The sequence below is a fragment of the Diceros bicornis genome, unplaced genomic scaffold (assembly GCF_020826845.1).
Source record: "Diceros bicornis minor isolate mBicDic1 unplaced genomic scaffold, mDicBic1.mat.cur scaffold_54_ctg1, whole genome shotgun sequence".
Taxonomy (NCBI): domain Eukaryota; kingdom Metazoa; phylum Chordata; class Mammalia; order Perissodactyla; family Rhinocerotidae; genus Diceros; species Diceros bicornis.
The window spans coordinates 6,315,098-6,459,276 of NW_026691418.1; the positions used below are offsets into that span (position 1 = coordinate 6,315,098).

Genomic DNA, 144,179 nt, shown 5'->3' on the forward strand with positions numbered 1-144,179 from the left:
TTTACATTCTCTGTAAGTGCTCTGCTCTTCCACAGGACCCCCATCCCGCTGAGCAGAGATGCGGGGAAACAAGATTGCAAAGAATGTTTTCTACAGTGAATCCTCCATAAAAACAACTAATTCTATTCATCCAATCTGAATTTAGGAAAATCCAGAAATAATTTCAGCTACTAAAGGCATGTCTACAGAGTTTATAATGTTGAGGTTGATTATAAAAATATTTGCAGGGTCATCAACAATGGACCGATTATCATAGATTTGTTGAGCAAATTCAAATTTTTATAATGAACATAATGTATCACTTTAGGTGAGAAAACACAATTTTTTAATGTATTTCTTCTAACCAACATACTCAACGAAGGATTTGACAGTAGCATGACTTTAGGACTTAGTGTTATGAAATATGAGATAAATTATCATAGTAGAACATTCACCCATCTCAATTAACCAACTAGGCAGAAAGACATTTTTTCAGAATGAAAAATAAAGAGTGCATATAAGTTTGTTTTATTTTTTTTTAACTAGCAAGATTTTTGCCCATCTGACAAATGCTTTTATTTATTCTTTGCATGTTCATGGCAACTGGTAATAAATATTGTGCTTGTTTCTCTTTTGTCTTTTCAGAAACAATGTAATGACAAAATATCTTTAATTAGCATATTGCCTGGGTCCTTATGTCAAGATATAATTACATATCACACGGACTTGTGACGTGTGGCTTTCTTTTAAAGAGTGGCTTTGGACTTAGAACAGTCAATAATTTAAGTAACTCTCTTGATTGATCTTTCTCTTTAGGCAGACGCCCAGTCCTCCACGTTGTAATCCTTTTTCTCCTTTTATAACTTAATGAGGCTCCCGTCACTAGGGAAGGGGGCTTTGATCTGCGTGCGTAATCTTTGTGCTTCTCTCTGAGCTGCATGGTGGTGTTTGCGCTGCTGTCGCCACCATGGCGAGTGCAGCTGGGGGTCATTACTTGCTCTTGGCTGGACACAGCCTGCTCATCTTCCCTGCTGACCCAGCTGCACTTTGGTTCTTGTGGGAACTACAGACCCCCTGATGTCTGCCCCTCACATTCATTCACAATTGGCCTGGGAAGTCTGCTGTGCAGTACTCAGCTTCACTGGTGCAACATGTCCCAGTCATCAAATTTTAGCTATTTTCATAATTCCACGTTAGGGATATGCTGGAAATTTGGAAATTTGGGTACGATCCATGCCACAAGGACACTAAAGAAACTGTGGGGGTATTAACTCAAGTCCAAGTGGGAATGCTTAAGTAAGATGTACTTTATTAAATGCTTAAATGCTTACTTTTACTTTACTGTGGCTACTCAACAAACTGATTCAGAGCTAAAGCCTACAGCAAGGAGATTGGAGCAACCTATCTCAGAGAGATCTCCTAAGGCCTTAAATTTTCTTTTGCTTTTTCTATCTACTCACTAGTAGGCCAAAAGTTGAGGCTTTGGGCTCTTTACTCTCTCTCTCTGTCATAATCTACATTTTTTGTGTGTGTCACGCATTAATGGTGGATGGAGTTCAGAAGAGGAAGATTGGCTTAATCATAAGAAAGGTATAACAGTACTATATGATCTTTGTGGTTATTTATAATAATAGTGTTACTATGAACCTGGCCCAAAAGTACTAGGATTTTACTCTGATTTCAAATACTAATATAGATAAGACACAAAGAGAAAATATTAAGGTAGATAATGTACATCAAGAACCATAAACTAAACATAGCTTTGTATAAGCGGTCCATGCTAATAAATCTATTTAAAATAATTTCATTTAAACTAACATTTCAATTAGACATGAGAGTCTAAAAACTGATTCCCTGCAACTTGGAATTTAATTCATGAGAAGTGATCTTAGATTACTAGTGAAAATGAGATAAATTACTGTTTACATGAAAGACCGCTAATTCACAACCCTCTGCCTAGCATCACTGTTTAGTTATTCATTCAATAACATTGAATTCTTTATTCACTAAATATTAACTGGGCATCCAAAATTTTATACCGATGTCTACAGGGGGTATCAAATGAAATGACACTTATTCTGCCCTAAGAGCACTTACCATCCTGTAAAAGAAATAGATTTATAAAAGGAGTCAAGTACCATAAGACAGGCAAAGAAAACCCCCACGGGCATTCAGGAGAGGGAAAGACTATTCCAGCTGAGGATATGCTGAGCAGAGTCATGGCAAAGATCTTTTCACTATAAAGAATGGAATACTTTATATCTGCCCTAGACTTGATGATCCCTATATCAAAACCAGTACTATGTGTCTTTGCATTTACCAAGAGACACTGTGTGCATCTAATGATTCACCCATAAATTAGGATTCCATCCATTAAGATGTGACTATTAAAACACCTCCAGGGTCAGTTTCAATGATGTCCCAAAGGTGACTTCTTGATGAATGCTTCAGGGATGAGTCTCACAAAGTTAGCCATTCAGCTATAAATCCTTCTACTTTGGGGAACTTTGAGGAGGCTAAGAAATCACTATCCCTCCACAGGTAAGTCTGATAGTTCTGAAAGTCAATAATTCTAAGAAATATTGTTTGATTTCTTATTATTTCCTCTTTTGAACAAAAAATGGAATAAGTAGTGACCCTAAGAACTGCCACATTAAGACAAAATCATAGGCAGACAGATTGCAGACTCTTTCTGGCAAAGATAGCAGGTGACTTGTGATATATTAGGAGGTCAGGCAGGCCTTGCGCCATAGCATCCCTGGCCTTAGTTACAGATCCATTTCACAATACAGCAAAGATTTAGAGTAGGCTTCCACGGTGAGCTTTAGCCAATTGTTGGAATTCAGAAAGTCCATACATCATACTTCCCTTTTTACTCGTATTTCTCCTCCAATTCTAGAGCCTTAGAGATTGGCACAAGAAAATATACTCCCACTCCATATGCTTTTAATAATTTCCCACACTTATCATTAAAAGTTTAAAGAGATTTCGCTAAATGAGTGTAAGGTTAAGGTGAAAAGAAAAAAAAAAAAGTAAATGTGAATATTTTTCCTTCTTCAACCGAAGGGCTTCTCTTAGGTTTTTCTAGTTCACTTTTGTGCTGAAATGTGATGGCGTTGCTGTATCCAGGATGACCAAAACAAGTTTACGATGCTTAGTTCAAAGGGAATACAGTTTTCTCTAATATGTTTGTGTCTTTTCCCAACATTTTTATGGATTTTATTGACCTTTCAACTTAACCATCCCATTTGGCCTAAGTTCTCAGGAAAGATTGTATAGGGCTTAAAGATTTTTAGGTTTCTTTCCCCTGCATTGAAGATAGATCTTTAGTTCTTTCCTACAGTAAGCATAATTGTAGCTCTTTTCAATAATTCTGTTATTTGACTTATACATTTAATGAACACCTTCTTTTGGAATATCCTTATTCCTTTCATTTTCTCACTCACTTTCCACTTGGAATGAGAGAGAAGCACTGAATGAAGAAGGTATCTTAACAATTTGGAAGGTATCCATCTAGTGGAAGTCCATGGCATTGTGGGCTATGCTATGTGAGATGGGGCTGAAACATTCTCAGACACCATTCAACACAAATGATCTGCACCAGTGTTTTTAAAACTCTGAATATTTTAGTGAGAACGATGAGACACAAGTTGTTCTCCACTCCCTCACTTCAGCTTATAACTTGAAATATAACTATACTAAATCTACTTTCACAACTGGTGTTTCTCCATATGAATCCCAGAAATTAAACCCTGGACTATGTGTAATAAATAATAGAATGACATGATCCTTAATGAGAAAGTTTACTTCCTTTTCCTTCCATTTCTTGAGTGCAAGAAGACTTTGAGATAAGATCATGGAGATTCTCAGAAAGATTCTCTCTTTTCAAGCTTCCTAAAACAACAGAGTACTATAAGAGCAAAAATTAGGGGCTAGGGTATTTCCTTCTTCAAACTAATGGAGAAAAATTTTGTGTACATTAATGACGGGAAGTTCTATACTGAAGGGTACTTTGTCGCAATACCTCAGAATCCACCGTAAGAGGAAGGTGTAACTGATCAGAGGGTAAAACCATGTGATAATAACTCTTTTCTTTGGTTTAAACACGTTGTTCCAATGATCTCATTCAGTGCTTCATCCTGGCTGTGCATTAAAATGATGTAGAAAGCTTGTTAAAATGTACCAACGTGTGTGCCCCACCTGGGACCCAAATGTCAGTGTTTTTAAAACTCCCACACCTGAACTTAATGTGAAGCCAGAGTTGAAAACCACGGATCTAAGTGTTAGATTTGTGAATGTATGATTTAATAAAGCAACACAGTTATTTTTGAAAGGTGTGAAATTTCTGTGTCCTCCTGGCCTTGCAAAATTTGCTGTAGTAATTAAAGGTAACTCGTTTTTTTCAGTCTCCAGTAAATTTCCACCTGTTTCCAACAGTCTAACCTGCAAGTTATAAATGTCAGTTATCAAGGTTTTGGTCAGGCACCATTTTCAAGAGCTTGTGTTATTAAATGAACCCCCAACGGTGCTCCCTCCTGTACATTGTTTACACGGCAGCTGGAGTGTCTTGTACTAACTCAATCTCCACTAGTAACATTAGGGAGGTAAGAAATCTACATACCATGAAAAATCAACTGATGTGAGTTGGCAAATCTACCTCATTGATTTATTTATTCAACTAATGGATACTGCGTGTCGCCTGTGATTCAGGCACCTGCCCAAGTTCCAAAGGTCTGGGGATATGGCACAAATAAATTTCCTGCTCTCAGGTGTATAAATTCTGATGGAGGCAACAGACAAAAAATATGAAAATATAAATTATTTGTGTAAATAATAATTTTAGAATTGATAAATGATATGAGAAAAACAGATCATGGTGCATGATTCACAAGCTATTTGGAATGAAGCTAACTTAGACAAATGGCTGGGCAATGCTTTTCAGAAGAGGTGTCATTAGAAGAGAGATCTAAATAAAGTAATGAAATGAGTCACTCAAAGGTCTGAGGGAAGAACATTCTAAGCAGAGGGAACAGTATGTGCAAAGGCCCTCAGGTGGGAATGTGCTCAGCATGTTCAAGAAACAGTTATGAGGTTAATGTGGCAGGAGAAGAAGGACTGAAGAGAAAGTGGTCAAAGAGTTTGGAGAGGTAGATGGGACGGAATCACTAAGTCCTTTAGGCTCTGCGATGTTTCTTAGAAAGTTTAGATTTCGGCCCAAGTGTGATGGAAAATCTTGGACCATTTCACCAAGTCAGGAACACGATGTCATTTATGTTTATAAGGACCACTGGCTTGCATTGGGAGATAGAGGATTTCACGTGTGGAAGAAGGAAGATCACTGTAGTAGCTTTGGCAAGAGACAATTTTGTCTTAGATCCGACTGGTAGCAGAGGAAATGCTGACAAGCTCTTTTAAGATGCAACGTGCAACATTTTGAAGGTGGAGAAAACAAGACCTCCTGGTAGTTTAGATTAAGGATGTGAAGTCAAAGGTATGAGATAAATTGAAATAGTAATATTGAATATGTATGAGATATAAAATAAATTGGGACACTGTACAATAAACAGAGATTACCAAGAGGAAAGGGCATATTAAGTGAAGAAACAATCCAGATACCGGGTGTTGATTTAGAACAAAGGAGACGGGAGGGACAGAACTCCAAGGGACCAGGAGAGGTTCACTGCTGTCAGAAAGTAAGAAATGAGGTAGAAACTGAACCTGAATAAACACACAGTAGGCTCTCAAGAATTATATGCTGCTCCAATTACAGAAGGTTTGCCTCTGCTGACAGTGATGGAACCAGTCTACAGAGAGTCATCCATTCTCCCTATTCCCCGATCAACAGTTTATGCCGTGATGCACTGCATGGTAGCCGTGTTTGAGGATCAGGGGTTCTGACTGCATAGCCTATTTAGGGACACCAGTGAGCTGAGACAGATTCTGTGTGTGCTAGCCAAGTTAAGGGGGGGGTTGCAAAGCAGCCAGCAAAGCATGGTGCGTGAATCGCAGAACATGTTTCCCGCTACAATGTCCACTTGCATCAGCACCACCAGCCGCCTGAAGGCATCTCTTGACAGTCCTCCATCTCTGAGGGAAATAGTAACCTATTTAACCCTCTCTTTTCAAAACCAGTATGTTTTAGGGTACATTTATTTTGTCTATTCTTGGATTGCATGCAATTTATTTCTCTCTTTATACCTGAACAATTATCTTGTTTTATTAGAGAATATGAAGATAGAAAAAGTTCCCCAATGCAATGGCACTGAGGCAACTGAGTTCATTCTTCTGGGACTGACCAGCCGACGAGAGCTGCAGCCCATCCTTTTTGTGGTGTTTCTCCTGATTTATCTCGTCACCATGACAGGGAACTTTGGATTGATTTTATTAATCAGAATTACTCCCGGGCTGCAAACCCCCATGTACTTTTTCCTCACCCATTTAGCATGAGTGGATACTTTTTATTCCACTAATGTCTCTCCTCAGATGCTTGCTCATTTCCTATCTGAGAAGAAAACTATTTCCTACGTGGGGTGTCTGATCCAATGTTTTGTTTTTGTGACTCTGCTCCTTACTGAATATTACATGCTTGGTGCCATGGCCTATGACAGGTACATGGCGATCTGCGGTCCCCTGTATTACAGCAGCAGAAGGTCCAGGCCACTTTGCATCTGCCTGGTCACTTTCCCCTCCCTCTGGGGTTCTATGGTGGGCACAATGCCGGTGATATTGACCTCCCGCTTGTCCTTGTGTGGACCCAACACTATCCACCATTTCTACTGTGCTGACCCTCCGCTCTTAATGTTGACATGTTCTGACACTTACATAAAGCAAACGTCCCTATTTGTGTCTGCAGAGATTAACCTCACAGGTTCCCTACTCATCATCGTCGTCTCTTATGTTTTCATTTTCATCACCATTATGAGGATCCGTTCCAGTGAAGGGCAGCGCAAAGCCTTCTCCACCTGTGGCTCCCACTTGACGGCTGTCACTATGTTCTATGGGTCCCTATTCTACATGTATCTGAGACCAGCAAATCAGCAGTCTGTTGAACAAGGGAAAATTGTGGCCATGCTTTGCGTTTTTGTGAGTCCCATGCTGAATCCATTTATCTACACCCTGAGGAACAAGGATGTGAAACAGGCTTTGAGAAGAGTGTTTATGAGAAACCGTGGTATAATGGAGAAAAGTTCCATTTTGACACTCTCCCAATGAATACTAAAAAAAGAATCTCAAAAACAATCAAAAAGTATCCCTTGTTGGTTGTGCCTGAATGCAATTCTCTGGAATAAGAATGATGTTCTTTATGTACGCATAGCTTGGCATCAATTGAGAGTCTAATGGAAAAAATGAATGGAAAAGAAATTGGAAATGATGATTGATAGGAAACACAAGAGTGGAAGTCAGTTGTTTGTAATAATGCAGGGTCATGTTTTCAGTCTCATTCAAGAACTCATTTCCACTTGGTTATTTAGCAGATAAATTCTTCCTTTCACTTCCTAGGTCATCAGTATTGAGCATCCCTGAGCCATCTTGTCAGCAAAGAAAGTGCTTTACAATATATTTCCTCGATATGAAAATGACTTACTTTTGTACAATATATTACATAGTTTCCTTTAATGAAAGCTGATTATCTTCTCAAAAAATGTCATATCTCTAATTTTGGATGTTTGGTCTCAATACATTTTTGGCATATTTTTATGTCTACTTCTCTTGAATATAAAAACACGTGTTTAATTTTTTCAACAAAGAACCTGATATTTTACATTTTAAAAACCCAAGGATTTGTTTCATTAGTTTCCTTTAATCGAAACAGATACCTTTATTAATGGGAGATAACCATTCCTGATTTAGAATTTTCATGTCTTACATAAGAGGTTTATATCATTTTGTCCCTACAATATTAACAATTATTTTTTCTATAATATTATATATTACCTTTCATTTTGTGTCTACTCACAAACTATTTTAAAATAACCACTATTCTACTATGAATGAATTTGTTTTCAGTGTTTTACAACTAAATAGTAGGATAAGCATAGTCTAGATTGTTTGATACTCTTTGAAACTGGTCTTTATTTAAGAGCATGATATAACAACATTGATGTGAAACATTTTAGTACATCACTACCTTAATATTTAGGAGAGTTTTTATTTTTCCCTCTTTAGGAAAATCTTTATGCATATAAGTCATTACTTCTGATCAGTTATTGTATTAAGATAGATTTCCAGAGATTTGTTCTTACTTATTTTTATATTTCTTTATTTTTGCGTGTAGCAATGTGTGAAATCACTGCCAGCAAAAGAGTACCCTAGTTTCCCTATATCCTCAAAGGCATTGGAAGCATTCAATTGATTGTGTGTATGTGTGAATATAGTAGATGTAAATTCAGTACAGACAACATTTACGCAGCAGATATAATTTATTAGAACTTAACATTAATTTATTTTACTTTTTCTCAATTTCATAGTATGCTAGCTACTCTGATGGTAATGTTTAAGTTTGAGAAGAAAAAGAAAAAAGCTTTTATTTGAAGGAACTTTCTTTTGAGATGGAAACTTCCTGAGTAAAGGCATAATTAGGTTTCCAGATTTAAAAGCAGTAGATAGACATATTCACGTACACCATGCCTCATTCCTAACAAACAATTAAGTACAGCTTTGTTTACCATTGAAGATCTCAACCTATTCAGAAGCACAATAATTTTCGGGAGAAAAATAATAGAAGTTGTAATTAGAAGAAAACTGGATGATCATCCTATTCAATACTGTTATAGAACAGATTTTTTTGTGTGTGGGGAAGATCAACCCTGAGATAACATCTGTTGCCAATCCTCCTCTTTTTGCTGAGGAAGATTGGCCCTGGGCTAACATCCATGCCCATCTTCCTCTACTTTAATTGGACGCCGCCACAGCATGGCTTGACAAGCAGTGTGTCGGTGGGCACCTGGGATCCGAGCCTGCCAACACCACGCCACCAAAGCCGAGTGCGCGCACTTAACCTCTTACACAACCAGGCCGGCCCCTAGAACAGGTTTTGAATCCCTACTTTTTCCTACTTTCATATTCCAATTCTAACATTAATAAATAAAGATCTTTTAATTTTATATCCTGGGATCTGGATGATATTGGAAATATGCACTTTGTTGTTTGTTTCTTGATTATAAAAGCAATAATTTTTTGTCATGGGGAATTGGTACACAGATATAAAGTTTCACTTTTCCTTAATCCTAGTATTTTACAAAGTTAGCATAGTGTATATATCGTTGTACCGTTTCTTTTTCATAAAAAGCAGTATAAAATAATTTGCCTGTGTCTTAACTGAGAACGTCTTCATTTTAATGTGTGTATAACATTCTAATGCAAAAATTTGTCACGCAATAGTCATACTCTCCTTAGAGTCACAACCAACACACCCTTCCAGGGGTTCTAGTTATTTACAGCCATCATACTGCCTATGCTTAACCGGTTATTAAATGCAGGAGTCCTCACTTTGCATAGTGCTATGGAAACTGAGTTCCATGAAAGCAAAGACACATTTCCAGTCTGTAGATGGTCCAGTTTACCAGCACCACGCAAAATGAGGGCTGCTTGTGTTAATATATCACTTGTTTCCCTTTCCTCAATTATAAAAAAAATCTTAGGAAAATCTCCCATGTTTCTTATTATACCTTCAGCACGTTTTTAAAATTGGAATGCCTGAGTAAAACTATACAAACATTTTTGACTCTTAAAAACAAGGTGAGATGAATTTCCAGAGAAACTGTATAATTTTATTTTTCTAACATCAATGTATAAAAGTGCAGTTTTTTGAAATCTCTTAAATGTAGATACTAGACAGAATAATATTTCAATTCATATTTTTGATTACTAACAATTTATTCATTAATTTTAGCATTTTTGTATTTTTATTAATTTTCAGTTCATAGCCTTTGAAATGCATTTATATGTTGGTGTTCAATGCTTCAAATGATTTCTATAAACTTACTGTATCTTAGTATTATTATCACTTTATCTTACGTGTGACAAAATCTTTGTCAAATTGTTAGAGCTGCTTATTTTAAATTATTTTATGGTCAAAATGAAGTAACTTTTCTATTGGGAATTTCTCAGTCTGCTATTAAGCTCAGAGACATTTTCTTCTGATTATTGAAATGTTTAATATTTATTTGAATTTTGATCAAATCGTTTTTGAGGATTGTTTTCAGTGATTGAATGACTCACAGTAGAGGAGTTATGTGTGGACATGACAGTTCATTTGGGGGATAGTTGTTGGCAAAAAGCAAATCCAGATACAGATAAGATTCTCTATTTAGATATCTTTGTGGAAACTATATTGCATCATGGACACTGGGATGGTGCAAAAATAAATGTATGTGTACAACTGTTAATAAATAAATAGCATTAATGTGCCAAAGTTGTATGCTTTTCTCCTCATTTATAGGCCACCATCACCTCTCCACCTTTCTAGTAAAAATACTTAACTCACCTGTAATCTTTCAGCCCTAAGCAGTCCTCTCTGTGGCCTCCGTGCCGTACATCTTCCCATCGGATCTGGGGACCAAACTATAACAATACAATTAATACTAAAATATTTTTCCACATTTTTCACATAATTTACTATGGGTGTGTGTTGTATGTGTCGCCACATATGATATTGTATATGTGTGCATATTCTTCTAAATTGAATTATTGTATGCATAATTTCTGGGTTAAAAATATCAGGTAGCTAAAAGCATCTGATTTTCATTCTCCTAATGTAAATTTTAAAAGCAAAAATAACAAAGATGGAATTTCTCTACTAGAAATTGAAACATTTAGGGGGCCTGCCCGGTGGCATAACTTCGTCAGCCCGGAGATTGTAGGTTCTGATCCCGGGCACGCACCGAGGCACCGCTTGTCAAGCCATGCTGTGGTGGCGTCCCATATAAAGTAGAGGAAGATGGGCATGGATGTTAGCCCAGGGTCAATCTTCCTCGGCAAAAATGAGGGGGATTGGCATCAGATGTTAGCTCAGGGCTGATCTTCCTCACACACAAAAAAAGAAATTGAAACATTTTAAATCTACATTAATTATAAGAATTTGGTTTAAAATATGTATATAGATTGGTCAAAGAAAAAATAGAAATGGATTCATTCAGTATACAATGAAGATAACGTCACAAATTAATGAAAAGTAAAGCGTTGCTTAATAAATAGAAGGAAATGGGTTAAAATGTGAGAGAAAAAGTTATATACGATAGTACAACATACAACAAAATTGTATCTAGAATAACTCAAGGTATTCCTATAATATATAGCCACAAAAAATCAATAACATAATATAGATACTTGCTTATTTAATTTTAGGATGGAGAAAATCCACAAAGCAAAACAAAAAGAGACAAAAATTTTCCCAATAAAAATGTAAATATTCTTCATGTGAAGAATATTGGAAACAACATGAACTGTAATCATCAAGCTGATGTATATATTTCATTTGTTAAACATATATTTCAATTCTTTTTCTGTTCAAATTCAAATAGAAACCTTGCCTAAGAATTTCAGTTGAGACAATAAAGAAGCTAATTATCTTAAATAATATTTCTTAATATTAATATAAGTACAGTGAAATGGTTACTTTCAAACATTATTAATCATACATGTAAATGGTTGATGCTTTCTGGAGAAAAATTTACCCATAGAAAAATTTAACAAGGGCTTTAAAAGTGTTCAAAGCATTTAAGTCAGCAATTCCACATTTAGGAATCTATCCTAGAGAAATAACAAGAGGGATATGGAAGTAGATATACGAGTCAATCATAATAACAATAGGATATATCAACATGATAGAATAATTGTTTGCAAGATAAAGTGGAAAAAAATTAACCAAATGCAGAGAACAACTCTCTTTTAATACGGGATTGCAAGTAAATTTTACTTTCATTCCAAAATTGAAACTAAATTTTATTGCAAAATTTAAAAATCTTTTAGTATTTTTCAATTTGCTTCTCTACAACTATGTATTATTTTTGTAATTAACTTCAAGTATGATTTAATTTTGTGTATTATACCACATTGAAAATAATGTTCACTAGAAATATTTAGTCTATATGAAAATACAAACATTATACTCTCAAGTGAAAATCAATGTTAAACCTTGCATATGGCAAATGATTCCAATTTCGTTTTAGGAATTATAAGAATATATACACACACCAATTTATTAAGAAAAATATAAGAAAATTCAAACAGAAGTTGTCCATTGGTTTAGGACACATCACTGACAAATGTTACTTCCTCACCACTGTCTGTATTTTCAGTTATTTATAGTGAACATGTTTGATAGAATCAGCCTTATTCAATCAACTGAGACTTAAGAATAGAGCTCAGTTTTCTAAAACTGCATGTCATCTGAGTGATTTTCTGGAAAATTATTTGAACACAGAGTAAATATAGCAGTTGATTTCATGTGAACATTTAGTATCACGGTCTAAGTTAAAATCAAGGCACACAATATTAGAATACCAGACATTTAAGACAATTTAAAGAAATTTTAATATACGTCTCAATATGCAGCCATCTAGTTGAATAATAGTGCATAGATTAATGAGGATGATTTATGTATCTCTTTATATAACCTTCTTTACTGAAGATTTTCTCAATAGAAATTTTGAGAACTACTGGAACAGACTTATCTAGAGAATAATGTCACAGCCAGTTTTATGAACCAAAGTAAGAGTCGAGTGTTCTCCTCCAAAAAGATATGTAAACACCTACTTATCTATATACTGTTTCAGGGCCCTCTCAGGTTGCAGAAGCCACTTCACAGACTGTATTAACTCTTAATAAATTAGACCTAACTCAGTGCTATTACATAAAAAATATACCTAGAATGCTTTATACTATACTGTGCTTGAATTCAATCCATATTCCTGGAAACTCACAAACAGGTGTTGACAGTTTATTTTCAAAACTGAGAATCATAACCAGTATTTATAAATAGACAAAAAGTTTTTAGGATGTGTATGATTCGGGTTGTGGGAGAATTTACAAAATGTTTTAACCTATGTGTGATCTATGTATTTAAAATTTCCCTGAGGTGATTCCAGTAATTAGTCAGGCACCAGAGACATTGTTCTACACCACACTTGAAGAAGAAATAATTTCATAAGTAAAAAAAAGTGCAAAACTAATCCCCCTGCTTTGAACGTCACTATGGCTCTGTAGACCACATAACTCAGAGAAGATGGATTTCCAGTGTTTCCATCAGAGTGAGTTAATTACAAGATTTATCCCCAAGTAAGTAAAGGTATTAAAGTATTATATGGAATTATTGGATACTGCCCATTTTATTTTTAGAGGTTCTCTGCTAAAGAAAATATTGTTTAATTTCAATATTACAGTTTTTATTAAAACAACTTGTCTTGAAGGTATTAATTTTGCGGAGAATTTAGCTAATGTCATTGACAGTTCATGAAGATAAACAAATCATGACTACAGAATAGTAGGTTTGTTCTTTGAAGGGAGTCACCATGTCATCACAGACACTTAGTAATGACAAATGAACACATGCTTAAACTGCAATTTTATGAAAGAGATTTCCCTTAATCATTTGCTGCATGGCATGGATCACATCCTTGTTCCTTAGACTGTAGATCAATGGGTTCAGCATTGGGCTCAAAAAAGTATAGAAGACTGCAATTATTTTGGACTCCTCTACAGACGTCTCAGATGGGGGCCTTAAGTACATGCAGCAGAGGGTTCCATAAAATATGGTGACTGTTGTAAGGTGGGAAGCACAGGTAGAAAAGGCTGTGTGCCTGCCTTTAGCAGAACGGATCCTCCAGACAGCTGTAATAATGAAAAGGTAGGACAGGAGAATGATGAAGAGGGAGCTTGAGAGAGTAAAACCAGCGACTACAAACATTGCCGTCTTCTTGACATAGGTGTCAGAGCAGGCCAACATTAAAAGAGGAGGGTCAGCACGGTAGATATGATGGATTTCAAGGGAGCCACAGAAGGACAAGTGAAAAGTCAGCAGTGTCTGAGAGAGTCCACTGAGGAAGCCAAAAGTATAAGGGACCATGACTAGAGAGATACAAATGTTCCTGGGCATTTTGGTGCTGTAATGTAAAGGGCTGCGAATGGCAACATAGCGATCCACTGGCATGGAAGCAAGGATATATAACTCAGTGATCACCAGCGCAATGAAGAGAAGACACTGCATGAAGCATCCAGCATAGGAGATGGTCTTCTGGTCTGAGAGGAAATTATGCAGCATATTTGGAGTAATGTTGGAGGAATAACAAATGTCTACAAAGGAGAGGTGGCTAAGGAAGAAATACATGGGCGTTTGGAGGTGGGAATTGGTCTTGATCAGCAGGATCATGCACAGATTCCCTGCCAGTGTGATTAGGTAGATCACCAGAAACACCCCAAACAGGATCTTTTCTAGCACTGGATCCTCTGTGAATCCCAAGAGAATGAATTCCCTCACTACAGTGTGGTTTTGAGAAGACATTTTCTTAGCCCTTGAAAACTGACAGTGACAAAGAAAGTGAGGAATTCTGTCTGATCTAGATTCTGCTTTTATTATTTTATTCCATCCATTTTATCACTTACTTATTGATCAATTCATCTATGAGGAAATTACTCTTCTCTTTTCAACACACACATCAAGATTTCTATGTAAATATTTTCACACTCTATCTCTGTTATCTCTCTCTCTATATATATATATACATCTCAAACACACAAACACATTCACTCTCTCTCATGTATATATAATGTATTTACATATAGTTGTATTTTATATTAATTAATAGATAATATGTTATAATATTACATATTATATATACATATGTATACATTTATAACTGTCTTCTTGGGGAACTTCATATTTGATATTTTTTCCAAATGTTTTGGGAAAAAAAGCCAAAAAAAATGAAAATTAGACAGGAAAAGCAGCACATCATCAACATCATTCAAATGGACAAACAAAGGAAGTTGGATTTCTAGGGTCCCTTGCGCTGTGATGTCCTATTGTTTCAGATATAAAATAGAAGATAAATGTTCAGCACAGCATTTTCTCTTGAAACCTATAGTCGTCTGACTTAATTTCTTAAAGAGGACACTGAATTTAGTGAAATTTAACTCTTGATATATGGCTCAGAAGGTACAGAATGAAGACTTGTTCTCTCTGCTTTATAAATTTACCCACTCATTTATTCACGTACTGCAAAATTTGATATTTTTCTGTTCTAGGATCTGTAGTTGCAGCAGTGAACAAATTCCCCGTCCTCATGGAGCACATGTTGTAGGAGGAGGAACAGATATTAAACACGTGATAAAAACGTATAACATCATGTCAGTTAGAAGCAAGGATTATGAAGAAAATGACGGCAGGATGCTTTAGATGCAATTTTTTCCACATTTAGAGGATACTAATCTCCACACAAAACAACAAAACATATTTTTGCGAACAAATGTAGAAAATAACCTACCTGTAAAAGCTGATTTACCATATTTTGTAAAAGCACAGTGGGAAGATTTATAATGTATTTGCTAAGTATATTCCATAGAGTATTTTTAAAATAAATTTTAAAAACCAATTAAAATACTCTTTGTTCATCAAGGGCATAACCTTAATTTAATGCTTTGGGAACTAGATTCTCCTTTGAGGCCAATAACCCTACCCAACTCTGGTAGACACTGCTTGGTACTGTGTGTGAGATCTTCAGCACACGTAAAGAATTTAACCATCACTTTTTTAATACTGCGGAAGGAGGAAAATACATGCAGATAAGTTTTGCAATTTTAATATAGTAAAGAACAGGGAATCCCAATCAGAAAGCTTAAATTTTTCTCTATAAACACTGAAATGAGGTTATCTAATGATAGTGAGGAGTAGGAAGGTACAGCAGGTGAGAGATTTGAGGAGCAGAAAGACGAGGAAAGCCACAGACTAGGAAAAATATTCACATTCAGTTATTCTGACAAGGATTTGTATTCAGAATACATGAAGATTTTCCACAATAAACTGCTCAAATTATAACCATCCTAACCAAAAAAAAAAGTCTATGAGGTGAACAGAGAGTTCATAAAAGAAGGTTTGCGAATAGCCAATAACCATGTGAAAAGAATGTCAGCAACCATAAGTGTCAAGAAAATGCAAATTCTAACTACAACTGGATACCACTTCACAGTCACATCAATGACAAGAATTAAAAAGATTAGCAAGAAAAAGACAGACAATGACAACGTGAAGTAATTGTAAATTTCATAATATGTTACTTGATGGCGTATAAAATAATTTAATGACTTTGGAAAACTGGTTGTTCCTTATAAAATGTCTCGTAAAGTTAAGTGCCATATAAAACTATAGCCCAGTAAGCGTTATGTATTTATACAAGAGAAAAGAAGACGTATACCCACAAAGAAACTCAGATATATGTTGACAAATGCATAGATAAACAAATTGTGATATACCCATATAATGGAATACCACTCAGCAAAAAATGAACAAACTACTAATACAAGTTAAATGAGTCTCAAAAGCATTGCATATATAGAGAGAGATTAACTTCCTGAAGGGCAGAGTGATGACCTCCCAAAACCTGTTTCTCCAAAAAAGCAATGAGAACACTGGCAAAAGTTGTCAAAATCAACTCTTGAGAACTCTGGATATTTACCAAAGGCTTGCAACAGTTCTAGGAAAATTAATCCATTTATTCAAGTAAACATGTCACAATGTTGCTAAAAAGAGTGAGCTTTGTGTCTTTTTTTTTTTGGTGAGGAGATCAGCCCTGTGCTAACATCTGCCAATCCTCCTCTTTTTTTTTGCTGAGGAAGACTGGCCCTGGGCTAACATCCATGCCCATCTTCCTCCACTTTATATGGGATGCCACCACAGCATAGTTTGCCAAGCGGTGCATCGCTGTGCGTCCGGGTCCGAACTGGCGAACCGCTGGCTGCTGCAGCGGAGCACGCGCACTTAACCGCTTGTGCCACCGGGCCGGCCCCTGTGTCCTTTTTACATTCCCTATCCCCATCCCTCTCCCTACCTGCACAGCAGCCTTGACAACTTGAATTATGATTTCATGGCTGAGCACATTTGTCAAACTGCACTAAAATTATTATATTTTATTGTAAGTAAATGTACCTGCATAAATTTGATTTAAAGGTAAGTTTCGCTTTCCTCACAGTCAACCAGATCAAATTATTCACTGGATTATTAATACTGAGGTACGAATAAAAACGACAACAGAGGCACAACATTATCAGGGATCTTCCCATACTTAAATTAAAACAGGACAAGAGCTAACCATTGAAGCTTAATTTGTCAAACCCTTTCTTCACCTGGAAATTTTTTAACTATTACATCAAGGATGGAATCCAGAAAGAAATCTGTTTATCTCTTATCTCTTCTCTTCTCTTTGTTTCTGGTATCAAGGAAGCTGGGATAAAGAAAAAATAAGAAAATGAATGAGAGGGCCAGCCCCGTGGCTTAGCGGTTAAGTGCGCACACTCCTCTGCTGGCGTCCCGGGTTCTGATCCTGGGCGTGCACAGATGCACCGCTTCTCTGGCCATGCTGAGGCCGCGTCCCACACACAGCAACTAGAAGTATGTGCAGCTATGACATACAACTATCTACTGGGGGTTTGGGGGGAAAAAATAAATAAATAAAATTATAAAAAGAAAATGAATGAGAGAAGCAGCAGAAGAAGGAGAATTAGTTGGATGAAGAGTTTTAAGTAGTAAATAGGAGTGGTCAATGAAATATGTAAAAGCTTTCTCAAGTCTTCACGAGTCTGTTCCTTGCTGAGTATTACATGCTCAGTGGCTTGGCCTATGACAGGGACATGGCAATCTGCAATCCCCCGCATTGCAACAGCAGAATGTCAAGGCCACGTTACATCTACCTGCTCACTTTCCCCTCCCTCTGGGGTTCCATGGTGGGCACAATGCAGGTAATATTGACCTCTCACTTGTCCTTTTGTGGATCTAATACCAACAATCATTTCTACTGTGCTGGCCCACCCCTCTTAATGTTGACATGTTCTGACACTTACATAAAGCAACCTGCCTTGTTTGTGTCCACAAAGATTCAACTCACAGTGTCCCTACTCATCATCCTCAACTGCTACATTTTCACTTTCATCACAATTATGAAGACATATTCCAGTGAAGGGCAGCACAAAGACTTCTCCACCTGCAGCTCCCCTGACAGCTGTCATTGTGTTTTACGGGGGCATGTGCATGAGACCAGCAAATGAACAGACTGTTGAACAAGTGAAAAATTGTGGGCGTGTTTGTATTTTTGTGGGTTCCATCCTGAATCCATTTATCTACAGCCTGAGGAACAAGGATGTGGAACAGGCTTTGAGAACAGTGTTTATGAGAAACATTAGTACAATGGAGAAAAGTTCTATTTTGACAGTCTCCCCATGATAAAATAATGAGTCTCAAAAACAATAAAAAAGATATCCCTTGTTGGTGGTAGCTGAATGCAATTCTCTTGGATAACAAAATATTTTTTATATATGCATAGTTTGGGATCAAATGAAAGTCTAATGGAAACAGTGATTGGAAAAGTAGTTTGGAAATGATGATTGATAAGAAACACAAAAGCAGAAGTCAGCTGTTTATAATAATACAGAGTCATATTTTTAGTCTCCCTCAAGAACTCATTTCCACTTGATTACTTAGCAGATAAGTTCTTCATTTCACTTCCTAGGGCATCAATATTGAACACCACTGAGCTACTCTTACCAACAAGGGAAGTGCTTTATGATATATTTCTTGAAAATGAAAATGATTTACTTTCATATGACTTATTACATAGTTTCCTTTAAATGAAAGCTGATTATCTTCTCAAAGTAACTCACATCTCTAATTTCAATGATTTTTCTCGCCGCACTTTGGTATATATTTGAGTCTACTTCTCGTGAATATAAAACCATGTGTTTTATTTTTTCAAGAAAGAACTTAATGTTTTACATATTTTAATTCCTCTATGATTTGTTTCATTAGTTTCCTCAATCAAAACAGAATCCTTTCTCAATAAAGAATACTCACCTCTGATTTAGTATATTCTTCTCTTACAGAAGTTTTATATAATTTTCCCTACTACATAACTAACAGCTATTGTTATATAATTTTACATATTACCTTTTGGTTCCTGTCTACCCATAAATAATTTTACATAATAGTTCCTCAAGTCTGCATGAATTTGGTTGTAGTATTTTAAAACTAAATAGTATTGCAAGAATATTCCGAATTGGTTGACGCTCTTTGAATTTGGCTTCTTTTTAATTATATAATATAACCGTGTTAATATGACATATTTAGTATGCCACATTCTTTTAATAATCAGGATGTTTTTATTTTTTTCCTTCTTTAGGAAGGAAGAAAAAGACAAATACTGTATGATCTCCCCTTTACATGGAATATAAAAAAACTGAACTCGTTGAACCAGAGACTAGAATGGTGGTTGGCAGGGGTGGGGAAAGTGGGGAGATGTCAGTCAAAGGGTACAAACTTCCAGTTATAAGATGAATAACTTCTGGGGATCTAATGTACAGCATGGTGACTATAGTTAAAAATACTGTTTTTTTGTACTAGCAAGTGCTAAGAGAATGGATCTGAAATGATTTGGCCACCTCTAAGACAACAACAAAAAATTGTAATCATGTGAGATGATAGAGCGCTAACTAACCTTATTGTCATAATCATTTCACAATATATAGTTTTATGAAATCATCATGTTGTCCAACTTAAGCCTACACAATTTTATATGTCAATTATATCTCAACAAACCTGGAAAAAAAAAAAACTAGTCAATAAAATTTCAAGATTAAAATCATAAGGCTGTGTTCTCTGACAACAAACTAAGTTACAAATATGTAACAATGATATATCATTTAAAAGTCCAAATATAAGGTAATTAAGCACTCTCTTCTAAATAACCCATAAGTTAAAAAGTCACAGGGAATATTAAAAAGTATTGAAAACTGAACGATCCAAAATACCAAATTTAGTGGGTTTCAGCTTAAGCAATGTTTTGGTGAAATATGAGAAAAGAAGCAAGACTCAATCAATAATCCAAACTTTTATTTAAAAAAATGAGAAGATAAAAGATAATCCCAAGTAAATTCTAAATTTTTCAAAGCAGAGAGCATTCATTCTTTGCCTAGACTTGAGTTTGTGGACCAAGGCTTACAAGTCACAGGGAAGAAGCAGGCCCCAACAGCTCAGAGGCCACAAACTAGATCCACAAACTCAAGTCTAGGAAAAGAAAGATCACTCTATTCGTCTCTCTTCGCATTCCCAAAGGGGCCATTACACAAGCACGTTCACGAGAAACAGGAAACTACTATTGCGACCCACAGGCTCTGGCTTCACTTAGTACGTCAAAGAGGTATGCAGAAGGGTGTTTCTTAAAGACTCCTAGCCCCAAAAGACAGATGGTAATAAGAATGGAATAAATTCAAGGAACTGAGCTGAGAGAATGTTTGTCCTGTTTACCATTGTAAACAAGAGTACACCAGCATTTCAGGGAGTATTAACTAGGACTTTTCACTTAGAGCAGTTCTCCTCAAAATTTAAAGTGTTTACAGATCACCCAGGATTTTGTTAAAACAGAGATCTGTGTATGGTAGACCTGAGGCACAGAATGCAATGCTACGTTTCTAACAACTTCCAAGGTTAACGCTTTCGCTCCTGGTCCATGGACCACACATTGAGGAATAAGGGCCTAGACTAATAAGTGCAGCTCATTTCTTCCCAGACATGAGCTTTTTAGCTGAGACACTTGTGTCATATCCAGAAAGAACACCAACACTCGTCATGAAAATGCAGAGACATTTGAGCCAAATATTTACAGTTATGGTTTATTGGAAATTGGAGGCATTGCCATCCTAGTGGCCATATGTCATCTGAGCACATTCTTCAAGGCCAGCTTTACATCTTTTTCCGCAGACTGTAGGTGAATGGATTAGGCACTGGGCTTAGAAAAGTATAGAAGACAGCTATTATTTTTGATTCTTCGATAGTCTTATCTGTTGGTGGTCTTACATACATGCAGAAGAGAGTTCCATAAGATAGAGTAACAGCCATCACTTGGGAACAACAGGTGGAGAAAGCCTTGTGCCTTCCCTCTGCTGATTTGATCCGGAGAATGGCAGCAATAATGAAGGCATAGGACACCAGGATGATGGTGAGAGAGTTGGAGAGGTTGAAGCCAGCTGGTATGAGCATGGCTGATCTTTGACATAAGTATCAGAGCAAGAAAGCTTCACGAGTGGCGAATCTGCACAGCAGATGTGGTTGATGACACTAGATCTACAGAAGGTCAAGTGGAAGGTCAGGATGGCCTGGAATAGCCCATCTGAGAAGCCACAGACGTAAGGAAATGTGGCTAAGCAGATGGAGACACGCCTGGACATTTTCGCACCGTAGCGCAGAGGGTTGCATATGGCCAAGTAGCGGTCATAGGCCATTGCTGCCAGCATGTGAATCTCAGTCAGGAGAAATGCAATGAATATGTCACACTGTGTAAAGCAGCCAGCGAAGGTGACGCTCTTCTTTTCTGGTAAGAAATTAGTCAACATCTGCGGGGTTGCGTTCGAGGTCTAGCACAAATCTACAAAGGCTAAACTAGTGAGGAAGAAGTCCATGGGCACGTCAAGGCGAGAGTCGAGTCTGATTAACACCATCATGCCCAGGTTTCCTATGAGGGTGACAAAGTCCACAACCAGAAACAGCACAAAGAGGAGAGGCTGGAGTTCGGGGCGATCTGTGAGCCCCAGGAGAATGAATTCTGTTATTGCACTCTCATTTGTGATGGACATTTTCTGAGAGTCTGTGCCTGCATTGGAAACAAATGAAAAGAAAGCAGCATGAAGGTACAAATCACATTACCGACGACTGAAACAACTTTTCTCTAAACCTTCGTATGTCATTAAATGAATACTATCATAACCCAACTTTGTACTTCTACTAAGCCGTGATTTCAGTTGCCACTGTAAGTATTCTATTTCTATCTGTATACCTACAGTTATACCTATAGGAATACCTGTAGATAACTATACTTATACCTTTTCCTATTTCCATATACAACCGTGGTACGTATTCCCTATATCCCTGCACTATTTTTTGCCTCTCGAACTCTACACATCCTATAAAACCTAGTTCAAAGCCCAGTCCTTTGTGAAGCATGCCTCACTCCACTCACATCGTGCGTGAGCTGGAATTAATCCCTTTAGGTTTTCTGCTTCCAGCGCACTCTATATACTGCTAATTTGTTCACTGGGACATTACATCATCATAGTGAATCTACCTTCTACTCATATTTTAGTTCTTCAGGGTGAGGGACAAAGTCCAGTTCATTATTGTACTGTGACTTCTCAGCATATGTTTATACACTGATTTTACAAAGAAAAGGAAAAAACAGTGTAAGCATGAAAAATGAATTACTTGCAATGTTTTACTCGTGTCTGTGTCTCCACGGAGCTTTTCATGATGTAATATGCTTAGGAGAATTAGTACTTTTGAACTTTAGTGTACAAAGCAGTTGCTTTGGAAGCTTGTTATTCAATAAAAGTCGCAGAACATTCATTTCATAAAGTCTTATGTGGGATACTGGGATCATCATATGCAACAATTATCCAGAAAATTCTGATGCGGATGTTCCCAGAATCACACTTTAAAAAAGCACTGTCACAGTGGTCCCATAAACATATGCCAAATGATTGAACAAATAATCATCAAATCAAATCAAATCTTACTTAGCATTTTGAGGACCATCTACAGCAATGATGTAATGTATTGATAAAGAAAAGGAGTAAGTTTTCATAGTTCGTATTTAAGTTATGAATCACAGCTTGTGTCTATTAGAGGTATTCCAAACCCTATGGCTTTTTATCTCCTTCATGTCACAACTAGAGCTGAATCCCCTCTTCCTTTCTCTTGAGATGCTTTTATTTTTTGCCCTTTCTCTCATACTTTGTTTCTTTTGAAACTCCTCCCAATTCTTGTTTCTTTTCAATAATGAGTCACTACAACTTACTATAGTATTAGTTTTAGAAAGATAGTGACAAATTCTTTTTTGTGTGTGTGAGGAAGATCAGCCCTGAGCTAACATCTATGACAATCCTCCTCTTTTTGCTGAGGAAGACTGGCCCTGGGCTAACATCCATGCCCATCTTCCTCTACTTTATATGGGACACCGCCCCAGCATGGCCTGACAAGCGGTGCATCAGTGCATCATTGTGCGCCCGGGATCTGAACACGGGCCGCCAGCAGCGGAGTCTGCTCACTTAACCGCTACGCCACAAGGCCAGCTCGATAGTGACAAATTCTTTTGGTACCTATATCTCCGTTACCGAGAATTGTAAATACTTAATAAACAATTGTTGAATACACTAATAATTGTTATAGATGAAATATAATGACCCTTAACCATGAGTTACCACTTTTCCCCATTTGTAAGTGGGATTAACAGTATCGGTTCTGTCACCCTCTCAAGTCATGGTGGACATCAAGCTAGATATTCATAAACAAGTATTTATTGATGCTCAACTTATCATGTGATTAGGCACTGCAGATGCAGAAATGAACAAAACCTTCAAACCCCCTGCCCTTCTGGCATTCACATTCTAGTTGACAGAGATAGACAGTATTGTGAGTAAGTAAACGGTGTTTCAAATGGCACTGTTATAGAAAAAAATAAAGAAAATGGGGTTTAGAGGAAAGGGTGTTCAAATTTTAAATAGTAACACCAACAAAGAACTCATGAAAAGTGACTTTTTTAGAAACAAACTGAAGGAGGAAGAGAACAAGCAATAAGGCTGTTGTAAGAAGGATGTTCTAAGGATAAAGATCAGATGCAAAGACACCGTATGCAATCTTTCTGTGAAACTGCTAGTGATGTGTGTGTACAGAGTTCATGCAGAAAATCCAGCTGAGATGTTCCCTAAAATGCAAATGTTTCACTTCATTGCAAGTCTGGTTCATCTCTACCTCAGACTTTCCTTCCAAGAACGTCAATGGCCTTCCCTGGAGAAGAGGAGTCAGGGGTTAGTTGCAGTCCTTTCAAGAAATGTCTAGAAGGAAACACTCTGTAACCAGAATATTTATTTGTATGACAGCAGTGAGGTGACTTAGGAGATGTCTTCATGTTCTTCTACACCCAGAAAACCTCAGAGAGAGAACAAGTGGTGGTTACCAGAACAGAGAAAAATGGAAGGAAAAAGAACAGAATTTGGCAATTTCAGATGTATAAAGACACAGCAGGAAATTGGACTTGAGGGTTTCACTTGCAGAAGGACTCATTTGTTGCGTGTCACTAATGACGGCCTGCGGGATCTGAAATAGTCTTGACTCACAAGCTCAGTGACCTGTGTGAGATCCAGAAATATCCAGATGAATAGAACGGAGCTACTGATAAGTGAAGAGGCAAAAATGACTGAATATTGTGTGTTTACAGAGAAGGAAGATCACAGCCAATCTGACTGCCTGAGTCAGGCCAGAGCAAAAGATGAACATCTTCTGAACAAGGCGCTTGTGGGTTTACTGGTTCACAACCAGGCAGAGCCTCTACCTGATGGAGAAAGAACCCAGAGGAGTAGCTCAAGGATAGTAGAAAGCTACAAACTGTGAAACCTGCAACTAGGACTAGCTACATAATATACACTGTCCAGGAGAAAATAAAATGTAAGGGATCCTTGTTCAAAAAATATTAAGAATTTCAAGACTGTGACAGCAGAGTATTAAACCAAACTTGAGGGACTTCTGAAAACACGGTCCTGTCAATGGCATAAGTTGCATGTCCATGAAGCCAGCCTTTCCTGGAACACATGGGCTATCAGAGCTGACAGTGGGGATGTGGAAGGACAAGGAGAGCATCCTCACCCCTGCTAAAATAACGACTAGAAGAAGGAGAAGAAGGAAGAGGAGGGGGAGCATGACGTGGGTGGAGGGGAAGAAGAAGAAGGACAAAGAGGATGAGGAGGAGGAGGAGAAGAAGAGGAAGGGGGGGGAGAAAGCAGAAAAGGACGAGGAAGAAGGAGAAGAGAAAGAAGCTCCTAAGCAAGGATTTAGCCCTGGAGAGATCCTCTAGATGGTCACCCAGCTCAGTAGGCTAGCTTTTTCTGTTGGTCATTCAATTACAGGTGAATGAGAAAAGACTTTGTTTAAGAAAAAAAAGCAAGTAGAGCTATGGAAAAACTTTTAGCCACAACTCATTATAAGAATTGTCCTTAATTTTTTTTTTTTTTACATGGATCTCTTGAAAAATCTAATGAAACTGTGGATCCTCAACTAAGTTAAAGCACACACTCAAAATTTTACCCCTCCCTCCAAAGATATAAGGGTCTCATAGATCACCTGGCTCTAACTATAGGAACTCCTGTTTTGGGGTGAGCACCATCCTGTGCCTGAAAATGTCCTTACGTTCGTGTGTGGTGAGCAGAATGTTTTCCTTCTTCGGTTCTTTTGAACCAGTGACAGGTCTACAAAATATTGTCCAGGAAGATCAACTGAAATTTCAATAAACCTGTTGCCAGGAAAGTTAGTTGAGGTTCAAACTCTGCTACTGAAAACAGAAGGGATTGCCTCAAAGCATTTTGAGGAAACAGGGTACACCAATGTTGAAACTGTCCTAGAGTTTTGTGGAAAATATGGTTTGTCCATTTATGCACGTAAAGGTGGAGATAAGGAATATGTTTGAAATGAACACTAGAAACATAATAACCAGTCACTTTTTAAGAAACAACCTTCCAGGTGACTTAAAATCTTGGTAAATAGAACTGCTTCATTTACTGGAAATGGGGAGATGCAGGAAAAAAAAAGACCAAAGGAGATTTTCATGTTGTCCTCGGGGACGTAAAGAGCTCTATGCCACTGCGAACTACAGATAAAGAAAAGCTGACTACTCTACTCTGTTTTCAGAATGACTTTCTGTTTGTAGTAAGGAAAGTAAATGGGCTACCTCCATCTCCTTCTCCTTGATCCCTCCTCCTGCTCCCTGCAATGGTAACTTAGAAATGTTCCACCAGATAATTAAGGAGAAGAAAGGCTTGAGATTCAAGTTGTAAGGCGCTTAGAGGCAAGTAGTCAGAAAATAATATCAATTCATGAGAGCATCTACAAGGAAAGAAAGTGTCCACAAATACAGTTCCAGAGTGAGAGGTGAGCCTAAAGGCCACCAGAATGTCTGGTGTGAACTGGACGTTTGCAGCTGAAGTAGATCAGCCCTCGTTACAGGCGTACACTGATGCCTGACTCATCAGCAGGACGGTCCTCATGATGAGACGCACATGAGGGGAGCACTGTGCTGCTCACTGAGCTTTCTCTCTGTGTTTAGAGAAGAACTCCATCATTCCATCATGTAAACAAAGGATGTGGGTAGGTCTGGAGCTATATCCAGCTCTGTCACCACCTTGCTCTCTGAGTGAAATTGGGTAACATTTAGCTCAGTTGCAACTTTTTCAAAATAAATAAATCAAATTAGATGATGCGGGGCCTGCCCTAACATAGTGAATATCAAGGAGGCAAGTTATTTAACCTGTCCCGCACGGGGGTGACGGCCTGGCCCAGCAGGAGCCTCTTGGTGTGGATCGGGGCCTCGCTGTGCGCCTTCCAGTCCTGCTGGGTCCTGCGGGAGGAGTATGAGGAGCAGGGCCCCCACATCGTGTACTGAAAGTGCTACTGACGCGGGGCAGGGGTGGGGAGTGTTGTGGGCAGTAAAGCTTCCGCTACCCAGCGGGCTCTGTCCTCCCCTCCCTCAGGGCCCAGCCTCGTCCACTCCTGGACCCACCCAGACTCGCCTTGCTCTGACCCCACACACCCACCCCACCAAGATCTGCCTCCAAAGACATCCTTGGTTCTGCCCTGTCCTAACTCACCTCCCATGGTCCATCCCGGGAGAGACCCCAGTTCTGATTCCCTAAACCCACCTCCCCTAGGATCAAGCCCCAAAACACCACCATGTCCTCTGTCAAACCCGTCTCCATGATCTGTGTCCCCCAGGGCACTTTCAGGTTGGGGCCCCACCCAAGCCCACCCCCAAGACATCCCCAGATTCTAACCCCTAATCTCCCCTCCATCACCTATTTCTTTTGATATATAGTGCCCCAAGATTCCTCTGGGCTCTAAGCTCCCCAATTCACCCCCTTGTCATGTCCATCAAGGATCCTCAACCCACCCCCATACCCTGTTCCTCCCCAAGGAACTGCACTGGGCACTCCAAACCCCCTCTCAGAATCTTTCCATGAGTGTTGCAACCCCTAGGTACACCCTCATAGTCTGCCCCCAATTTCTAATCCCCCCAAACATATCCCCGAGATCCACTTCCCAAGACATCCCTTGTTCTAAGCACCTCAAATCCACCCCCTCATTGGTTTTCTCTTGGCTGTATCCAAAGTTCTCCTATACTCTGATAATATGAGCACCCCCAAAATTCTCCCCACAAGTGCTGAAACCCCACATTCACCACAAAATTCCAAGTTCTGACCATCAGGGGTCTTCCCTTTAATGGCCCACAAAGGATCCCTCGTCCAAATCCCATGCCCCAAGTTGCCCCTCCCCCAAACTCTGCCCTCCCCTCACAGTTTGCTCCCCTAGACTCCTTCCATCCAAGTGCTCCCACAACCCATCCCCCATTCGTACCCCCAAAGAACACCATGTTCTGAAACTCCAAACCCTCAGGATAACGCCACTGCTCTCAGCCCAGCCCCTTATTCTGCATCCCTCTGAAAATACCCCTGCATGGTCTGTCTCTCAGTGCACCTCCTGACCCCAGTCCTCAGCCCTGGAATCCTCCCAGGAAGGCTTTGGCCCCCAGGACCATCCCATGATGACCCCACTAATGCCCTAGGTCCCTCCCCTGTGTTCTGACCTCCCAACTCCCTCCCCAAATACACTCTTCCAGGGTCACCTCATGAGGAACCCCCAGGACACCCCACCCTGGGGTTTTCACACGCCCAGGAACCCACCCCCAGGTCCCATCCCATTGGTTGAGACACCAATGGGCAGTGATGTTCCCAAGGGCTACCCACGCCACCATGACCCAGCTGTCCACTCCCATCTCCCTCCATTCAGCTTGTAATTCATTCCAAGTTCGTTCCATCTCCCCAAACCTCTCTCAGCCTCTTCCTGGGACACACACCCCAGGAGCTTTCTTTGGGACCTGCGTTGAGGATGCCCTATAAGGCCTCTCCCATCCCGCCCTGTCCCTGCGGGGGCCTGGAGAGGGAGACTAGCCTCTTCAGGATAGGGAAGCTGGGCATCCTCCCAACTGTCTCCTCCCTCTGTCCTCATCCTCAGCCACCCTGGGCCCCTGCTGAAGGCAGGATCCTCTGCCTCACGCCATCATCCAGCCCCACAGACGTCAGGACCCCTGGCCAGCAGCCTGGACACGTCTCCCAGGACACGTCCTCCCAGTTTACCAACAAAACAAGCACGAGCTGCCAGAGCTTATCCACGTAGATGCTGAGTCCTCTCTTCTCTCAGTCCAAGGAACCATTCATTCTTCATTCCTTCAACCAGTCCCTGTTCACTGAGCATCTCCAACAGGCTCTCTCTGTCTCTGTCTCTCCCTGAGTCTCTGTCTCTGACTCACCTGCCAGCATCGTTCTTATGCAGGAATTTTCCAGAGTGGAAACTCGTTTATCTGTGGAGCGCTGAGCCCAACCCACCCATCTGCCACATCTGCCATCAGACAATGGGGGTGGGTGAATGCTCTGGCTATCCCCACCCACCCTGTCCCATGGTGTCCTGGGGAGTGGGCAGTGTCTCCAGCCCCATCCTGGGCCAGACGGTGGTCCTCAGCTAGGGGGACTGCCCCGCAGACAGGCCAAGATCCCCAGTTCACAAACATGCGAGTTGGACCCCCCGTGCTGTGTTACCCACTCCCGGCCCACACAGGCGGCCTCAACCTGTAGCATCAGCAAGAACCCCCAAAGTTAATCTCTAAAATATATAAAGAACTCATACAGCTCAACCACAAAAAACACTAACAACCCAATTAAAAAATGGGGCAAAAGACCTGAACAGACATTTCTCCAAAGAAGGTATACAGATGGCCAACAGGCACATGAGAAGATGTTCAACTTCATTAACTATCAGAGAAATGCAAATCAAAACTACAATGAGATATCACCTCAATCCCATCAGAATGACTATAATTAACAAGACAGGAAACAACAAGTGTTGGAGAGGATGTCAGGAGAAAGGAACTCTCATACACTGCTGGTGGGAGTGCAAACTGGTGCAGCCACTATGGAAAACAGTATCGAGATTCCTCAAAAAATTAAGAATAGAACTACCATACAATCCAGCTATTCCACTGCTGGGTATTTATCCAAAGAACACGAAAACACCAATGTGTAAAGATACATACACCCTTGTGTTCACTGAAGCATTATTCACAATAGCAAGACTTGGAAGCAACCTAAGTGCCCTGCAAGGGATGAATGGATAAAGAAGATGTGGTGTATATACACAATAGAATACTACTCAGCCATAAGAAACAATGAAATCTAGCCATTTGTGACAACATGGATGGAAGTAGAGGGTATTATGCTGAGCAGAATGAGTCAGAGGGAGAAGGTCAAATACTGTATGATCTCACTCATAACTAGAAGATAAAAACAACAATGAACAACCACAGAGAGACAGAGATTGGATTGGTGGTTACCAGAGCAGAAGGAGGAAGGGAGGGGGGTGAAAGGGATGATTAGGCACATGTGTGTGGTGATGGATTGTAATTAGTATTTGGGTTGTGAACATGATGTAATCTATGCAGAAACAGAAGTATAATGATGTATGCCTGAAATTTATACAATGTTATAAACCAATGTCACCGCAATAAAAAATAAATAAATATATATAAAAAAAGATGTCAAGTGAAATAAGTCAGAGGGAGAAGGTCAAATACCGTATGATTTCCTTCATTAAGTAGTAGATAATAACAACAACAAACAAACACATAGGGACAGAGATTGGATTGGTGGTTACCAGAGGGGAAGGGAGGAGGGGGGAGGGTGAGAGGGATAATTCAGTACATGTGTGTGGTGATGGGTTGTAATTAGTATTTTGGTGGTGAACATGATATAATCTATGCAGAAATAGAAGTATAATGATGTACACCTGAAAATTTTACAATGGTATAAACCAATGTTACTGCAATAAACAAAAAATTTTTTAAAAAATGGAAAAACAAAAAACAAAAACAAAACAAAAAAGATGTCAAGGGGCCGGCCAGGTGGTGCAAGCAGTTAAGTGTGCACGGTCCACTTCGGCGGCCTGGGGTTCGCAGGTTCGGATCCCGGGCGCGCACCGACACATCACTTGTCAAGCTATGCTGTGGCGGCGTCCCATATAAAGTAGAGGAAAATGGTCACAGATGTTAGCCCAGGGCAAATCTTCCTCAGCAAAAAGAAGAGGATTGCAAAGGATGTTAGCTCAGGGCAGGTCTTCCTCACAAAAAAGAAAAAAAAAAAAAGGATGTCAGAAGATATATGAAAAACCCAAAACGAGAACCCCCAAGAGGTTACAAAGTGATGAGGAGGAACTGCTTTTTCTTCTCACCGGGGGCAGCGCGTCCAAGCTCAAGGGGCTGAGGGCTGCACCAAATTTAGAACCATGACGACTGCATCCCAGAGCTCAAAGGAGACCCACCCTGCACCACGGGGTCAGGGCGCTGCCAGCCACACACATACAGAAGGGATGTGGGACAAGCTGAGTCCCATATGCAACTGGAAGTGAGGAGGATGCACAAACCCCCACCACTCTTGGGCTGCTGACAAACCCAAAGGGCTCTCATTTAGACCAGACTAAGGTTTCCCCAGCCCCAAACCTTCCCTGGGACAGAAATTTCCCCTAGAACTCTCCAGAAATGTGCCCCACCCATTTGCACACTCTCAGGGGTGGGGAGCTCACTACCTCAAGTCTGTTGTTAGAAATCCCACCTCCTTCCAGGAGTTGTAGGTAAACCTCTGTGCTCTCTGCTTGCCACTCCCCTACCCGGGGCACTGAGAGCACCAGAGAGGTCCCCCCACCCGTATTCACACACACCCCTGGAGTCTACTCTCTCCCAAGCCCACCGTCCCCAATTTCTTCCACTTCTGGTTTTAAGTCATTCACGCATTCATTCTACAAACATGCATTGACCACCCACTATGTGCCCAGCTCTGGGCTGAAATCTAAGGAAACCACAGTGCATCACTTGGGATGTACCATGGAGGACAGGACATGCGAAAGATGTCTAATGTCACTGTCTTACTCTCAGACGACATTTGAGGGACAGGGATTGTGTCTCCTTTATTCACTGAGTTTACTAAGTGGGGAGCAGGTGTCTGGATAGGAATCGGGAAAATCCAGTCTCAGCCAACAGTTACAGTTAAATCAGTAAATCCAAAAAAGAAAAGTGAATGGGGTGGCTTTCCATCCATCAGCTGTATTACTCCCTATAAAGGGTCTCAAAAGCAATCTCTGTGCTTTTTTCCCCCCTCAGCCAAGAAAAGCATCCATGGAGCTCAAGTTTGAGGTGAAACCAGGCTCAGGGTGCACCTGTCCTCGCTGATCCTCGGATTTCTGTGTGAGCAGGTGAGTAACGTGTGGACCTGGTACCGACAGGTTCCATCAGCCTCCGCTGTGCAGAAGACCTGCCAGTGGGCTTTCCTGGGCTTGGGTTGTCACCACAAGGAGTCAGGAAGACTTTCGGGTTAAAAATGAAATTACTCGATTTTTTATAAAATACTCAAATGTTTAAAATCTAATTAGAATTCTTCTTTGCATTTGGTCCAAAACTAAGGTGATATAAAAAGATATACCTTACAAAGTCTTGCCCTCACCTTGTTTTCTTTCCATCCCATTCTCCTTCCTCTAGCCACCTATAGGTAATCACTTTTATTGGTGTATCATGCATTCTTACCGTTCTGGATTTTCTTTAAGTAAATGCAAGCAAATATATTTTCATTTCCCCTTTTACTTATACAAAACATTGTAGTACTCTATGCATTTTTCTCTGCCTTTTTTCCTTTAACATATACTAGAGATTTTTCTATTATTAGTGCATAGAGTACTTTGCTCTTTTTAGTGGTAAATAGTCTTAAAAACCAAGAGCTGGACACTAGGTATGCTCAGTGCCTCTGGAGTATCATTGCTTCTAAGACCTTTCAGTGGATATAGTAGTGTCAACTTAAAAAGCAAATTTGCCTGTTATTTCATCTGAAATTGAATTTATTTGGGAATAGCCAAAAGAATTGCAATTCAGGATACACATGCTATGGCAAACCACAGGCAAATCCAGAAAAGAAAGGAGGGGAGCTGCTTTTATAGAGAAGAGCAGGAGTAAGGAGGGGCTGTTCTAAAGGAAAATCCATTGGGGGAAAGTAAAGGTCAAGGCAGCAAAGGCTTCTCACTGGCTGAGCTGCGGCGTTTCTCGATGGCTGAGCTGCAGCGTTTCTCGATGGCTGAGCTGCAGCGTTTCTCGATGGCTGAGTTGCCACGTTTCTGGTTGGCTTAGCTGCAGCGTTTCTCGATGGCTGAGCTACAGCGTTTCTCGATGGTTGAGCTGCAACGTGTTTCGTTGGTTGAGCTGTGATGTTTCTCATTGGCTAGGATGTTGTCAGGTGGAAAAAAAAATCTTGCTTCAGTAATAAAGCAGTTTTACTTCGTGTCCAAGACACAAGTCTCTGTCACTTCCTGTTTGGTGTAATTGACAATACGTGAGAGTGTGTGAGAGCTCCCACTACAGGCCTTCCTGACTCCAATTTAGTTAAGGTTTCTTTTATCAATTTCTGCAGTGGAGAATACGTAATTTTTAAATCATGAGTTTAACATGATATTTCTAATTCGATTTAACTTTACAGTGGTTTTTTGCTTAATTTTCTTTGATTTTATATTAATCTCTTATATGTTATACTAAAAATATTGCCTCTGAATAGCATTAATTTATTTACTTAATGATATTTTCCTTCACTGTATATAAAAAATTACACCCAGAAGAGTCGCTGTCTTTACGTAGCAATCCTGCTTCTGGAAATATACTCTGAATGTAAACCTCCCAAAATACAAGACCACATCTACACACGATGGTTATTCACAGAAGCATTATTTCCAACAGCAAAAGAAGAGAAACAACTCAAACGTCCTTCAGTAGGAAACCAGCTGAATTAGCAATATACTTACTTTTAAAGTCACGTGAAAGCATTCTTTTTCAAACTCTGTTGTAGTCATGTTTCCAATTCATATGCAAATTCGGTTCATTTAGTTATTTGTTTTCCATTTTGAGGATTGTGGTTGTATTTTTAAAATATGGTTCCGAAGTCAAAACTGTATAATGAGCCTTATTTAGGGAATTCTAAATTCAATTCCTGTCTCCTCTTCTCAATTATTGTCCTACCCTTCTTGGTTACCGTTTGTATTCATTTGTTTTATCCTTTCAGCGTTTCTTTTGCAAATATAAGAAAATAGGTGTGTGTATATGTAAAAATATACATATGCAAAATATATGTGTATATATGTACATATATTTATATATATATGTATTATAAAATACATTTGTATTTTACATACAATTACATACAATACATATACATAAAAAATGCAAATGTATATACGTTTATATGTATACATATACATATGTATATATCCTGGCCTTTCCCTTCTTTTAAAAAGGAATCATTCCATACACTTTTGTACCTTGATGTTTTTCTCCTTATATTTATTGGGGATAATTATCTCCATAACTACCTAGAGATCTTATCACTTTTTAATGGCTGCATGATTCTTCACTAGGTGAATATCCCACAGTTTATTCAACCAGTTCCCTATTGATGATCATTTGTGTTGTTTCTACTCCTTTGCTGTTATAAATAATGTCACAGTGAAAAGTCTTAGAGGAATATTTTAGTATTTCTGTATCTTTGAGATGGATTCCTAGTAGTGGGAATGATGGAGAAAGGATAAATATTTTTGCAGTTTTGCTTGATTATGGTAAATTTTCTTCTGTAGGAGTTGTACCACAGCAGTGTATGAAAGTGCCTTTCCAGACAGACTTTCCAACAAAGGATTTTTATTGATCTGAAAGATAAGAAATAGTATCAGTATTTACCATCTACATCTCTGTTCTGTGACTAAGATCATTGATGATTCTACCAAGAGTGTTGTCCTTGAAATGGAAGTGGTGGAAACCAGAGTGTCCTGTGTTGGGGACATGAGGAAATGAGACAGAGAATGCAAACACTTTGGCAGTGATGAGGGAGAGAGAGTGGGAAGTAACTGGAAAGAAAACTATGCACTTAGGATAGGTTTATTTCCCCGCTACAAATACTGCATAGGGTTGAAATGGTGGGAGGAAGAGTCCAGTAGGGTGGGAGAGCTGGAAGGGGAAGGGTAGATAAGAGATCATCAATAGGCTTCAGATCCTAAAAAGGCAGGCGGGATGGAGCAAAGAACAGAGCTGCAGAGCACGGCCTTACAGAGAAGGGGAGACGGCTCCTGGTTTGTAACAGCAGAGGGAGGAAACCGTGGCGCAGGTTGTGATTTTGGTGACAAGACAGGAAAATGGACTCCTTAGGATGATTGCTTTGAGAAGTAAGAGGCAAGACCATCTGCTGAAAGTCAGAGTGTATTCATCGATACCTACTGCTGCATAGCAAATTATCCCAAACCTTAGTGACTTAAAACAACAATAACCATGTGTCATCTCACAGTTCTTGTGGTTCTGGAATTCAGGAGCAGCTTAGCTGGAAGGTTCTGTCTCAGGGACTTTCATGAGTTCACATCAAGATATCAGCTGGGGCTGCAGTCACCTGAAGGACTGACTTCCAAGGTGGTTCACTCACATGCTGGCACGGTGGTGCTGGCTGTTGGAGGCCTCAGTTCCTCTCCACGTAGGTCTCCCCACCAGGATGCTTGAGTGTCTTTGCAACATGGCAGTTGGCTTCCCTTAGAGCCAGCAGTCCAAGAGAACAAGGCGGAAGCTACAGTGCTTTCTCAGACCTAGCCTCAGAAGTCACCTCCACAATATTCGGTTGGTCACACAGGTCAGCCCTAATTCGATGTGAGTGTGACAACCAGGAGGCTCGAATCATTGAGGGCTATTTAGGAAGCTGGTTACCATAGGGGAAAAGGTGAGCATGTGAGAGATTTAGAGACATTAGAAAGGTATGATGACTAGGAAGCTTCAGAGACTTGTGGGATTGTCCTACAGGGTCAAGAGCTCTTTGCGTGGTGGAGACCATGTTTTTCTGGAGGTGGCAACGTGACATCTCTTGTGCAGGCTGGCCTGCCCAGATGTTGCCACGGAGCAGGCAGATTATTGGAATCATGCTTGGTTGGAGTTCTGCTGTGCCAGAGTGAAGACAGGGGGTAGGGATAAGGAAATATGTTGAAATGAGACACAGTGAAATACAAGTTGGGTAAGTATGAAGTGAAGAGAGAAGGTAGTAGATGGACAACAATAAAGTAGGAGAGTGGGTAGACTGGAGCCATGTGTGGTAGAACACATGTCCTGAAAGGAGGAAATGAGTGAGCAGGGTAGATGGTTGGGAGTTTGGGTTCAGAGAGAGAAGTTTCTGAACTATTGTTCTAGATGGTAGAGCAGTGTTAGGTGATGACAAAGCCTGGGGTGGTGCCCATGGAAATGTGTGGCCAAGATGGATGGGGACAAACTCCTAATACTGTGAGAGTCATCCTCATGGACGCTGACGTCATCCAAGTGAGGTGGGACTGGAGGTTGAAATAACAATGGGACTCAGGTGCCAAAGTCTCCGTGAACAGGGGTTGTAGCTGGGACTGTGATTGTGACAACCACGCGGATGGGAAGAATGTGCCCTGAGACTCAGGGAAGCCAAGGACTTAAAATGGGGGGAGCAGTAATGTATTGGTCATACCACTGGGGGCAGAAGAAGACAAGTTTTGCCATCACATGGCCCTGAGTTCATCACCTGCTAAGCAAAATAAAGGCCCAGTATCAAATATATTATGTTTGAAGGAGGACATGACGGACGGGCTAAGACAGATTCGTCCTCAGTAACCTAGAGAGGGAGAGAGGCTGTGAATACTTTGTATTTTCCCATTTATTCCAGGGCCCTGTCCTGAGTGCTCTGTGGGGATAAGAGGAGGAGCATCCTGGTTCTCCACTGTCCTGTTGTTCACGAACATTTACTGAATCACAAGATGGCGGCCATGGTTCTGTCCCCGACTTGTGGTAAGTTCTTGGGTCCTTACAGGCCTCAGAGTCCAGGCGCTAAAGGCCCCTGCACCACAGGGGAGGGGGCTGAGCAGGGGAGGTGGGAGTGGAGCCCCAGGATCCATGAGGTCACTGATATCTGATTATGTGGTTCTTGGGATTTGGGACTTGAGTGGTTTGAGTGTCTGTGGAGATGTCACCTGTGTGGTGACTGTGTGGGATCTCATGAATTTTACCTCTAATTCCTTCTATAAACTTGATGAAGTAACAATGATGTCCCTCCGAACCTCAATTTCTTTATCTGTGAAATGGGAATAATCTGTGAACAGAGGGCATCCCTGGATTATTGTGACTCCTTCCTTCTTCTCCAGCTCAGTCTCCCCTGTACCCAGCCTCTCCTCGGAGAAGATGCACAGAGGAGGAAGGTCTTGTTCATGGCTTCCTGGCAAGCTGGTTACTGGTAAGTCAGATATTCCTTTCTCCAGATAATTATTCTTTTGACCAGAAATTGGACTTATCTTTTGTGGCCTGGAGCCTCACAGGCAAACCAGGTCCTCAGGCATCCCAGGATCTCCGAGCATCTGATGGAGGGTGAGGGGCTGCCCAGAAAATGTCAGCCTATGTCAACATTTTTTACATTTTCAAAGCTTCCTCCGGGGTCACCGTCTATATTGTGTTCTGCTGAGACTTTTAAAGGAAAGACATGACCGTGTCCTGTACTCAAGTAATTTATGACGGCTGCTAGTGAGTATTTCTCTGTTTTCTGCAGTGTCCCAGCCTGTCAACCTTGGAGATTGAGAGAAATAAGATTACAGAGCCCACAGTCTTACTGGAAAAAGACAACCGTGTATGTGGTGGACATGCATCTAACCTTGGGAGTGGCTGGAAGTAAGCAGACTGGAGATGAGCATTGAGGGCTGAGCCTGGAAGCAAAGGAGAGCAGAGCTCAGCACCTGCCCGGACATCGTGTGTTTTGGGTTCCTCTTCCCTAGTTCTGTCATCCTCGGCCCTTTTCCTGTCAACATTGGTGAGGGTGGTCCTTGGCTAAGCCATGATGTTTGTGATGGTTTAAGACTTGGTGACCTTCGAGGATGTGGCTGTGGAGTTCACCCTGGAAGAGTGGGCATTGCTGGATGCTTCTCAGAGAACACTGTACAGGGATGTGATGCTGGAAAACTGCAGGAACCTCGCATCTCTTGGTAAGCCTGACATCATTCCTGCATTTATTTATGGACTCAGGTAACAAGGCTTTTTTTAATTCATGTAACATTCACAAAACAGAAAGACTGACCATTTTAACTATTTTAAATATACAGTTCAGTGGCTTTTAATAATGTCACAGTCTTGCGCAACCATCACCACTCTGTAATTCCAGAACCCTTTTATCACACCCATGATCATTAAGTAGTTACTCCCCAGTCCTGCCTACCCCCAGCCACTGGCTACCACTAATTTACTTTCTGTCTCTGTGGATTTACCTATTCTAGACATTGTATATAAATGAATCATACAATATATGGGCTTTGGTGTCTGGCTTCTTTTGTTCAGCATGTTTTTAAGATTCATCCATGTTGTAGTGTATCAGGCTTCGTTCCTTTTTATGGCTGAATGTATTCCATTGTGCATATATACCACTTGTTGTGTATCCACTCATCTGTTGATGGACATTTTAGCTATTGTGAATAGTGCTGCTACGAACATTCATGTACAAATTTTTCCTTGAACAGTTGTTTTCAGTTCTTTCAGGTATAAACTTAGGAATGGAATTACTGGGTCATATAGTCATTCTATGTTTCAACTTTTTGAGGAAGCTCTAAACTGTTTGGCAGAGTACCTGTTGTCTTGACATGAGTACAGCCATGATTGGCTGCTCCGTTGACCTACAGCCACCAGCACAAACAGAAATACAAAGCTGCTTTCTGTGTGGTGGGAACTGGCCCTTCTCCCACAGAGAGAGTCGCAAGTTGTAACATTTCAAGGCTCTTGGAGCGTCGTAGCACGGGATGGACTGGCCATCTGTGCCGGGCTGGGACGATAACCAAAGAGAACAATACACGTACACAACTACTGGGCTGGGACATTAGCCAGGGGGCTCAGTGCACGTAAGCCACTGATAACCATTTTGTGCATGGGAACACTAAATGCTTGCTCTGCAAACTCTGTAATTGCTTACTCTGAAAATTACTGATGGTATAAAAACTACTGGAGACTGAGACCCGGAGAGATTTCCACCTGTGGAAGGAACACCTTGCCCAGGACGTGTGATCCTTGCCCAGCCGCGTCGATTGACAGGGCTCTCCTGGCAGTGGGGCGTGGATGTTGTGAGTAACTGATTTGATGTGAAGTAATTGATTTGATGTGTTCTCTTTTCGGTCAACCTGGTGTTTCTCTTTCCGGTTGATTTGTGTCATTTCTCTTCAGCCGATGTAGATGTTTTCCCTTTCCAGTCGGGCTGATGTTTTTTTTCCCTCTTAATATTTGACCTATTTGATCTGTTTGCAGACTGTCGCCTTTACTATCCTCTATATAATAAAATATACCTTCAGTCCATTTGTTTGGAGTGGAAAGTGTCTTTTACGTCTCCGATCGAATCCCCGAACCTCTCATAACACCTGTGCACCATTTACATTCCCTCCCACAATATGAGAGGGTTCCAATTTCTCCTCATTCTTAACCACACTTGTTTATTTTCCTTTTTTTTTTAATTAAAGCCATCCTTATAGATGTGAAGTGGTATATATCTCAATGTGGCTTTTATTTGCATTTCCCTAAAGAATAATGAGATAAGAATCATCTTCTCTTATGCTTGTTGGCCATTTCTATATCTTCTTTAGTAAAATGTGTATTCAAGTCTTTTGCCCATTTTAGGGGGAACAGGGTTGTTTGTCTTTTTGTTGTTGAGTTGTAAGAGTTCTTTATATCTTCTGGATGCTAGACATTTATCAAATATATGATTTGCAAATATTTCTTCCCATTCTATGGATTTCCTTTTCACTTTCTTGAAGGAGACTTTTGCTGCATATAGAATTTGTGGGTGACAGTTTCTTTTCTTTCAGAACTTTATTTATTTTTTTGTGTGTGAGGAAGACCAGCCCTCAGCTAACATCTGCTAATCCTCCTCTTTTTTGCTGAGGAAGACTGGCCCTGGGCTAACATGCATGCCCATCTTCCTCTACTTTATATGGGACGCTGCCACAGCATGGCTTGACAAGCGGTGTGTCGGTGCACGCCCGGGATCCGAACTTGCGAACCCTGGGCAACCGAAATGGAGCACGCGCACTTAACTGCTACACCACCGGGCAAGCCCCAATAATTTCTATCTTTTTGATGCTCTCTATTTGGTAAGAGTTCCATTTCCTTTAGTTCTTTGTACATGGTTTCCTTTATCTCTTTGAGCATACTTAAAATAGTTGATTTGAAGTCTTTGTCTGGAAAGTCCCTTCTTTGGGGACAATTTCTGTTAATTTCCTTTTCCTGTAATGGGCCAAGCACTTTTGTTTCTTTGCATGACTCATTTTTTTTGTTGTTGAAAACTGGACGTTTGGCATTATAGTCTGGCAATTCTGTAAATCAGATTTCCCCTCATCCCTAAGTTTTGTTGTTGTTGCTTGTTGTAGTTGGTGTTGTTTGTTTGGTGACATTTCTGAACTAATTTTGCAATGTCTGTATTAGTCATGTGTGGCCACTGAAGTCTCTGTTTTGTTAGCTTAATGGCCAGCTAGTGATTTGTCAGAGATTTCCTTAAATACCTAGAACCCAAAAACGCACAGTCTTTGCAGATGGTCTCTGTGTATATTTTGGAGCGGGCTTTCAAAACTCAATCAGGCGACTGACAACTCTGTCTTAGCCTTCACTTCCTGCTTGTGCAGAGCAGGAAGGTCAATCAAAGGTGAGGGCTTAGTGCCTTCTCAGGTCTTTTCGGAGCATGCACCCAGCCCTGGGTATGTGCGTGGTCTTACGTATACCTAGGAATATGTGGGAGCTTTTCGAAGCCTTTTTTGTCCGAAACATCTTATTCCCTGCTTTCCTCTTAGACTTTTTTCTTAGTCTTTTGTTTGGTTCAATGGTTTTTCCTTGCCCCAGGCAGCAGTGGCTAATACATTTAAATGTGTTTGGCACATGCCCCGGCCCTCCACCCTTCATAGCCACCTCAGCACTGAGAGAGTTTGGAGTTAGACAAAATAAAAGCAAGCCCTTTGAGCCAGTCATTCAGGGAGCCACCAGACAGGTCAAAACAAGCAACCACAGCTCTTTGAGAAGAAAATCCGTTTCTGCTCCCTCCAGTAGTAGGAACACAGGCTGCTGTCTTCAAGGTGACTGCCATGGTGGGGAACAGGTGATGGGCCAACGGCAGTTAAAGTGTCACAGAGCTCTCTTACCAAATTCACTTCTTTGTTTTGATTAAGCATTGTTTTGGTTGCTGTAAACTTCTTATAACTCTCCAGTGTTCCAATCAAGTTGATTCTGACAGCTTTTACCAGTTTATTTGCTGGTGTTTTGTAGAATGTTGGACTTTGAGAGTTACCTACTCCACCATTGTCACTGACATCACTTCTCACAAGTCTTTCTTAAGCACCTTTATGTTCCTGGGTCTGTGCTAGGTATTAGGAATGTGGCGGTGAATGAGGTCTGTGCTGGGAATTAGGAATTAGGGAATTAGGTCCCTACCATCCTGGAGCTTGTGGTCTAATGTCTTCCCTATCAACTGAAGATCTACTCCTTGGCCTGACTTCATGTTCTCCATGGATAAAAGCTTTGGGGCTTTTAAGTCTGTATTTGAAACTGGGCATGAACTTCTGGGACCAGTTATCCCCTGTCACCCTGGATATTGACTGAGGATGCTTACATTTTTTTTTCTTGGTGAAAGATAGTTTTACTATATTTGTTAGAATTTAAGGATAATTGTACTGCTGCTCCTAAAGTCACACTTGCTCATCTATAGAAGTGTGGGCCTCAGTTCCATGGTGAGGCTTCTTGTCCCATGCAGAGTCCCCTACATCATATGTCTTTTCTCCATGTATAGGGAATCAAGTTGATAAACCTAGTCTGCTCTCCGAATTGGAGCAAGAAGATAAAGTGAGGACAGAGGAAAGAGGAATTCTCCCAGGCACCTGTCCAGGTGAGCACTAGGTATATATGAGTCTTTGTCAGGAACCTCTCTGGCCTGTGGCTTGACAGTTTGGAGTATTACATTAGGAAATGTCCATCAGAGACATTTGTAAAATGCCCCTTTTTTCCGGCAAGAAGGCCAAAAACGTTTAGTATGAGCCTCCTCGTGGACCTCCTTTTCTTTTTCTTTAACTTTCTGTTCATTATCTCATACTTTACTTTGGCCTCAGAGGGGGGAAAAAGATCTCTCTCTTCCTTCTTAAATTTAAGTCTCATATGAGCTCTTTGTCTAGTTCCTTCTCACTTTACATTCCTGACAATTCCTTCTTTCCATCAGCATCAATCTCAATATTTCTAGAGTCTTCTTTAATACAAACCTAAAATTTTCACACTCGTGTCCCTTTCATTGCAAACCTCCTGAAAATCTCTAACCCCTTCGGGTCTCCCTTCACTAACATGTGCATTTTACCTTTTCTTTCCTTCATCAACTTAAATTTCTTTTCAATTTGTTTTGGATTTGGAGACTCTTACTTAAAGTCCAAGGGTTAACTTCTAAGCAGCATGTTTTTAGAGAAGAACAATCTAAAGGTTTAAAAATGTTAAGATTTCTGATTTTCCACAGTAGGAAAATACCATAAATTAGAAAAGCCACAAAGTTACCAAGGGATTCATTTTCCCAAGAAAATGTTGTCCCTCTGGAGAGATACCCTGACACTCTTGTGAATTTGGAGAGAAGCATAAGTTATCTCCAAAATTTTTTCTTCCCTGAGTGTTCACAAAAGTAAATGTTTCCATAAATGTGACTCAGATATTGAGTGTTTCAAACATAAATTTGTCTTAAACTTATCAGAAGATGCTATGTGAATCTGATAAGGACTTATGGCAAAGCATCCATCTTTTTTAACTTCTGAGAACTCAAACCAGCAGAAATCATATACAGGCACTCAAAGTGGCAAAAACACCAATTATAATGATGTTATACATAGCAGAATTCCTGGAAGAAAAATTCCTATGATAGCATTGAACATTAAAAATATTATAAGTTATAGTTAGCATTCATTTCTTAATCAACAGGAGAGAAGTCATCTTGGAGTGAAACTCAACGAGTGTAATCAGTGTTTTAAAGTCTTCAGCACAAAATCTAATCTTATTCAGCACAAGAGAATTCATACTGGAGAAAAACCCTATGATTGCAATCAATGTGGCAAATCCTTCAGCAGCAGTTCTTACCTCACTGTTCATAAGAGAATACATAATGGGGAGAAACCCTATGAATGCAGTGACTGTGGGAAAGCCTTCAGTAATTCCTCATCCCTTAGACTGCACGTGAGAATTCACACTGGAGAAAAGCCCTATGAATGTAACCAGTGTTTTCACGTCTTCTGCACTAGATGTATCCTCAAAAGACACAGGAGAGTTCATACTGGGGAGAATCATTACGAATGTAATCACTGTGGAAAGGCTTCAGCACGAGCTCCTCCCTTACTGTCCACAATAGAATGCATACAGGGGAGAAACCTTATGAATGTCATGATTGTTGTAGAGCCTTTAGGAAGAGCTCACATCTGACACAGCATGTGAGAACTCATACTGGAGAAAAACTGTGAGTCTAATGAGTGTGGGAAATCCTTCACCAGTAGTTTTTCTCTTACTGTGCACAAGAGAATACATTACAGAGAGAAACCCTACGAGTGCAGTGACTGTGGGAAAGCTTTAAATAATCTCTCATCTGTTAAGAAACATGTGAGAACTCACACTGGAGAAAAACCCTATGAATGTAATCATTTTGGGAAATCTTTCACCACTAACTCTTACCTTTCTGTGCATAAAAGAATTCATAATAGGTAGATATGAATATAGTAACTGTGGGAAAGCATTCATTGATCTGCCATCTCTGGGGCATCTTCGGGACTCACATTGGATGCATAAATTATTTGTTGTGTAATAAATTATCCCTAAAATTTAGTGGTTCAAAACAACAAGCATTTATTCTCTCACAATTTCTGTAGGTCAAGAGTTAAGGAATGGATTAGCTATGTAGTTCTAGCTCAGGATCTCTCATGAGAAGCAAGATGTCAACCAGAAATGCAGTCATCTAAAGTCTTTGGGACTGAAGGGTCCACTTCCAAGATAGCTTACTCACATCCCTGGCAGATTAGTGCCAGTTGTTGGCAGGGGTCCTTCAGTTTCTCCTTATGTAGGTCTCTCCATGGTGCTGAGTATTGTCACAATATGGCAGCAGGTACCCTCCAAAGGAAGTGATCCAAGAGAGCCCATGCAGAAGCCGTAAGTCTTTTATGACCTAGCCTCAGAAGGCCATATTGTCTCTTCATCTGGATTGTGTTGGTCACCCAGACTGATCCTGCCACACAGTGGGAGGCAACTACACAGGATATGAATACCAGGAGACAGAGATCACTGGGAATCCTCTTGGAGTCTGGCCTTCAGTGAAGAAAAGCCTTCAGCACACCTTCATCCTTCTAATCTGATCAATATGGAGTAGCATTCAATAAACCACACGTTAACTCACTCTGGAGAGAAGCCTTCTAAGTGCGCTGTATGTGGTAAAACCTTCAACACAAACTCTGACCCTACTGTGTGCCAGAAGATGACCTACTGGGGAGAAACCTAAAGAATGCAATGGCTATAGGAAAGCCTTTGGTGATAGCCCTAGGGAGTCACGTCACAATTTACACTAAGGGAAAACTCTATGAATATCATCAAAATGGAAAACCCTTCAGAGGACCCTCATCCCTTAAGACACACGTGAGAAACACAGTGCAGAGGAACACCCTGTATATAAGGAATGTGGAATGGCAAAGACTGGCACTCTCCCCTCTAGTCTACGCTGCTCTGTGCTTGGGGAGGTTGATGGACTATATCAAAGAGCTCATTTGCCTTAGGCTTCTGTTTGGGTTGGTCAGTGGGGAGCCCAGTTAGGAGATCAGAGGGTTGGAGGAGAGTGACTCCATGCCATGACTATATCCCTGCAGGAGAACTGGGGTCCGGGTGTTACCCTTGAGCTCTTCTCAGCCCCTGTGGTGCAGCTGTCTCCCCTTTGCCCACTATGACCCCAGACTCACTCCCTCCCCTCACCTTTTCTTCCTTGCTCTTCCAGTGACTGAATATGCAGTATCCCTCTTTGGTTTCCCTACCCCCTAGTCCTGTTAACATGAATCATTCTGGCCTAGTGACACATCAGTGCACGGAGAGCATAATGAAAAGTCTGTACCATTTCCTACAGGGGCCCCAAATAATCAGGATTCATCACATCACTGACCTCACCTTCCACCACTCTCCTATTTGCTCCATCCACTGTAGCCATACTGGTCTTGCTGTAGCTCCCTCACCCCAGCACAGTTCAATGTCAGGGTCTCTGTACTACCTAGACTGATATGTCCCAATGTAGCCACATGGCTCACTCTCAGTTCACTTAGGTCTCTGCTCAAGTGTGCCCTGAACAGAGAGGCTTTCATTCTCACTCCAGATAAATGAGCAAGTCTCCAATTCCCACATTTCTTATCATTATTGGGAGATATTCGTCTCAATAGCACGTATCACGTCTCTGTCTCCTACCTTTGAAGTGGTGCAGACTGTATCTCTCTGTATTTACCATATCCACCTGATGCTACAAATATTTAAGGCTAAGGTCTCTTTCTTGATTATAAGCTTCAGAGAAGAATCTCAAATTTTAGTATTTGATGGTATCTACCACACAGTACTTGCTCAATCATGTAAATTTAATAACTATCTGAGGACACAGAACTGTAGTTCTGAAAGCAGCAACAAGAGAGATGTGAAATAGTTAACAGAAGGTTTTCATTAAGAAAAGAGCCCCCTACTATTTTTGTGCCTTATGCCTCAGCTCTGAGAGATACTGTAGACATTAGATCCCAAAAGCCAGTAGCGCGTAATTACCCAGAACTTTTCACGTCTGTGTATTTTAATCCCAAAGATAACTTAGATCTCACTTAATCTATCCACACCAAGGAAACTTTTGAACGCAGTTTAACATTTACTTAAAGCTGACTTTTGACTAAGCAGTCACCTCATATCACGGGGACAGATAATATACTCTTAATTATGAAAAGCAATTTTCTCAGTCATTCATACATAAGAACTTGATTCTGGTACAAGAGATTCCTAGAGTACCTCCTTAAAATCTGTGGTTCTGACCAGGCCATTCACACGGACTGTATTACACTCCCAGGGGTATCCCTCAATACTGGTAGCATTTATTCAGCTATGCTTCCTTTTTTCTCCTTCCTCCACCTGGGACTAAACCACACAAAAACTTCAGCAGAACACTGAATAAACCTCAGGGTAAAGAACTGCAAAGCTAGGATGTCCAACACATTCTCTTTATTAGGGAACTTGCACATCTTTGTTGGGGACTATGACCTCTGTAAAAAACCTTCCTCTCCATCATGCCTCTGGATACCATTTGTTCTTCCTTCTTTCCAAACTACAGCATTTCTCATCATTCTCAAGAGGAGGAAACTTAAAGAGCTCTGTGAAAACCTGCCATACAGCCCACTACTTTAGTCCAATAATTTGCCCAATTCTATTTTCTTTCACCTCACTTGCATACCTACATGCCCCATGAATTTGAATATACTCACTTCCTTGACTGTGTATTTAAACCTGGCTATTCCATTATCACCTCTAGGTCATAATATCTTTCTCCAAGTTAATTTATAATTTTAAAACATGGCAAGATACTGAATGACTCCAGGTGAATAGCTTCATATATATGCATATGAATTTAATATGCATACAAATCTCCTGGGAATATTGTTAAAATGAAAATTTTGATTCCATAAATCTGGGACACATAGGGGAACTTTTAGATGATGGAATCATTCTGACAGTACTATGGCTGAGAATAAATGATTCTATGCATTTGTCAAAGCCCACAAAACTGTGTAGCACAGAGTGTATGTAATACGTGCAAGTTTAAAAAAAATCAACCCATGTGACTGAGTATCCCAGGATGGAATGCAAACTGTGACAAATGAATCTAACATTATTATAAATTTATGATATCATCATACTGAAGGGGGTTGGGGGGCAGAAGCTAACTTGAGTAACTTTGGAAAACGGGTGTTTTGACTAGAAACTGTAAGGCTAAATATAATAGGAAGTGTACACTGTATGTAAACACTGTATTCTAGTTGGTAAATTTGTTTCTTCTGTGAGAATAGCCTAGAAATTCTGCAACTGCTTTACCCATATGCTGAGGGTGAAGAGTATGGATGGTAGGTAGAGGATGGTGGGAACCAGGTTTCTCTGTTGGAGACAGAAATTATAAAGGAGCAAGAAAGGAAGGTTAGGATGAATCCTGTAGTTCAGGATTATAGCTGGAGACATCAGTACAAACTCAAGTTTACCTTAATATGTATACAGATGGACAGACACAGAAAGAACTATAGATATGCCGACATACGTGGTTTACTATATATACATATGTCACTAGCTCTGTCTGCTTTGTCTGCTGAGAGGGCCTAGAAGTAGTGACACCTGAGTAGCAATGAGCATACCCAGCACCCAAATCTGCTTTCTAATACCCTTTTCTCCAATAAAAGGAACCAGAGCTCTTTGGAGAAATGAGTGACTCGAGGGCAAAAGAATGGGAATGTGTAAAAAGGACACAGAAGCCAACTCGACAGAAAGCTCACAATGGGCAAGGCTAGAACAATTTGAGCAACAAAATAAATTTATTGGATTATAGCCCAAAGTATAAAATACATGTACATAAGTCCATGCTTCTATAAATGAATGAGTGACTAAACGGGGGAGAAATGACTTGTCTACAGAAGAATTCCATTATAATATATGTAGACACTCCCTCCCAGCAGGAGATGAACTTAATTCCCACTCCCTCCACCCCCTTGAGAGTGAGCCAGACACAGTCACTTGCTTCCAAAGAATACAGCACGGAAAGGGAAAAACAAACAGTAACTTTACAGTGGAGAAACCTGGCAAATACTACCTTGGCCAAGTGATGGACGTTATCATCAACAGTAATGTCACGTGGATATTATGCTCCCCATACGATGTGACTGGAAGAACACTTCATCTCTGTGATATTCGTGCTAAAAACTGATAACCCTAGTTTATCGTAACAAAAATATCAGACTAATCCAAACTGGGGGACATTCTACAGGACACCTAGCCAGTACTTCTGATGACTGTTAAGGAAATCAAACAAAGGCTAAGAAACTCTCACAGAACAGAGGACACTGGAGAGAGCTGACAATTAGACATAACATGGTACCCTGGGTTGAATCCTGGAATAGAAAGAGGGCATTAATGGAAAAGTCAATGAAATCCAAGTGAAGTTTGAAATTTATTTTTTTTTTTGGTGAGAAAGATTAGCCCTGAGCTAACATCTGCTGCCAATCCTCCTCTTTTTGCTGAAGAAGACTGGCCCTGGGCTAACATCTGTGCCCATCTTCCTCCATTTTCTGTGGGACACTTGCCACAGCACGGCTTGATAAGTGGTGCATACGTCTGCGCCCAGGATCCGAACCTGCGAACCCTGGGCCGCGGAAGGACAGCATGTGAACTTAACCACTACACCACCAGGCTGGCCCCAATAGCTTTTTTTTTTTTTTAATGGTTATAAATCTGGTTTCTCCTTCTAGAGAATGGGACTCATAATACTGTGAACACCACAGGAGTTTTGTGAGGATGAACTGTGATAAATTCACATAATGCACCATGTACTGTGCACCATGCCTGGCTCAGTCAGAGTTAAGAGCTCAATGATTATTGGTTGCATTATTGTTTCTAGAACAATGAAATGTACCCAGCCTCTTGATGGCAGGGCCTATGACACCATTCTTTGGGAGTTCCCAGAAAATAAAAACGATGTATATCAACATCAGTAACAAAAAAAGCGGCAAGGTGCTGAATGAACCGCTTCATATATATGCGTATGAATTTAATATGGAGAATCCAGTATGAATTACTGGAGAATCTTGTTAAAATGAAGATTCTGATTCAGAAGGTCTGGGCTAGGGGCCAAGGTTTTACATTTTGAACAAGCTCCCAAGTGACGCCAATGCTGCTGGTCCAAGGACCAAAATTGGGGCTGCAACTTTTCTATTTCTGCATGTTTTTAAATTTTCCTTAAAAAAATACAAAAAAGTTTTCTCCATCTATTCTTTATCTCTTCACCACAAAAAATACTCTTATTTTTAAACCCAACTATATCATATGTAACCCACCAGTTGTCAAGATCTCAAATAAGCAACTATTTCAACAGTATAGTCTTCCCCGCTTATACGCAGTTTTGCCTTCTACAGTTTCAGGTACCTGCAGTCAACTGTGGTCTGAAAATATTAAATAGAAAATTCCCAACTTGGTAAGTTTTAAATTTCGTGCTGTTCTGAGTAGCGTGATGAAATCTCGCTCCATCCCACCTGGGACGTGAATCATCCCTTTGTCCAGCGTATCCACGCTGCATAAGCTACCTGCCCATTAGTCACTTAGTAGCTATGTCAGTTATCAGATTGACTATCGCAGTATCACAGTGCTTGTGTTCTAACAACCATGGACATCATCTGCTTATGACATCCAACCATCAACATCATCATGGCTCAATCATCCTCCTCATGTATTGTCAGAAGGTCAATATTAACCTAGCGCTACATCACAATGCCTAGTTCACCTCACTTCATCTCAACATGTAGGCATTGTATCATCTCACATCCTCACAAGAGGAAGGGTGAGTACAGTACAATAAGGTATCTTGAGAGAGAGAGACCACATTCACAGAACTATTTTTACAGTATATGGTTATAACTGGTCTACTTTATTATTGTTGTTGTTAATCTCTTACTGTGCCTAATTTATAAATTAGACTTTATCACAGGTATGAATGCATAGGAAAGAATATAGTATATACAGGGTTCTGTATTATCCACAGTTTCAGACATCCACTTGGGGTCTTGTAACACATGCGCCGTGGATAAGGGGAGGCTACTGTATAAAAAAGGGGTAACTACACATTAATGTTTGCCCCCACATGATCTCATACCTATGTAGATAAAAGTAATGTCTTGCAAAGTCAAGTCATATACAATTCTCTTAGCCTTATCAGTTAAAAAAGCCTAAATACTTTACAGTAACCTAGATTAACCACAATCCTAGGAAATTGTGTGAAAATTTTAATTTGGTAAATTCTGTTTGGAAACAGAGTATCCTATTACTAAGGCTCCTGCTTAACGATTTATTGAGTTTTCAAAGGATCAGAAGCGATCTTAGATGATCTTAGATTTAGTAGCATATACAGGATATTTGAGAGAAAAAGAGGAAAAGATGAAGAAAGCACATGCTGAACTGAGAAATAGGGAATAACAAAAAATGAGATGTAAAAGAGTCATACTTTCCTGCAATTAATGACATCACAGAAAATTTTAAAAACCAGTTTCCTTAACTCAATGATTTCTAACCATTCTGGCTTTGTGATTTCACACTTTCCCATCCTCCTTAAAATGTTTCTTAACACAAACTTTGGAAATTTAAAAAATGACATTTTTTTTAAAACTCTGAGATAACTGCAAAATAAGCTCAGCAAACACCATTTTAACTGGTATTGACTTTAAAAATTGTTCAAATTTATTTAGTGAAAGAAACTAACTGATTTTGATGGCAAGAAATCTTTCTGGTATGTGTATACATAAATACAATGTTTCCAAATACAGTATACCATAGTAGAATTCAACAGGACACTAACAGATCCATGGTGCAAACTGCGCCCTGTGTTCAAATTAACTCTGAACTGGTTTTCCTTAAATGTCACAGGTCACTGAGGCTCCAGGGCTTCTCAAAGCCTCTAAAAAGCCTTTTAAACTCTGAATTTCTAAAAAGGAGGTTTTCATTGAGAACATTTCCAGTGATCATATTCCCTATTCACTGCCTACCCAGAACACTTTACAAGCTGAGATCCAAAGATTCTTGAACCATAAAATGATAATTAAAATATTTTCTATAAGCCAAGGAAATTGAAGTGTTACAGGTCCACAAAGCTCAATTGCCAGCTAGAGATTAATTCTAAATGGTTGAGACCATTACAGCACATCACTAACCACCTTCCTCACCCTGTAAGAATTTTTCAAGAGCATAATAGATAGAGACTAATTAAAGTGATTCAAAGAAATTCTCAAATTTACATGGACAAACATATTATTAGAAATTTAATCTACAGGCAAGCAGAGAAATTCTTCTGAGCATTAAGCATGTATCAATCATCCAAAAATGAGCAAAATATGATAATATATTTCTGGTCTTTACCCATAAATCTAGTCCTGGAGTAAATCATCATTCAAGATAATTTTAAAATAAAAAATATCTACCCAGGATTTGAAAAATTTGGTTGCAAATAACACATCCACACAGTGAGGAAGTGATGCTCTGAAATCTTCCCATAGTATCTTCAGAAAGCTTAACTTCAGTTACATAATAAACTTTGTGCTGAGCTAAAACTGATGTACAGGTGCATCCTGACCCAGATTTCTTAGTAAATAAGTTTCAAAACTGTCCGTTATAGCACAGCCCAAGAGACATTTTCCTACGTATTTTTCTTCCCTTCAGTCAATGGTTATAGAGAGCTTTCTACATGGAAAGAATCAAAAAACCATTTTTTTAGTAGAAAGCTAATTATACCAACCAAAAATGCTAAATGACTTCTTAAGTCTATTTCATTTCATAAACTTCATTTTCATAAAGGAAAAAAGAAACGCTAAAGCAAAAATACATTTAAAAATTCTAGCCAATAAAAATCAAATTTTACTTTAAAAACTATTTACAGTGTATATTAATTTTAAAAGGAGAGCATATTTCTCCTCTCATCACTCTATATTAACATTCATAGTTACTGAAACTTTTGTTGTTTGCAACAAAATCCCTATGTCTGCAAAGTTCACCTCCTCACTCTTTTAACTAACTAGGCACAATCTCCCTTCTCTGTACTGCCTTGTTATAAAAGCTTTGGGGAGGGGGTCTCAGGGTTCGTAACAATGACAGTAGAGCAAAGGAAAAGGATAGCATAACAGCCGTAAGGAAGAAAATGAAAGCAAAATAGAAGCAGGTCTTCCTCCTCCTGATAAACAAACACCAAGGCAGTTGAAAGAATTAGATAACTCGACAACCATACTTCTCAGAAGCACATACCTTGTATGGTAGAAATGATGACTCAGAATAATTACAGAATATGCTTTGTAATTATTTTAAATGAGTATGCATTATAAAAGACTCCTGTAAGTAAATCTGCTTTCACAGGGTTTAACTTTTTTCAACTATACCATCTAATTTGACTTACTACTCACCTTTGCTTTACATATGGCAGTAAAATATATAAAAGATTACTCGAACAGGTAAGCGGTCAGAATATAACAGCACGCGATCTCTCCGCATACTCAACAAGAGGATTTACTCTCAAGAGGCTTACTTCCTATTTTCCAGGTAGTTTTGTTCCTGTGTCTCCTCTAGGTATTTCTACCTATCAACCATTTCATTGCTCACTAATGAATAAGACAATGCGGGACAATGTGACTCTCCTATTCACTTACTATAGTCAATATACCTGTAGAGATCTGAATCAAAACTGAGATTCAAAAGTCTTCTAATTTACCTCTCAACTCTGGTGATTCAAAAAGTTTTAGATAACAGAGTTTGACTAGAATCACCAGAAACTCTGTTATCTAAAATTTTATTACACATTGTAAAAGTGATAGGATGAAACTTCAAAATCATTTAGTTCAACTCTTAATTACTTTACAGTTGAGAAATCATTCAGAGAACTAGTTAGATGGTGTCAACTCAGGTTTTGTAACTCCCGACCAACACTTGTTCTGCTAAATCATGCTGCTTTCCGTAACTACTCCTTCTTCTCTATGATGTTCTTGTTATCCAAACAGTGCACCTGTGAAAGCTGATAAACTCAAGTATTCCTAGAATGACCAGAAAATCCCAAGTCTCAGGTCAAATACATATACCACTGCTTCATTTTCTACCCCAACATTTTTTCTGAAACCCTCCTAACTGCCAAAACTTTCCTGTTTCTTGTCCATCACATTTCTCTATCACTATAATTAATGTTTTAATTATCTAGTACCCTATGTTACATAAAACATAATGCTAATCATAATAAGCAAATATTGAGTGCTCATTATATCAGGAACTATATTAAGACCTTTAGATGTAGCATCTCACTTAATCCTCAACTTCAAATAAGATAAATAATACCGTAATCCCCATTTCAAAACTGCAAAAATCAAAGCCTCAGAAGTTAATTTTTTCTTTTTCTCTCTCTCTTTTTTTTTTTTGCTGAGGAAGATTGGCCCTGAGCTAAGATGTGTTGCCAATCTTCCTTTTTTGGCTTGAGGAAGATTCACCCTGAGCTAACATCTGTGCCAGTCTTCCTCTATTTTGTATGTGGGTCGCCGCCACAGCATGGCCACCAATGAGTGATGTAGGTTGGTGCCCAGGAACTGAACCCGGGCCACTGAAGCAGAGCACACCAAACTTAACCACTAGGCCATGGGGCTGGCCCCAGAGGTTAAATAATTTGTCCTCATTCACAGAGCTAACCAGAAGTAGAACCGGGATAAGTAAGCAGGCAGTCTCACTCCAATGTCCATATTCCTGATCTCTACATATGATAAGTATATATAACTACATGGACTTTATTATTAATATGCAGATAACTCAAAATTTGGGGGCTACAGAAGAATTTAAAGAGTCTTTGTATTTGAAGAGGCTTCTTTCACATTAAAATAGCTTAATATGGCTTATTCCCATAAACTATATCTTCCTTAAAAAGACATGGCCCAAGTAAGAACTCTTAACTCACTCATATATAATTAAAACTCAAATTAAAGAAAATAGGAGGAAAAAAGAGTTGCAACAATACTTTAACAAATATCCAGATCAGCATTGTCCAAAAGAACTTTTTGTAGTGACAATAATGTTTTCTATTTGCACCGTCCATCATGGTAGCCACTAGCCACATGGGACTATTCAGCATTTGAAATGTGTCTAGTGTGATTGAGTAACTGAATTTTGAATATTGTGTAATTTTAATTAATTTACATTTAAGCAGCCACATGTGGCTAGTGGCTACTATATTGGACAGCACAGGTAGAAGATAAAATGCCAGAAAAAGATGAGGAAAGAAATTCTTATTGCCTTTATTTAGAGAGTGCACTAACAGTCAAATCAATTTAAATCTCTTTTCCTACTTGTTCTAGCTTCAGTTATTAACCCAAACAATATATACCTCCAAGGAGATTTAAGTAATCCAAACTTCTATACTTAAATTCTTCTTTGTGTATCTCAAAGGAAAAAAATAATTAAAACCTGTATTATCAACAATGCTCCTTATAGTAGAAACTTTTTACTGTTTGGATACCTAAGAGGAAGAATTTGAACCTGAAAACTGCCATCTACTAAGAAAACTAAAAAAAGTCACACAAGTTTTCCATTCTCTTCATAATAAATACTTGATAATAAAGTGCTTACCTTGATTCTCCACTACTGTTTCTAACACTTTCTTCATCACTGTGTCCATTCATTGTAAATATCAAGACGTTTTAAAATAAAATATAAATCTTCCCAGTTTAAAAGATGAATATAAATACTGACTCCTCCTTGAATACCAAAAATTCACAGACGAATTTTCTTCAACATTCACAGGTTTCCTGGGACCCTTTTTGATTCACCTAAAGAAAACATATTAAGAAAATAAGAAAACTTCCTGTAGAGAAAAAGATAAGTCTATTTAGAACTTATACAAATCTACCTAGGCCAATCAGAAATACCTAGGCTTCCATTAACTACATTCCTGACTACTTACTAGAATTTACAGCACACCAGTGCTTATTTTTGACAGAAGAAATCAGAATATCTGCTGAGTGATAAAACTTTTAGACTAACTGCAGCTGTGTAGCGATACATATATACACATTATGGATAACTAGCTAACTAAAGAAAAATGGTAATATATAACATATATATACCTTCCAAGAATAGAAAACGGAGTCTTATTAGATACTTTGTCAAACCAAGTAAGGGGGGAAAAGGTTACCTTTAATCAAACACTAATTCATATCACCAAGAACTTCATACACTTTAATGAGACAAAGTTTTGAAAATGCTCACATAAGAACAGAAGAATAAAAGGGTATCATACAATCTTCGCAAAAACTGTACAGGTCAAAATAAACGTGTACTTTCACAGGTAAGCCGACAGTGGAATGATAAAATTTAAATCATATTTATCCAGGTTGGACTTGCGGAGATTCCATTAAAAAAAAAAAAGGTAATGGAATACACACTATGATTTTTTAAGTAACAGGTTTGGGGCAGAAATCACTGACCAAGACACAGCATTCCCACCTTTCAAGATTTCAGCACAACACTGGAGAGTCACCTACAAGCCATCCACGAATAAACCAAGGAGATCTCTGGCAGGGGAGGGAGAGAAAGAAGCGGGGGAAGGAGACGTCAGATCCCTCCCCAGCCAGAAAGGACCGAGATAGCCGACTGAGAGCAGAGCTGTCCTCCGACCTCAGCAAAGAGAATTCAGTCCTACGATGATTTCCATTCCACAAAAAAGAGGAGGAAAACAGGCTGTTGCCAACTTCATCACAGCAAACTCTACATCTAGATCGAGATTTTAATTCTCCAGAGACTAAGGTCCAGTAGACTCTTTGCAAGAACTGGTTATCCAAAAAGTAACTCTTCCACACAACATTTATTCCTCATGTTAAATATTAATTCCAACCCGTCAAAGAGTTTTACTGTTCAACAAGTCTTAAAAATCTAGGGACTCTAACAAACCGCCTCTTTCCCGAAAGTCTCTCTGCGTTGAGAAAGTTCACTCTTTTCGTTCTTTCCTTTCCACCTTCCTTTCGCTCCTCAAAACGGCTTTCTCTGGACATTCTAACTTCCTTTTCCCCCTCATCTGCCTTCCCCGAGTCAGTCCTCTTTCTGAGGCCCTGCTCACAGCCCTGAGTTCTGCAGCTCCAGGCGCACGCAGCTCTCTCCAGCCTTTCCCGCGTCTCAACAATGAAGTCAAACCTCCCCAACCCTCCTCCCCTGTGCCCGGTCCTCGAACAGCTGCTCTGCTCCTGCTGAGTTTCCCAAGCGGGGCTCGAAAGGAGGCTGGAAGCCTTCCTCCTCCCTCCTCCGTCCATCGCAGCTTCGCTCCAGTCAGTCTCCCGGCCGGACGCACACTCCCACCCCCGTCCCTCCCAGGGCCCCCCTCCCGGTCCCCGAGTCTCTCTTCCCGCCTCACACTTCCCGCCGCCCCGCTCCGCGCCCTCCCGGGCTCGCCTGGGCCGCCGCCCCTCCCCCTCGCCGCCGCCCCCCACGTGCCGGGAGGCCGGGTCGCGGCGGGGGCGACGCGCCGGCCAAGCGCTCGCCGCTCGTGCTCCGCGGCTCTGCCCTCGCGGCCCCGCCGTGCCCACGCCGAGGAGGCCCGGGCTCCGCCGCCCGCCGGCGCTAGGACGCGCTCCGCGGAGCCCCCCGCGCGCCGAGCCCGGCCGCCGCCGCCGCCGCCGGCCCTCGCAGAGCCGCCCCGGCCTTCGCCCGGCGCCCCCGCCCTCCGCCCGGCCGGCTCCCGGCCTCCCCGCCACATCCTGACCCGCAAGCCGCCCCCTTTCTTACCGGCGGCCGTGCAGGCTTCGCGGGGGCGGAGGGAGCCCACTCAGGTCTCCGCCGCCGGGTGAGTCCTCGGGCTCCGGGCGTCTCGGGGGAAGCAGGAGTCCGTGAGGGGGAGGGGGGAAGGGAAGCCCCGGCCCGCGGCTCCCACGCGCGACCCCCTGCGGAGCGGATCCAACAATCCATTCATGATGGAAGCACCAACGGCGAGGGCAGCTAGAGCGAGAAGGAAGGAGCCGTCGTCGTCGCGCGTGGTCGTCGCCGCAGCCACGCGCGCGCTCCCGCTCCCGCCACTTATCGGCTCCCGGCAGCCGCCATAACGCCGAGAGAGCAAGCGCAGCCGTCTCCGTCGTAGCCGCCGCCTCCTGCAAGACGTAAGCCCCCTGCTCACTCCCTTTCCCCACTGCGCGCGAGGAGGACTGACTAGGGCGCAGGCGCGAGCACGCCAAACCGCTCCTGCCGGCGCGCGGGCGGTGGGAGGGGCTACGTTGTGGAGTCGTGGGCCGTAGGAAGAAAGCGATTGGTGCTGAGGTGGGGCGGAGAGCGAGTGCGCGCACGCGCGCCGATGGGAGCGCGCACGCTGGCCGCGCGGAGGCCGCCGGACTCTGGCGGCAGCCGCGGGCCGCTGATGCTGGCTCTGGTGCCCTCCCTCACCCGCCGGGAGTTGAGTTCCGGGAAGTGGGAGCTAGAGGCTCGCTGCGTGCGGGTGTGGACGCTGCTGTCGCTCGGGACAGTTGCGCAAGGACTTCGCGGGGGAGAGACTGAGAGGAACCGGGGAAGCAGAGGGATGGCGAGATGCTGAAGACTATGTTGGGGCTCGGGGAGCCGCAGAAGCGCTGCGCTGGATAAGCCCAGGGGGCCGGGTCGTGCGTGGGGTCCGGTCGCCCAGGCTTCGGCCCGCATCTCTCTCCGGCCCCGGCCCCGTCGGAGCGCCTGTGGGGAGGGGTGGAGAGGGGCCCGCTGCGTCACACCGGGCAGCCTGGGACCCCAACTGTTGGGCAGCTGTGGTCACCTCAGGCCGCCTCCTACGCCTAGGCGACCTGCGACAGAGGCTGCCTCGGGGGCCCGATGGCCCGTGCGGGCGGGGCACCTGAGGAGACGGAGGGAAAACAGAGACGGAGTTGCTGACATCCTGTGACACTTCTTGATTCCTTTGTGGGTTCAGGAGAAAACTCTTACAACCTTTCTAGGTCCCTCCCTGGAGGACGGGAGGAGGGTGCGCTGCCGAATGGCGACAAAAAAGCTGCTCGAAGGACGTTGATAACTGGCTTAGCGTAGCGTGCTGCCACTTAGTGGACGGTTTCTTCCTGAACTGTGACTGCGGGCCTCAGTTACAACCCTGGAGATGTGGCGATGGAAACACTGTCTTTTCAAGCCTCGGGATGTCCCGCTTCATTCTTTTTGAAAGCATTTTTTTAATCATTTCTTTTACACTTCATTTTTTTTCCCCCGTCCACAGATCAGTCTTGAATCGCTCGAGGTTAATGATGCTTTTTGAAACTTTCTAATCCCATTCCTCAGTTATTTGATTTGGTGTAAAGGCCAACCTTCCAAGTCAAATGACTTTGAACGGGGTAGCTGCGTTCCCAAAATAGTTCTTTTCGCATGTGGGGATTTCAAGTTTTAGTCTACCAGCTGTTTAAACAGTTTGGGTCAAAGCCTTCAAAAAGATCTCAAAACATGACTCCAGGTATGTGTTCATTTTATGGAAGAGTATATTCACCCTTGGGAAGGAGGAGGCGGCAAACAGGTACACTTGGTCTACTCCAAAAAAAGTCTGTCTGTGACCAATGAATAGTGAAACAAAATGGAATACTACCACAGTTTGCAAAATGGTCTGTGCTCCACCTCTTTTTTTCTTTCCTTTTTTCCTAGTTATTAAATAGCTGTAACGCTGGGTTGTGAGGAATAACAAGATCATACAAATCTCCATCTCTGAAGGCCCTAAAAGTAGGAACCAAGTGCTAATTTTTAATATTAAAAATATGATAAAAGTGCCTTAATGATAGGACCTTCCCGTGCCTCTGATTTCTTTCTTGGATTACTGGAGTGGTAAGTGAAAAATAAAAGCCCCTGGAAAACAGTAGCCACGCCAGAGAAAGAATGTTGTGATCAGAAATATAATTCAGATAATAAAGTCCTCAATTATACTACACTTTATAATTGTCTTACAAAAAAGAATTACCGTTATGTTCTTAATCTATTTTGTATGTTTTCTGAAAGCCCACGTCAAACCTTTTTTAACTACTGACTTGCCATTTGGATGTGATATGCTACATATAAACTCTAGATCCTTTTTTTGCGGGAAAAAAATCTTGCCAAAATTGTAATAAAATATTGCATCTTGGAGATTTATATTTCTTGTTGAATCTTGGAGGTTTATGTTTCCTGTTGAATCTTGGAGATTTATATTTCTTGTAAAATCATTGTACACTTTAAGACTCCACAAAATTTTAGAATGACTGTTGACAATGTCGAGAAATACAAGTAAGTAGAAAATTGGAACAATCTTGCCAGTTCAGCTTTTAAAAAGTCACTTGATAAATAAGGCAAAAGTATTTGTTTGACCATTTGTTATCTGCATAGTTAAATTCTCAGTTTCACTTTGTTTGAATAAACTCGGTCTTTGTCTCTACCTATGGGTACTAAAAACAATAGACAAACAGTTGATAATCTCAACACATGACTAGCAAAAATCCCTGAAAAATAACATCAACCAGAAGTTTTTATTCCTATCTAATTTCCCATTTGGGACATTTCATATTCTTTGGAAACAATATTACTTTTACAAAATCTAGGACAGCTCTTTGTGAGTCCTTACTTCTGATATGCTCTTCTAGGGCTGGAAACCCATGAGTTTCCTTAGGTGGGGATAGATTGAGAACCACTTATCCAGAATTGTGAGATGTGTACCATAAAAACAATGGTAACTCTTGCTTTCTGTTAATGTTTTGGATGCCAAGTTGGGGTTTTAATTTCATAATTATGTTCTTGTTAATTAGAGGATTTGCATATTAGAAGCTGCTAAAACAATCAGGACAGTATTAAAATACCCTAGAATCTCAACCTATGACGTCATCCCCCAGGTCCTTGCCAAACAGGAAGAGCTTTCCAAATATACTTAAATTTACAAAGTCCTCTATAAATAGAACACATGAAATCCTAAGTAACCTACACTGAAAATTTATTGTACATTTTCTGTTTTCTTAATCATAAAAATTCTAAGAGAGGAGCTGTGGTTCCCAGTGTTGGGCAGGGAGCAGGAGTCAGTCACCTAGGAAATTTTTTCCTAATTACACATGCCTGACATTCTCATTCCTCCCCTCTTCTGATATGCAGAATTTCTACGTTCTAGGTAGTGCTTGGAAAAATATCCTAGATTGTTCTGATATCTACCAATAGCTCATCCAGCTTGTTTATGGCCACTGTATTTGGAGATTTTTACTGATAAATGCTTGAATCATAATAAATTTTAAATGGAAAGTTCTTAAAGATCTTGCTAAGAGGCAACTATGTATAAAATCTAATAGGCATTGAAGTGGATACAAAGATTTTACTTCCTCTACTGACAAAATTAAGTGTGCACACAGTGTAAGAAAAAAGTTAAGTAGCTAACCTCAAAATATGAAATTGGGGGCCGGCCCTGTGGCTTGGCGGTTGGGTGCGTGCGCTCCGCTACTGGTGGCCCGGGTTCGGATCCCTGGCGGGCACCGACGCACAGCTTCTCCGGCCATGCTGAGGCCGCATCCCACATGCAGCGGCTAGAGGGATGTGCGGCTATGATGTACGGCTATCTGCTGGGGCTTTGGGGAAAAAAAACAAAAGGAGGAGGATTGGCAATAGATGTTAGCTCAGAGCTGGTCTTCCTCAGCAAAAAGAGGAGGATTAGCATGGATGTTAGCTCAGGGCTGTTCTTCCTCAAAAAAGAAAAAAAAGAAATTGGTGTGTTGATGCTATGTCACTCTTTCCTCTCCCCCAAGTCCTTTATTTACTGTCCATTTTACCTCATATCTGTTGTCTTCAGCCCTTCTTCTTAATCCTCACTACTTTGTTTACTTAGGCCCTATTTCCTCTATATCTTTCCCTCCAGCTCACCCTGTAGGCTCCTTTCAGACCTGAAATCTAATGAAATCACTCCCTTGCTCTAAATATGTATATTTAAATATACTACATATATTTGCATACATGCATAATATTTTAATTACTTAGTCTGTTCACAATCTGACCCCAGCATCGCCTCCCATCATTCCTAGCAGACACTCGACACTCTAGCCACGTATTTCTTCAGGTCATTGGAAAGGTATCTTTCTCACTGTTAGTGGATATAGTCCATCTCTCCTATGAACAAACCTTGTAGGTTTGTTTAAGTCAGTCATCAAGAACTGACACAATTGTACTGACACCATGTGAGATACATCAGGCAGCTCTCTTACCTCCCTTTTTGGATATCAAATTGTGTATTCTGTAAGTGCAGCATGTCATTGTAATAAGCCATTTGTTTCCATACTACATTGTGAGCTCCTTGAATACAGACTCTCTGTGTTCCTTATTTATTATATTGACATTCATTCAATAAATTGCATACAGACACTCTGCTGGGGTGGGGGAGGGGAATTAGAGCAAAAACATACTTTCAAGAGTTCAAGTCTAGTGCAGAAAACAATCACACTGCAAAATCATAACTGAGAAAAATGGTATGAAGAAGCATATAGTGCTGTGAGGATTCACAATGGAGAACCGTAGTCAGAAAAGTCCTGGAAGGAAGTGACTTGGTCAGAGAACTGAAGAATTATATAGGCAAAAGGGACATGGAGAGCTCCTTTCCCAGTAAAAGACACAACATGAGCAAAAATTCTAGGGCCAGAAAGATGGTGTCAACTTAACATCCCAGTTTGCCAAGGATAGACTTTTTGCACTTTCAGAAGTGGTTTGGGGGGCCGGCCCGGTGGCACAGGCGGTGAATGAAGTGCACATGCTCCGCTGTGGCGGCCCGGGGTTCACCAGCTGGGATCCTGGGCGCGCACTGGCGCACCACTTGGCAAGCCATGCTGTGGCGGCATCTCATATAAAGTGGAGGAAGATGGGCACGGATATTAGCCCAGGGCCAGTCTTCCTCAGCAGAAAAAGAGAAGGATTGGCAGATGTTAGCACAGGGCTGATCTTCCTCACACACACACACACACACACAAAAAGAAGTGGTTTGGGTGATAAATTACATTGCCATCCTACCTATAAGGGACTGCAAGAAGCTCAGTGCTGCTGGAGCAGACAGAACTGAGGAAGATGAAGCTGCATAGGGGCCAGGCCATTCAGGGCCCAAAGGCCAGGAAAAGAAGCAGGTTCTTCCCTTGGAGCAATGGGAAACCTTTGAAGGATTTTGAACTGGATGGTAATGATGAGATTTGCAAATTGAAAAATTTACCTTAGCTGTAAATTCCAAAAAAGGATTAGAGGCAGGTCAAAGTAGATGCAATATTCTTAGATGAATTAGGCAGGTACAACAGGTAAAAGATTAGAAATAACTTGATGAACCAGGGTAGTGTTATGGAGGAGGAGAGAGTAGCTGTGGAAGGAAAAGCCCACAGGATTTGTTGATGCAATTGGATTCAAGGTTAGGAGGAGGAGGGAAGCTGTACATACAATGGAATGGAATGGAGCTGATTGATGACATCCATTTGAAAGGTAATATGTTTGGAGATGAGTAGGTGTGGAGATCATTGGTGTAGGACTTACTGAGTTTCTGATGCCTTTGAGTCATCCAAGAGGCTTTTGGATAGAAGTCTAGAGCTGAGAAGTAAGATCTAGACTGAAAACTAACTGTTAAGTATGTAGGGAGAAATTAAAGTCTTGAGTATACATGAAATAGACTTAGCAGACAACCTAGGAGTGTGCAATGAAGAATTTAAATTAATTTTTGGCTAGGTAGAGGAAGATGAGCTGGCTAAGGAGTTGCAGATATCAGATGGGTGTTGTGCAATGGAAGACAAAGGCATAAATAATTCAAGGAAGGAGTGGTGAGTAGTGTCCAATGCTGTTGAGAAGTCATGTGAAATAAGGCCTGAATAATATCCATTAGATTTAGTAACATAAGGGTCATTTACCTTAGCAAGAACTATTTTGTTGGAATAATAGGACCAGAAGCCAGATTGGAGTGGGATGTGATAAATGAAGAAATGGAATCAGTGAGTCTAAATTTCTCTCTCAGACAGTTGGACTTTGACTTGAGGGTGAATATGAATTTTTCTGTTTGTTTTTTTGGGGGGGCTTGTGGATTTTTGTTTGTTTAGGTGAAAGATTTAAGGTGTTTCAAAGACAATGGGAAATATCCCTTTGAAAGAGAGGTTGAATGTATTAGAGTTAGCTGTAAGAATTAACACATATACCTTTGTTTTTTTCCAATCGGGAACAGAACACTAGATATCACTGTTTATAGTTATGGGCTATACACACTTAATTGGTGTAATTTGAGAATTTCTGTGAGTCTTTTACTCCCCAGATACATGCCTCATGCTCTACTAATGTTTGATAAGTCCTTGGTAGAAATCTATTTGAAAGCATATATTCCTGGGAAGAGTAATATGTTAAGAAGGTAGTTCTCAGCTGTGCCGAAGTTTAGAATTACCTAAGGAGCTTTAAAATAAAAATGCTCAAGGGGCCGGCCTGGTGGTGTAATGGTTAAGTTCGCGAGTCTGCCTTGGCGGCCTGGGGTACGCAGGTTCAGGTCCTGGCTGCGGACCTATGCACTGCTCATCAAGTCATGCTGTGGTGGCAAACCATGTACAAAAATAGGGGAAGATGGGCGCAGCTGTTAGCTCAGGGCTAATCTTCCTTAGCAAAAAGAGGAAGATTGGCAGCAGATGTTAGCTCAGAGCTAATCTTCTTCACCAAAAAAAAAGAAAAAGAAAAATGCTCAAGACTTACCTTAAGAGATTTCATTCCATTGTTCTAAGGTGGGGCCTTGGCATATGCGTTCTTTCAAAGCTCCCCTTTTAAAAAGATGATTCTAATGTGCCATTAGTATTGAAAAACTATGGACATCATTGTATTAACACTGCATTCACTCACGACGTTTGGTTTAGATGAAGTGTGGAGAGGCCAGAATATTTACTTAGAAAATAGTGGTTATTAACAGGGCAGTGGTGGGTGGAGATTTTGCACCTCAGGGGATATTTGGCAAGAATCTGGAAACATTTGTGGTTGTCACAATGAATCGGGTGGGGGCTGCTACTGACATATATTGGGCAGAGGCCAGGGATACTGCTAAAGATCCTACAATGCACTGGCCAGCCCCCCACAACAGAGAATTATCTGGCCCAAAATGACAATAATGCCATTGTTGAGAAACCCGGCTATAAAGGATGGCAAACTAGGTAGTATCTTTTAGTGAAATCTCAGTGGGTGGGGGTTGTGGTTTGGTAAGGGTGCTAATGAAGGAGGAGGATCTATTCTACATAACAACTTAGCCTAAAACTAAGCCTTGCTTGTAACCAGCAACAAAAGAGCCTCAAATAAAATACGTTTGCAGAACTAAGAAATGTGACTAGCACAATAGACTGATTATATTATTTTCCTTGGTTAAAAAAAGATTATAGTGCAACTGAAAGTATTATTGCTGGTGGGGGTGTAAATTGGTTACAGCCACTTTGGAAAATTCACAGGCAGTCTACATTGTAGCTAAACTTATGCCTATCCTATAACTCAGCAGTTTCACTCTTGAGTGTATATCCAAGAGAAATGAATGCAGGTGTCTCCTAAAAGCATTGTATAAGAATCTTCCTAGCAGTTTGATTCATTTTGGCCTCAAACTGGAACAAAGTGAAGTATATTCATACAACGGAATATTACCCAGCAATAAAAAAGAATAAATTGCTACAAACAATAATTTATGTTGAGTGAAATAGACACAAAAGAATTCATATTATATAATTCCATTTATATGAAATCAAGAACAAACAAAACTAATTTATAATGATAGAAGTCAGGATAGTAGTTACCTTTCTGGGCATGGGTATTGACTTGGAAGGGGCATAAGGAAGCCTTATAAAATGATGGGAATGTTCCATATCTTGATCTCGGTGGATATGAGTGTATATGTATGAGAAAGCTCATCAAGTCGAACATTTTAATTTTGTGAACTTTACTGTGCATATGCTATACCCCAATTTTTTAAAATTAAAAATTAGGAAAAAAACCCAGGAAACCTAATTTTGAATTACTCGAAGTCTTGCATCTCAAAAGTTTGGTTAAATACAGGGTCAGCTACGTAGTATGGTCTCAATAAATATAAACAACTCTAATGCATTGTTTAGTGAAAATAAATTTGGGATTTGGAGTCAGACCTAGTTTTGAACCACAGCTTCATTATTAGCTATATGATACTGAGCAAGTTACTCATATCAGGACTTTTTGTGACTATGGAAGAACAGGATAGCAGTGAGTTGAGAGAAGTACTGAAAAATCCTTTTCTTTCTCTTTTGGAGGGGGGGATTTTAGCTTTGATTTGTGATCCCCCACCACTGAGAAATATCCACAGACGTTTAGGGGTGGGCCTCAGTAGGTGTGTAAGTGTTAGGTGACTTAACGCCTCTGGCTTTAGCAAGGATGAAACCCGGAACCCTATCTGGACCAATCAGATTGTCCTAAGAATTTAAACTTGATTGAGAAAGTTTATCAGACAGCTGATCTGTTCTAAGAAACCTATAAATTTAGGCTAGGGCTGCCATGTTTGGTAGCAGCATGTGGAGATTTAGAGGTGTGTTTTAGAACAAGAATACTCTCAGATCACTTACCACGTCACTCCGTGTTCTAAGTGTTGTAACTCTGTGAGGTTGGTACTGTTATCCTTACTTTATAGGTAAGGAAACTGAGAAGCTTGACTAAATTAAGTAAGGGCTAAAGCTAAAATAAAACTCAGGCAGTGTGACTCCAGAGTCTGTGCTTTCATGGAGCAGTGCTGACATATCAGACACGGATCTGATAGCTGCCTTCGTTCCTGATAGTTTTACCGTTCCTGATCTCAGTCCTTTGAGAAGGTCGAGTCTGCTCCCTATCTTTGAATTATTTATCATAATTTATCCTTATAATACAATGTCATGTCTTTGCTTAAACTGGTTTAAGTGAATTTCAGCCAATTACAACTGGAAGAGTCCTGCTCCAGTTTGACTGTGAATGGGGTTGGAAATAACAAACCTCAGAGAAAGTGCAACTGGCTGAATCAAGGTGGGGTAGCAGGCAATAAAGACTTTCCTGCCCTAAAATGGGAACTTGTTTGTGTGTGTGTTATGCAATAGTAAATCATTTACACAGGCTTTCTCCAATAGTGTCTTAGAACTCCAACTATATAGTCACTGAGGTAGGGCTTTAGAGAACTTGGTAGGGAAATATAAAAAATGTCAAGTGTGGCAGTTACTGTACATGGAGTTTTGGAAACTACATTAGAAAAGAGAGGAATTCTAAACAAAGTTCTCAGATGAAAGTAGATTGGAGCAAATTTGACAATTATTGGAAGCCAATTTGCCTTTGGTCTGAGAATATATAACCAGATCAGGAAGTTACTGAAGAAGCCCATTGCATTGCAACATAATTTTGTTTTGCCACCTTGTGTCTAACACCAGAGTTTTTACATTGAATGCCAGAAAGTGAAATTTTAGTCATAAGAATGGGACTCACAAGGAGGAGCAAATGATATTAAGGAACTCTAATTCCTCAGCTCCCTCCAAAAAATTTTCCACTGCCCATCCCCTTCCATGCCTCACAAAAGTGTGACGATCCTTCACGTTGTCTGTCAATATCCACTAGGATTCAGCATCTTGTTACTCCACGTGTCCTGCAACACAAACGGCGGCCTATTGCTCTGAAGAAACAGTGTACTAAGAAAAACAAGGAAGAGGCTGCAGAATATGCTGAACTTTTGGCCAAGAGAGTGAAGGAGGCCAAAGAAAAACACCAGGAACAGATTGCCAAGAGACGGGGGCTGTCCTGAGAGCTTCTACCTCTAAGTCTGAGTCCAGTCAAAAATGAAATTTTCTAAGAGTAACAAATAAGATCAGATATCCAAAAAAAAAAAAAAAAAGAAGAAGAAAGAAAATCTTCATTAGACAAACACCGTAGTAATAATTATCAGAGGGAAAATATATTGAAGGATGCTAAAATTAGTGGGTAAAAGTTTGAGGAGAAGCAGGATATTTGCATAGTCTCAGTATTTCCCCTAAGATATTTATTAATGACAAGGGAAGGGGAATAATTACATGGAGAAACTTGGCAGAGACCACCACGTCTCCTGACTTTATGCTCTGAGAAGGGCACAATGCCATTTCTGTGGTGTTCTTGCCAAAAATGCATAACCTTCATCTAAACATGAGAAAGCATCAGACAAACCCAAATCGAGGGATATGCGACAAAATAACTCCACCAGTATCTCTGCCAAAGTGTCAAGGTCACGAAAGAGAGAGAAAGACCAAGGAACTATCTCAGATTGAAGGAGACTAAGGAGACTTGACAACTAAATGCAATGTGGGATCCTGGATTAGATCCTGCATCAGAAAATGGACCTTAGTGGAAAAATGTTTCAAGTCTGTAGTTTAGTCACTAGTATTGTACCAATATTAATTTTGATAACTGTACTGTGGTATGTAAAATGTTAACATTAGAGGAAGCTGGATGAAAGGTATATGGAAACTACTATTTTTGCAACTTTTCTGTAATTCTGAAATTATTTCAAATTTGAAAAGTCAAGAGGGCATTTATAGCAGTTCCCTAAATAACTCTGCATAGGTGGTGGGAAAAGAAGATTTCGATGGCCTTGAAATATCTGGATAATATATCTTTCCAACTCAGTCCAATAACTCTTTACCTGGGCATATACAGTTTGAGAACTTTACCTCTTTTAAACTCATAGAAGATCATAGCCTTTTTCTATATGAAATACTCTATTTTTTCCTCATATGACATAGGCACTCAAAAAATATTTGTATAAAATGGAAATAATGATTGCTGTCCTGCTTTTCCCTGCTGAACTTACAGTGTGGTTATAAAGTGTAAAAAAGATAAAGGAAGTGGAAAGTATTTTCCAAGTTGTAAGCATTGTACCGGTGTAAGGTGTTATTTTGATTATTGATGGAAAATTGTCTAAGGTATTTTTGTAATTTATATATACATCGAATCAGTTTCTCCTCTTACTTTCTCTTTACTCTAATCATATTTCCACATGTTTACCAGGCTTAAAATTTCAAAATTGCCCTTGAAAATAAGGACTGAAGGAGAGGGGATGGGTGTCAGTTACCAAAACTCTGGCTAGTCATCTTAAAACATGCCCTTCACCTTTGTCCTTCACTTTTATTCTCTTCTATGCCATAAGAAATTATAGACAAAAAAAAGGAAAAAATTTAGAGCAGGGTAGGGCCCTAGAGTAATCTAACTCAGTTCTCTTAAACATACCTGATTATAAGAATCACATAGTGAGGTCATTTCGAATATGAATTCCTGGAACCCTGCAATCATAATCTATGGGAGGGAGCCTCAAATCTATATTTCAAAAATGAGTTTCGGCTGGTTATTATTGACAAGCAAATTTAAAAGCACTGTCATTGTATAGATAAAGAAATCGAGACAAAATGACCAAATTTATTTAAAAAATAGCATACACTATCTGGTAGATATTAATTTCTGGGATATAGTCTAGAACAGGAAACAATTTTGTAAACAACTCTAGTACGTACTTCACTAGGGGACCAAACAAAGCTGAATGCAACTAATCCTTCCTTGGGAGGAAGAGGATCAGGAAAGCCACCAGAGACTTTTGTAATACTGCACCTGCTGGGTAGACAGCAGAGGGTGAATATTCCAAGAAGGAAGGACAATATGCAGAGATACATACATGTGCATGGCATTCTCAGGGACTGGGAGTGGTCCAGTGGCCTGGACTGTGGTGTGCAGTGGTGTGGTGGTGAAGCTCAAAGAAGAAAGGCAGGCTGGGGTCAGAATTTGAAAGCCGGGAATACCTTGCTAAAAGGTTTGTTCTTACATATCACCAGAAGCACAGGCAACAAAAGCAAAAATAGATAAGTGAGACTGCATCAAACTGAAAAGTTTCTGTGCAGCAAAGGAAACCATCAACAGAATGAAGAGGCAACCTACAGAATGGGAGAAAATATTTGCAAACCAGTGATCCAATAAAGGGTTAATATCTAAAATATATAAGAAACTCATAAAACTCAATAGCCGAAAAACTAACAACCAATTAAAAAGTGGGCTAAAAACTTGAATAGACATTTCTTCAAAGAAGACATACAGGGGTCTGCCCGGTGGCGCAGCGGTTAAGTGTGCGTGCTCCGCTTCGGCGGCCCGAGGGTTTGCAGGTTTGGATCCTGGTAGCGCACCGACGCACAGCTTGTCAAGCCATGCTGTGGTGGTGTCCCATACAAAGTAGAGGAAGATGGACACAGATGTTATCCCAGGGCCAATCTTCCTCGGCAAAAAGAGGAGGATTGGCATCCGATGTTAGGGTGCCATCCGATCAGGGCTGATCTTCCTCACACAAAAAAAAGACATACAAATGGCCAACAGCTATACGAAAAATGCTCAACATCACTAATTATCAGGGAGATGCAAATCAAAACCACAATGAGATATGACCTCACACCTGTTAGGATGTCCATTGTCAAAAAAACAGAAAATAACAAGTGTTGGTAAGGATGTTGAAAAATTGGAACACTTGTGCACTGTTGATGGTAATTAAAATGGTGCAGCCACTACGGAAAACAGTATGAGGTTCCTCAAAAAATTGAAAATAGAACTACCATATGATCCAGCCATCCTACTTTTGGATATTTATTTAAAAGAATTGAAAACAGAATCTCAAAGATATTTTGCGTTCCCATGTTCATTGCAGCATTATTTACAATAGGCAAGAGGTGGAAACAACTTAGATGTTCATTAACAGATGAATGAATAAAGAAAATGTGGTACATACATACAATGGAATATTAATCAGCCTTAAAAAAGAAGGGAATGCTATCATATGCTACAATATGGATGAACCTTGAGGACATTATGCTAAGTGAAATAAGTCAGTCACAGAAGGACAAATACTGCATGATTCCACTTATATAAGGTATCTAAAGTAGTCAAACTCATAGAAACAGAAAGTAAAATGGTGGTTGCCAAGGGCTGATGGGGGGTGGGCTGGAAGTGGGGAGTTGCTGTTCAATCCTGTATTTTCTATTTCCATTTAAATCATAACAATTAGCTAGTTTCTTGAAGTTGAATTCTCAGAATAATCTTTGACCTCTCCTTCAAGATTTTCCTTTTCTTCCTTTGTACCTGCCTTCTTTCTCTCCTTGTTTCCTTCCTTTCCATAGTTATTTGCCAGGCGCTGTATTAGTCATTGATAGTACTAGTGAAAAAGCAGATGCAGCCCCCATTCCTCATGGAGCTTATAATGTAGTGGGGAATACAGATAATAAACATAATAAATGAATAAAATAATTACAGTTTGTGAGAGGTGCCATAAAGAAAATGTATAGGGTGATATGATAGAAATTTGCTAACATAAAGGAGCTGGAGGAGCCTAATTCAGGTAGGCCTCCTGAAACTGAGTCTTGAAGGATGAGAAAGCCAATGTCAAATGCTGCCAAAACGTGAGCAATTATAAACATTAAAACTTTTTGTTCTGAAACAATCACTGTTAAGAGAAGGAAAAGATAAACCTACAGACTGAGAGAAAATATTTAGAAGTCTCATTTCTGACAAAAGACTTCATATTCATTGCATGTTCATTGCAGCATTATTTGCAGTGGCCAAGACATGGAAACAACCTAAGTGTCCACTGATGGATGAATGGATAAAGAAAATGTGGTGTATATATACACTGAAATATTATTCAGCCATAAAAAGGAATGAAATCTTGCCATTTATGACAACATGGACGGACCTTGAGGGCATTATGCTAAGTGAAATAAGTCAGACAGAGAAAGACAAATACTGTAGGATTTCACTTACACGTGGGATCTAAAACAAACAAACAAAAAAACAAGCTCATGCCTACAGAGAACAGATGGCTGGTTGCCAAAGTTGAGGGGTTGGGGGTGGGCAAAGTGAGTGAAGGAGATCAAAAGGTACAAATTTCCAGTTATAAAATCAATAAGTAGTGGGGATGTAATGTACAGCATAATAACTATAGTTAATACTGTACCGCATAGTTGAAAGTTGCTAAGAGAGTAAATCTTCAAAGTTCTCATCACAAGAAAAAATTTTGTAACTATGCATGGTGACAGATGTTAACTAGACTTATTGTGGTGATCATTTCCCAATATATACAAATAGCAAATCATTATTTTATACACCTGAAACTAATATAATGTTATATATCAATTATACCTCAATAAAATAAGACTTTTATTCAGAATATAAAGAATTCACAAAATTCAACAAGAAATAACTCAAAAAACATAAACATAAGTTTTGAACTGACACTTTACTCAAAAAGACATATTGATGGTAAATAAGCATATGAAAAGATGCCAATACTCATGATGGAAACACAAAGTAAAATCACAATGAAACACCACTATACGTCTATTAGAAGGTAAAAAAAAAAAATCCTGACACTACCAAGTGTTGACAAAGATGTGGAACAACTGGAATCCTCATGCTTTGCTGATAAGACTATAAAACAGTATGGCCACTTTGAAAAACTGTTTAATAGTTTTTTTAACAAACAAATTTAAACATATACAGTGCTTATATGTTTACTTATTCTTATATGGGAGTAGCAGTGTTACTCCCAAATATTTACCCAAGAGAACTAAAAACTTATGTGCACACAAAAATCTGTACACGCATGTTTATTTCAGCTTTATTTTTAATTGTTAAAACTTGGAAACAACTCAGATGTGAATAAATGAATAAACGGTTTGTGGTATATCTATACACTGGAATACTACTTAGCAACACAAGGGAGAAAGTAACCCTGATGGATTCATGCAACAACATGTGTGAATCTCAAAGGTATTTTGTTAAGTGAAAGAAGCTAGAACCCAAAGGCATCATATTGTATGACTCCATTTATATGACATTCTGGGAAAGGCTAAACTATTGAGATAGAAGACAAATCTGAGGTTGCCAGGAGTGGGGTGTGGGGAGGGGTTGATCACAAAGAGGCAGCAAGCAGAAATTTTGGGGGTGATGAAACTTTTTGGATCATGACTGTGATGGTATACACAGTTCTATGCATTTGTCAAAATCCATAGAAATATACATCACAAAGAGTGAATTATGTAAATTTAAAGCATGTAAAGTGTTATTATTGATTTCTAGTTTAATTCCATTGTGGTCTGAAAGCAGGCATTGTATGATTTCTATTTTTTTAAATTTGTTAAGGTGTTTTATGTCTCAGGATGTGGTCTATCTTGGTGAATGCTCCATGCAAGCTTGAGAAGAAAGTGTAATCTGCTATCATTGGACGAAGTGCTCTGTAGATGTCAATTATATCTAGTTGATTGATGATGCTGTTGAGTTCAACTATGTCCTTACTGATTTTCTGCCTGCTAGATCTGTCCATTTCTGAGAGAGGGGTGTTGAAGTCGCCAACTGTTATAGTGGATTTGTCTATTTCTGCTTCTAGTTCTATCAGTTTTTGCCTCACATAGTTTGACACTCTGTTGTTAGGCACATGCACGTTCAGAATTGTTATGTTTTCTTTGAGAATTGACCCCCTTTATCATTATATAATGCTTTTATTTATCTCTGATAACTTTCCTTACTTTAAAGTCTGCTCTGTCTGAGATTACTATAGCTACTGTTGCTTTGTTTTGATTATTGTTAGCATGGTATATTTCTCTCTACCCATTTACTTTTAATCTATATGTGTCTTTGTATTGAAAGTGGGTTTCTGGTAGACAACATATAGTTAGGTCATGTTTTTTGATCCCTTCTGACGTTCTCTGTTTTTTAATTGGTACATTTAGATCATTGACATTTAAAGTGTTTTTTGATATAGCTGACATATATTTGCTATATTCATTACTGTTTTCTATTTGTTTCTCTTGTGTGTTGTTTTTTTTTGTTTGTGAGGAGGACTAGCCCTGAGCTAACATCCGATGCCAATCCTCCTTTTTTTTCTTGAGGAAGACTGGCCCTGGGCTAACACCCGTGCCCATCCTCTTCTACTTTATATGGGACGCCGCCACAGCATGGCTTAGCAAGCGGTGCGTTGGTGCGCGCCCGGGATCCGAACCTGCGAACCCCAAGCTGCCGCAGCAGAGCACGCACAATTAACCACTGCACCACTGGGCCGGCCCCTGTTTCTTTTGTTTTTTGTTCCTGTTTTTGTCTTCCACTCTTTTTCTGCCTTTTATGGTTTTAATTGAGCATTTTGTATGATGATTCCATTTTCTCTCCTTTCTTAGCATATCAGTTACAGTTTTTTAAAACTTTTTTAGTGGTTACCCTAGAGTGCACTATATATTTACAACTAATCCAAGTCCATTTTCAAATAACACTATACTACTTCCTGGGTAGCATAAGTATTTTATAATAACAAAATAATCCTAATTCCTTACTCCCATCCCTTGTATCATTGCTGTTATTCATTTCACTTATATGTAAGCACACATAAGCATACATATTCGTAAGCGTACGTAATCAAATACATTGTTATTTTAAACAAACTGTTATCTGTTAGATAGATTAAGAATAAGAAAAATAAGAGTTTTTGGTTTACTTTCAGTTATTCCTTCTTCAACTCTCATCCTTTCTTTATGTAGATCTGAATTTCTGACCTATATTATTTTCCTTCTCTCTAAAGAACCTCTTTTAACATTTCTTGCAGAGCAGGTCTATTGGCAACATAGTCCCTCAATTTTTGTTTGCCTGAGAAAGTCTTTATTTCTCCTTCACTTTTGAAGAATAATTTCATAGAGTATAGAATTCTAGGTTGGTGGGGTTTTTTCTCTGAACACTTTAAATATTTTACTCAACTTTCTACTTGCTTGCATGGTTTCTGAGAAGTTAGATGTAATTCTCATCTTTGTTCCTCTATAGGTAAGATGTTTTTATACTCTGGCTACTTTCAGGATTTTTTCTTTATTTTTGGTTATAATTTGAAGATATACCTAAGTGTAATTTTTGGGGGCATTTATCTTGCTCAGTAGTCTTTGAGATTCCTAGATCTGTGGTTTGGTGTCTGACATTAATTTGGGAAAATTCTTGATCATTATTTTTCCAAATATTTCTTCTGTTCCTTTCTCTCTTTTTTCTCCTTCTGGTAATCCCATTACACGTATGTTACATCTTTTGTAGTTGTCCCACAGTCCTTGGATAGTCTGTTTTTTTTTTTTTTTCAGTCTTTGTTCTTTTTGCTCTACAGTTTTCAAGGATTCTATTGATATATCCTCTAGCTCAGAGATTCTTTCCTCAGCCATGTCTGGCCTACTAATAAGCTCCTCAAAGCCATTCTTCGTTTCTGTTACAGTGATTTTTATTGCTAGCATTTCTTTCTGAATCTTTCTTAGGGTTTCCATCTCTCTGCTTACATTACCCATCTGTTCTTGCATGCTGTTTACTTTATCCATTAGAGCTCTTAGCATATTAATCACAGTTGTTTTAAATTCCCAGTCTGATGATTCCAACATCCTTGCCATGTTTGATTTTGATACTTACTCTGTCTCTTCAAATTATGTTTTTTGTGTTTTGGTATATGCCTGGTAAATTTTCTTGATAGCTGTATATGATGCACTGGGTAAAAGGAACTGCTGTAAATAGGCCTTTAGTGATGTGGCAGTGAGGTGTTGGGGAGGGGAAGCATTCTATAGTCCTAAGATTAGGTCTCAGTTTTTCAGTGAGCCTACACCTCTGCACTGTGAACTTCATGACTGTTTCTCAGTTTTTTTTTTTTGCCCCCTTAGGTGAGACAGGATGGCTAGAGTGGGCTGGAGTTGGGCATTTCCCCTCCCCTAGGTCAGTTAGGCTCTGATAATACTCCAGTAGGTTAAGCTCTTGTTAGGCAGTTTTCCCTGAGGGTGGGCCTTGTTAAGAACAACAGAGTGCTCTGGAGTATTTCAGAATGGTTCCTTTTCCCCTCCTCCTGCCAGGAGCACAAGGGGATTTTTCTCGGATACTTACTGTGGGAACCTAGTCAAACTCCTGGAGGTAATCTCACAATGTTCTGGGGGCCCCTCTATGACTGGATCACCCCAGAGTTCTTCACTTTCAGAGTTGTCCACACTGAGCCTTCACCAATCTGTCCATTACAGTTCAGGTTTTCCTACCCTGGCGCTGGTTCTGGAGGTGGTTTCTGCGCGAGTCTCTGCTCTGGTGAGCTGCGGCTCTCTGTGTTTGCCTGTCCATCTCTCCACTCTTGGGGGCAGCAGTTTACCCTGTGTCCTCCCCTGTCTTATGGATCCAAGAATAGTTGTTTGTTGATTTTTCAGTCTGTTCAGCTTTTTACTTGTTATCAGGATGGAGCGGTAACTTCCAAGCTCCTTACGAGCAGAACTGGAAACTGAAAGTGAAAACATATAAATTTTTTAAAAATCAAGCAAGATAAGGGTCAGGAAAAAATTTGTGGATTTTTAAAGTTGTGTGTGTCATCAGTGACTGAGCAGTTTTGATGAAGTGGAGCTCATTGAATCCAAATTGCTTTATGTTTAAGAGGAAGTGAGATGAGTAAATGGAAACATGTAGTGTAGACAACTCTTTCAAGATGTTTGGCTATAAAGTGGAAAGGGAAATAGCTGGATGAGAATGTGAGTCCATAAAAGTTTTAATTTTTTTTTGTGAGACCGATTAGGACTAAAACTAACAAAAATGTACAAGACTTCTACTGAGAAAATTATAGAATTTAATAAAAGATATAAAATGGCCAAATAAGTAGATATATCATGTTCACTGACGGGATAACTTAATGTTATGAAAAATTTCTGTGTTCCCTGAATTAATTTATAAATCCAAACAATCTCAATAAAAATGCTAATAGAATTTTTGTGTGTGTAGATTTTGCCAAATGGATTCCAAAATTCATTAGGACAAGAAAATATATAAGAATGCCAAAATATGGGGCTGGCCCAGTGGCATAGTGGTTAAGTTCTTGCACTCTGCTTCAACGACCTGGGGTTCGAGGATTCGGATCCTGGGCGCGGACCTACACACTGCTCATCGAGCCATGCCGTAGCAGCATCCCATACACAAAATAGAGGAACGTTGGCACAGATGTTAGCTCAGGGACAATCTTCCTCAAGAAAAAAGAGGAAGATTGGCAATAGATGTTAGCTCAGGGCCAATCTTCCAAAAAAAAAAAAAAAAAGAATGCCAAAACAATCTTTGAATGTATTAGGAATTGCCTTATCAATTTTCAAGACACATTATAAGGCTGTATTAATAGAAATAGTTTGGTACTGGTGCAGGAATAGATATTCGAAATTGAGATATGAGTGGGGTCCCTTTGAGGAAGAATGCTATAACCCTGCCAACATAGTATACTGTAAATCTTCCTCTTTGCCCTTCTGAAAGTGACCTGGGACCCTTTACCAAGGTATCTGTGCATGGGAAGAGGGAAACAGCCAGATTTTTTTGGAATGACTAAGATAGAATCGGAGTTGATGCTAATTCCTGGGGATCCCAAATGCTTTTTGGTCAAATAGAGTGGAGATTGAGAGATTTTAGATGATAAATAGTTCTTTGGTCCGATTCCTTCTCACAGTGGGCCCAGTGGGTCCACACATACAACCCAATAGGAATTCTCTTTGTATCTAAATTTTACCTGAATTTATAGTTCTCAAGAACACATTTGCAAACTAGCAGACTCTTCACACTGGCTCCCTGCCTGTAGAACAATGGCTTATATAATAGGAAAGACCAACTGGAAACCACTGGAATTTCCCTGTTCAACCAAAATAATAAATCAAAAGCAATATTGCATCCCTGAGGAAGTCTGTGGAGAGTAATGCCACCATGCAAGTCTTGAGAGATGCAAGTGTGTTGACTTGGCTTGTATGCATGGTAGTGGGGTTTAGGAGAGTGGTAGCAGATTTTCCTACACTTAATCAGGTGGTGATCCTAAATGCTGCTGCTTTTACAGATGTAGTCTCCTTACTGGAGCAAAACAGCACAGTCTCTAAAAACTGGTGTGCAACTATTGTTCTGGCAAATGCTTTATTCTCTCTACATCAACCAAGAAGTAATTTGCTTCCACATGATCGGGTCAACAAAACATTCACTGTTGCTTTCAGCTCTAACCCTCTCTGTCATAATCGAGGCTAAATAATCCATGAAATCATGCTAATAGATTTGTTGGGCAGGAAGTAGCAAATACCCTGGAAGCTTTAGTAAGATATATAAGTGGGAGATAAACCCCATGAAGAATTGGTGGGTTTGTAGGGCTCTAGGGTTCTGGGGCATACTGAGATCCCTCCTTCAATGTGAAAGTTAAGTTGATGTATCTTCCACCTATTAACATTAAAAAAGATCCAATGCTTTGTGGGCCTCTTTGGGTTCTGGAGCCAATATGTGTCTCATTTGAGTGATTTACTTTGCATATTTACTGAGTTTCAAATGGGACTCAGAGCAAAAGGAGTCTCTGAAGCTGGTCCAGGGTACAGTAAAAGCTATTCTACCATTTAGGCCATATGAATCAGCAGGTCTTGGGCATTTAGGGCTGTTTTCGGGATCTTCTGGCAGCCCTCCACAAGAGAATGACAATGCATGCACCTAGGATTTTAAAGCAAAACCATGAAGATATCCATTTTCCTTTTGAGAAATGGCACCTTTCTTGCTACTTGGTGCTGGTTGGGACTAAATACCTAATTATGGGACAGTCTGAGATGACTGTTATGAACTGGGTATTATCTGATCCACAAAGCTCTAGAGTTGGGCGTGAACAGCAGCACTTCATCATAAAGTGACATGAAACAAGTGGGAAAAGGACTTCCAAGGGCATGGGCCAGGATCCCAGGAGGATTCCAGTCTAGGCGAAGGGTGAACAGGGAGCCCTAGAGGCGGCCTGATGGGGATGTCCTGTCGGCCCTTAGTCCATCTGCACATGGTCTTCCTCTGTCCTTGTCTGTTCCACATGCAAACTTTTATCTTTTTACATTTTTTCCTCATTTAGTGTTGATGCGAATCCAGACACTGATTAGAAAATGGCAAGTTCCAATATCTGATCCAAGAAACCTCAACAAGAGAAGCAAAAAATATTCCTTCTTCCTGGAAAGCTGTAGAAAGACAGCCACTGTCCTGGGGAAGGACATGGTCCTGGTAAGTGCTATTTGAAAGACACCCACATTTCAGTGGTTACTGCTCTGCCTGGGAAAGTCCCTCCAACCTCTACATCCAGGGAGATCTGAGGGGCTGTCTCTGCTCCTGGCCCAGGTGAACCACACTGAAATGCACCTGTCCTCTGAGGAAGGGGGACTTGAGGGTTTCATTCAGTAGCCAGGGAGGAGGCTGGCCCTCCTCCCTTCTCCCACATACAATAAGCTGTAACCATACACAAGTTCTTAATTCAAGGAGGAAAGTGAGATTCTGTGTCTCATTTACATGAGCATAAGAAGTGAAAGAACCACACCACAACACCCAGGCTGTGACAGAAACAGGATATAACGTAAGAGTCAAATCTACCATTTACTATTAAAGAAATAATATCACTCCTCCCCAATGGGTTAACAGTGGCTGGCATGGAGATGTCAGGGAATTGGAGGGGGTGGTGCCCTCCCTCTGGGGCTTTAGGGGAAACCAGGGAAAGTCTTAGGATGTCCTCGTTCACTCAGGTTGGGAAGACCTGGCCCGGTGCACCCCGAGGGTCCCAGTGTCCCTGCTGGTCAGGAGGAGCTGCACTTGTGGTCTCCAGAGTGTGACGGCTCATCACCAAGGGCATGGTGGCTGAAGAGAAGAAACAGACTATTTTGGAGAACCTTCCTGAGATTCATGGCAAGAAGCAGGAGCGGGACTGAATTCAACTCTGTGTCCTCAAAGCTGGGGCCCTGGTTGCGTCCAGACCTCCCCAGAGGCTGTGGGGTGGACTGTGTCGGTGTGACTGTGTCTGGACAGGGTATGGAGATGGAGAGTGAGCAGTCAGCAGCCCGGGGGGCCCTTAGGATGGTCTTGTGTGAGGAGGAAGCTTAGGTAAGGGGATCCCAGGAAGTGACCTCACAGAGCCCAATAGAACTTGGAACCCTGGTAACTAGGCACCCACATCCTAAACACAGCCCCCAAGCGAGCTCACTTCTCTAGCACTTGTCTAGAAGGAGCAACATGTTTAGTTGCTGCTTCCCAATGACCAGGGGCCGGAGCCCCAGGAAAGCCCAGAAAGACCGATGCAGATGCTGGTGCCCCTCTCACGGCCGACGGCTCTGGTCGTTTACCCGGAGGGACGGAAAGGTAACACCAGGAGGCCCAGGGAAGGCCATTCCAAACCAGGCTACCACTGTGGTCCCATCTGGGCAGCCCTACATCCCCTCCCCATGTGTGCCTGGAAGGGCGGGTTCATGTGGGTAGACCACCGTGAGCAGGAGCAGTCGGTGAGGTGTTAGAAGCCTTGGGGGGTCGGTCAGGTTCAAAGCCCAGGTCAAGGCCGGCTGGGTGGGATGTGGAGTGCGGGGTGGTGCCCTTCTGCCTGAGGTTTATCCCAAGCCCCTGAGGTGTAGGTCTTTCCTCAGGGGTGGAATAATGTGCAGACACAGGTGTGTGCCTGATCTGGGAGAATTAGGTCCAGAGGGCAGAAGCAGCAGCAAGGACAGCTGGGTAGGGCTCTGATGCCTCTGGGACGGAGCCAGTCACTGTCTTTGCAGAGCTCCACGAAGAAGATCAGCGTGGAGCTGGCGGAAGGGGATATTCCATCCATCTCCCCGATGGAGGCGCCGGTGTCCCACAGGCCTGGACCAGCAGCTACCGGGAGACGGTCTGCAGTGACAGTGATAAAACCCTCAGAGCCACCAGAAGACCCAGCTTCAGTCCTGGGAGAACCATCATACCCACCATGTCCTGCAGCAGCGCAGGAGGCAGCTGAGGCCCCAGCATCCGTGCAGGGAGCGCCATCCCCTGCACAGTCTCCTGTAGCAGACCAGGAGGCAGAAGAGGCCCAAACCTCTGTGCAGGGAGGGCCATCCCCTGCACAGCCTCTTGCAGGAGACGAGGAGGCAGCTGAGTTCCCTACCTCCGTGCTGGGACAGACATCTCCTGCACAGACTCCTGCAGGACTCCAAGAGGCAGCTGAGGCCTCAGCCTCCGTACAGGGAGAGCCATCCCCTGCACAGGCTCCTGCAGGAGAACAGGAGGCAGCTGAGGCCCCAGCCTCTGTGCAGGGAGAGCCATCCCCTGCACAGGCTCCTGTAGGAGAACAGGAGGCAGCTGAGGCCCCAACCTCCGTGCAGGGAGAGCCATCCCTTGCACAGTCTCCTGCAGGAGAACAGGAGGCAGCTGAGGCCCCAACCTCCGTGCAGGGAGAGCCATCCCCTGCACTGTCTCTGGCAGGAGACAGGGAGGCAGCTGAGGCCCCAGCTTCTGTGCAGGGAGAGCCATCCCCTGCACAGGCTCCTGCAGGAGAACAGGAGGCAGCTGAGGGCCCAGCCTCTGTGCAGGGAGAGCCATCCCCTGCACTGTCTCTGGCAGGAGACCAGGAGGCAGCTGAGGGCCCAGCCTCTGTGCAGGGAGAGCCATCCCCTGCACAGCCTCCAGCAGGAGAACAGGAGGCAGCTGAGGGCCCAGCCTCTGTGCAGGAAGAGCCAAGCCCTGCACAGGCTCAGGGAGGAGAACGAGAGGCAGCTGAGTCCCCAGCCTCTGTGCAGGGAGAGCCATCCCTTGCACAGGCACCTGCAGGACACAGGGAGGCAGCTGAGGCCAATCTCTGCGGCCTGGGAGAGCTGGCTTGGGAACCTCCCTCATTAGCACCTCCAGTCCCACCTGTTCCACCTACTCCCTTACCACAAATATCCTTCCCCATCCTCCTAATTGTGTTTCTCTATTTCTTGGTTTCTTTCATTGATTTTTTTTTATTGTTTATATCTTGATTATTTAAAATAAATTTCACTTTCATCTTTTAACAGTTTAATGTTTTTCATTTTAAATTGTACACTTCATGAGCATTAAGTACATTCACAATGCTGTGCAGCCATCACCACTGTATGGGTTTAGAATATTTCATTCTCCAAAAGAACACCCTGTTCTAAAAGCACTCACTCCCACTTTCTCCCTCAGGCCCTGGCAACCCCTAATCTGTTTTCTGTCACTGTTTTGTTTTTTTTTTTAATCTGTTCTGCATGTTTCTTATAAGTGAAATCATGCCGTAGGTGGCCATGTGTGTCTGCCCATTTCTTTTCGCACGGCCTGATAGGTTTTCCTTTTCTGTTTTTATTTGAAATAGAATTTCTCTAATTTGATAGGAAAATCCCAGATGGAGTCTAGATTTGATGTATCAAAGAAAGCCCTTCTGGTAAATATGTGCATAATCTTGGGGTACAGACTGCTGTTCTACGTGGGACACCAGAGCCAGAAGCCACACAGGAAACGCGTTGCTCTTCCTGCGGCCTAAACAAAAACAAGAAAGGGTAGAAAGCTGGAAAGACAAACCACAAACCGGAATGTATTCCTCATGACACAAGGCCAGGGAAAGGTTACGCATCCTTGTGGTCCAAAAAAACACTCGAAAGTCAGAGTTTTAAAAAGAGATAAAGAGCAAACACATTCAACGCCAACGAGAGGTGATACACAGGGGCAGCGTGTGTCAGAGATGCGCGAGCTCCCCGAGGAGGAGACGCGCACATGGAGACACTGTGGAGAGGGCACTGGGCCCCATCAGACGGGCTGGATTCCAGTGTGGTGACGACAAGACCTGGTGACAATGTGAGGAAGCAGAGGCCCCAGTAGACCCCTAGAGACAAGTGTGAAAGGACACTCCTCTCTGGAGACCAACCTGAAGGACCCATCGCAGTCCCCAGGGGCACGCCTGTGCTGGCGGTACTGATCCCGGGACTTCATCCCACAGAAATTCCTGCCCAACTTTTCAAAGATGTATTTTCCAGACTATTCATCACAGCACTGGTTGCAATAGCAAGCAATTGGAAGGAACTCTACTGTCCATGGCGAGGCGATGGGATCCATCCGTCCCATCTGTAAGACCACTAATATGTGATATCAGCCGGGAGACATGCATCTAGGAACATGAATCTGTGTGTGAGAGAGAGACAGAGACAGACAGAGAAAGAGAGAGACAGAGCCAGAGAGATACGTACCAAATCATCCATGGGGTTCACCTCTGGGGATGGGAATTGTCACTCGCTTCTCTTCTCCTTTAGAGGCCTGCGTGATGTTTCAACTTGATAGAATGTGCCTCTATTCCTCTTATAATTCTAACAAGATTAAAATCACATGTTAATGTTATCCATTTATCACTCATCTTTGGACTGAAGTACATTATTTAGTTTTTCTTTTAAAGGTTTTTATTACAAAGACAATGTACGTTAATTACTGTAAAAGAATGAATTCTAAGGGTATTAAGAATTAAGTGGAAACTGAGGAGTGCCCTTAACAGGCAGTGTTCACCGTTTCAGTCCTTTGCCTTTGTATGCACGTGTGTGTGCACGTGTGTGCATGTGCCCATTCAGCTGTGTGCATCTGTATGCACATGGGTATGTCTATGTGCAAGTGTGTGTGGGTGTGCACTTGCGGCTATCGTGTGGGAAGGACTGCAGGGAGTGTGCTCTTCTGGAACCTGATTTCCCCAGGGCTGGACCCTGGCCAGTCAATCCTCTTCCTCCTCTGCGTCGGCCTCAGAATTGCCTAAGAGCCTCTGCTGGGCAACACGGATCATTTCTGATTTCATCGTGCTGAAAGGAACACCTGCATCCATAAATCTCTACTTCTTTAGGACCGATCCCTAGAGGCGGAGATTCTGGCTCATAATGTAAACGTGATGTTAAGGTGTTGGTCACAGTCTCTGACACTCAAGGTCTCCTTCTACCCTGTGATCTTGTTTGGGAACAGGGAGTCCAGAGACCCTGAAGCAGAGACCTGAGGGAGGGAGGGAGAAGGAGGAGCAGCTAGGATGCAGGGGATGAAGGTACCTGGGGTGACCTGCCCAGCTGGAAGGCCTCGCTCCTGTTGCTTCTGTCCCTCCCACTCCCCTCACCCCTGGCCCCGCCCCGAACACACCTGACCCCGCTTTGGCCTTGCCCATGCCCCTCCTGCTCCCTAACTCACCTGAGCTGAGCAGCCTGGCCTGCCATCCAGGACAGATGATGATGAGGGTCTGGACACTCCTGCCTGCTCCCTCTCCCTCCAAGCAGAGAGCCCCATCCTCAGTCAGGAAAGTACATCTAGGTCAGTGCAGTGAGTCACAGGGACCTCCTTGAACATGCTCCCTCCAGGGGGAGTTCTCAGTTGCAACAGCAGGACCCACTTGAGCTTGTGTGAGCAGAAGTGACTCTTACAAGACAGAGTGGAGGTGTCATAGAAGGTGCCAGAAGGTCAGAGCACGGGGCTAGAGGCTTTGGAGAAGGTCATCGTGCCCAAAGCACACCTCAGTGTTTTCCAGGAGTGATGGCTGCCTCAGGCACTGTGCCAGCCCCAGCCCACATATCCAGCACATTCAGCCTCTGCGATGGAGGGGCCCTGCTCAGTGGGGATGAGGGAGAGAGCCCTGGTGACCTCGGAGAGGCACGGCCATTGGAGCCTTGGTTTCCTCCCCTGTGAAGTGGGGTGGCAGCCAACCTTTCATGGTGGTGTCAGACAAGTTCGCTGAGGCTGCACCTGGAGTGCCCTGCACCTTCTCAGAGCTCAACAGCTGCTAGCTCTAATGAAGAGGAATCAAGAGAGGAGAGATGGGGCTGGGTCCTGGATCCCCACCTGGCTGGCTGACTGCCATGGGACGAGATGGGCTGGAGAAAGGCATTCCAGAGGAACAGCGGAGTCGGAGCGAGTAGGGCATGCCTGGTGGGAGATCAGAGTGGGCAGAGGCGAAGGGCCCCAGGGGGCTCTGAGTGGGGTGACATCAGCAGGAACAGCTCATGGTGATGAGCACTTACCAGGGCCTCTGTTCTCCTCTTGAGCTATCTCCTTGAATCCTCCCCACAACTCCTTGGGGGAGGAGCAATTATTGTCTTCATTTCACTGATGAGGAAACTGAGGCTCAAAGAGACTTGCCCCCTCTGTGCCCTGCAGAGTGGCAGAGCCGGGATTTGAACCCAATGCCTCTTAGACCCCTTGGGCCTGCCTGAGAAGGGCTCCCCCATGCTGAGAGAGGGACCTCTTTTCCCTAAAGTTCTGAGAACTTTTGGTCCTGATGCCCAGAGAGACCTCACTCTGCGGGGGGATAGGCTGGTCCTTGGTACTGGGAGAGCCCACAGCGCCCACAGCTGGCCATTCCCCGGCCACCATACCCAGCCCCAGGCAGACGGAGTGGCCCTGTCCCTTTAGTTCAGTGATGGCTGGAGGCCAGAAGGGTGCAGGCCCCAGGGAGGCCAGGACCCCTGAGCCCGAGGAGGCCACAGTGCAGGACAGTGGTTTGGAATGATCCAAAGTCAGAGAAACAGGGGTCCTAGTCCCTGCTCAGCCTCTTTCTAGCTGGTGATGCAGGTGAGGCTCTCAGCCTCGGTTTCCCCATCTGTACAATGAGGAAATAACTTGGCCTCCTGATGGGCTGTTGGGAGACTTCCCTGAGGAATTGCTTGAGCATCTCTAGCCTGGTGCCCGGAGCGTGTTAAGAGCCCCCTGCCAGGCTGTCACAGTGGTCCTCCAGGGCGCAGGGTCTGGGAAGTCCCTCCTCAGGTTCCCTTCCTGCTGCCCTGCTCCCGGGAACATTCAGCATTGTTTGAGGAGGAGCTGAAGAAGATCCAGGACCACACTGTGCTGCAGGTGACGGAGGCTCAGCGCTGGGAGGACAGCTGGACATGCTCCATGCCACCGTCCATTGTTCTGGCCTGGATTATCGCTGTATCCTTCTAACTGGTTTCTCTGCCTCTATATTTGACCCGCAATCTATCCTCAATGCACCAACTGGAGTGACCCTTTAAAACCAGATGTCACACCCTGACATTGTGAAATCTCTCAAGAGGCTCTCCATTTCTCTCAGGGGGAAAGTTCAAGTCCTTATGATGGACCTCAAGCCCAATACAGTTGGTCCCACACTCTCTCTGACATCATCTTTGGCCAGTCATCCCCTGTACCATTTGCTCCAGTCCCTCTGCCCTCCATTATGCTCCTGGTACATGTCAGGCACTCTCCCACCTGTAGACTTGTACTCTATGTTCCTTCCACTTGGAATCCTCTTCCACATGATGATTTCATGCCTCATCTTCTTCACTATCTTTAATTCTGTGTTCAAATGTCATCTTGGTGAGGCTGTATTGACCATGTCATTTAAAATATAAACTATCCTCTTGTCCTGACACTCCCTATACAACTTGTTCCCCTTTCATTTTTCCCCTTAGCACTAACACCCTATAAAATAATATATAATGATAAGAATCAGTGTTCAATCAGGACATGGAAACCAACCAATAGATTGAGCAGGGACAGTTTATATAATGAACAATTAACCATAAACCTTTAAAGGGAACTATAGAGAATAGCCCAGAATTACAGTAGAGTAGTTAAGAAAGAAACAAATTTGGGAGAGGACCCCCTCGCCAAGGCTGCCTTCAGGTCTTGTTGGAGAAGGAATGATTGCAGCACAGGGATGGTGGAGAAGATTGTCATGTTTCCCAAGGCCAGTACCAGTCCCTGGTCAGGGCAGAGCTCAGCAGGTAGGGAACAGCAGGCTGAGACTGGCAAACAGGAAAGCCCTGCCCCCTCCCAGGGGCAGGTAGGCTGAGGCTGGGATGCCTACTGGATTCACTGGGATTCCACTTGCAGCGGTGCCACTCATTCTCCTTATTAAGCCATCCAAGGGGATCCACTGAATCCACTGTGGATCACCCACTGTGGGTGAGTCCATGTAGACACCCCTGAATTGTGCCACTGCTGGTTGTACTGCAGGAGAAAGAAAAAGAAAAGAATGGAAGCACCCTGGAATTAGGATGGAAGGCCCTTTGTCCTAAACCTTCTCTGACAAAAGCTTAACCCCTGCCAGGTGCAAAAGAGAAATGTCTACTGGGTGCAGCTCCATTATTGCAGAACAGACAATAGAGGCCAACACTCTGATGTTGTTACACAGGGGCAATCCATTGATAACTGGCACCATAATTCCCTTATTATTTTGTTTATGTATTCCATGCTTTTACTTCCAACTTGCCTCTATTGCTTTATTTGAAGTAAGATTTTGAAGACAGCATATGCTTGTATCAAGGTTTCTAAAAAAAGGTATTTCGACCCCCCAAAATGCCATTATTAGATCAAAACAACAGAAGAATTAAAAGTACAAAGTAGCTGTACTATCAGTATATGCCTTAAGTAAATAGTTTACTGTCAAATTCCTCTTATATAAGAAAGCACCATGCAGTTTCATTTTAATGATGTTAGCCTCAATAATCTAGTATAATAATAAACTCCTTTGTAATGAGTAACTATATAAAATGAAGTTACAATAATTTACAATTTACGTCTGTGACATGACCCAACTACTCTCTACAAGCACCACTGAAATCTTGATTGATGCTTGGCTACCTTGTTCTACTAGAACTAACGGGAATATTTCACTGCCAACAAATTCTGTTTACCTACTGTGTAGTTTATAAGGGTTGAATTCTTCTCTACTTGAAAATCACCATTTTCATCTCTCCATATGGACACCTGTTTATTGGCAGATAGCTTTGCAGCCAGTATAGTTTTTTTTCAGGAGAGTCTTATATAAGAAGCCATAAAATATGAGTATAAATAAGTTACACTTAGGCAATTTTTCTTTTTCTTTTTTTTTTCCCTGCTTGGAAAGATTTGCCCTGAGCTAACATCTGTTGCCAATCTGCCTCTCTTCTTTCTCCCTTCCCAAAGCCCCACTACATAGTTCTATATTCTACGTGTAAATCCTTCTAGTTCTTCTACATGAGCCACTGCCACAGCATAGTCAATGAGAGACGAGTGGTGTGGTTCGCGCCTGGGAACTGAACCTGGGACTCCGAAGCGGAGCGTGCCAAACTTTAACCGCTAGGCCATCAGGGGTTGCTCCAGGAAATTTTTCTAGAAAAATATTGGAATCAAGATGTATGATTTATTTCTAAAAATTTCATAACATACTTTAAAACATGAAATGCTCAACATGTTTAAAAGCACTTTACCGCTCAGTTTACCTTAACAAAGATATAGCAAACATTTTGAGAAATATGCTTTCAACAGGAAAGTCCAATTGTAGCTTTATGCTTTTGTAGACCACTCCCAATAACGTGGCTTAAAAAATATAACTGTAAGATTCTCTCAAGAAAATGTATTTCATTTCTATAAAAATCGTTCTTTACAGTGTCTCAATGTTTGTTTCCTACTAAGCTTCTCAATGTTCTTTAGGCTTAACAATATAGTAGAATCAAGCTCCTATAATCTAGCTTTTAATCCCACAATCCGGAAAGCTCTATCTCAAGGTCATCAACGACGTCTTAAATCACCGAATAATATTATTCCCATTTTATAAGTGCGAATACTAGGTTTTAAAGAAGTCAAGTTCATGCCCAATATTGTTTAGCTAGTAAGAGGCAGAGCCTAGATATGACTGACTCCTGCTGTCTGATTCTAAAATCCATAAGCATAACCTCTAGGTATACAGCCAAACATAACACTCTGTATTCTTGCAACAGAATAAATGCATTTGCTTTTTCTTTAATATCTGTAACACGGTTCTTAACTGTTCCAATACATTGGTTTCTCCCTTTCTGTAAATGAGAGTGTTCTTCAAAGTACCTTCCTTCTTCTCTGCTCTTCTCTATACATTCCCTCCACTCCCAGTTCTTGAATTCATTTAACAAGTATTTATTTTATTGAGCCCATACAATTCCAGACCCCATGGAAAAACAATGAAAAAAAACCAGTCCCTGGCCTTGAAGGATTTACAGACTACTAGGGGAGAAAGCCCTATAAGCAAGTCCAATACTATTTTCAAAAAAAAAAAACAAGTTTGAGTCTGCACAAACACAGAAGGCTATCTATGCCACACAGCATGGGTTTTCAAGCCTTTTCTGAGGAGGACTACAGTTTTTTAAGAAATAGCGTTTAAAATTTCCAAAAGAGCACGCAAGACCTAGAACTTCCCTGATCCACTGTCCCCTTCCCACTACAAGCCATGTTTTTTCTAAGACTCTTAAGAACATCGTTTGAAAACCACTACATTCTAACATCTTAATAGTTTTGCCTTTCACGCCTAGGTCTTTAATCTACCTGGAATGCATTTTTGTGTACGGAGTAAAGTAGGGTTCCAATTTGAATTTTTTCCATACTGATATCTAATAGTCCCAGGACCACTTAAAGAAACGCCCCTCCTTTGCTCTCTGCTCTGTAAGAGCACTTCTATTAAAAGAAATCAAGTTTCTGGATACACGTGGAACTGGATTTGGGTTCTCTACTGTTTTCCACTGGTCTAACACTGTGCTAATACCAAAGTGCTTTAGTTACTATAGCTTTATATATAATAAATCAGGATATCTCATAGATCAAGTCTTCTCACCTTGACCTGCTGCTTAAAAAATATCTTGGCTATTCTTAGTCCTTTGTATTTCCATATGTATTTTAGAAATCACACGTAATTTTGAGCTCTGTAATTTCCTGGTAAACTGGTAAAATACCCACAAAACAAATCTAGATCAGTGTTTCTCGACCGGGGCAATTTTAACACCCCCACCTCCCACCCCAGGGACATTCAGCAACGTCTGGAAACATTTTTGGTTGTCACAAAGTGGGGGGTAGGTACTACTGGCTTCTAGTGGGTTGAGGCCTGGGAGATGCTGCTAAGCATCCCACAGTGCACAGGACAGCTGCCACAACAAAGAATTATCCCATTCAAATTTTAATAGTGCCACTTTTGAGAAACCCTGTCCCAAATAAATCAAGGGGCAAATTTGCATGGGCCCATTAAAGGCCAGGGAACGTCTACCAAAAACAATAATTTAGTTTTAGAAAAACTGAACTGCCATGTGCCAAATGAGATTTACCCCAATTCATTAAAAAAAAAATCATATTATTTGCATAGACCAAAAGGCTATCTTCCTCTTCTCTATAGCAGGGACATTTACAGGAAGCTTATTGGAGGGGTTAAGTCTTTAAAATACAAAGTTATAAAGAAACAAGACGTATCCAGAAGATATTTAAAAAAAAAAAAGAAACTCATAGAAATCAGTAAGAAACAACCCAATAGAAATATGGGCAATCTAAATAGGCAATTCACTAAAAGGAATATTCAAATGACCAATAAACATATAAAAAGATGCTCAACCTCATTAGTCACCAGAGAAATACCAATTCAAACTCACGAGAACACCATCCACGCACCAGAATGGCTAAAATTTTAGAAGACTGGACATAGCAAGTGTTAACAAGAATGCTGAACAACGTAATTCCCATATACTACTGGATGTAGGGAAGGGGTTGCATAAACTGGTTCAACCACTTTGGAAACTGTTGGCAGTCTCTACTATAGCTGAACATATCCATACACTATGACCAGCAATGCCATTCCTAGGTATATATCCAACAGAAAATACTTACCTATTTGCAAAAGAATGAACAAGAATGTTCATAAAAGCATTAAAAGCCTAATGTAGAAACCATCCAAATGTCTAATAACTGCAGAACAGATTAATAAACTGTGATATGTTCATAGAAGTAAATAATATACCACAACAAGAACTACTACTATATGCAACAACACAAATGAATCCCCAAAATACAATGTTAAGCAAAAGTACGCAGACTCAAGAGTACAGATATCACTCCATTTCTATAAAGAGGCAAAACTCATCAATGGTGACAGAAGGGAGGATAGCCAATACCTGTGGAGAGAAAGGATAGTGACTAGAAAAGAGCATAAGAAGGGGCTGTAGGGTGTTGGTAATGTCCTATTTTTATCTAGGTGGTAGATACACGAGTGTGTTTACTTTGTGAAAATTCATCAAGCTATACACTTAGGATTTGTATGCTTTTCTGTATTTAGCTTATATCTTACTAAAGAATTTGCTTAAAAATAGAAAGAATCCAACCCTGATTTATCGCATCTGATGCTTCAAGAGACTATTCTAAACAGCCCAAACTCACAATGATGCTAAAATGCAAGTTGTGTATATATTGACAACGGATTTTTTACCAAGGAACAAAGGCAATGCAGTGGATAAAGGATAGCCTTTTCAATAAATGGTGCTGAACAATGAGATATCCATAGGCAAAATAAATGAACTTGGATCCATACCTCACACCATATACCAAAAATAACTCGAAATGGATTTTAGACCTAACAGTAAAACCTAAAACTATATTTGATAGAAAAATACTTGTATTCAAAATATATAAAGAACTCTCAAAACTTAACAATAAGAAAAAAAAAACAGGCAAAAGTTTCAGAAAGATATTTTATCAGAGGAGATATACAGATGGCTCATAAGCACATGAAAAGACGCTCAACATCATAAGTCATCAGGGAAATGCAAATTAAAACCACAATGAGATACCACACTACATGCCTATTAGAATGGCAGACAAGACTGACCATACCAAGTGTAAGCAAAGATGTAGAGAAATGGGAACTCTCCGACACTGCTGGTGGGAATGTAAAGTGGTATAATGTATAAACACTTTGGGTAACAGTTTGGAAGTTTCTTAAAGAGTTAAACATAAGTGATCCACTCATTCTACTCTTATGTATTTGCCCATAAAAAGGAAAGCACATGTCCATAACAAAGACTTACATACAAATGTTCATAGCAGCTTACTTGTAATAGCCCCAAACTAGAAACAACTCACATATACATCAACACGTGACTGGATAAACAATTTGTAGTATATCCATAGAACAGAACCTTACTCAGCAACACAAAGGAACAAACTGTTGACACACACAACATGGATGAATTTCAAAAGAATTATGTTAAGTGACAGAAGCTAGACAAAATTGGTGTACAAATTGTCTGATTCCATTTATACAAACTCTAGAAAATGCAAACTAATCTATAGTGATAGAAAGCAAATCAGTGGTTGTTTGGGGAGAGAAAGTCACAGAAGGGTGGGAAGGAGGGATAACAAAGCTGCATGAGAAAACTTTTGAAGGTAGTGGATATGTTCACTATCTTGACGCTGACTGCGAGTTTCATGGAGGTACACCCTATGGTGGAGGCCATAACTTATCAAAGCGTACCATTTATTTTATTTTATATTTTTTCATTTATATATTTTTATTTGGAAATGTTTATATCAGTACAGTGAAACTAAATTTTAGAGACACGGGATGTCATTAGTTTGGATATCATTAGTTTATTATAAAAGAGAGACATGGAAATTATTTACATGATGAAAGATTTCAGTACTTCAGTGGAATGGGCAGCTTCACGTGATGCCATTTCAATAGTGATTCATTTCAGTCTACATACTTTCCAAGAATGTCACCATCTCTAAATAAGAAATAATCCTCGTCCTCTAGAGCTACTTTGGTGCCTCCCTACTCTAGGAGAACTTTATCTCCCACTTTCACACTAACTGGTTGAATCTCTCCACTCTTTCCTTTAGAGCCCGATCCAACAGCTACTGCTGTTGCTTGCAATGCTTTTCCTTGAGATTTTTCTGGAAGCATAATGCCTCCTTTGGTTACAGTTTCGGTTGCACTCCTTTCAACCAAAACTCGGTCAAAGAGGGGAAGAGACTCTCTAAATGCCTGTGCTGCCATGACTCCGGCCGCCGCAGCCCACGCTCCAATCTAGCGCCGCCATTGCAGAGACCCGCACTCTCACCCTCGAGACACGTGAACTTGGGGCAAGGCACCCTGCGCGCAGGCGCGCTCACCCCCGGCCCCGCCCCTCCCCGCGCGAGGGGGCGGCGAGGCAGCGCGCGCCTCGATTCGCCAGGAGGGCCCTGCGCAGGCCCTGACGCGAGGACCCCAAAGCGTACCATTTAAATAAATGCAGTTTGTTTTGTCAAGTATGTTTCAATAAAGCTTTTCTAAAAAAAATACAGGTTGTATATAAATATTATAAACCAGAGTTTCTATAATTAGCTCAAAATCAACTCCATTCATTCACACAACAAATAGTTATCTAGCACCTACTATACGCCAAGCACTCTGCTAGGTTCCAGGGTTACAATGGTAAGCAAACTGACATGGCTCCTGACCTCATGGAGAACACAGTCTGCTAGGGGAAGCAGAGATCAATAAAAGATGCACACAGACACATGGATAATAAAAACTTCACAAACAAGTGCTGTGAAGGAGACAAACACAGTGAGATGACACAAAATAACAGGGAAACCAAATCTGATCTAACAGAAAGGTCAGCATGGCTCCCTCAAGGAAGTGAAATTTAAGCGATACCTAATGGAAGAGGAGGATAACAAGTTGAAGATGTAACTTTCCTCAGAAGAGACACTAACACAAGCAAAGGCTCTGAGGCAGAAGAAAGCATGACCCTTTGAAGGAATGGAAAGAAAGTCAAAAGGGCCAAAACAGTGTAGACAACACTATTGGTCACGTCTCCAGTAACTATTCCATCTCCTCTTCCTCACTCCTAACAGAATCACACTTGGGTTCCAGCAGCCACCCTCCTCCACACATAGTCATGTGCTTTAGAGGAAGACGACTCCATTCTTGATTTTAGGAAGTGGATACGTTGAGACTTAAGTCAGTCATGGCCACCTCTTTTCTCCCTGCCAGTGATTAGTTAAAGAACGGCATGAGTGAAAGCAGGAAAAGAAGTTATTGCATGCTCTAAACAAGAGATGGTAGTTTGGACCAGGGAGTTGTCAATGGAGATAGAGATTTGCACGGAGAAATAAGGTAGAGCAACGTGTACAGGATGTCTCCTAGGTTTCTGGCTTAGGCAAATAACGACCAATCTTTTCCATATAGTCAAAGCCAGAGAAATATTTTTTAAAAATTAAGAGTCTTATGTTATTCTTAATATATTTCACTTAAATAAATCTAATTAGAACTATTCAAGGATCATACCTAAAACATATCTCATCCTCATGCAGGATACTGGCTTCAGAAGTTCATGCAAACTTATCAAGAATGAATGAGGCTAACTAGATTTTGTCTTACAATACAAATCAATGTTTTCTAAAATTCTAACTTATAATTAACAATCCTGCCTACAAATAACATCAATTTCTGAATATCATTTATTTTGCCTTGCCTGCTTCAAAAAATGATTTAAGCTAGCAAAATGTCCAAATCAATTAAAAGCCAAGCCAAGAATAAAGTAGTCCAAGGATTTCTGACCACTCTTGTGTTATCTAAAAAATAATTCCAGAGAAATTAGATGGAGGTACCTAATGAATTATGCTCATCAAATTTATCAAATTAGGTCTCATAACAACAGTAATGAAGGTTCCTATTACACATACCAACAGACCCAGGCAAAAATATAACCTACCTTGACAAGTTGATGAAGTGCCATTTCTTTCAGAAGGTGGTGTACTTGGACTGTTGAAATGACGTGAAGCTCCTCGGTCCTCGCCATCGTTTGTCACACTCTTTGAGCGGCACGTACAACGACGTGACAACGGCACTTCAGCTTTTTCGCTTAAGCTTTCATCTGCTGGCTTCCCTCAAAGTGAAAGAACCTCTATTCATAATATTTCTAATTAAACAAACATTCATCATCCTCTGCAGCTAGAGTGAGCAACCACTCGAATTTGCCCAGGATTGGGAGGTCCCCCAGGCTGTAAGATTTTCAGGGCTAACCCTGGGAAAGTACCTGGCAAATCTGGACAAGTTGGTCACCCTATCTGTAGCATCAAATTAGGACAGGAGAGAAACACTTATGCTGTCAGAGACATTTATAGAGAAATTATCATCAATTTACATAACTTACAAAAAGATAATAGTCAAAGATTAATAATGTAATAAAGGCATAACCACTTGAGTATTCGTTTATATTGAGATTCATTAAAATATCAAGCAGGGAGGATTAAAAGAAAGACCAAAAGTATATTCCTAGTTACTGCTATTTCCTTAAATGAATCATTCTGGATAAAAAGTACTTTATTATATTTTTTTCAAGTCCCAATAATCAAGCTGAATATATCAACCAAATACTCACCACGAAGAAGAGCCTGTCGCCACGCTAAAGCAGCACAAAGTAAGACTAAGCTTTTCCCACTTCCTGTAGGGCTCTCCAACAAACAATGCTGCTTACTTTTCAATCCTCGGACAATCTATTGACACAAAAACAATAAAAAAAATCAGTAAACAATTTACTTCATTAGGGTCTGTCTGCATCACAAGTACAAACACAACAAGCAGTTGTGTTTTCTCGTTGATGCAAGGCCCAGCATGAAGTAGCACGGCCCTTCCTCACCTCGGGGACAGGCTGTCCCACTGCTGCTTCGTGCTCCTCTACCAGGACCCCTTGGCTACTTTATCCCTGCTTGTGGGCCCACGTGACCTCTGGATCCTTTTCTGCCGTGAGGAATCATTCCAGTCCTTGTCCCTTGGCTGGCTGTTTATGCGGCTTGTTTCTCCTCTTGTCTGTGTGTCTCTTCTACAGACATGTGGTTCGGTTTGTTTCTGGGTAAAATGGCCTTGAGCAAATGAACTAAGGGGAGACCAGAGGGGAGAATTTGGGGTTGTTATTATCTGTGATGGGCAGAGAGTTAAGTTTGGTAGTGGGTCATTACGCGTTCTCAGGTCGTTGTATCGCTATACTGACACTTAAGAGAGGCGGCACTGGGCCGGCCCCGTGGCTTAGCGGTTAAGTGCGCGCGCTCCGCTACTGGCGGCCCCGGTTCGGATCCAGGCGCGCACCAACTCACTGCTTCTCCGGCCATGCTGAGGCCGCGTCCCACATACAGCAACTAGAAGGCTGTGCAACTATGACATACAACTATCTACTCGGGCTTTGGGGAAGAAAACAAAAAGGAGGAGGATTGGCAATAGATGTTAGCTCAGAGCCAGTCTTCCTCAGCAAAAAGAGGAGGATTAGCATGGATGTTAGCTCAGGGCTGATCTCCCTCACACACACACACAAAAAAGAGTGGTGGCACCTTGTAGTAAGCTGAGCATAAGCTGTGGGGTTGAGAGGGAAACGGGTGAGAATTGCAGCTCTCCTGTTTATTGGCTGTAACCAACTTACTTAGCTTCTCTTAGCTCAGTTTCCTCATATGTTAAATAGGAATAGTGATGCCTACGTGGCAGAGTTAAGATTAAATGAGATAATATACGTGCTTATCAAGATAACTCAATGTGCTATTGGAACGTAGTTAAGTTTTTAAGACATAATTGTTATTTTTGTTATGATGCTTAGTGATTGTACATGTAAATGTAACAGAGAGGATTTTTATCCAGTTTGAAACTCTAACTGGTTTAAGTTCCTTTGTACAAAGACGTAAGAGATATATAAAACTGTCATTATGATAAGTATGTAAGATCCTCCCCAAAATTGTAATCAACTGTTACATAGAGATAGTTACTATGAAAAACAGAACCAGAAGGAGGGAGGACACAGGAGGATAAAAATGTATATATATATGTGATTCGTACATCATAACCCTTGACATGTCAGATAAATGGGCTCAAAAGTAATGGGAAATTGGGAGAAAGCAGTGTCTGAGATTTCTGCAGCCAGTTCCAACCAGTCAGATTGTGCTAAGTGAAAACTGTCCTTCATGACTTGAGCTCTAAGTTGTACATATTATCTTAGGAGGCTCAGGGGTGGCGGGTGGCGTGTATCTTTAAGATTAAGCGTGACTTTGGTATGAATAGAACTTTAGTCCTAACCTGCACGTAAGGGGGTTGATGATACCAAATACATTTGGTGTGTATTTTTAATGTGCTGTCTGCCCTGTCTTCAGCAGAGATTCTGCCTTGCTCTAAATTAACAGGCCCCTCTCTGGGGTCTACCCTCCGCGTGGGATCCTCTTAGAAGGAGGCCCATCTTGGAAGTACGCCGGAAGCCCCCAGACTTGAGTTCTATTCTCCGTGGTCCTCGTCCACGAGGCTGTGGCTGCCTGGTCTCACTGTGATGGAAATGGAAGATGAATTATCTTCAGCCCGGCATTGTGTTTTGAAGTTCAAACCAGGATTAGCCGACCCTGGAGGCGATTTTAAGCAAGCGTCTTCATGTGTTCCTTTTATCTTGATGTTTGTCACTAAAGTGTTGGGAAAACTCTGTTCCTATCTGTCATTCATATAAAAGATCTGATAGCCCCACTTCTGATCATTGAAACCCCTCAAGACCTCATTAAATTAGAACTCCATCTGTCCAGATCGGAGTGAAGAAATTCCCTCGCTGCTTCTCCATCACTCCCTCCACCTCCCTCTTTCTTCCTTGGCTCATCTTACATAGATGGCACCCCTAAAGCTTTGGATTTTTTTCAGTACAACTAGTTTCTAACTTGCACATTTGGATTTCAGCCTGCCTTTTCAAAGCAAATGATGGCCACAGACCCCTCGAGCAGCTGCCACAAGGGCTGTGTTCCCCTCTCTCCCCTTTCCAGATAGCTTTCTACTTTCTTTCTGCCCCATCAGCTCGAGGATGGCTGAGAATAAGAGTGACTTAATATCTATGGGTTATAACCGGTGATAGGTCCCAGAGCACTTGACTTCTTTCATCTCCTTTAGTCCTCACAGCTCCCATTTTGCTCATGAGAAAGCAGGAGACTTCCAAGGGTTACATCATAGTTCCCAGGTCACATAGCTCGTGACCCCAAATCCAGTGATGGTTTGACTCTAAAATGCTCCCTATCGGGACAAAAGGGAAGAGCCGTCTGGTCTGCCTCCTCACCACCTCCCCAAGCCATGGGAATACCTACCACCAGTTACTTGGGGTTCCAGATAGCAGAGCTTCAGTAAGGAATATGTGGTACAGTCCCCCAGGCTGATTGCATCTCCTGGGAGAAACGTCATAAGAGCTAAGTTAGGTTTTATGGCACCAAATTAAATGAGATAATACGTGTAAAAGAACTTTGTAAAACTTTTCCAGTGCTTTGTGCTGTGGCCTGGGGATCTAACTGCTTTTCAATGGAAATACTGAATTTTTGTAGTATGGTATTTAACATCCTCTCTTGTGCTTTTTTTTTTTTTTTTTTTTTTTTTTTTTGTGAGGAGATCAGCCCTGAGCTAACATCCGCCAATCCTCCTCTTTTTTTTTTTTTGCTGAGGAAGACGGCCCTGGGCTAACATCTGTGCCCATCTTCCTCCACTTTATATGGGACGCCGCCACAGCATGGCTTACCAAGCAGTGCGTCGGTGCGCGCCCGGGTTCCGAACCAGCGAACCCCGGGCCGCCGCAGCGGAGCGCGCGCACTTAACCGCTTGTGCCACGGGGCCGGCCCCTCTTGTGCTTTTTAAAACCAATATCCTCATGAACTATCAGGTCACTTGAATTGGCTTGACACAAGCGTGCATGATCTTTGCTTACAAGAGCGACAGCTTAAGCGTAGTCTCCCTTCACTTCTTGGCAGCGCCCCATCATCTCCATCTGCTGGGGACACCGGGACTCGCGGCTGCTGATGGCATCAGGACCAGCCCTGTACGTGGTCCGTGTGGAGCACCGCGTGTCCGGCCTGCAGCTGCTGTGCCAGCAGGCCATTGCCAGCGCCCTGCGAGAGGACAAAGACGTCAGCAAGCTGACCCCGCCCCCCCGCCTCTGCTCCCACCTCCCCACTGCCTTCATCCCCACCATCAAGGTGAAGCCCTTCCACTCACCTTCTCCTCCTTCCTCACTCGTGCTGGCTGCCTGTTCCCGAAGGCTCGCCAAGAGGAGGGCCGAGACAAGGAACACAGGCGAGAGTCCCAGAGCAGGAGCACAGAAGTCACGTCTGCTCCTCTGCAAGATGAAGGTGTGCGGCTCCGCAAAGTCCCACCTCGGTCTCCCACGCGCGCAGTCTGTCCCTAGCATCACCCTTAGTGTCCACAAGAGAATCACCTTGTGTGATAGGCATTAGCTTTCTCATGGCAGAGGCAGTATCCCGAGCGTGGCTGCCGTTGTCGTCCTGATGATCAGTCTGCCTTGTTCAGTCCTGACTCCCTGGCAGATGCTGCTGTTATCCCCTCTTGAGAAAGCAGGAAACGCGTTCTTAGAAGTGAGGGACTTGCTCTGTGGCTCGTTAGGGGAACGGTCAGGATGGGACCCTGTCAATCCCGGGGCCTGCTCTCCTCATCACTGTGCGGAGGGGCGACCCTCACCCAGCCCTCGCTGTCAGCGTCCTCTGTGCTGACTGGAGCTTGAGAACTGGTCTGTCGCTATGGTGGTATGTGGACTGGACCTGCCTGTGGCTGTTCCAGTGTGGGTTCCCCGTTCCCTCTGGCCCTCCGCACGTAGGTTGCTTCCTGTGTTCTCTTTTTTGTTTTCTGTCTCTGCTTCTAAGTATCAGATTGACTTCTTGGTTAATTTTTTCCTAAAACATCCGAGTTTTAGAATCTGTTGTGATATTTTCTTCAAGTTGCTTTACACTCTTGGTTCCACACCAGTGATTCTGGACCCTGGCTGCTCGTTAAAATCGCCTGGGGAGTTTTTAGAACATACACGTGCCCAGGCTCACCCCCACAAGATTCCAGTTCCATCGTCTGTGGTGGGATCCGGGCTGAGGTCTCTGAAAGCTGCCAGGAGGTTGTGACGTGCGCCCAGAGTTGGGAGTCATTGTTCCGCACCGCACAGTTAACCCTCCCCGAGCTGCCAGCCAGTGCTCCGCCAGGGTAATCAGTGATGTGCACGCTCTTTTCTCTCCACGTCCTGCCTCCAGCCCCCGATTCCGGACCCCGACAACATGCGCGACTTTGTCAGCTGCCCCTCGGCCGGCAACGAGCGTCTGCACTGCACCGTGAAGCGCACAGAGCGCGGCCCGGAGGTGGGAGGCCCGTGCCACACGCTCTGCCTGGAGCACCTGGGCGGGCTCGTGCGCGTCCTCAAGGGGCGGCGCGTCAGCCAGCTGCGGCCGGAGCTCGTCATCACGGACCCGCCGTCAGACAGCAACGCAGGGGGGCGCCTCGCCAGGGACTGCAGGCCCCTCTCGGGGGGTGCGGACTGGTATTCCTGACTGCACACGCAAAGGTAACGCCTATCTGTGAACGTTTGGCTAGCGCGGAACATCCCTGAAGCTACTCCGTTTCCAAAATCCTGCTGAAGTTACCGATTCCCTAAGTGGACTTTCCCACGGGTTTTTAAGAGCGCTCCTGAGGCTCCGTGTGGCTGGGGCTGTGGGGGGAGGAGACATCGGCTGTCATCAAGGGGAGGCTGGCACGGGCCTTTTGGGAATGGCAGCCTCCTCTTTCAGTTATTTGTCAGGTATCCACTGAGGGCCTTAATGTGCTGTTGAGACCGTCAAAACAGCAGTGAGTTGCCGTCACTGCCCCCCAGAGCGAGTGATAGGATTAAACGTTTCAGACCTTCAGCCTGCTCCTCAGCCTCCTGCTGGGATCCTGCTTCTGCTGTCGCTAAGCCACCCTTAGCTGCTTTTTAGCTGATGACCAAGGAGACTTTCTTGCTGGTCCGTAAAGATTTCGCATGACAGTCACTCCCTCCTTCTAAAGACTCTCCTATGCCAATCTTCATGACTCCGTTGCCGTATTCAGGGGGCTCACTACGCACCTCTCTCTGGGACCCTAGAGTGTGAGCCTCCAGGGAAGGGACTTTGCTCTTTTTCTTTGTAGTCACAGTCGAGGCCTGTGGCCTCTGTCAGCAGTACCTGCCGGCTCAAACGTTCCGCCGCCTCCCTGTGAAATCTTGTCGGTCACCTAGAGCAGAGTGAGCAGCTGTCCCCTCTGTGCCCATCGCCCATCAGTCAGTTGAGCTGCTGGTATCCCTCGGGGCACACAGTCCCTGAATCCTGAGGGCCCGGAGGGAGGGAACTGAGTCATCTTTGTACCCCCAGTGCCTGGCAAGCACCTGACCGTGGGACAACGTGGGTTGAATTAGATTTGTTTTCATTAGTTCATACTTGTTCTCTCCACTTCCCATCTCCTGTTCCCTCTCCCGCCCGTTAGACTGGCCTCTGCCCCCATTCTGTCCCTGAAGCCGCTGCGCCGTGCAGCATCACCAGTTAGCCGAGTGTCACGTGCAATGGGCTTTTTCAACCTTGGCCTCACTTGCCCACCTCAGTATTTTACAGTCGATCCACTTGCTGTCTGCTTTTCTTTATTGGAATGCTCCGCATCTGTAGCAACATTCTGCTGTCAGTGTTACCGCGTAAGATTGAAAGCAGTGAAACTATACTTTAAAAATTGGATATTAGTCAGTTATTTCGTCTTTTGAGTCATGTGATGACCTAGTACCAAGAACAGGGAGAGCGAGAAGAATTGGAGGCTCGTAGGAAGGCAGGTGGAAAGGAGGGAGAGGGAAGATTCAGAAGGAAGGAAGGCAAAGTGAGAGAAGCCAGAGAGCAGTGCACGTGAACTTAGAAGGAAGTTGCAGTTTCAGGGGAAGAGAGAAGACAGGAGCCATGGCGGTTAGAGATGACTGATGGGGGGACTTGGGAAAGGTCCTGAACCTGAGGGTGCATCGCCGGTTCTCAGCGGGGTCGTTGTCTCTAAGGTTCCTCCCGTGTATGCAGTTTTATAAAACCTATGCTCGGATTCCGTGTTGACGGAAAGTTATGTGAAGAGCTTGCTTCTGTTCCCCCGCTCCTGTGCGTCAATTTCCCACTGAAGAACAGGACAGAAGCAGCGGGGGCTGTGCTATAGGGACAAGGCTGCAGCCTCCTAAGACCTTGCTTGCGTGGACCTGACCTGAGCGTCCCAGCCTGCTTCTCCGTAGTGGTCACATTTGTCAGCTCCTCCCAACACAGGCTGGCCCGGTTGCTAACAGGCCTGTGGGGAAGGAGGTGTTGTGTTTTTATAATGAAAAGGTTGTAAAGCAAAGCAGATAGGCGGGACGTATTGAGTGCCTGCCTTGTGCATGGTCCTCGAGTCTCCTCGAGGTGGTTGTGAAGCAGTGCTGGGGCATCTCTGCTTTCAGGAGTTCATGATCCCTTTTGGGTGAAAGACAACTTAACACTTGAAAAGTTCAATAAAAAAGTCAAGATTTAAATACCTCGAGACAAAAATAGACGATGTGTCACAAGGCAGAACATGACTAATTTCCAACTGAGTGGTAGACGTAACCTGGTTCAGAGAGGAGAGGGTTCCTGACTTTGAGAAGCCAGGACTTGCTCATTGTGAGAAGCTGATGAACTCTCTCAGTCCTCCATGTCATCGTTTCTCAGATGTGGTCCACGGGCCACCTTCCCGCAGATCGCCTGGGAGACTTACTTGAATCCAGGTTCCTAGGCCTGCCCCTTAGATTGGTTCAGCATGTTGGGGGCGACGCCTAGAAATCTGCAACTTAGTGGGAGCTCCAGGGGATTGCTATGCTCTGAAGTTTTTGATCCTCTGTTGTAAATGTCCCCCAAGTAACTTAACAAATGTGTTTCTCAGAATTACCAGTGTGTGTTTGTATAATAGATAGCATGAATCCCAATAATTTTTTTTTAACAAAAGTTCACAAATTTTCCAAAGGAAATCTTTAGTCAGAGCTTGCTATGGACTGAATTGTGTCCCCCCCAAAATTCACATGTTAAAATGCCAATCCGCAATGTGACTGTATTTGGAGATAGAGCTTTTAAGGAAGGTGGGGTCTCAGTTGGATGGGATTGATGGCCTTATAAGAAAAGCAAGAGGGAGAGCTCTCTCTCGACACGCACGCATACACTGAGGAAAGGCCACGTGAGCACACAGCAAGGTGTGCATCCACAAGCCGAGACCCCAGCCAGGCTGGCACTCTGACCTTGGGGCCTGTCAGCCTCTATTATCACGTGAGCCAACTCCTTATGATCTCTCTCTCTTCTTCTGTATGTGTGTGTATATGTATTTGCCTCCTATTGGTTCTGTTTCTCTGGAGAACCCTGACTAACACAGATTTTAGTACTAAGAAGTGGGGAACTGCTGTAACAAATACCTATAATGTGGAAGCAGCTTTGGAACTGGGTCATGGGTCGAGGCTGGAAGGGTTTTGAGGTACACGTTAGAAATATGGATATTAGGGCCATGTCTGGTGAGGTATCAGACAGAAATGAGGAACATGTTATTGGAAACTGGAGGAAGGCGATCCTTGTTGTAAAGTGGCACAGAACTTGGCTGAACTGTGTTCTAATGTTTTGTGGAAGATAAAACTTGCAAGCAAATGAAATTGGATATTTGAGAGATTTCTAAGTAGTTTTGGAGGATTGGCTTGGTTCCTCCTAACTGCTTATAGTAAAATGAGAGAGGAGAGAGACAGACTGAAGAAGGAATTGTTAAGCAAAAAGGAACCAGAACTTGGAGATTTGGAAAGTTCTCAGCCTGTCCATACTGGCCGAGACGAAGGAAGGCTGTTGACTTCCTGGATTTGACAGGACGGGATGATGGAGCTGGTCGGCTAGGAACATGCACTATTCTTCAAGAGGGAAAAATGACCCCAAAGGCGATTCAAAGGTCATCAGGGCCACTGCCTCAATTTTAGTAGGCCAGACAGCCTCCACTCGGAGCCTTGAGGACAAGATCCCAGCCCCACAGAGCCGTGGGGACCCTCACCTCGAGCTGTGGGGTGACACTGCCACCCCAGTGGGCCTGGAGGGCAGAGTATTGAACCAAAGAGGGTTATTCTCAAGCCTTAAGGTCTAGAAATTCGCCTTACTAGGCTTTGGACTTGCCTGAGGCCCTTCCTTCTCTCCTGTGTCTCCCTTTGGGATGAGAATGTCACCCTGTGCCTGGCCCGCCGCCGTCTTGTGTGTTTTGGAAGCACGTAACTTGTCTGGTTTCACAGGTTCACGGCTGGAAGGGAGTTTTGCCTCAGTGTCAGTCGTAGCTCGGCTCTCACCCATTTCTGATTGAGGTGATATTTAGATGAGACTCTGGATTTTAGACATGAGCGTTAATGCTGGAGTGAGTTAAGACTTTTGGGAGTGTTGGGATGGAATGAATGTATTTTGCGTGGGAGAAGGATATGAATGAGGGGGCAACCAGGGGCGGAATGTATGGACTGAATTGTGTCCACCCCACAAGTTCATATGGTGAAGCTCTAACCCTCATGTGACTGTATTTGGAGACAGGGCTTTTAGGGGGTGATTATGGTTAAATGAAGCTGTAAGGGTGGGATCCTAATCTAGTAGGATTGGTGGCTTTGTAAGAAGAGGAAGAGAGATCTCTCTGCACACACACACACACACACACACGCTGAGGAAAGCCCACGTGAGGACACAGTGAGAGGGTGGCCGTCTGCAGGCCAGGAGGACAGCCCTCAGCAGAATCTGGCATGCTGGCACCCTGATCTCGGACTTCCAGCCTCCCAAACTGTGAGAAATAAATTTCTCTTGTTTAAGCCACCTGGTCTGTGGTATTTGGTTATGGTAGCCCAAGCAGACTAAGACAGAACTTTTATTTAAAAGCTTTGAAACTGTGCTTAAAGATTTTTTTAAAATTCTAAAAAGATACCTGATTTGGGTTGTGTGTTTTGAAAAGGCCTCAACCCAGATGAAATAAGCATATTCTTGCAAACTGACAAAACTGGGATGTGAAGCCCCAAACAGTACAGTTCAGCCTTCTGTTCTCAAAGAGGAATCCCAACTTACGTTTTTCTACAACTTGTATGTTTCTTCCAGAATTTTCATGATAAATTAATGACACAGAATCTCTAGAAATAAGAGGTACAGATGTCCATCACCCCCAGGCTCCCTGGGTCTTACTCTGACGTGCTGCACTGAATTTCTAGTTGTTGATGACAGGGAGCAGAGTGATGAGCCTCCAAATGTGTAACTGTAACACTGAACAAGCAGGACTTGGGGCTTGTCTCAGAAAGCAACTCCCTTCTTCTCACGCCGCCCCCTTTAAGTCCGTTCTATGGGGAAGTCCTTCTGCTCCTGGGCAAGTGGTTCTCAGCCCTGGCTGCTCATGGGAATCACCGGGGAGCCTTAAAAATCGACAGTGCCCACGTCCACCCCCAAGATCCTGCTGCAGTTAGTCTGGGGTGCAGCCAGGCGGCAGGGAGAGACCTCGTTTTTCTTTCAGGAAGTATTTATCGAGTCTCTGCGTTGTTCTGGTCTCTAGAGTTACAGCAGGAGGCGAGACAGGCAACTCTCCTTCCACTAGTTGGGGAGACAGACAATAGAATAAAAGTGGTTATGAATGCTTATGCCCCCCTAAATTCGTATGTTGTAATCCTGATGCCCACTGTGATGGAATTAGGAGGTGGGGCCTTTGGAGGTGATTAGGTTATGAGGACGGAGCCTTTATAATCATGAGATTATTGCCTTATAAAAGTGGCTCCAGAAAGTAGCCCCTTCTGCCATGTGAGGACACAGCAAGAAGTCAGCCGTCTGCAACCCCAAAGAGGGCTGTGACCAGAACCCCACCACGCGGGCACCCTGATCCCGGAATTCTAGCCTCCCCACTGTGAGATGTAAATTTCTATTGTTTATAAGCCATCCAGTCTGTGGTATTTTGGTATAGCAGCCCACACAGACTAAGACGTGAGTAAAGGAAAAAAGCAAAGGGTATGACATCCAGCAATTACAAAACCCCGGCATCAGCAAGTCGATGTTGCCGTGGACAATGTTGAGGTGTTGAGTGGACAATACATTACTGAATTTCCTCAGGTCGGTGAACTGGCTCTGTGCTCGTGAACACAGGGGAAGCGTTCTGTGGGCTTACATGCATTTTGGAATCGTGGCCAAACTTCCTTTGATCTAGGGCTCCTAAGTTAAATAATGTAAAGCACTGCTTGGGGCGTGTGAATTAAGCCTTTTTGTTTGCTGGAACTCAGATGCACACCACTCCAACTTGCTGGATTCACGAGTCGTGCCTTCTGATTCAGGAAGTAGCTGAAGAAGAGGCTGATGTAGTAACACCGATCGGGCATCAGCTAGTCTCCTTCCAAGTAGCACGCCAAGTTGTTCTGCTCTGCCTCCAGGGCCCTCAGAGAGGCCCTGTTCACAGATGTCACCTCCACACAGATGTCGCCTCCACGTGTTCAGAAACAGAGATTAGTTTGGATTACAAACTCATTCTTTCAAATGTAAACAGCCCTTCTGAATGGTAAAATCGCTCATAGTCTATAAATTATTTCATTGTGATTGAATGATGCAGCTTTTTTATTGCCTGGCAAGGCTCTTGGAGCCTTGAGGGAATGAGGCTTTTGTCAGCAAAACAAAGTGATTTTGAAGAATGAGGTACTTCCAGTGAGGGCAGACCTGGGGTGGGGCAGAGCAGGGTTTGGGTGGTGAAGGGATGTGAGGGGGTGTGAGGCCGTGTGAGGAAGGCAGCAAAGGAGAAGGGGTTTTGAGGAGGATGTTAAACATGGACTTCATCTACTCTGCAGTTTTGTGATGGCCCCGTTGCTGTATCTGTCGTCTTCTGCCTTGGGGCCTCTAATCTTCTACATAATGGCCAATTGACAAGGTTGTTTTGAGTGGCTTCCACGCAGGCACCCTCAGGAGTACCCAAAGCTCCCACTGAAAGTCCTGCCACACAGGTCTTCTTCCAGCCGTTGCTCGAAGCAGGCAGGCACCTCTAGCAGGTGGGATAGCCACCCCCTACCCCCCCACAAGCATCTTTGTGGCGGTTCCAGGAGACGGTTCTGACACGCCAGACATTAACTTCTCGGGGTCCCTGAAATGGACCCGACTCTGCCAGGTCTTGAGTCCAGAGCAGGCCCAGAACCAACAAGGGCCTTCCCCGGTCCCAGGGCAGAAGCAGGTTCTGGGGGAGTCAGTGAGTCAGCAAGCCCCTTGCCCGGCCTGGGTTCCCAGGCTGCCCGTGTGAACCCAGATGGAGCCTGGTGTGTGGTGAGGCACAATAGCGCGCCGTTTTGTTGCCAGGTTTGGCACAGTAAGCAGTGCCAGACTGTTGTACATTCCAGAGGCATTAAAATTCCACGCCCATTTGCTAACCGTAGAAGTAATGGGCTACTTTTGCTTAGAAAATATAATGGCATAAAAATGTAAAAGGAAGACAATGCTCTGCTCCTTTCTGTTTCAACCTGTAGACTTCAAACGGCGGCCTATAGAGTCAGGCTGTCCTTAGTTCCTAGTAATGATCGTCGTGAGGTTCTAACTGATGTCACTTCCCTAAAATCTACTGCTTGGTATCTTACCAGATGAAATCTATGGAAACAGCTTGATTTCTACCATGATCGACAGCTGCAGCTGCTCAGACTCCAGTGACATCGAACTGAGTGACGACTGGGCTGCCAAGAAATCTCCCGAGCTAGCAAATCACCCAAACTCCCAAGGTAATCTTGGTCTGTAGGGGCGTCCTCCCTTTTTGAGCCTCTGGAGGTGTGTCTGTGTTGTGTCTGCAGCAGAATCCCATTAACCCACACCAGAGGAGCATAGCAAGAGGCAGTCCAAGTCTGTCGTCTGGAAGATCTGCCTGTGATAATTATAGCTTTCCTTTACTCTTCCCTTCAGGACAGCAAAAGATCCCCAGGAAGAAGTTTGCTGAACCCTCAGAACTTCTAGGGGTCAGCACTGGTGGTGGGTGGCAGGAGCGGCCGTAGCTTTCTGGCTTACTTGTTTTTATTTCTGGTCTGAGAACAGTAAGACAGAGGTTTTACAGTGTATGTAGTGTGTTGAAAGGAATGCCGAATTAAATGCCTTTGATGCTGTAATTGGAAAAAATAGTATTCTAAAAAAAATGTTTGGGGGGGCCGGCCCAGTGGCATAGCAGTTAAGTTCATGTGCTCTGCTTTGGCAGCCCGGGGTTCACAGGTTCGGATCCCGGGCACAGACCAATGTGCTGCTTGTCAAGCCATGCTGTGGTGGCGTCCCATATAAAGTAGAGGAAGATGGGCACAGATGTTAGCCCAGGGTATCTTCCTCAGCAAAAAAATAAAGAAGAGGATTGGCATCAGATGTTAGCTCAGGGCTGATCTTCTTCACAAACACAAAAAATTTCTATCCTAAGGGTTTGTCCTAAAGAGTGGCAAAAAGCTAAAAGCAGATGGAAGGGCCTGCAGTGTCATAGATAAAAAACTCTGCCTTGCTCGTCCTGACCCTGCCACCGAGGGCTCTGTAACCTCAGAATGTAACGTTGATCCATGACCTGGAGACCAGTTTCCTTGTCTATGAAGTTAAAGGGTGGAGCAGATTTTCACTAAGATCCTTCTAGCTCTAAAATTCTTGATGCTGTGTGAAATGAAGGTCTAATGTACGTGCAGATACGTACCTGCCCAGATTGTAAACACATAATACATTGTGCAGTTGGTAAACCAGTGTATTCACCACCCAGTTGAAGATAAAGAATATTTCCATCATCCTGGAAAGTTCCCTTGTACTTTTTCCCATTCGACACCCACTCCCTAGAGTAATCACTGTTCTAACTTCTGTCAGCATAGATGAGTTTTGCTTCCTCTTGAGCTTCATATAAATGGTGTCAAACCACATGTCCTATTTTCTTATTTGGCTTTTTTTAATCAACATAATGACTGTGAGACTCATTCATGTTGTTGCGTGTATCAGCAGTTTTTCCTTTTTGCTCTGTGGAATTCCATTGTAATGAATATACTACAATTTGTTTATTCCGTTTACCAGTTGAATGTTTGGTAGTTTCCAGTTTGGGGCTATCATGAATAAAACCATTGTAGACATTCTTCTACAAGACTTTCTATGGACGTATGCACTCGTTTATCTCAGGTATATGCTTAGGAGTGCGTTGTAGGGCCACGGGGTAGACGTATGTTCAACTTTATTGGAAACTGCCAAACAGTATTCCAAGGTGCCTGTTGTACCATTTTAAATTCCCACCAGCAGTATATGAGAGTTCTAGCTGCTTCCATCCTCACCTACAGAGTATTGTCATTTTTTGAAAATAATTTTATCCATTCTGGTAGGTGTATAGTGGTATCTCATGGTAGTTTAATCCTAATATCTTCAATGATTGATGATGCTAAGCAGCTTTTTATGTTTATTGGCCATTTGGATATCTTCTTTTGTGAAGTGTCTGTTCAAGTCTTTTGCACCTTTTTTTGTGTATGAGGAAGACCAGCCCTGAGCTAACATCCGATGCCAATCTTCCTCTTTTTGCTAAGGAAGATTGGCCCTGGGCTAACATCCATGCCCATCTTCCTCTACTTCATATGGGACACCGCCACAACATGGCTTGATAAGCAATGTGTCGGTCCACACCTGGGATCCAAACCTTTGAACCCCGGGCCACCAAAGCGGAGCACGTGAACTTAACCACTACACCACTGGACCAGCCCCTTGCCCATTTTTTATTGAGTTGTTTTTCTCTTATTTAGAGTTGTAGGAGTTTTCATGTATTCTGGCTATGAGTCCTTTAGCAGATATATGGATTGCTGTATAGTCTAATGTGAATTTCTTCTTTTATGATTAGCACTTTTCGTGTGCTGTTTAGGAAATGCTTTTGTCCTGTTTTGTCTACCCTAAGATCATGAGACATTCTTCTGTTCTCTTCTACAAGCTTTATAGTTTTAGCCTTCACACTTAAATCTCGGATTAATTTTACACCTCAGATTAATTTTTGTGTATAGTCTGAGTTAGGGGTAAACATTCATTTTTTTCCCATATAAATATCCAGATATCCAGCAATCTGTTCGATTTATTTTTTTCATCTTTATTCTAGGCTTGTTAAAATTGCAAATAAAATTATGAACTTTTCTACACTTCTACAGTGTTTTGGCTTTTCCCATTGGTTAAGGAGAAGAGGACATTTAATACATAAGCAACCAAATCTTTCACCTGTAAATGTCCCTGGAAAGCTCCCGGATGTTGCGGTCTCTGGAGCTGGTCCTCTTTCCTTCCGTCTTTCTCAGTGTTGAGTGCCCCTACGCAGCAGCCAGGCCAGTTGTCCTCGCTCAGAGCTTTAACCAGCTCGGTCCCCCTGTCCTCCCACACTTTGGGAGCCCTAGGTGTCTTATCAAGCTCTCAAGCAGTATCTGTGAGGCTTAATGCTTTTCTTTCAGGGAATGTCATCAACCTTACCATATTCACTTTTATAACGCTCTCTTTGGGGTAGACTGCCATTAAACACGTGTGTCCCCATGTTATAAACAAAGGAACCGAGGGCCAGACATATAACATAGGATCAAAAGGCAACAGAAAAACTTAGATCCACTGATTTGATGTCAATATTGCAGGGGGGAGATGCTAGGTAAGTCTGTTGAAATCCCAGCACTGTGTTAGGAACTATAAAGCCATTGTGGACTTAGGTGAGAAACGCCTCTTCCACCCGCCACTTTCCTCAGGACGAATTTTGCAGACCCCTGGCAGAAGACATGTGGACGATTCCAAACTTACTATTAGTCAGTAGAAAGTTAATTCTCTGAGGTTCTTTACAAATGAATCACTCAATTGAACCTCACTATATTGTTGAATATATATTATTCGATATGCAGTTCTGTCCTTCTTTCCTCGTGTTCATAAGGCAGAAGCAGGCGGGCGGGGCCTGGGTAAATTAAGGGACCTTGCCCCTGGGAGTGGCACATCCACGGTGACTGGTGGACAGTGAAGGGAGTGCCAGGAGTGCAGGCGCCGTCCCCACCGGGGCGCCTGACCCTCGGGGCCTTGCCTCCGCAGGATCAACATTGAGTCTTGGAAGTCCCCCAAGCTGTCCTGGGCGGTGCAGGAGATCTCCAGGTCTCCACGGTTGCCGATGCGCAAGCCCTCCATTGGCTTCCCCAGCCTGACGCAAAGAGAGTTTCCCTTTGAAGACATCACTCAGGTAGTGTCGGCTTTCGGGTGGTCCCCTGATCCAATGCTCCTCTCCCCTCCTCAGTGTGTGCTTGATGGCCGCTGAACCCTCGGTCCCCTCTCTCCGTGCCTGTCACCGCAGTTGCAGACACGGGCGTAGAGAACTAGAGCCTGTCTGCCCTCCTCCATGCTCCGTCACCTCCACATCCCGAGGGGCCTTCTTCCCACCTCGGGCATCCCCCTGTTGCCACAGGAATCTCCTCACAGGTAGCTCTGGTTGAGACACAGCCACACTTCTCACCTCTGCTCCCTCAAGCCGCTTCTGACCCTTCAGTGACTCCAGTGTCGGCAGGAGCCAATCCCTGGTGACAGCCCCACTGCCTGGCCTGGCCTGTCTTTCCCTCCTGTCCTCCTCGACGCCCCCTCCTCTCCAGGTGCCAGAGCCACACTGTTGACTCACCTCTTCCCGCCTTTGTGCCTTTGCCCTGCCTGGGTAACCCGCTCCATCTCCTCACCCTCCTTTCTGCGCACGTGCTTCCAGATAGAACTTCCCCTCTGTCGTGAAGGCTTCCTCCCCTGGCTCAGCCACAGTAATCCCAGAGCATCTTGTTTGTAACTCCCTCAGGACATTTCTCAGTCACTTCCTTGTATATAAATAATTACAGGCCTTCTCTCCTCCATTAGGTTCTAAGCTCTTTGAGGAGCTGTATTTTATTCATCTTTATTATTGCCCTTGCACACACACACACACACACACACACACACACACACACACTCATGCATGGTTTCGGCATAGTGATAACTTCTTAAATTTTTAAAAATTTGATTGAATAAGAAACAGATAATTGGGTAGTTTTGGGATATACTGGTATCAGTGCAGCTGATGTTTCCAGGAGAAATATCAAGGATGAAAATGGGTTCAGAGCCAGGTGCTCTCTCTGGTTCAGTGACTGGGAGGAAGGAGAGGTAAAGAAAAAAGTGCCCAAATCACTTTTGTGCCTTTTTAACCTACACACATGTGGACACACCGGGACACACCCGCCCCCACTCCCAACCTGAGAATGACACCTCGCTGAGCCACCACTTGCAAATGGGCGCCTGACATGCTGTAGGCAGCTTCTGGTCTTAAAAACAGTGGAATGACAGAAAGCGAATATTTCTGGCAGTGCCCACGTGTGGCTTTTTAAGCAAAAAGTGTTAACATCCTTACTTCTTGAGTGATCAATAGAAAATATGGAAATAGATTGTGATTTTTCTCCTTTTTTTTCCCACAGCACAACTATCTTGCTCAGGTCACGTCTAATATCTGGGGAACCAAATTTAAGATTATGGGCTTGGCTGCTTTCCTGCCAACCAACCTCGGTGCAGGTAAAAACTGCGTCCTGTTCTCTGCCCACTGTCCCGGTTGGAACTCAGGCTGAATAAGCAATTTCAACCTTTGGTGGCCTAATGTAGAAAATGAGCTCTTATGACACCAAAAGATGAGCATGTATTTTACTTCCAAAGTTTGACTCTAGCCACTCTGATTTCACAAAAATTAGAATTATCACTCAAATTGTTTTTTTGCCAGTGGTGTTTTCGTTTTTTAATACAAGCCCTGACTTACAAAAATGACAAAATAGCCGAAATCTCTATCAAAGCTCTTATAGGCTTCTGGTTACTTTGATTTCTGGCCTTTTACTGTGGACAGATTTTGGTACCAGTGTCTTTAGGTTCTTGAGTCAGAAGAAACTCCTGAAGAAAGTCAAGAAGAAAGTGTTCAAGACCTTAAGAAGAAGTTGGCTGACTGTACAGCCTTAGTGGTAAATCTTTTTTGATTTCATTTCTAAGTACCAGATAAATATTCCCTCCATGAGAAGTTTGAGTCAAGAAGAAAGTGTTCAAGACCTTAAGAAGAAGTTGGCTGACTGTACAGTTCTTAGTGGTAAATCTTTTTGGATTTCATTTCTAAGTACCAGATAAATATCCTCTCCATGAGAAGTTTGAGACATCGAGGAAAATGGAACCCAGGGAGAACCAGGCTGGGCAGAACCCAGAATTTGCCTTCTCTTCTGTATCTGCTTGAATGACTGACGTGTCGTATTTACTAGGGGACCGTGAAGGAGTGAAATGACAGAAGGTCCTTTTCAAAGCAGCTTCATCCTAATGGCCACATCCCTGTGCGGGCTAAGGGCCTGTGTTGTCCCCCACCTTGCTACGTTGCCTGATCATCTAACACGCACACGTCTCTCTAGAAGGCCAGCTTAGCCAGTGGGGTTCACCGATGGCTGGTGGCCCCATCTTGAATGTGGTCTGTGTAACCTACCAAAAATAGTTTTTGAAAAATTCTGGATCTGCCCATTAGAGTTGTTTCAGACACAGTTAGATCCTTTAAAACAAATAATTCTTGCAAAGCAGATGTTAAAAAGACCTGTTGCTGTGTATGCATCTTCAGAGACATTAAATGGTGCTGCATTTGGATTTTTCATTTTGAGGTTTCTCAGCTCAAAGGAAAAAAAGAATAAAAGTAAAACATAAAACTGACTTAGGAAATAACAATAGACAATCCATTCACGTAACGGAAAGAAATCTCTTATGTTTTCAACAGCCGGGAAACCCTCTCAAGACCACAAAAGCCTGCCCTTCAGTAATTCAGCAGCACCCTCATGATATGTATGGTGATTCTAATAACCACTGTGTGAGAGGCATGGTTACCCCACACCTGTAATCTGAGAATTTAGCCATCTGCCTACAGCAAATGTTGAAAAAAGGAATGGACGTGCGCATTTGCTCAATGGGTCTTCTCATTCTGCCCTTAGTTCTTGGATGTTGAGTAGATCCATAAAGAAGTCAAGGAGGACCTTAAGATGGGAGGGCCTGTATTAGGAATCTCAGTGCCCAAGACAAAAGCTTGGTGTGTGACTGCGGTGAAATCATTGTCCTAATCGTTGACCTTTTTAAAAAGAGCGTTTTCATTTGTCAAGCTAAAAGAATTTTCCACGTGATTCTACTAGAGAGAAGAAATTAACTCTGGGATTCTAGAGGGTTTGTTACATATGGCACCCTATTAAATAATCTTTGACACTCTGTTAGATTCAAAAAGTGAGTGCTGTTGGATATTTTATATTGAATAATTGGATAATTACATTGAATAATTTGTTTCCTTCAATTAGAATGATCAGGCTCATGAAATTTTTGTGTTTTTAATCTTTTGCATTTCTTAATTTTAAAAATGTGGAATAAATTCAAAATTCAAAAGATTTAAAAGAATATACAGTAAAAATCTTTCTTATCCTCACCCCCAACCACCTAGTTTTTTTCCCTGGAGGCAACTGATATTATTTTTTAAATCCCTCCTGAGATTTTTAATTTTACATCCTTTTGTCAATCTGAACGACAAAGAATAGCACTTTAATGCATTAATTCTTAAGCTATATGGAACCATCCAGAATTTTTGAGAGAAAATTCAAACTCTCTTTTGTGGGCAAGGGAGAGGAAAACATGAATAAGACCTGTAACGACCCCTGGCGTGGAAAAGGCGTCTCAGCCCACTCAAGCCCAAGGAGCAGCCTTACGACGGTGCTTCAGAGCAGAAGGCCTGGAGCTGTGGGAATGCTGGCCACTCAGCCACCAGGCTGTGAGGTGACAGCCTCGCAGGTAGAACTTGGCTCATCTTAATAAAAAATAAGAATAGGAATAATTAAAGAACCTCTACATATCTCACAGCAAAGAGTATTAAACATAAGAGAAAGTTGACGGGACAGTTTCATCCTGATTTTAACCTATTGTGAAACTTAAATTCAGATTCATTATTTTTTAACTTGTTTTGTCTTCTCTAAATATTTTAGTTGCAGTCTAGGTCTTCTCTTAAATGTCCCTGTTAATGAAATTAAATCTTAGCATTTAAAGAAACTGTGTGGAAGTTCTCCGTGATTCTCTATCCTGAGCATGAAACTGGAAGTCAGGAAGCCCAGAATCCAGTCCCGAATACAGCCCGAGTGTCATTGCTGCTCACCGCGTAGCTGCCCTCCAGTAGCTGCTTGACTGCCCCCTGCGCTTGGCTCTCTGGTTATCACAACTGTTTCCACCAAGTTCTCCTGGTGATTGCAAATGGGATTTTAAAAAAATACATTTGTCATAACCCAGCTCATTCTAAAAAAGAATTTGTCTAAGATAGCCAGACTAAGATAGTCTGGGCTAGACTGAGAATCTGTTGTTCCCGAATCCAGTCCGTGGCCGGGGTGGCCAGTCGTGCACCAGGGGAGGTGGAGAGCTGCTCTCAGAGTCTCCGGCTTTGCCCACACAGGTCACCCCACGTCTCTTCCCGTGACTGTTGATGCCTTGGCTCTCCTCTGGCTTGTCTCTATTAACCGTGCTTTCCTCCTCCCACCAGTAATCTATAAAACCAGCCTCCTGCATCTCCAGCCGCGGCAGATGACCATCTATCTCCCAGAGGTCCAGAAGATTTCCATGGAGTATGTTAATTTACCTGTCTTCAACCCGAATGTTTTCAGTGAAGATGAGGATGATTTACCAGGTGTGTTCACACATCAACTGGTTTGTCACGAGCCCTCTGTTAGTGGGTCGTGACGGGGACAGAGTGGTAAGTAGTCAAGAATGCCAACATGTCAGTCCGTGCCTGCTGCCTCGGTTTGGAAAAGGTACAACTTCCTCAGTAAGGTTGGTGGGTGTGGTGGCGTGTCACTGGAGAAAGGTCACCTACTGTCACTGGTTTGGGGAGGAGGGGAGCTACCAGAGCAAGGACGATGAGGTGGCCGTGATGGCTCATGATCCTAGAGCACTTCTACCATCTCACTTTATCCTCTCGGTAGTCCTCTTAGTCATATGCCCAGATAGGGAAGTTAACAGGACTCATCAGGACTCAGTCAAGTCAGGACTGAAACCCAGTCTCACTGACCCCAGGCTAGCCCTCATCCTCTCAATCCCTGCTTAGAGAATGGCATCTCCCTGTGGTGCCACAGAGCCCAGTTTCTCAAACCTGCCCCACCTCCGGGGCGGAACGTCTCTCTCCTAATGTGCAGAGCGTGTCTCAGTGCATAGAGGCCAGGTCTGAGTTCAAGGTCAAAGCTGGTATAAGTTTTTAAAATCTCAACTTACAAACGTTCAGATCCATAGCATCTTAATTTAAGTCTTTTCTACTGGGGGGGATCCTATTTTGATTATTAGAATGATTTCTAAGTAGTCCACCAATTATTTATATGTAACTATTCTCAAAAAAGTCCACCTGCAATTTTATAAATATAGAGGCTCCTCTACTTAGAACCAAGCAAGGTTCTGAAAGCCTCTAGCTTCTGAGCCAGAGGAACCGTACACGGCCACTGTATCTTGTCATTCTCAAACGAGGGGCTCTGGACCTCACCGTGGGATGGGGAAGGACACGCGTCCCAACTCGGGCTCTGAATTTGGGGGCGTTGTTGATCTTCCTTCAGCCAGATTTCTGCGTGTAAAATTATTCTACTGTACTTTCTGACAGTAGCCGTCTTTGGTTCTCTGATAGGTATACTTTCTCCTCATGGGTGGAGCAGATGTTCTGGACTAATGGGCGAGGTTTTGCAACCCCATAAACCTGCAGTTTGGTGAAACCTCACACATGAGCTTTATAGCAGCTCTCCTGCTATTTCAGAACCTTGGATTTAGAAGTGGCTTTCACACTTTCCCCTTAGCGCCATCCGTTCCCCCGGAATGTGGCTAATCTAGCTCTCTCGTGCTCAGCTGTTGCTGCTGTTGTCGTCACTGTTTGTGCTTCCCAGAGAAAGGAGGAATGATTTGTCTCAGGGCTTACACATACTGCTGGTGACGCAACAGAGAGACTCTCCTTTGGCGGGGAAGATGCCTGCCCTCAGTACTCCATACAGAGGAGAGAGCATCTGGAAGAGGGATCTGAACAGGAATCATAGAGAACTTGAGACAGGACCTAGATTCTTGCAGCTAGGGGACAGTCACATTTCAGTGGAGGACCCCAGGGAAGGGGGATGAGTCTGTCACAGGCACGAAGGGTGGGCTTAGCTTTTGATGGACTACTGGCTTCCCTCTGTAGTTCTGGTGAAAGGTCAGCCAGCCTGTGCAATTTCCTGTTAATGCCTGTTTTCTGCGCACGTGCTCATAGTCACGTGGCACTTAGGCCCAGATGAGCAGACCTCCAGTGCTCTGTGGGCTCTTTAGAAAGGGCAGTACTGAACAGTGGCGCTGAGGCCCTGCGTGTGGTCTGCAGATGATTGCTCAAACGCACACTCCATTAAACTCCTCCTGTGTGCAAATAGGGTGGATTTACAGGGTTTTAATCAGTGTGGCTCTAACTTATATACTGTTTGAAATGCTAAAAAGCAGTTAAGTTAGGAAATGATCCTTCCCCTCATATGCAGATCTGCCAAAGGATTCTTATCATTGGTTTCTCTACTGCATTTGACATGGTTCTATTTACAGAAAATTAATTTACGTACAAATTTCAGATACACATCTGCCCCACGACACTTCCCACACTAACCAATCCAAAACCCTGGATAAGCCTACTCAGAAGCCTAGGCATTGAGTCCTCAGTGGAGTTTCATACTGTACCACTGCCCTCCTCTCGCATAAGAATGGGCCGTTTTATGACCATCATGAGTAAAAAGTGTCCTTAAACATTTATTTGCCATGGTACCATTCAGACACGTGGCACCACACTCAGAAGGTTCAGAAGTATTCATTGAAATGCTCTGACAATGCCCTTAGCTCCAGAGCCCACCGATTGCCAGTGTCCTTCCAGAAACATGGAAAAGCTTTGTGTAACTTGAAGGAAGGGTCCAGCTTTCCCCACGCAAAGGCATCTGTGTGTAGGAATTACAGTTTATACGTAAAAGGCCTAGATGAGTTGCTTATTCTGACCCAGTTTCATGGCACTGTTTTGTAAGCAGTTGGTTTTTCTAATCTTCCAGTGACGGGAGCATCTGGCGTGCCTGAGAACAACCCACCGTGTACCGTGAACATCCCCATCGCGCCCATCCACAGGTCAGCTCAAGCTACGGCCCCCACGCAGAGCACAGGACTGGTGCAGTCCCTGCTGGCCAATCAGAACGTGCAGCTGGACGTCCTGACCAACCAGACCACGGCCGTGGGGGCAGCTGAGCACGCAAGTGACAGTGCCAACCCATACGCAATCTCCGACCGCTACTCCAACCCCGGACAGGTGATCTTCGGAGGTGTGGAGATGCGCCGCATCATTCCGAAGCCCCCTCAGCTGTCCCTGCCGCCGCCGGCACAGGGGGCCATCCAGCTGTCGGTGGTGGACCACGGAGACCAGGACCCCGAGCACCTGCAGAAGCCAGCCAAGGCCCTGCGGCCGGTGCCGCAGCTGGCCGCCGAGGGGGACGCCGTGGTGTTCAGTGCCCTCCAGGAGGTCCAGGTGGCGAAGATGAGCCCCCCACCGCCCTACCCAGGAACCATCCCCGCCGCCCCCACCACGGCAGCGCCGCCGCCCCCGCTGCCGCCCCCACAGCCCCCGGTGGACGTGTGCTTGAAGAAGGGCGACTTCTCGCTGTACCCCGCGGCGCGCACCATCAGCCGCCCCTGGGCTACGAGAGGATCACCACCTTCCACAGCAGCGGCAGCGTGGAGGAGGTGTGCCGGCCCGGACGCGGATGCTCTGCGCCCAGAACACCTACACCCTCCCCGGCCCAGGCAGCTCGGCCACCCTGAGGCTCACGGCCACCGAGAAGAAGGTCCCCCAGCCCTGCACCAGCGCGACCCTGAACCGCCTGACGGGGCCGCGCTACTCCATTCCACCGGGGGCCCCGCCCCCGTATCCCGCCCTCGCCGGGACGCTGGGCCCGGCCGGGCCGCGGCGCAGAGGCCGGACAGCAGCCTCATCCACGCCACGCTGCGCAGGAACAACCGCGAGGCGGCGCTGCGGGCGGCGCAGCTGGCCGAGCCCCCGCGCGCCCCGCCGCAGCCGCCGGCCAAGCCCAAGGGCGCAGCGCCTTTCCCCGCGCGGCCGCCGCCCGCCCTCTACACCTGCAGCCAGTGCAGCGGGGGCGCGGCCGGGCGCGCCGAGCAGGGCGCGGGGGCGGGGGCGCATGCGGCCGGCACGTCCCCGCTGTCCCCGCAGTCCTCCTACAGCCTCCTGAGCCCGCCCGACGGCGCCCGCGAGCGCGCCCACTATGTCAACTCGGCCTTCCCCGAGGACGAGGCGCTGGGCCAGCACTGTCCGTCGAGAAGCCCCTGCGGCACCCCGCGCTGCCCGAGGCTGCGGTGGCCGGGAAGCGGCCGCCCCCTTACCAGTGGGACCCCGTGCTGGGGGAGGACATCTGGGTTCCCCAGGACAGGACAGCACAGACTGCAGTGCCCAACCCCCTGAAACTGTCCCCTCTGATGGCAGGTCAGAGCCAGCACCTGGACGTGTCCCGAGTGCCCTTCGTCTCCCCCAAGTCGCCCGCCAGCCCGACTGCCACTTTCCAGACGGGCTATCTGATGGGAGTGCCCTACCCAGGAAGCTATAACACCCCCGCTTTGCCGGGAGTGCAGGCTCCCTGCTCCCCGAAAGACACCCTGTCCCAGACACAGTTTGCACAACAGGAGCCCGCCCTGATCCTGCAGCCCGCCTACCCGCCCCCCCTCTCCTACTGCCCCCTGCCCCCCATGTATCCAGGAAGCTCACGTGCTCGAGTTTACAGCCGCCACCTATCGCCTTGCACCCCTGGAGTTCCTACAGCGCGTGCCCGCCCGTGCACAACCCCCAGGGCACGCTCCCCCCAAGGCACACTTGGTGGTGGAGAAGCCCCTCGTGTCCCCACCGCCCGCCGACCTCCAGAGCCACCTGGGCACAGAGGTGATGGTAGAGACCGCTGACAACTTCCAGGAAGTCCTCTCCCTGATGGAAAGTCCAGTCCCCCAGCGGCCGGAGACATTCGGGAAGAAGAGCCGGAAGCGCCTGGACAGCCGAGCCGAGGAGGGAAACGTTCAGGCCACCACAGAGGGCGAGATGAAGAAGGATGCTCGGACTCTGAGCGACTTGAATTCCCTGATCTCCAGCCCCCGCCTGGGGAGGGAGAAGAAGAAAGAGAAGAGTCAGAAAGACCAGCTGAAGTGGAAGAAGTTGAACAAGAGGAACGGGTTCCAGGACAGCTGGGAGAGCCAGCCTGGGCTGGGCGTCAGCGGGGACGAGCTGGTGACCCGGAGCCAGGGCGGCCAGACGGGCTGGAAGGGCAAGCGCAGCCTGCGCGTGGCCGGCGAGCCGGAGGAGGCCAAGGGCCGCAGGGCCAGCGAGCGGGAGGACGGCCGGCCGCGCAGCCAGGGCTTCGTGCACGTCATGGCCAACAAGCAGCGGCTGTGGACGAGGCCACGCAGGGGCGCCAGCTGGACTTCGGGGGGCGGGTGACCCAGGAGTCGGCCAAGAACTTCCAGATGGAGCTGGAGGGGCGGCAGGTGAGAGCCTGGCCCGGGGCCACGGCGCGGCTGTCTCATCCTGATGGGCCTCTGGGGACCTTTAAGGGGGGGGGGCAGGATATCAGTGCCTTGGCCTTGGGGGGGCGTTTCTCAAAAGGCCGCACGGGAAATGTGGAAAACAGCTGGTGTCTCTCGGGGCCAAGTGGAGTTGTGATTTTCAGTGTACCCCTTGCTGTCTTGTCTTTATTTCTCATCAGAGTAACACATGCACTGATTTTTTAAAGTCAAATGCTTCTACAAGACCCGAGAGGACCCCTAACAGGCCCCTGCGCGCTCCCAAACCTCAGCCTCCCCCAGAGGGCGTGCTTCCACCTCTGTTGGCTTTTTTCTGGTATTTGCCACCATATTTGTAAAGAGCAGGGTGTCTAGTATTTGGTGATTTTTCAGTTTTCAGCATCGTGTATTGACTTCTTCCTGAGGAACGTGAGGGTTTGTTTTCTTCACCCCCACTCTCTGACTACACACACGTGAACTTTCCCTGCCCCCTTCCCAGTTGAATCAGTAGTCACTGGTCACCTCCTTATGCCAGTAAGTACCGTTCAGAGCTGAGCCATGTGATATGGTTTCATCACATTTCTTTTTTTATTGGATAGTGGTTTTTGTCCCCCAGACATAATAATTACCCAGTTTTCGTTTGCTTGCTTATTTGCTAATTTCTCTGTGTATTTATTATTAAGTCATTCGCTGATTCCCTGGCAGAATGCAAATCCCCTCTTGGTGCAAACACATTGGGTAATTTGTCGGTTCTTCCTGCTCCAACCTGGAATGGTTGCCCCAGCCCTGCTGTGTAGCTACTGTTCTGGAACTACCCTCCTCCACCATCCTGGAATTCCCTTCACTTCTCCTATTTAAATCTCATTTTCATTAATTCACTCAACAAATGTTGACTGAGCAGCTGCTGTGTGCCTGGCAATCCTCTGAGCCAGGAGTGTGGCCCACAGGCCAATCCGGCTGCTGCTGCTTTTTATAAATAAAGTTTTATTGGGACACAGCCACGCCCGTCCACTTAAGTATAGTTTATGGCTGCTTTCGCCCTACAGCAGCAGAGTTAAGCAGTTGTGACAAAGACCGTATGACCTACAAAGGCTAAAATATTATTGGCCCTTTACAGAGAGTTTGCCAGCCCTTACTCTAAGTGCTGAAATTAGATCGATGAGGAAAACAGAAAATCCCTATCCTGATGGAGTTTACAAAAATGGAAGAAAGACAATAAATAAGTGTACATAACATGTTGTATAATAATACAGTGTCACGTGGTCCCCATGAGTACTGAAATGACAAGGGCAAGCAGGCTCGGGAAAGAGGCGGTGGCGTTCTGTCCCTCTCTGAGTAGTGACATTGACAGTTGCAGTTGATATTTCTCGTCAGCCCCTTTTAGCCTGTAGATTCTTCTTCCTACTTGTTCTTCCTTTTTCCGTTTCCTGGATGAGGAAGCCCCTTCATTTGACCTGTGGAGCTTTCCATGCCCTGAAGTCTGCTCATTGTCTCCCCACTGCGTTGTTTAACATGTTCCTCCACTCCTTTATTTCCACCAAACTCGTAGTTAGATCGAGAAGCGTGATCAGAGTCACTTTTGTTGGCATCTCGCAGGCCGTGCTATCTGCTTCCAGCAGGTGCTGCCCAGACCCGGCTGCCCTGTGTCCCGCCTTGTTTGTGCTTTAATGTCTTTGCTTCCCTCCCTCGCCCCCCAGGTGATGCAGTTGGGAAGGATCGACGGCAATGCGTACATCCTGGACTTCCAGTACCCCTTCTCCGCTGTGCAGGCCTTCGCCGTCGCCCTGGCCAACGTGACTCAGCGCCTGAAATGAAGAGACTGCTGTGCGGAGGAGGAGAGGGAGAGGAGCCTTTCCAGAGGGGCCTGATGGAGATGCTCGAGGAGCCCGCCCGGGCCCCAGGGGCTGGGGACCAGAAGACAGGAGCAGAACTGGAAACGTCTGTCAGGCCCGGGAAAGGCACTGACCTTCAGTTGCTGTCGTTTGTTTGGGCTTTTATTCTCCTTTATTGTCTTTCTTTCTTCTTTCTTTTTAAACAAAAACAAAACACAGGAGAGTGGTATTTGGAAGCAAAGGGTGCAAGGCACCTGGTGTTCTTTCAGGAAACGTGGTTGCTGTGGGAATGTCCTCCTGGTGTGCCTGTGTGAGCTGCGGGCCGAGGGGCCCTTCAGCAGAAACATGGACTGCCTTCTGGCCTGCTATTCTTTTAGACTAAGGAGTATGCGTGCTTTTCATTCTCCACAATGTCTAGCTTTTATTACTCCTCCAACATCACCACCAGTGTAAAAACAAAAAACTTTTTTAAAAGACACAACCAAAAATCCTGAAGGTACAGCTTCTCTTGGGGGAACAACATTTAGTTCACACATATTCTGTTACTCCCCCAGAGGTGACTTGATTAATGAAGGGTGTTTTGGCAAATGCACTGTGTTTGACTAATAAAAGTAGGCTTTGTATGGGGGTGCTATTACCCGGTATAAATAGGCCTTGCTCATGAGGATGTAGGGGAAGGGACGGCAGGTGAGGAGGGAACTCCTGCACATGTACGCACGGGCGGTTCACGCAGCGTGACTTGAAATCGTACAAGGGCTGCGCTCCTCTTCGGAGGATGTTTACGTTGAAGACTCCACTAGTTTCATAATATGTCACAATTCCGTAGGCTCACTGACTCAGTATGATTGACTTCGGGAGAAGGTAGGAGACAGAAGTGGAGAGATCCTGGCGTGTGGTGGGGTAGCGATTTTCTCAGCTACCGCGGTGGCTAGTCTCTGGATGCCCACCAGCTGAGAAGCAGCCTTTATTCCCCCACCCCTTTTATTGTTTAATCTGGAAAATGCAGCAGTGGACATTTTCTCTCCCGTGAGATGACACTGTTCTACCCTTTCTGAGAAGGCTGACGATACCAATTGAAAGCCCTCCTTTCCTCTTCTTGGTCGCATTGAAATGCAATTGACTAGAAATGGTTTCCACTAGATTAGAAATGTCACAAAAAAATTTTAAGCATTTGCCAGGGTATTAAGGGAGAGAGTTACAGTCAGCTCTTTGACAAAAGTCTCACAATCTTCTCTAGGGAAAAAAAAAAGTTGTTTAGTAACCGTACAGACTGTTTACTGAGGAAATAAACCACTGGGAGAACGTGGTTAAATTATGGGACTTTAGGTAGTTGGTTGACTACTCTTTGTTAATTGCGCCAAAAAAAAGTCCACTGAGATGATCTTCTGCCACCTCCCCCTCCTCGGGGGACGCCTTGGGCGGCATTCAGCTCTGAGAACAAGCTCCAGTTCCTCTTTTTCAGTTATTCACATCTGTAATGTTGTTTAGGTAGGGCAGGAGCACAAGAACTGTCTACTAGCTTAGGGTTCTAAATTTGGATTTTGTTTGGAAACAGACAAGTGGAAGATACTGCAGAAAAGTATTTTCAAAATAATTTTTTTTTTAATTCCCTGTTTGGGTTTAAAAGACACTGGCCCGTTCCTTTCCCAGAGCAAGATGGTATCCGCTCACCCTTCTCTCCAGACTGCCAAGAAACAGATGAGGTTTTAAATACGGTGAAGACCATCTTCCAGCTAATACCAGAGTTTCCCATTTTATATTTTAAAATATTGAACCTGATTCTTTGGTGGGTAAATTCTGCCAGAAAGAATTTAGCAGTGTATTCAGAATTATATAATTATTTTATGAGTTTCTGTAGCTTGTTACGATGTTTCATTGCTTATTATTAGTTGTGCAATAATGGTTATAGCCTATTTCTAAAATAATTCAAATGCAATTCCCCTGTTTTATTGTCCAAAAGATAATTATTTATCTTGCTTTAATAGTGTTCTTAGGAATTATTTTGTTACTATGTACTGGTGAGTTATGCCCATTTTATTATTTATTTAGAAAAATAGTATGTTTGTAATGACGTATTTGGTAGCAGTATATTTTGCTGCAAGAAATAAAGAGGATATGGTAGAAGTTTTTTTGCTGGACAATTTATAACTTTTTCTAATTGGGAAAAAATCCTATTAATCCTTTAAAAGTAACTCTTTTTATGCATTTTGTGGTATTGATCATATACAAAGGAGAAGACTTCTTTGAGATAACATAGCCTAAAATAATATTTCCCCTTCTCTTGGAAGTTTTATTTTTAATTAAAAATAAAAGGTGATATGAAATGAGAGGAGACTTATTAGGAAGAGAGTAGCAGAGGAAGGAATTATTAGTAATAAGTTTCCGTTTTTAAAGTTCTGCCTGGTCTTTAAGATGTAAAGACCACGAAAGGGTACATTTTAGAACTTTTCTTCATCAGAGCAAATATAGGGGGAAATCCTTGGAATAAAAACTACAAATACATGTTTGAAGAGCAAGTGAGTATGTGTAGCAAATAATTAACTAAACTTACTAAATTCTTAGATCGCTCCCCAAAAGGCCTTTTCCCCCCGGTAGAGACAGAGACCTCGGGCTGGGATGTTTTGCGTACATGCGCGTCCGCCTGTGGATGAGCAACTGCCCAGCTCCCCTTGCTCCTGCCAAAGGAGCAGAGACTCTCGAAGGCCACGGCAGACGGCCCAGGTGTCTGCAGCAGCTGCTGTGTGGTGTCTTTTAAGTTCATGGTGATGCTTTTCCTTGTTTTAAAAATTGTTTTCATTCCGTCAGTCCCAATTTATTAAATACTACTAAAGTCAGTACTTTAAACAGCAGAATTGTACATCCTTCATGTTTGTTAATAGCAGTTTATGACTATTAAGATACCTCATTGGATCCCTAAATTTAAAAACATTAGCCCAGTCAATAGTCAACTACATAAAGAATCCATGCCTTTTTCAGGGAAGCAATAAATTAACAAACATAAAAACCAATTTTAAATTGGTTTTAACTCTAACCTCATCAAACCAAAGGCACAGATGTGTGTACAGTGTACCCATTGGATGTATATCCCAAGAAAAATTGGCACCAAGGAGCAGGAAAATGTCAAAGCTCTCATGGCAGCATAAGTCAGGATTTTGTAGGTTAGTGTTTTTCATCCATGGCCACTGCTCCCTTGTCGAGTGTCCCACAAGGACACGCAGGAACGTGCACGTTCCTCTTGTTAGCATAGCAGAACGTCAGGAGACCCCAGAGTCTCTGTGCTGAAAGTTGGAGGGTGACCGTGGGCCTCCATTCGTCCATCTGTAAAATGAAAGGACGACCGGGACCGTGTTCTGAACTGCCCTCCACTCTAACAGCCCAAAGGCGCAAAACATGGCGCCTCATCCTTCCGCTGTACAAACTCGGAAGCTGTGTTCCCAAACATTGCCTTTTTGTAGCGATTTCTCCTGTATTAGTGAGCTATCTACTGAGTGTAAACCAGTGCATTTAAAATACTGTCTCGAGCAGGCTCACCTCTAGAAACAAATGCATTTGGAATTGCGATTGTTTTCAAAAATTACACAAAAACACCAATTCGAGCTGAGACAGAGGAGCCTCCCCATGAGTGTGCCCTGCTTGGTGGACGCCCTTGAGAACAGCCCTAAAAGAAGTCATCGCTTGCCCCAAAGACCAGAGAGTGGGTTGAAAAAAGAGCAAAGGAGTGTATGCCCCGGCTGGCTTGAATTCGAGTGTCCTCTGCAGTGTTGCGCTATCTTCAGGTTCAAAGGTCTCTTGAAAAGGAGCCCATTGTGTCCCTGTGTGGGCCGTCCATCACTTGGCCAAGTCAATGGTTGTGAACCAAGTTAGTTGAGACAAAATGTGTCAAAAATGTTGTTTAAGATCCTGGGATTTTGTAATAGCACACAACTCAAAACTCTTCACCATTCTTTTATTTCCTTCTCCCCAGCTGATAAAACTCTGAAGGGTTGTGGCTTATTTTGTTTTCGTTTCTTTGGCTTCGTGCAATTTTCTTGTAACTTTACTTGTACCTATATTTTCTGTTTACAATTTCTTTTAAAGGGGAGGGATAGGGTTCTAAGATCTCGTTGTTTACTGTAGATCAAAAAATTTCTTTTCATGTTGTAGAAAAGCATGGGTTATATGTTTGATGAAAAAGGCACTGTATTATTTACCAAAGGGGTATTGTTTTCGCATTTGTTTATAAATGCATTATTTTGGTACTGTAAATTTGGACATAATTTCTGAGTTTATTACTACTGGCATTTTCTTTTCCCTTTTTTTTTTTTTTAAACTGTAAGTGCGCGATGCAGGTGCACAGGTCCCAGACCAAATCAGACCACCAGCATGTTCTCGTCCAAACTTCGGGGATGGCGCACGCTGCTGTGGGCGCCTCAGTTCCTCCACCGTTGCTTTGTTTGTTTTCAATTCCAGCATCCTGCTTTGTTTTGCTTTCCAAGCAAGATCTGTTGAGATTCCTGGTTGCAGTCTAACGAGCTCACCCTCGTTTGCCTCTCTTATGTATTTGGTGTATCAGATTGTGCAGGAGGTATTCTAGAAGGCATTAATGGTTTGCATTCAAAATGGTGTGGTTTGTCCAAATTATTTTGTCTTTATTATTGAGATGGATTAATCTCCTTATGTTTTTTTTTCTTGATGATTTGAAGTTGTAAGAGTTGTCCAGCTATTGCTTAATAAAATATTGCAAATCAAAAAAAATCAATTACTGGTGTGCAAAATTCAGATGTGGGTCTTGAGTCCTGTGAGAAGAAATGACCTTGCTCTGTTGGCATGGCCCATCCTTCACTTGCCCCTCCAATCCCTGGGTTACTGCCACCTCCGTGAGTTACTGCTGACGGTTACTGGACACCCTGAGATCCTTATCATCATTGCTCTTTTCGAGAGGTCAGAGGCTGTGCTGTTGTCTTGACAAGTTGGTTTGAGTTTGTGTTTGTTTTTTCGTGTTTTATTAGAGGGGGCCCATTCAGGATGCATCTATCACAGTACCTACAAGACCAGAGGTGCTAAATACATTGACACCTTCTTTGTTACTTTGTAGGAAAGTTAATAAAACCAGGTTTTGAGCAATTCCACTGTAAGTGCTAATAGAACTGTTCATTGTTGTTATTACTAACGAGTCTTAGGGCACCTCCTTGCCCTGCCCTAGAGTTCCCTCTGACCATGGGAGGGGGCAGGGACAGGGGTCATAGGAGGCTCATCTGTAAACACGGTAGTTCACATGCACATGTGCAGAACTGCCCTTTTGGTTTTTTCAGAGATAAAAAAAACATGTGATCACTCAGGCTTTAGAGACAGAAGAACCAAAAACCACTGTTGGCTCTAACAAATTCTAATTATGCATTGTTTTAAAATAATCATAGGACTATAAATCTGTGCTTTAAGTAGTAGTAGCCATACAAAGCTAACTGACCTGAATTTTGTATAAGAATCAAAATATGTCTTATTTTGTTATGAAAGTTTGTGAACTTCAAGTTAACATTCATTGTATCTTCATCACTTAAACCAGGTAGCAAGGAGACGTGGTCGAACAAAAATGCCTTCTCTCCCTCCCCCCAAAAATACAAGAGACCCCAACCGGAGCAGCCAGGCCGTACCTGGGTCTGTGCCGCGGAAGAGTGTGTAGGAGTGCCCTCCCCACCAGCCCCACAGTCAGATTTGGGGCCTTTCGGTGTGAGCTGGCGTCTCCAGAAGTGAGTTATTTATTTATTTATTTATTTATTTATTTATTTATTTATTTATTTATTTATTTATTTATTATTTTGTGAGGAAGATCAGCCCTGAGCTAACATCTGTGCTAATCCTCCTCTTTTTGCTGAGGAAGACCAGCTGTGAGCTAACATCTATTGCCAAGCCTCCTCCTTTTTTTCTTCCCCAAAGCCCCAGTAGATAGTTGTATGTCATAGTTGCACATCCTTCCAGTTGCTGTATGTGGGACGCGGCCTCAGCATGGCCGGAGAAGCGGTGCGTCGGTGCGCGCCTGGGATCCGAACCTGGGCCGTCAGTAGCGGAGCGCACACCCAACCGCTAAGCCACGGGGCCGGCCCAGAAGTGATTTATTTTTAAAGCCCTGCTAAGAAAACTTAGCAAATCCCTTTCCTTCTACAAACTTATTTTGAAAAGGAAGCTTTCTATTTTTATTCTAGCGTTGAGTATTCTTTTCCTGGTGGTGGTAAGAGAATCTGGAATCCGTTTAGCTCTCATACGTTAGCCCCAAAACTCATTGTAGAAGAGAAATGACTGCCCCATGGAGATTGCATTACCATGCTCCAGGAATGCACAGCTGAACCTCCAAACCTCAGTATCAAGTGGATACATTTGCCTTTCCTTTCAGAAGAAAATTGAAGCACTGAGAGGTTGAAATGGTTTCTGGATTCCACAGCAGACGCCGATGCTGAAATAGAACCCAAGATTTCTGGGTCCCATTAATGAATAGACCTCGTTTATCCCCAGCCTCTCACTCTGCTGCTTGGTAATGATTTGCCTGCAGTGAGCTCTGAGCTACTTACACTTAGTCATCTCTCGAAAAAAGAGGCGTTACAGGAGGGCCCCCCGGGCGGGCAGCAGGTGAGCTCACCCGAGGCAGCTGAGGGGGAGTGCTCCTTCTCGACTTGTCGGAAGACGGCATATGCGGCTCACAGGCTACATTGCTCACCGGGCGCCACAAGGGAGCAGGTGTGGTGTGGACTCGCGTCTCTGCGTATCTTAGAAACAGTTGCTCCATGCGCCAAAGGATGTGAAGCCATCCATCTGAAGCACAGGCTCATTTCTTCAATCTGCTTCAAGTTCTTGTTAGAATGATAGCTCCAGATAACAGAAGGTGCACCAGCATGGCCCCCAGTGGGAAGCTGGGTGTCAGGTGTGCAAAACTGTCATACCTCATCCCTTCTGCTCTCCTTTTGCTCTCCACGTCACCTCTCTCTACAGGGAATGGGTTCCCCGTGCTTCCGATGACGTTAAAACCACCTCTCTTGACGCTTCCCTCGAACGGGGATGGGAGCCTTCAATGCAGTTTCAAGACTTGATCCTTGAATCCTTGTACTGAGGCAAAGTAAACGTTCTTTGGGAAACTATAAAACTATAGGAGTGAAATTATGAGTTTATCTTAAGGAGAAATTGGTCTGAGGGATTTATGACACTTCGGCCACCTCTCAGCACTGTCCAAATACCTTGCAAAGCATTTTCCTTTCTGCCGGTTGAAACGTCTGTCCTCTTCCCAAGTTGGTGTCATCAGAAATCCAGAGCTCCAGTTTGCCATAGAGCGCTTGCCCTCTTCCAGACACTTTCTGAGCCCAGTGATGAGGCAGCATTTGCACTGCATCCACAGTCATGGCTCCCTCATGCCCTCCCCAAAGATGGCGAGCGTGGCGGATAGAGGCTGGCCACGTGGCAGCGTCTCAAACTGCTGATCCGGTTGCCTTCTCAGTCACAACAGCCGGTCTCCCATCGTCAGCTGCAGGGTCTGGAGAACCCGAGCTTACTCTTCCCACTCTTCAAAGTGGAAAAAATGGCCAGCCCTGACACCGTTCCCCGGGTGTGCAGGAGAAATCTCTTTTCCGTTTGGCCTGCAGCTCATGCAAATAGTCTGTGGTTTCTCATTTCTCATGAACGAACTCCCCAGGTGTGGCCTTGTGGGCCTTCTCTGAACTACCTATCGAAATCCTGCACTTTCACGCAGCACTGGGTGCAATCCCTGTTACTAAAGGGAGGAATCCTTGAATCCTTAAATCCCTGTTCTTCTGATGTCTGGTGTCATGGAAACCTGGGCTTTGCCAGTGTTACATTTTCTTTCTCTCCCTGGAAAAAGGCGAGCAGCCCAGACCCCACAGTACTTGAGAAGCAAACATGTAGTGGACTCCTACTGTAAGGAGAAGGATCGTCCTCCAGTAATTCCCTTCTTTCTGTGCTTGAGCCCCACGGATCCTCTGCGGCCCGCTTCCTGCTGTCCTCAGTACCTGTGCTGACTGCAGGAGGCCCTTATGTCCTGGGGTTACGGTTTCTCACCAGGGCTCCAGTCTGACTCCTTTGTTTTAAATCCTGAGAAGAGACATTCCTCTGACAGGAAGAGGCTGTCTCGATTCATTCCGTTGGAATACCTGCCCCAGCCGAGGCTTCGTGTCCAGCAGTGGAAGGAAGTCTCTTCAGCACCAGACAGTTCATCTGATGACCCTGGATCCCAGGCCAGTTGGGACGGGAAGTTGCTCTAAAAGGCGCAGAGCATTCCATCTACTGAACTCTCAGGATCTCTGTCCCTTCTTGGCCAGGTGGAGTTAGCCTCCCTCTCCAGCCTTTCTGTTCCCATTGGCTACACACCAGTGGGTCTCACCTTCACTTCCAGGGCCTCCCTCCCATGGGGTCAGCTGATCAACATTCTCTTTTCCAGCACCCACACTTCCTGGCATGTGCTGAACTCCTGGGAGGCTGAGAGAGAGTGGGTGTGACAAACTTTTGAGGGGATCAGCCAGTTTCTCCACAAACAGCTCCCAGAAAGAGCAATGTCCCCAGGAAACCCTCAGACTAGACCATACCAGCCTCTGGAGAACGTCACGTTCCAAAGACCTACTCGGTTCCTGGCGTGTAACTCACTGGGTGGGTTCCGCCCACTGGGAGCCAGATGCGGTGAAGGTGGACCTCCTCCTCTGTTCCCGGTGAGATCCCTGTGGCAGCTCTGCCCTCCATGCAGATTCTGACAGTGGCACAGGGCGCTGGTTCTGCTAACCCAGCCTGTCTCGCTTCTTAATGTTGTGTTTTCATGATGTGCGTCTCTCGAGAATGTGCTTGAAAAACCTGATTTCTCTTTCTGCAATAAAGAACTGGTACACTTGTATTCGAAAAAGTAAAATTTTCCAAAACCAGCCAGATATGAGTGCATCTGTACCAGAGACTCTTATATGGAGACTGGTGCCTTTTTCCCCCTCAGTACACCACAGAGACATAGCTAAAAATAATTTAATTCGCTAAGGTCTTGTCCCCTCTAAATGGCACCACACAAGAATGTATGGCTTATGTGTAGTGTTCAAAATAAAGCAAAGGTGGAAATGACGCCAACAACCCAGCCCCATAATAACAGCAATTTCTGCAAACCCCAGTGGGAAGGTATGCCCTTGTGATGTCATAAATCCCTCTTCACAAACCCTCTGTGGGCAGGATTGGTCCCAGTTTAGAGAAGGGGAAATCTAACGTAGAAAATCTTCAGGGGTTTGCTCAAAGCCAGGAAGTGCTGGAACAAGTCTCGGAGCAGCCCAACCACAGCTCCTCTTTGACAAGGGCTCCTGGAAGCTTCCTAAATGACAGAACAAGCAGCGAGTCCCTGGTGAGTGGAAACCTGCCCTGCCCAGACCAGAGCCCAGGGCGAGGCCACAAGCTGTCCTGGACGTTGGCTTTCAGCCTCCTGTGAGGGACATGCGGCTGCAAAGACACGAGTTCATCTCATCCAGACCCCTGACCTGGACATCTCAGAAGTGAAAAGAAACTCAGTGAGTCAAGAATTAAGAGAAGAGAGGCCACTCTCCAGGGCAGCTGACTTTTTATCTGAGAGCCTGAGCTGCGCACAAGAAAGACCTGCCTGGAGAAGGGGGCCGGGGAGACGGGGCAGGGAGATCAGATAGAGTGGTTGAAAAGGGCTCTGGTCAAAGAGAAGAACTGGAGAGGACAGTATCCCCAGAATTTTCCACACCAGCCACCCTCCTCAGGGAAGGAAAGAGTGGGTCTTCAAACCTCCCACATGCGCAAAGAGCTGCATGAGACAGAAGAGACTGAGGCCTGACCCAAACTTGCCTGCACAGAGCTCTCCTTTACGCTGCGTTATGCTGTGAAATGTTCCAGACTCCCTCCCCTCTTCTCACAGAAGCACTCAAGTGCTCTGCCAGGGGCCTGGGCTCCTAAATGCTTCGGCCTCCATCTGCCGTGTGCCTGGCCGTCCCCACGGGAGGCGCTTGTGCTGTGCATCTTTGGAGCTCCAAGGTCACAGGTAAGGGATGGGGGCAAATCAGCAGGATTTGGGCATTCATCCCAGGCGCTTTTCTTGGAAGCAGTGTAGATTTTATAAAAAACCTCTGAAGTATGTGTCTCCTTGAAAAGCATAATGCTATACACACTTAATCTACCTATAAGCACCATTGGAAGACAGAGTTATAATTGAGACCAGACTGAATGGAAAACCATTGGGAGGCTGGGTGGGTCACAGGCATTCTCTTTCCACGAGTAATGACAAAACCAATAACTGTGTGGAGAGGACTCTAGATCAGTGAGAATACCTGGTTGGGCAAGTCACTGGCCAGGGGATCATGGAGAGGCAGCCTGGTGCAGTATGAAGGGTGCTACTCTGAAAGCCAGAAGGGCAGGGAGCGTATCCTGGATCTCTCACCAAAACTGTAACTGGTAGGCCACTCAACCCTGGGCTTCATTTTGCTCAACTAAAAAATGAGGAGATTGGCCTAAATCAGTATTTCCCAAGGCATATTCCATGCTTCCTCAGTAATTGTGCACACTGATTAGAGTAAAACAGGCTTCCTTTATGTAGAATTTTCCAGAAACTTCAATATGCTAATTTGTTGTGCATGGTGACCAGCAAGGGGAAGAAACTCGGTAGAGTGTTACCCAAACTTTTTTGCCCTCAGAATCCTACTTTAAAGGAGCGTCTTGTAGGACCAGTGACCCAAGGCATAAATAGGCTTTGGGAAATAGGACTGGATGCTCTAATTCTGTGCTTCTCTACATTTTATTGAAAACCTAAAGCAGGTTTCTTTCCTCCATCTTCTGCTAGAATAAAAGATCTACTTTGCTTCCGCTCAAACAGGCAAGAGACCTTTGCTGGAGTGTGAATTAGTTTGCCGAGCTGTGAAGTTGTTTTGCTCCTACAGTGTACTTTCTCACAAAGCCGAGCTGATTGAAGCAGAAATGAGCTCTTGTCCGTTACAACCTACCAAGATGCAAATATTTAGCTTGTTCCATTTGCAATTCTAACTCATGCAAATACTGTCTTTCCTAAGACAACTGAGATCGAGGATGCCAGACTCATTCTGACCTAGGTCATCTTCTGTTCCTAATTAATACTTTGAGACTTCTGCCTCCCACTTAATTGAGGGCCCTGGACATCATCTTTCACTCAGTTTAGAGAAGAGAACCACTTAGGGTCAACCAAGCATTCATCTGGGTCGAAGCCAGTGGATTAAACCGGGCGTCATGTTGAGGTCTGTGCTCTCCAGGGGCTGGGAGTTCATATCCAGAAATGGGGTCATACATAGAACTCCAGCTGGCTGGGTAGGTGATTTACAAAAGTGAGTGTCTCTTCTGAACTCTTGCAAAAGTCTTCCTGTTATTTCACTTGCCAAAAGTAAAGAGCCAAGGACTGAGAATATTCATCGGACCTGAAAGTCAGCAAATAATGTCCCCTGGGAGCCCCTACAGGCTGGCAGCCACCTCGGGACTGGCTAAAGGGAAGGGGAACAGCTGGTGTCCACCTGGGGACTGCCTAAAGGGAAGGGGGACGGGGCCTCACTGTGTGTTCCTGGGAGGTCCCCAAGCCCCTGGTGACGACCTCCCTGGGAGAGGCCGGGTGCTGAGGGCCCTGAAGGCGCCACTAGAAAGATGCTGAATTGTGCCCATTGGTTCTGGGGAGACAGCCTAGGGTTCAGGGTTGCCTCAAGATGATCTGGAGGGATTTTTTCTTTTACTTTTGTGGAAAAATAAAGACCAACCAAATGAGGATAAGCAAAGGCTGTTTATTCAGAGCTTGCTAAGGGAGTCAGCCACCGCCACTTGTGTTCGGCAGAGACTCAAGGCAGAGAGAAGAGTGGGAAGGCTTCATAGTGGAGAAGAGGGACGGCTTCAGGCGTGTGCTGATGGAGGCTGTGGGCACGAAGATGCGGGAGGCAGCTAACTAGAAGCAGGGCATCCGTGTGATCGCTTAGGGGTGCATGTTTTGCTTTCTCTGGTTGGTCCTAAGTTGGAAGCAGGGACAAAAACGAGGGAAGCTGTCAGTCATTAACCATGTCCTCGCCATTTGGGGGCAACTGTTACAGAGGTCATTATTTGGCTTCCTGGATTGTTGCCAGAGATGGCAGTCTGGCTTCCTGGGATGGTTACTGTAGATTGTAGGTCAGAGTTTTCATATATGGTCTGGCCACTGTCCATTTGTATATGCAATCTCTCAGTTTAAATAAGCAAATTTCCAGTTTTCCTGAATTTTATCATCATAAGAATGAACCCCAATGAACAATAGATTAATTGACATTAATAAGAATATCTTACAATTGCATAATTATACTCTTAAATACACAAGAAGTTATAAATGCCCTCCAGACAACATGCATCTTGCCCCAGTGTCTAATTAGACCTTGCAAAAATAGGAAGGGTGTGCTGAACCGTGGGCCCATGCAGAAACAATTGTAAGGGAAAAACATTGTAGGAGCCGCTAGAAGTAACGTGAGAAAGATAGTTACGAAATACTCTGTAGATCATATTCTAGGTACAATAACATTTTATCACAAACCTCATTTTCATTTTATCGCCTTAGTTTGCCCCCAAGGAACACGGAAACAGTCCCTGCAGTGCTCGTGGTGAGTTCTCAAAAGCTTCAAATTTTCCAGGGCAGAGTTGGAACGATGCTTCTCTTCACTAATAGTGATTAATTCAGGGAAATCTTGCTCACCCTGTCACAGGGCTGTGCCGTTAGTTACCAGGTTGCTTGCTTTGGAAATGTTTAAATAAGAATTCTCCCACCTCTAAATAGTAATACCATCCTAAAGAGGAAAACGGATTCTGAGTCCCACCGTGGGGAGGGTGGGAAGGTGGTGTAGCAACTTTGAGAGAGCTTAGCAGCAAATGAATATTGAAGCCAGCATGTTCTCAGAAATTCACAGAGCATCTAATTCCCTACCGATCCAGTCGCCGTACCTGCAAGTCTCTCAGTAGAAGGCGTGGTAAGTAGGAAATGTAAATGTCTACTTTATCAGAGCTCTGACTTCTCGGTACTCTCATTTCAGTAATTCAGCCTGCCCGTGTCCCGCTGCTGGATAAACATGATCCTCTCCACCTCTGCCCGTGCGTGTTCTCTGTTGTTTGACATTGTCCCCTTCGTGCTAACCTCTTTATAAGAAGAATTTTTGCAGCAAAGGTCGAATGCAGTGGCCTGCTGGTAAATGCTTAACAACCGGCTCTCCAAAAAAAAAAAAAAACAAAACCCTGAATGCGTAAATATACGTATAAGCATTATAAATTGTAACGATATAAAGGATGTGAAGCACACCATTACAAATAATAAAATATGCAATACTCTTCATTATGAGTCCAGAGAGCCAATTGATTCTCACAGAATGCCTTTGTTGATTGTTGCCAAATGCTTGTGTCCATAGCCAATCTATAGTTGCAACTGACAAACAAATGTAATTCCAACACGAATGTTGACTGATATTTTCATTTACATTTATGAGCGAGACAGTAGCGAAACAACCAAGATGTGTGTTCAGTGAAATGTCAGAACTTTACTTGTACATTAATGATATAAGTAATTTCATATATTTTTTTTTTCTTTGCTAAATTGGATAATGGTTTTCGAATACTGGAAGAAAATTTCCTCGATTTTTTATCCTATTCACGATATAATGGCTATGGACATGATACACTTTTCTATTTAAATTGCATTATTAACATCGTCTCCAGCACTTTCTTAAGTCTAGAGCCTAGACTCAAAACAATAAACAAAACCAAATCAACCCCTGATTTTTGGCTTTGACTGATTTCCATGGTGTAAATATTCCCAGCAGAGTCAGTTTCAAGCAATCAACATAATGCCACCGAATGAGGAGTTGGAAAGAGATGCGCAGTAAGTAGCAATTTAATGTTTAATAATGACTGTGTTTAACAATCAGCCCTCAAGATTCTTGAAAATTTAACCATCAGCTGTCATGAGGCAGTACCAGGCGACTCCAGGACGTCACAGGCTGTGTGTGCTGTTTTCAGAACGCAGAACAAGCCTGGCCTCAGAGTGGACGGCAGTGCAGGGATTGTTTCATCTACAGAGGCGAAGTGCTTCACCGTTACTTAGCTGGTGGGTTGAGGACACAGATTTTTTGTTGTTCTTCCATTAATTCAGCCAATATTTATGGAGCGCCTGCTACATACTAATCAGTAGGATGCCTGTTGAGACAGTAAACCCATGGTGAATAAAACAGACACAGCCCTGCCTCACGGCGCATATGTTCCCCACTAGCTCTCTGTCTACCAGACTCTGCTGAATCCCTTCCCTCCCAGGTCGGCTCATGCTCTCTGCTCAGCACCTCGTGTTCTGGAGCCCGGTGGAAGGGCTCACAGTTGTGCCAGACAGCCAGGAGCCAGCCTTGACCACTCCCTCGCCTTCCTTTTCCAAGCAATTCACCAATCCTGGCCATTTCCCTTCCTGCCGGAGCTGCCAAGCCCTCGCACTACTCTCCCCCTCTGCTGCCACGACCCTGGCACAAGCCCTCATCATCTCTCGCCTTGACTTCTTCAGAAGCCTCCTAACTTCCTGCTCCGTCTTCCCTTAGTCCGCTCTCCACCCAGCAACCAGGAAATTTTTTTAAAAAATAAAAAATCCTGTTTTTCATTTTTTGTTTTTTTGGTGAGGAAGACTGGCCCTGAGCTAACATCTGCTGCCAATCTTCCTCTTTTTTCTTGAGGAAGATTGTTGCTGAGCTAACATTTGTGGTAATCTGCCTCTATTTTTTGTATATGGAATGCTGCCACGGCATGGCTTGATGAGTAGTGCGTGGGTCCACACCCGAGATCCGACCCCATGAACCCTGGGCCACTGAAGTGGAGCGCGCGAACTTAACCACTAAGCCACCGGGCCAGCCCCCAAAACCTGTTTTTGTGTCATTCTTCAGCTTAAAACCCTGTAAAGACAGTCCAGCATGGTGGTGCAAGGCCTCACCTCTGGATCCAGCCCACGTGGGTGTGTGGCTCACCAGCTGGGTGACCTAGGGCACGATTATATAGCAGCTCTGTATCTGTTTCCCCACCTGCAGAAGGAGGATGATATAATATCCACTGAACAGGGTAGCTTTGAGGATTAAATGAGTTAGCATATGTGAAGTGCTCAGAACAGTGCATCGTCCTTATCATCATCATCGTCGTTAGGATAAAGACCAAACCCCTGACCCCAATCTTCCAGTCTTGGCTGTCAACACTCGCCCTGCTGCTCTGTGTTCCAGAACCCAGTCCCTCTCTGCAAGGTCCTCACCACACTTGCCCTTGCCCGAGCTCATCTCGCCATTGCCATGACTGCCAGCTTTGCCTTTAACTCAACTCGTCCCTCAGAGCTCCTTCAAGACCATGTCTGCAGTGAAGCCTTCCCTCACCCCAGTCTAGATCAAGTCTTGTTATGTTCCTTCAGAGCATGTGTCCCATTGAACTCAATTAGGATGCGTATATAACAATCATGCCCCGTCTACACTGTGGGCTCCATGAGCATTCCCAGTGCCATGTACAGTGCCTGTAACATGCTAGGTGCTCCATATATATAAAACCTTTGTAGTAAATAGGGCTTATCTAAGACCCATCTGAGAGAACACTTGTTGTAAGCCATGTCTCATTCAGCAAAATTCCAGTATGAATTAGAAGGTTTGGCTGTATGCATGGATTTGATTAATGGTGGTATTTGACATCAACTCTTCACCCTGTTACTCCCATTTCCCAAAACTTCCAAGGGCCCTGCTTAGCCTCTACCAGCGCTCTACGAGTGCTCGTCATGGCAGGAAAAGAACAAGGATAATATCAAGACTTTGGGGCCTTGCCAAAGTATTTCACCCTATAGAGTTGCTAGCTGTGAGCAATCTCCACTTCCCAAGGCCATTCCTAGAGATTCCAGTGAGTAAGTAGTTGTCACAAACACTTATTGAGCACTCACTGGATACAAGACATCATAGCAGCTGTTTCCTACATGCGACTAAACTGGAGAGGCGGTCAGCTTTTCAAAGGAGAGCCTGAAAACCATGGAGGTTCACCTCACTAGGATCGAGCGATTCTTCCCTTGTGGGCACCTGACACAGTGGCTCCAACATATTTTATTATGTGTTTTAAGTCTTATCTATTAGGGAAACATACTAAATTATTGGAGTGAAATGTCATATCTGGGATTTGCTTTAAACTATCCCAACAACAAAAATGGTAAGGAGAACAGATGAGACAAGAATGGCAAAATGTTGGTAACTAAAGCTGGGTGAGGGATGATGGATACATGGACAGAGAGTGGGTGACGGGATTCATTAGACTAGATTCTATTTTGGATTGTGTGTGAAAATTTCCATAACAAAGTTTTTAAATAGCCTCAAAATAGCAAAATAGCTAAAACTGATAGAACTGTAGGAATTCATTGACAAATCCACCATTGTGGTGGGAACTTACAACATACTTCTTTCAATTACACGTGGATCTAACAATCAAAGCTTAATTTCATGGGCACAAAACTTAGCACCCAACAACTAGAGCATACAAAATCTTTAGAAACACACATGGATGGAACATTTATAGAAATTGATCATATACTAAGCCATAAAACAAGTATCAACAAAATTCAAAGAATCTGTACCATATAGACTATGTTCTTGGAACACAATGCAATTATGATATAAATCAATAATAAAAAGACAAATAAAACTGTCTAAATATTTGAAAGTTTGAAATGCATTCTAAGTAACCCATAGGTCCAAGAAGAACTGTCTGATAATGAATCAAAACTTGTGAAATGCCATGAAAACAGTACTTGGAGATATATTTATAGCTTTAGCTTTATTTTATTTATTTATTTTGTGTGTGTGTGTGTGTGTGTGTGTGAGGAAGATCAGCCCTGAGCTAACATCCATGCTAATCCTCCTCTTTTTGCTGAGGAAGACTGGCTCTGAGCTAACATCTATTGCCAATCCTCCTCCTTTTTTTTTTCCCCCAAAGCCCCAGTACATAGTTGTATGTCATAGTTGCACATCCTTCGAGTTGCTGTATGTGGGACGTGGCCTCAGCATGGCCAGAGAAGCGGTGTGTCGGTGCGTGCCCGGGATCCAAACCCGGGCTGCCAGTAGCAGAGCGCGCGCACTTAACCACTAAGCCACGGGGCCGGCACAATAGCTTTAGCTTTAAATGCTTATTTTTACCTGAAAATTAGTGAGCAAAGTACACATCTTCAGACATTGGAAAAATAACAGCAGAAAAACTTTTTAAAAAATGAAGGAAACAGATAAAGAAAAAGAACAGAATTTTATGAACATGAAAACCAAAAATACGTTCAAGAAGACTTATGATGTCAAAATTAATTCTTGGAAAAGGTTGATGAATTTGACAAAATATCTGGCATGATATATGAAGAAAAAATAGAAAGGACAAATCGATGGTATTAAGAATGAAAATGGGACGTAACTTCAGATAGAGTTTTTTTGTTGTTGTTGAGGAAGACTTGCCCTGAATTAGTATATGTTGTCAATCTTCCTCTACTTTGTATGTGAGCTGCTGTCACAGCATGGCCACTGATAGACAAGTGGTGTGGGTCTGTGCCCAGGAACTGAACCCGGGCTGCCGAAGCAGAGCGCACCGAACTTAACCACTAGGCCACTGGGGCTAGCCCCAGATAGAGGTTTTTAAAAGTTAAGAGAGCAAGAATATTATGAACAATTGTATGACGTTAGATTTGAAAACTTAGAAATATAATCATTAGTAGAAAATCTTCCTACAAAAAAAATACCCAGCCAAATGGTTGCCGTGGTAAGTGCCATCAACTCTCAAGTAACTTATCCCTCCACTCTTATACAAACAGTTCTAGAATTTTTTTTTAAAAACAAGAGGAAACACTTCTCCCCCACCCCCACCACGAGGCTAATACATTGATACCCAAACAAGACAAGGACCAAATCAAAAAGGAAAACTCCAGGCCACCTCACTTAAGAAATGCCTGGCACATTTGCATTTCATTTTTCTTTCTCCTTCCCTCTAGAAATTGGTATTTCAATAGACAAATATCATATTAGCCAACATTTAATCACTTAAGTGCAAATTTCCTTTTTTGAGTTAACTCAGAAAAACTTGGGCAGACCAGTCTAATGCTTAGAATTGCTCTCAAGGTCCCATTTATTTCACCTACTTAAAGAAATTATTCTTGGTTCGACATTTTTCACACTGTTCTTAGTTTCAAGCAAAAAGAGAAACAAGTTAAATTAACCTAAGTTTTTGTGTGTGTGTGTGTGAGGAAGATCAGCCCTGAGCTAACATCCAATGCCAATCCTCCTCTTTTTTGCTGAGGAAGATCAGCCCTGGGCTAACATCCGTGCCCATCTTCCTCTACTTTATATGGGACACCGCCACAGCATGGTTTGACAAGCGGTGAGTTGGTGCGTGCCTGGGATCCGAACCTGCGAACCCCGGGCCGCCGAAGCTGAGGGCGTGAACTTGACTGCTACGCCACCGGGCCAGCCCCTAAATTAACCTAAGGTTTTATGGAGATAGAAACAAGTTACCAATTTTGGTTGTCAATTATCCTCTTCAATCCTGCCTGGGCTGTCAGGATGGGCTAGGATCCCTTCCGGGAGGGGGAGTGGCTTGGAGGGGCCTGGGCTCAACCCAAGTTGAGTGCCTCTGAATTAAGTAAAAAGGGCATAGCTGCTTTCAAAGCCCAAATACCAACTCCCAGAACAGTTCCCTACGATTAGGAAGTGCCAGGCCCATAAGTCTCCATAAATATTTGTTAAATAAATGCAATACAAGGCAGATTTATTTCTTATTTATTCTCTCCTCTGGGGAAAATGGAGTCACAAGGTAAAGTTTATATTTCTGTAAAATAATTAGATAATATACATTTCTAGGGAAAAATGCTCAGCTACATTATATAATAAGATACCTTGATAAACTCATAACTTAATAAAAGCCAAAAAAGAGAGGGAGAAGGGAAATTTAAGCCTGCTAAATGATAATGCTTCTTATTATTTTCTAGGTATAATCTAGGAATCCATTTTCTATTACATCAGAAACAAAAGCCACAGGATAGTAAGCATTCTTGCTTAAAAGACCAGTGTCCAATAACATCAAATTAAACAGCTATACATTGACTACTCTAAATTAAATGAATATCAGCGTTGAGTTGCATAGGTAGAATTTTATATGAATGAAAAAGTATCAAGGAGGTAGGTAAGCCCCCAGTACAAATGCTATGGATGACATTTATGAACTGACTCTCCATCCATAATATCAAGATAAGTGGGTGGGAATGAGCAGCTAAGATAAAATGTATATCTGGAATTCAATTTTGATGTGTCAATGCCAGCAGAGATATAACACAAAGTAATCAGTGAGCTAGAATATGTATGACTAGGAGAAAGGAAAAGAACATTTTCTCCTGAGTCTTGTTTCCTGTGATGAAATAATTGGCCCCTCATGAGTGAGTGTGCAGTACAGATTGGGTGTAGAGCTAATCATTGGAAACGAACTCGTTCTATTAGGTTGATGTCAATGAAAGTCATTACTGAGGGTCAAAATGATTGACTATGGGTAATTCTGTCTGGTTCAACATAATACATCCCTGAGCTATTGATCTGAATTTGATCCATGTGGCATTGTGTGTGGCTTATCTGAAAGTGGCATTTAGCTATCTTCATGTCTAGAAGACCATTGAGCTGTGGGCGAGGAGGCAGCAGCAGAAAGCAGCCGAAGAACCAGACAACACAGAGCAGGATGTGACTTAATGACCACAAAGACCTAGTTAGTAATGGCTAGAAAGACCAAACACACTGGTTCAAAAGCCAAGATGTACAAGATAATTAGAAGAGAAAGAAGCGAAAAGAGATAAAGAGAGTAGGGAAAAAGATGATTGTTTTTTTAATGAACGGGAAGGAAGGGCAGATGGAGGTGTGCCATGGAGGATGGAGAGCAGCAGACCCACTACAGGGATGAGAAGAAATAGCTGAGGTGGACGCGAGAGGCCAACTCCAACAACACTGGGGGCCAGGGCAAGTGGTCGACATATCCCCTTAGGGTCTCATAGGTGCTTATAGGTCTGTGGGGACATTGGGTGAACAGACAAGCTACGTCTGTCACTTCAGTGGCCTCTGGGGGCAGGATGTGTTTCACAATGCCCCATTGTAACAACTAGGGGCTAAAATGAGGCTGAGATGACCCAGACCTGGCAGAGGGCAGAGCTCTGGGTGGCCAGGCATAGCTTCCACTCCCACTTCAGGGAAAGCAAAGGGCAGAAGCAGAAGAACGCTGCCAACCCTACAGGAGAAAATGGACCTCTCTCCAGTCCTTGAAAATGATGAGAACAGGAACACATCTCTCAATACATCATCTACTCAATCATATTATGTATCACAAAGAAAAATATCAAGTCGTCTTTAGATTGAGTCTACCAAAGGCATAGATCCCTGCCTCCCCATGACAGCGGATGGGACTAGAGCCTGACAGGGAGTCTCCTAAGGGGATCAGAAACACGGTTCTCTCTCTATGGTGCAGCCCATGGGTGCTGCCCACCTGGGGTGTCCGAAGCCAAATCACCATCATCCCCAACAATCAGCACTGCACCTTCAGTCACCAGAGCCAGATAACTGAATCACCTGAGATATCTCCTCCTTTCCCACCCAGTGCCAGGCTTGTAAATTCCACCTTCTAAATGTTCTCCATACCACTATCCCTTGCGTTCCATCAAGACTTTTTGCCTGGACAACTCTAACAGCCTCCTAACTCACCTCATTGCCTCTGTTCTGCCCTTCTATTCCCCAGGAACCTTCCTTCTAAAACTCATTTAATCCAGCCACTCTCTGCCCAAAGTCCTTAAATGGCTCCCATTGCATTCAGGACAAAGCCCAAACTCCTTATCATGGTCCAGGTCCCCCATGGGTCCTCTGCCGACTTGACTACACTCATCCCTTGCCACGCTGAAGCAGACCCTGTGTCCACCCGTGCTGAATTATTACTGATTTCTCAACACACCACTCTCATATAAGCTGTGTTTGTACATACTGTTCTCCCACTTGGAATTTCTCCTCCCCTTATCCACTCAGGGAACTCTTCATTCCTGGTTTCTCAACACAGGCATCACCTCCTCTATGAAGTCTTTCTAGATTCACGTACCCTGGACTTACCTCCACTATAGACTCAATCACATCGCCTGGCTCCGTTTACATGAGTCTCCCCCACCAGACTGTGAATCCCTAGTGGGCTGGAACTGATTCTTACTCGATTTTGAATTTCTAGTACCTCATATTGTCTGGGACAAATGGGTATTTAATGTTTATTAAGATTAAAATGAAATTAAAGTGCTCAATTCTGCGCCAATGTTCAATTGAAAAATCAAGATCTATCTATTATCCAGTGTCATTGGCCCAGCCGCCTGTGGATTCTGATGAGTGGCATGGGCATTTCAGTGTGAGAGATGGCATTTGTGATGATGGTTGATGAGAAATGATCAGCAAACCGTGAAGCCAGGAAGCTTCATGTATACTGTGTGACTCAGCTCTGAGCCCAGAATCTCACTTGACGAAAGTGGTGAAGTCAGAGTGTCTGGTCCTGCTGACCGACATCTCAGCTGCTGGTGCCCGTAAATCAATCTCTTTTGAGTCTCAGCTTAAAGGACAGGTTGGCTAGACAACACTTAAATTAAACTCCGGTGGAAGGACATTTTTATTGCTCTAGATCTTTCACAATTGTTACTTACGAACGACCAGTCAAAGCATAGATAGACAAAGGCTATTTTCTGTCATCTCTGCATGCTGTCAGTGACAGGTCATCTCAGGACTACACACTTCCCTCAGAACGCTGCCCTTTCCTGCAACAAGGCAACCACAGAGCTGCCCTGAGAGCTGAGCAGGTGATGGCAAGTCCCTCGCCACCCCCTTGCCCACCAGTGTCCCTCAGTGATTGCATCCACAAACCAGAGAGCTGGTCCTTCTATCGAACACGATTAGATAAAATTTCCCTGACACGTTTAAGTCATCACAAAGCACCACTGTTAATTTCATTAAAAGACACGTGGTGCCATTTTTGTGTCATTTGTGGCTGAAACCGTGCTAAAATTAAATGTGATGGAAAGTTTAGGAAAAACTGTGGCTTTGTGTGAGATTTCCAGAAGTGTCTGGTGATGGTGAAGAAGAAAGTGAAGGCTTACAGGGACTAGATATGCCTTGAGCCCTCTTTAGAAAAAGATGGAGTATTAGTAATATGTTAAAAACCCTGCACCAGGGGTCAGGAAGACGGGGTCTAGTCCCTGCTCTGCCACCAACTGTGCTGTATTGTATTAGCCACTTAATCCTGTTGGGCCTCAACTTCCTCATCCTGCAGAGTGTTGATCTCATATTCTGTTCGATGGCTTGTAAGCCTTTTCTTCAAATGCTCTAGTGTGGATCCATGAAAGGCGACAATAGCTCTCCCCGTGGCCCCAGTGTTGTCCTGGATCAGCTAGCACCCTTCCCTCTGAGCCGAAGCTACTCCTGGGGCTGAGAAAGGGGCCAGGATTTTATTCTCTTAAGTCTTATTTACTCTCTACCATCAAGCAGCAAACCTCATGGGTTCAGAGGTTCATTCTGTGAGCAGGGTGTGCTGAATATTCTCTTTGGTCCCCTTCCCAGATCCACGTGCCTCCCTTCTCCGTCTAGTTCTGTGTCTCAGAAGCCTGGAATCTATGAATTGCATCACACGGCCCCCTTGATCCCTGGGTTCCCTTCAGGTTTGGTCAATGGGAGGCATTGGCATGAGATTGGCAAGACAGAGGATATGAATACTGCTGTTCATGAATATATATGCATGAATATCACTATCTATTACAACTGTAGCTAGAGTCTAGAAGTTTTGGCCTTACTTGTCCTTAGAGATAGGGTATATCTTCAATGCGTTGTGTGATGCTACATGAAATCAGGGAAATAGAGCTGTTTCTTAATGGAGCTACGATACCTCAATCTCCAAACACCATTGTTCTTTGATGGGGCGCCTCTGTAGAGGCTGTACCCTATGCTGGGTGAAAGTGAATTCTCTGAAGTCAGACACGTCTGGGATAAAATATCACTCCTGTTACTTGCTGTGGAATTATGAGCAGATACTCAACCCCTCTAAGCTTCAATTATATCAAAATGGCAATAAGAATAGTAGCCACCTGAGATGGTTAGTTTTATGTGTCAACTTGACTGCCACGGGGTGCCCAGATTAAACATTATTTCTGGGTGTCTCTGTGAGGGTGTTTCTGGATGAGATTATTTAAATCGGTGGACTCAGTAAAGTAGATCACCCTTCCCAGTGTGGGTGGGCATCATTTCATCTGTTGAAGGCCCAAAGAGAACAAAAGTTGGAGGAAGAAGGAGTTCGCCCCTTTTTTCTGCCTCACTGATTGAGCTGGCACATCTTATCTTCTCTGGACCTCAGTCTAGAACTTACACGGTTGGCCTTCCTGGTTCTTAACCTTCAGACTCAGAGTGGAACTATGCCACCAGCTTTCTTGGGTCTCCAGTTTGCAGAAGGCAGATCGTGGGACTTCTCAGTCTCCTTAATCGTGTGAGCCAATTCCTCGTAATAAATCTCTTTATATATTTATATATCCTATTGGTTCTTATTAGTTCTGTTTCTCTGGTGAACCTAACTATTACACCACCTCATAAAACTGTTGAGATTACTGAGCAAAACACTACCATGAGGTGCTTATCACAGTGCCTGGCACACAGTATGTGCTCAATAAAATAGGTCTATTATTGTAATTATTGGTAATAAAACTACTGTTAATAATATATCCAGGGAGTATCTCAGTTAAGAACCAGAAAACTTATTGTGTGATTTCTTTGAGAGCAGAGACAGAAGTGCACATTTGGCTGTTTGTAATTCAGCAATAGTAAATTGCACCACCCATATTCATTGCCCTTCCCATCTCATCTTCTAGTTAGATTTCCTCATGACTTTCCTTTATTTTATCCCTCTTAGAGGATGAAAATGATCTGAAGAGTATTTTTGATTTGATGATTCTTTGCAAAATCCCTTATGTTCTCAGAAGGAGCAATGCCCTTTAAAATCTAATCAACAAATAAACAAGCCAGTGACCACAGGGAAGCCTGCACAGAATGGAAATGTGTGTCACTTGGAGGTCTCTTATGATTTCATATTTTAAAAAGACAGAGATGCAAAGGTTTATTTTTAAGGGGTATTTATTTATTGCTACCAACACCTTTTAAAGATGCATCAAAAATATAAAGATTTACAAACTATGTATTCAGTTCATTTTCATTTAGACAATGTATAAAGCTTGTTGGTCTCAAATATTTTTGAAAAC

The 144,179-nt window shown here is 43.1% G+C and overlaps 1 protein-coding gene, 2 long non-coding RNA genes and 3 pseudogenes across 5 annotated transcripts; 3 read left to right on the forward strand and 3 right to left on the reverse strand.

The window, feature by feature from the left end:
* The first annotated feature begins 6,207 nt into the window (after nt 1–6,207).
* On the forward strand, nt 6,208–7,599 carry LOC131403052 (olfactory receptor 5M5-like; annotated as a pseudogene).
* A 5,691-nt stretch (nt 7,600–13,290) lies between these two features.
* LOC131403033 (olfactory receptor 5M10-like) lies at nt 13,291–14,520 on the reverse strand. The gene has a single exon (XM_058537437.1). The coding sequence runs from the start codon at nt 14,477–14,479 to the stop codon at nt 13,532–13,534; it is 948 nt and encodes a 315-aa protein (XP_058393420.1). The 5' UTR covers nt 14,480–14,520; the 3' UTR covers nt 13,291–13,531.
* Nucleotides 14,521–20,675: 6,155 nt separating this feature from the next.
* On the reverse strand, nt 20,676–32,463 carry LOC131403034 (olfactory receptor 5M11-like; annotated as a pseudogene).
* Nucleotides 32,464–61,699: 29,236 nt separating this feature from the next.
* On the forward strand, nt 61,700–77,857 carry LOC131403070 (uncharacterized). The gene is made up of 3 exons (XR_009219192.1): nt 61,700–61,954; nt 77,044–77,189; nt 77,702–77,857. It is a non-coding gene; the product is annotated as an uncharacterized LOC131403070 (long non-coding RNA).
* A 6,942-nt stretch (nt 77,858–84,799) lies between these two features.
* Nucleotides 84,800–93,176, reverse strand: LOC131403071 (uncharacterized). Of its 3 annotated transcripts, none has more exons than XR_009219194.1 (3): nt 93,083–93,176; nt 92,414–92,582; nt 84,800–84,896 (listed from the first exon to the last, which is right to left on the reverse strand). It is a non-coding gene; the product is annotated as an uncharacterized LOC131403071 (long non-coding RNA). The 3 variants fall into 3 exon arrangements; XR_009219193.1 differs by lacking the exon at nt 84,800–84,896 and adding an exon at nt 85,655–85,707; XR_009219195.1 differs by lacking the exon at nt 84,800–84,896 and adding an exon at nt 85,655–85,707 and having other exon boundaries at nt 92,414–92,587.
* A 3,167-nt stretch (nt 93,177–96,343) lies between these two features.
* Nucleotides 96,344–119,920, forward strand: LOC131403053 (tubby-related protein 4-like; annotated as a pseudogene).
* Nucleotides 119,921–144,179: the final 24,259 nt, after the last annotated feature.

What these genes read in the sequence shown, in the direction of transcription:
- LOC131403033 (XM_058537437.1), bottom strand. Translation starts at nt 14,479, where the DNA reads ATGTCTTCTCAAAACCACACTGTAGTGAGGGAATTCATTCTCTTGGGA.